The 144,179-nt window shown below is 42.4% G+C and overlaps 1 protein-coding gene across 1 annotated transcript; it reads left to right on the forward strand.

Moving 5' to 3' along the window:
• Positions 1 to 14,517: 14,517 nt before the first annotated feature.
• On the forward strand, positions 14,518 to 98,834 carry LOC126174875 (ATP-dependent translocase ABCB1-like). Its single transcript, XM_049921287.1, has 19 exons — positions 14,518 to 14,577; positions 20,378 to 20,478; positions 22,571 to 22,867; positions 32,497 to 32,686; positions 36,368 to 36,592; positions 39,733 to 39,858; positions 43,896 to 44,099; positions 47,550 to 47,720; positions 52,742 to 52,949; positions 57,614 to 57,873; positions 62,405 to 62,509; positions 63,422 to 63,583; positions 70,027 to 70,230; positions 79,118 to 79,359; positions 81,875 to 82,034; positions 86,107 to 86,298; positions 87,503 to 87,709; positions 92,737 to 92,883; positions 98,162 to 98,834. Exons 1-19 carry the CDS (start codon positions 14,521 to 14,523, stop codon positions 98,360 to 98,362), a joined length of 3,459 nt encoding a protein of 1,152 aa, XP_049777244.1. The 5' UTR covers positions 14,518 to 14,520; the 3' UTR covers positions 98,363 to 98,834.
• The last annotated feature ends 45,345 nt before the right edge of the window (positions 98,835 to 144,179 follow it).

Below are 144,179 nucleotides of genomic sequence, written 5' to 3' on the forward strand. Positions count from 1 at the left end.
AGATTCAGGAGTGGAATTAAAATACAACGTGAAAGGATATCAATGATACGATTCGCTGATGACATTGCTATCCTGAGTGAAAGTGAAGAAGAATTAAATGATCTGCTGAACGGAATGAATAGTCTAATGAACACACAGTATGGTTTGAGAGTAAATCGGGGAAAGACGAAGGTAATGAGAAGTAGCAGAAATGAGAACAGCGAGAAACTTAACATCAGGATTGATGGTCACGAAGTCAATGAAGTTAAGGAATTCTGCTACCTAGGTAGTAAAATAACCAATGACGGACGGAGCAAGGAGGACATCAAAAGCAGACTCGCTATGGCAAAAAAGGCATTTCTGGCCAAGAGAAGTCTACTAATATAAAATACCGGCCTTAATTTGAGGAAGAAATTTCTGAGGATGTACGTCTGGAGTACAGCATTGTATGGTAGTGAAACATGGACTGTGGTAAAACCAGAACAGAAGAGAATCGAAGCATTTGAAATGTGGTGCTATAGACGAATGTTGAAAATTAGGTGGACTGATAAGGTAAGGAATGAGGAGGTTCTACGCAGAATGGGAGAGGAAAGGAATATGTGGAAAACACTGATAAGGAGAAGGGACAGGATGATAGGACATCTGCTAAGACATGAGGGAATGACTTCCACGGTACTAGAGGAAGCTGTAGAGGGCAAAAACTGTAGAGGAAGACAGAGATTGGAATACGTCAAGCAAATAATTGAGGACGTAGGTTGCAAGTGCTACTCTGAGATGAAGAGGTTAGCACAGAAAAGGAATTCGTGGCGGGCCGCATCAAACCAGTCAGTAGACTCATGACCAAAAAAAAAAAAATATGCATCTCAGCCTTTCGCGGCGATGCCCTACAAGCCTCACGAGCTTACTGATGGTGGCTCTGGCACAATCTTCATTTAACCCTCCCGTGGCGCTTGCTGAGATTCCGGTGCCATTTACCTCGTTCTGGAGGTTTTATTTGGGGTACAGCTACTTTCGGGACGTTCTCCCTGTCAGTCGCTTACCAACGGCCTGTGACATTTATCGCACCCTACTTCGCCACCGGTCGCCTAATGTCGTCGAACTGACTTATCCTACCGTGCATTGGATGGTACGATGGCGCACTGTGAACGCTGTAACTCTCGATTCATATTTATATGCGACCTGGTACATCACGGTCAACAGAAAACAGTTTACTCGAGGGAGACTCCATAGGATCCATCTTGCCGTTTCGCCTTTATGTGTGAACTGCAATGTACAGGAACTGAAGAATACCAGCTACATCGTGGGCCGGCGGAAGAGATTTGATATTTTGTGCGTCTAAATTTCCCTCTCTTTTTACGGATGTCGCTCGCTTATATCGATTCCCACACTCTCCTCTACACGGACGCTATGTTGAGGACGAAACACTACGAGGTCACGTGGATCCGAGGTCACGCGATTCGTTATTTGTTTGAAGGTGGTGTCATAGGACTCATGGGTTTTTGGAATTATTTAAACACTTGTCATTGTACTACTGTGAAGAGCCCTAAGTGTGGAACATCTTCCACGATGCTCCCCTAGCTGGATCATTCATGGCAGGAGATAAATTTGATACATTCACACGTAGAAGATTGAACAGATAATTGCACCTACACGACATTACGAGAAAACATGCCATGAAGATGGGACGACGGTATCAGAGGTCTACCGACGCGGCATGTTCAAGAAGTGTTAATTGTGTATTTTAGTATTTTTGTTTTTTATTCACGCAAGTAGTACGTATCCCTCCTCCGTTTAAAATCTTGACGACAAGATCATGGAAAAGACGGATTTATTTTTTGTCAATAAATAAATAAATATTTTCCTGTGGCCGTTTATCCCTTCCATATGTTCGTGTTTGGCGACGGAGACATAGTAGCGAAGCATTATAAAATGACCCCTGCGCACTTTGCCTACGGGATCACCCATTAGAAAGAAAAAAAATCCCGTTCTGTCATACATTTTCAACATTCCTCACTGTTTTAAATCACTGCCCACTCGGAGACAGTGTCCTTTGTGTCTTAAATATCTTTTGTTACCAAGATCGCAGCACCGAAAAAGGATAAAAATGGAAAGTCATTATTAATCTATGAAAGAAACTGTTTAACATGTTTGAGTTATCGAATTTTGAGAGACTTTGACATCAGGTTTATTGCTGAGAGGCTGTCTCTGTAATTTGCTTCGTGCGTTACAACGTGTAGACTTTATGATTGTGTAGCACTGCCACTATTTAAGCATAAAGTGTGTAATATGGAACACTGTAATTTATGCTCGTATGGGAAAGGAAATCAACTATTTGTTGCGAACCAGCAATAACAGAATACTGTGGTACGTACAGTATGTTCGACTCATTCTTGAGTGCTGCTCGAGTATTTGAAATCCGCTCCATGTCAGGTTAAAGGAAGACATCTAAGCAATTCTAGGGCATGCTGCTAGATTATGCTCGTTGAGCACAAATGAGAATTGCTAATGTGAAGAAGACCTTTCCGCGAAGCACTAATGGGAAAAACTTTATAGAGACCCAACATTTGCGACATATTGCACAACAATACTATTACATACGAGTATATCTTGCATAAGGATCGCGAAGACAAGACAAGAGTAAATAGGGCTCGTACAGAAGCATATTTTCCCTCGCTGTCATTGCAAGTAGTACAGGAAAGAGAATGACCATCGTTGTTATTAGTGTACCCTCTACTATGCGCCTTATGGTGGCTTGCGAAGTATGTATGTAAATGTACATGTAGGGTTCAACTTCTGAAAGTAGTGTGTCTGTCTGGAGTTTGATGTATAATTTGACTTCATCTGTAACTTTTAACAAACCGAATCTACTAGTAGACCACATTGATTCTTGGATAAGCCAGTAATGAATTAAAGCTATGTGTGGAAAAAATGGGTAGAGAATGGGTACAACAGCAAATATTACCACACCGTAACTGTCTTTCACGAGTTTTCGGCGCGATTGCAAGCTGATACCACACCTGTTATGTAGACAGGCGAGTACAACTTCTCTGTCAACAGGAAGTGATAAGATTATCTTTCGATAAGACAGGAAATACGATCACTATTCTTGACACCAATGTTCTGTCCTTGCGTACGTCATATCCTTCGTTATTCCTATAATAAGCGAGATGTACGACAGATTCGCTACTTCAGCTCGTGCCATCCCGAATGAAACATCTGCATAGAGGGTAAGACTCATAACGTAAGATTTATTCTTTGTTTGTTCTAAGATGTAAACTACACGTAAAATGTTGAAGGTCACTCGATGATTATATGTTGTGTTGTTCTAAATTTGTTTTGGATTGGTTTTATGAGTACAAAGATCCGACGTTATCCAAAATAGTTCCGTTTCTTTCTCAGAATCTCAGCTATTTTGTGCATATGCTAAGAGCAATTACGAACAAATAATGTTTATCAGTATTCTGTTTTCATGATTGTTGTCAGTCCAAATGAGACTTCCATGGGGACAATATCGGGGAAACAAGTGAAACAGCGTTGTTATCACGAACATACCTTGTACTTCGGATTGAGAATCTACAGAATAAAATATGTAATCCTCCTTCTCCGAGAAGTTGTAGATATCACTGGTGAACCACTCAGAATCGCTTAATAAGTCATTTAGAAACAGACAAAATACACACATCAAAAAAAGTTTTGCATCACCTCGCTTCCGAGAGTTCCGGAACTTGTACAGAAAATTGGAATACAGATTAACATAAAAATCGTTTCCTCCCTTTTTATTGCTCATGAAAACCACACATTGCATGTTGTACCACCATACAGCGAGGCCTTCAACGGTGGTGGTCCAGATTGCTGTTCTCACCGGTACTTCTAATACCCAGTAGCACGTCCTCTTGCAGTGATGCATGCCTGTATTCGTCGTGGCATACTAACCACAAGTTCATCAAGGCACTGTTGAACCAGATTGTCCCACTCCTCAACGGAGATTCGGTGTAGATCCCTCAGAGCGGTTATGAATCACGTCGTCCATAAACAGCCCTTTTCAATCTATAGTGCTCATCTCTGGAGACCATGCTGGCCACTCTAGTCGAGTGAAGTCGTTATCCTGAAGAAAGTCATTCACAAGATGTGCACGATGGGGGCGCGAGTTGTCGTCCATGAAGAGGAATGCCTCGCCAATATGCTGCCAATATGGTTGTACTGTCGGTCTGAGGATGACATTCATGTATAGTACAGCCGTTACGGCGCCTTCCATGATCACCAACGGCGAACGTAGGTCCTACATAATGCCACCCCCAAAAAGCAAGGAACCTCCACCCTGCTGCCCTTGCTGGATACTGTATGTAAGGCGCTCAGCCTGACTAAGTTGCCTCCAAACACATCTCTGATGATTTTCTGGTTGAAGGAATACTCGACACTCATCGGTGAAGAGAACGTGATGCCAATCCTGAGCGGTCCATTCGGCATGTTGTTGAGCCCAATTGTACCGCGATACATGGTGTCGTGCCAAGATGGACCTCTCCATGGACGTTGGGAGTGAAGTTGCGCATCGTGCAGCCTATTGCCCACAGTTTGAGCCGTAACATGACGTCCTGTGGCTGCACGAAAAGCATTATTCAACATGGTGGCGTTGCTGTCAGTATTCCTCCGAGCCATAATCCATAGTTAGCGACTATCCGCTGCAGTAGTGACCCTTATGCGGCCTGAGCGAGGCATGTCATCGACAGTTCCTGTCTCTCTGTATCTCCTCCATGTCCGAACAACATCACTTTGGTTCACGACGCCAGGACACTTCCCATGTTGAGAGCCCTTCCTGGCACAAAGTAACAATGCGGACGCGATCGAGACCGTCTAGACATAGTTGAACTACACACAACAAAATCCGTGTACCTCCTACATGGTGGAATGACTGGAACTGATCGGCTGTCGGACCCCCTCCATATAATAGGCGCTGCTCATGCATGGTTGTCAGAGGGACTGTGCTGTGATACAATATCCACAGTCAACGTCTGTCTTCATGAGTTCTGGGAACCGAGGTGATGCTAAAGGTTTTTTGATGTGTGCAACACCTCCCCGCGGCACACGTGACGTGGAAGCTGCTACCAGTGCAATACACGGTATTGTTACTGTGACTCCTCAGTTTCTCCCATTGTTGACCAGGGTGATTATTTTTACAATGATTTGGATGGCAAAGGCCGGACACGGAACACTAGAAACCCGACATTTTCCGACATCTACCGATCCAGGACAAGGAGCCCAGCGATAAAGAAATTTCGGGAAAGTACCACAGGCTACAATGACGTACTTACGTTGTTCTTAAATAATTCGTGCAAATACGAATCATTCGGATTCCTGTGGGAAATTATATTTCATGATTTGCGACAGGAAAAGAAACTACCACTGAGTACTCGTAGTAGCTTCGACGATATGTAAGCTACGACGAACCGACTTCAAAGGGCTTATTTTTACAGTTTATTGTAATTTTTTATACAGTACATTTAGTATTTTCCAAACATGTCACGAAAACATTATCAGATACAACTAAGGCATTTCAATTTTTGCTAAATGTCCCCGTGTGGGGGTCGTTACCATTTACTGAGGTAATTTAAAACGGACCTCCACTGCTAGGGAATGTAAATGGTTTCATGTCTCCCAGAGAATCTGCATACATGAATCGTCAGCTTTGTGTTACCAGTGGATATGAACTGCCATTTGTTCTGTTTCATATGCGACTTTTCTTAAAATTCACGAGACATTCTTACATATTCCTCGCAGCAGACTACATTCTCCAGTGTCAAAAATTTACGATAAATGATGAGGGAGAGACGTCATGTTCTCTGCATTCCAAGCACAGGCTAAATTGCAGTAGTTATCAAGAAAACACCATTTGTATGCCGCACGGGAACTGTTATTTATACATCTAGGCGCTTTTCGTTAACAAGGCATCTTTATTTATTACAAAATGTTTACCTGTAGGTGAACCGTTTTAAGGTTACCTGAACGTCATGGTCGGTATGTTTTACTTGTAATTTGAAAACTTTAACAGGTGTTGAAATGAAACTTTAACATAATTAGTACATTGTGACCTCTTTGTGACAAAAATTTAAATGTTGTGAAGCTCATAATGGAGTGAAAATTGATTTTTATCTTACATACTACATTGTGTGTAATTTTTATTTTTCGAACATTCCGTTTGCACACTATTCAGAATAAAAGGTCAAAACAAACTTTATTCTTTTGACTCGTAAACAGAATAAAGTGGAAGTATTTACCAGTTCCTTGTTTTGCGTATTTTAGAAGTCTGTTTTTTCTCCTAATAATTTAAGAATATATGACATGCCCGAGCGTAAAATATTTACTACACTGCCGAATAATTTGATTTACTGTGTAGGTAAGCACTACATTATTATTTTTGCAAAATTTTGCTTTTTTGGCTTTAATTTTGGATGAGACAATGATACCTAAGCGTGCAAAAATGTTGGTTACCCGAAACTGAAAATAAAATTTTGCATGTCGTTTTCTGAAGGATGTTACACAAAAGAATTGCTATGGAAATATCGGAGCCACAATTAAACAGTGAGACATGTCAAAATATTCCAGCTTCGTAATCATATTCAATCTGAGTGTCCTTTTCACCTTCTTCAGTTTTCTTTTTTTCTTTGATTTTCTGGCTTCCTTCGTAGTAATTTAGCAGATTTTCCAGCTTCAGCGACATGTTACGTATCTAATCGTAGAAAACTATTTCTCATGTTGTCCCCAGATTTGATGTCTAATCTGCTTATGGTTTTTAATCTGCTTGTCACTCCACCATTAAAACGTATCATGACATACATCAAACCATTCTGGAAATCTGTTATGCCAACAGAAACAGTAAACTGCAGTAAACGACTTGTATCGGCAGCATGATCGATTGCAATACACCCCTGCTCACAGTACTGCCGATATGTTCCTGAAGGATGTTACACAAAAGAGTTGCTATGGAAATATCGGAGCAACAATTAAATAGCGAGATATTATAGGCAAGGTATTACGTCCTGAGAGCTAAAAAATCGAAATTTAATCTCTTATTTAATAAATTTCTATGTACATTCCCGATTATAAAAATATCTGCAAGTTCTGGTAACAAGTAATACTCAATCTTTGACAACCAGTTACGAATTGATCCCACTGATAAACTTAGACATGGACACACCCCAGACGATTGTTTTTCCAGATGCCATCAACGTTGATTTTGGTTGCTACGTAACGTAAGCAATTTTCACATACCTCACACGCCTTGATCATTCAGTACCTTGAACCAAATGATATATTCAGTGAAGACCATTAGTTCCTTAGCTCTCTTTAGGATTCCCTCATGTCTGTACTATTTTGTTGCAAACGTTTCAGGACACACTGTATATTAACTGTGTCGGCTGATTATTGTGATACAGTTGTTGCCTATCCCCCCATGTTATTCAATTTGTACATTTAACGCGTGATAAAGGGAAACCAGAGAAAAATTTGGATAGGGATTTAAGTTTCAGGAAGAAGGAATAAAGGCCTGACATTTTCCGAGGAAACTATAATCTGTGAGATGGCAAAGAGCATAAAAAATCAGTTCAACTGTAGATAGTATCTTGGAAATTGGGTAAGAGTAACATCAATAAAAATAAATCAAGGGTAATGAAGTAGAATAAAATTAAATCAGGTAATGCTGAGGTAATTATAACAGGAAATGTTTTTGTATTGTTGCAAACATCTCCATCACTCTCTGAGTGTGTCTCCTCATCGCTGGAGTGAAATGATATTAGATAAACTAATTTAGATGTGCGTTCATTCATCATTGTCGTGGGAAAATTATTGTCCTTACTCCTCAATTAAAATAAGAGTATATTACAGTAACCTAAGTTATTCAATCTGGTATCTCTGAAATTGATGTTTTTACAATTTTAGGATTGTAACGGCAAGATGAAGAGCAAACAAAAAGAACCAGAGTCATCTCAGAAAGCGGAACGTCTCGATAAGAATGGGAAAGGGACCGATCCGCTTGAACCGTAAGTACTGGGACTTTGTCTTGAAATACTGGTGTTGAATGGTTGTTTCTCCTTACACATAAAAATTTCACACTCGGAATCACACTATTAAATACAAATTCATCACTAGTATTGTATCTCACCCAGTCTGCATCCACTGTTTCAGAGAATTCACTGAACCGGACAAGAAAGAGAAACCGGAACCAGTGCCCAGTGTGTCATTTCTTCAACTGGTAGGTTGAAATGATAATGATATCTTAAAAATAATTTAGTTTTGAAACAGACACAGTCAAAACCTTCTGGTTTTTACCTCTCAGATAATTTTATTTTACCCCTTAGTCGGTAATTACCCCGAAGTTTGAAACCAGTTCTGTAGTACGATGGGAGTCATTCCCTGGTATCATACCAGGTGTACTGGTATGAAATGAGCGTTTTTTTTTGTGAAAATGAAACACTAATTTTGAATTGAAAAGTAAAAACATTTTATTCAAAGTACTGACCATTGCTTTCTATACATTTTGACCACCTTTTTGACAGTTTGTAGACACCACGCCAATAGAAATGTTCGTCTTTTGAAGCAAACCAATCAGTCACCGAATTTTCGACTTCTTCGTAGGAATCGAAGTGTTCCTCAGCCAATGCGTGTCCCATTGATGAAAAGAAACGGTAGTCGGAAGGGGCCAAGTCTGGTGAATACGGCGGGTGGGGTAGCAGCTCCCAGCCAAGTGTTTTGATTGTATCATGAACCAGTTTTGCTTTGTGTGCAGGTGCATTGTAGTGTAAAAAAATTACTTTGCCATGTCTTCTGGCCCATTCTGGTCTTTTTGCGATCAATGCATAGTTCAAATTGATCATTTGTTGTCTGTAGCGATTAGTATTCACAGTTTCACCGGGTTTTAGAAGCTCATGATACACCACACCTCTCTGATCCCACCAAACACACAGCATTGTCTTCTTGCCGAATCGATCTGGTTTTGCAGTCGATGTTGATGGTTGTCCCGGATTAACCCATGATTTTTCCCGTTTAGGATTCTTAAAATAAATCCATTTTTCATCACCACTACCAATTCGATGCAAAATTGATTTTATTTCATGTCTTTGAAGCAAAATTTGACAAATGGTTTTTCGGTTTTCCATCTGTCTTTCATTCAATTCATGTGGCACCCATTTTCCACACTTTTGGATCTTTCTCATAGCTTTCAAATGGTCAGAAAGTGTTTGTTGTGCAACATTTAGCATTGCTGCCATTTGCTTCTGACTCAAAGTATCATCTTCATCCAATATTGCTTGCAATTCGGCGTCTTCGAACTTTTTTGGTGGTCTTCCATGTTCTTCATTTCTTACATCAAAATCATTATTTCTGAACCGTTGAAACCATCTTTTGCATGTTGCTTCTGATAGAGCATGATCACCATATGCCTCAACAGGCATTCGATGCGACTCTGCAGCACTGTTTTTCAAGTGAAAACAAAAAAATAATGCTTTCCGCAAATCATCACTTTCTGGTACAAAATTCGACATTGTTAACACGATGAAAACATATGATGTTGTTTGTTCCATAACTTGATGTATACTAAATATCTTTTACAGATGTAATACCAACAAAACAAAAAAAAATGAAGGCTCGTTCACAACAAATGCTTCCTATCGACACATTTGTATCTTAACGCTCATTTCAGGCCGGTATACCTGATAGTACAAGTCCTATAATCTTGTTGCTTCTTATTGTCAGTGTTAGCATAGGCTCCTTTTTTGCTGATTCTGCTGAGAACCTCCTCGTTCCTTACCTTATCAGTCCACCTGGTTTTCAACATTCTTTTATAGCGCGGCGTCTCAAATGCCTTGATTCTTTTCCATTCTCAAATACTTGATGAATGTAGTTTGAGTGTTTGCGTGTGGTGAGTTAGGCTGCCTCAAGGCATACATACAGTTTCCAGCTATGACACTCCTCTTATGTGCTAAACCTTATGTGCTAAACCTTTCAAATAACGCATCTATTAATGAGCAGATAATGTCAGCATTTTAAATTTTTGAAATGTGGTCACTATTTATATGAAATATTAGATGTTCCTGGCCACATGTTGCTGTAGCTCAGTCTGGTTAAATGGACACAAAGATACGCGAATGTACACGTTTCCAATACGCATGGGAATAGGACATACGTCCTAACCTTTTTGTTTCCCTGTCTCTGTCCATCTCCTACTCCATCTCTTTTTGTCCATCTCTTCCTTCTTCCCCTCTCTCTGTCCATCATCTCCTCCTTATGTTCTATGTCCATCTTCTCCTCCCCTCTCTCTCCATCTGATCCCTCTCACTGGTCCTGAGCCTTGTTTATTGTTACTGCATATTCAGAGGCTGCAGTAGTATTCTTATCATAGGCCGATAACCAATAAATACAACATTCTTCTTTTCTGACAACACACGCACACACACGCCCACGCAAACACACACACATATAAGTTTAAAGTAAATCGGCCATGGTCTTTTTGAGATTTTTGGTACTAACGTTTCCCCTTTATATATTTATTTATATATTATACATATTAAAAAAGCTCTATAAAAACACGCACGTCTTTGAATGTAACGTTTGGGCATAATTTAGAAGCGATCAGTGAAGAACTTTCAGAGCATTAAATTTTCAACAAACGAACAGATACATTTTTATATAGAGTTCACCAATGATTATTATGTATATGGTTATACATTATATATGGAGCTCTAGTAAGAAGATAAAAAGATGCGCGTATTTGCGTGAAACGTTGTGTGCATATTTCAAATCATTGGTGAAGAAGTTTCGGACACTTAAGATTTTAAACACATGAACATTTATATTTACGTTATAACACAGACATAAAATGGTAAATCTCCGAAAGTTGTTCTCCGATTCCTGTGAAATTTTAACATGACGCTGCGTGCGAATATGCGCATTTTTTATATCTACTGGAGTGTCGTACATAGGCCTACATACCTTTTTATTATCACAACACCAAAAAGTAATTACAGTAGAATAATGAAAAATTCGGGAATATGTTTGTCTAGGTAACATATTTTTAAGGGATTAACATTGAAAGAACACAGTTAAATGTAAGCACAAGATAAGCCAATGCAAATGTGAAATGCTCATACATTAATAACGGGTGCAACTGCAAGATTGATGAATGCAAGCATGTAGACAAGCATACATTGTGTTGTACAGGTGCTGGATGTCAGTTTGTGTGACAGAGTTGCATGTCTGTTGCACTTGGTCGACCAATACAGTTGCTGGTTGTGGATGATGCTTGAGTTGTTGTCCAACGGTGCCCCATAAGTCCTCGACTGAGACAGATCTGGTGGTCGAGCAGGACAAAACAACATGACGACATTCAGTAGAGCATGTTGGGTTACAACCTCGGTATGTGGACGTGCGCTGGACTGTTGGACTACATCCCCTGGAATGCTGTTCATGAATGGCAGCAAAAAATGTGGGAATCACTAGACTGACGTAGAAATCTGCAGTCAGGGTGAGTGGGATAACCACGAGAGTGCTCATACTGTCATATGAAATCGCACTCCACACCAAAACTCCAGGTATGCGTCCAGTGTGTCTAGCACGCACACAAGTTGGTTGCGGGTACCGAAGCAGAACCAGCTTTCATCAGAAAACGCAACAGACCTCTACTCTGCCCTCCAGTATGCTCTCGCTTGAAACCACTGAAGTCGGAAATGTCGGTGGTTTGGGATCAATAGAATGCACGCTACAGGGCGTCTGGATCGAAGCCGTCCTTGAAGTAACCGATTGGTAACAGTTCCTTGCGCCATTGTGGTGACAATTGCTGCTCCAGATGGAGTATGATGCAAGAGCCATAGTCCGGACATTTCCCTAATGGCCATCCAGAGCCCAGACTTCTTGCGACCGTACACCCTCGTGACAACCGCTGCCAGCAATCAAATACAGTGGCTACACTCCAGGCAAGTGTTTCTGCAGTATCGCAGATGTAACATCCAGCTTCTTGTAGCCTTATTACGCGAATTCGTTCAAACTCAGTGAGGTGTTGACAACGGCGTCCGTGTCGCCCTAAAGGTATTCTTGACTAAAATCATTCACCACGTCTAGCGTGTATTTAAAGCAAATCTGATTTGCATCCTCATAGTGGCGCTACTAAAGCCACTCCTATGCTACTGACGCGAGATTTGGATACACATCATCTGTCAGATCTAGAAACACGACTTCCAACTTCCGTTTATTTCGCACAAGCCCTTCTTGGTGTTGCGATTTTTTGCAGTCAATCAGGGACCTCCAGTTGTTGTGGTCTTCAGTCCTGAGACTGGTTCGATGCAGCTCTCAATGCTACTCTATCCTGTGCAAGCTTCTTCATCTCCCAGTACCTACTGCAGCCTACATCCTTCTGAATCTGTTTAGTGTATTCATTTCGTGGCCTCCCTCTACAATTTTTACCCTCCACGCTGCCCTCCAATACTAAATTGGTGATCCCTTGATGCCTCAGAATATGCTCTACCAACCGGTCCCTTCTTCTAGTCAAGTTGTGCCACAAGCTCCTCTTCTCCCCAATTCTATTCAACAACTCCTCATTAGTTACGCGATCTACCCATCTAATCTTCACCATTCTTCTGTAGCACCACATTTCGAAAGCTTCTATTCTCTTCTTGTCTAAACTATTTATCGTCCATGTTTCACTTCCATACATGGCTACACTCCATACAAATACTTTCAGAAACGACTTCCTGACACTTAAATCTATATTCGATGTTAACAAATTTATCTTCTTGAGAAACGCTTTCCTTGCCATTGCCAGTCTACATTTTATATCCTATCTACTTCGACCATCATCAGTTATTTTGCTCCCCAAATAGCAAAAATCCTTTACTACTTTAAGTGTCTCATTTCATAATCTAATACCCTCAGCATCACCCGACTTAATTCGACTACATTCCATTATCCTTGTTTTGCTTTTGTTGATGTTCATATTATATCCTCCCTTCAAGACACTATCCTTTCCGTTCAACTGCTCTTCCAAGTCCTTTGCTGTCTCTGACAGAATTACAATGTCATCAGCGAACCTCAAAGTTTTTGTTTCTTCTCCATGGATTTTAATTCCTACTCCGAAGTTTTCTTTTGTTTCCTTTATTGCTTGCTAAATATACACATTAAATAGGATCGGGGATAGGCTACAACCCTGTCTCACTCCCTTGCCAACCACTGATTCCCTTTCATACCCCTCAACTCTTATTACTGCCATCTGCTTTCTGTACAAATTGTAAATAGCCTTTCGCTCTCTGTATTGTACCCCTGCCACCTTCAGAATTTGAAAGAGAGTATTCCAGTCAACATTGTCAAAAGCTTTCTCTAAGTTTACAAATGCTAGAAACGTAGGTTTGCCTTTCCTTAATCTTTCTTCTAAGATAAGCCGTAGGGTCAGTATTGCCTCACGTGTCCCAATATTTCTACGGAATCCAAAGTGATCTTCCCCAAGGTTGGCTTCTACTAGTTTTTCCATTCGTCTGTAAAGAATTCGCGTTAGTATTTTGCAGCCGTGACTTATTAAACTGATAGTTCGGTAATTTTCACATCTGTCAACACCTGCTTTCTTTGGGGTTGGAATTATTATATTCTTCTTGAGTCTGAGGGTATTTCGCCTGTCTCATACATCTTCCTCACCAGATGGTAGAGTTTTGTCAGGACTGGCTCTCCCAAGGCCGTCAGTAGTTCTAATGGAATGTTGTCTACTCCCGGGGCCTTGTTTCGACTCAGGTCTTTCAGTGCTCTGTCAAACTCTTCACGCAGTATCATATCTCCCATTTCATCATCATCTACATCCTCTTCCATTTCCATAATATTGTCCTCAAGTACATCGCCCTTGTATAGACCCTCTATATACTCCTTCCACCTTTCTGCTTTCCCTTCTTTGCTTAGGGTACCTCCAGAAGGTATATAAAATCACGTTCTTATTCGAATGGAACTTTGTGTCAGAACTTCAAAGGAATGGGAGAAGAACTTTCGTACATTTACGATTTTGTACAAACGAACATTTACATTTTTATTTATACAGACACTGAAAATAAAATTTTTGTTGCCACTGGATGTCGTTAGATAGGCAACCTGCATCTGCTTCGTTGCACTTTGCCCCGGGTTAATCGTTAGTAACTTTCACCGTCATGGCTAGACATGTGGTTATGTTGGCAGTACCGCTACACGACGGGCTGCGAGCGGCTGCTGCTGGCGGTGGGGCTGCTGATGTCGCTGTGCAGCGGCGTGACCGGCCCGCTGAACGTGCTCTTCTTCGGCACGCTGATCGGCGTCATGGTGGACTACGGCACGCAGATGGGGGAAGCCATCTCGGCGGCGGCGGTGTCCTACATGTCGGGCTACCGACAACTGCCTAACGACACGCTCACAGACGCCGTGCTGCGCGTCATGTACTCCACGGAGCCCGTCTCAGCTGCCGGAAACGTCACGGCCGCCGAAGTCACGGACACCTTTCTCCAAGGCATACAGACGTTCGCCATCCACAACTCCTTCAATGGCGTCCTCATGTTAGTCTCCAGCCACATCGCCATCGCCAGCTTCAACTACGTCGGTTTTACTCTGGTACTGTCACAATATAGCTTCTCTCTCTTTTTTTTTCTCCGCTGTCTACCTATCTTTCCCAGTATTTTTCCTTCTTTTGTCTCCGTGTTTGCTTCTAATTTTTTGTACTGGTGCTGCCCCACAGCTCGCAAAGGTTTGAAAAAATTCGTTCTTGAAAACGGCCAAGACTTGCTGAGGAATAATTATTTACACTGTTCAGTAACCTAATGTGACCACCTATCAAAACCCTGAATAACTACCTTTTGCAGCGCGATACGTGCTAGAAGAGTCAATGTAGTTCTGGAAGGTTCAAATGGTTCAAATGGCTCTGAGCACTATGGGACTCAACATCTTAGGTCATAAGTCCCCTATAACTTAGAACTACTTAAACCTAACTAAGCTAAGGTCATCACACACACCCATGCCCGAGGCAGGATTCGAACCTGCGACCGTAGCAGTCCCGCGGTTCCGGACTGCAGCGCCAGAACCGCTAGACCACCGCGGCCGGCAGTTCTGGAAGGTACCGACAGGAATGTGGAGCCATGCCGACTCCATTGCCGTGGCCAGACGCGTTAGTTTTCTCGGTTGAGTATCAGTGGTTCCAGCAGCTCGATCGAGGTGGCCCACAGATTCTCGTCTGGGTTTAATCGGGAGTGTTTGGTGGTCAGTGCAGTACAATAAACTCATTCTGGTGCTCTTTGACCCACGAACACACACTGCGAACTGCGTAACACGTTGCATTGTCCTGCTGGTAGATGTCATCGTGCCGGGGAAAAACGAACTGCATGTAGGGGTGGACATGGCCCCCAGGGATAGATGTATACTTGTGTTGATCTATTGTGCCTTCCAGAATGACGAGGTCGCAAAGGTTTGAATAAATTCGTTCTTGAAAACGGTCAAGACTTGCTGAGAAATAATTATTTACACTGTAGTGACAGACGTGAATCTGTTCGACACTGCATAATGTTCTGAATGCTGTCACAGCCATTGTAAGAAAACCCCTGTCACGTTTGCTGCCAAAATGATGACCTAGATCCAGGAGTTGACCCCTGTAACTTCAAAAATGGTTCAAATGGCTCTGAGCACTATGGGACTTAACTTCTGAGGTCATCAGTCCCCTAGAACTTAGAACTACTTAAACCTAGCTAACGTAAGGACATCACACACACCCATGCCCGAGGCAGGATTCGGATCTGCGACCGTAGCGGTCGCTCGGTTCCAGACTGTAGCGCCTAGAACCGCTCGGCCACCCCGGCCGGCTCCTGTAACTTCGACTATCTTTTGCGCCATCGGATGCCACTTCTGGATATAAGTTCCTATTCTCAGTTTGTGTGCCTATCCAACATCAACAACACTGCGACGTGATCTGTAATGCGAAGGGGTGATGTAACTCTTTCTTCTGTTCGTTTCCCTGCCACCGCATTCCAGTCGCTCATTGCCATTAGATAATCATCTTCGTTTATGTACTGAATTTTGCGTTCAGTACCGTGTTATCCTTTCTGTGCGTCTTCATCTTCTGCTTGCAGAGTCGGGATGTGTACTTCAACAATTGTTAGCGTTAGTTTCCTGTCCGTTCTGATGGGAACAACATTATCCCTGAACTGTTCAATCTTTGTCCTAACTTCCTATTCATAACGATTCCTACTTCGTTGTACTCTTCGCTGTTGTTGTTATTACCCCATATTCATCTGACAGGAACTATCTTCTTTCCGTTTCAGTTCAATAACTCACACTGCAACGTGACTGAGCCTTTCCTTGTCTCTTTTTAGATTTTCTAGATTACTTACCACGTCCAAACTTCTGAGATTTTACTCTCCTATTCGTAGAATGTTACTTTCCCAGGAATGACACGAAATCACTCCTCACACCACAGCACTCCCTCTCGGTTGCAGCGTGTTTGTTTTCAGACGTTTCACGCCGTACACGCCAACGGCCATCTGTCCTATGGAGCTCAAAACGTGATTCATCTGAAGAGACCATCTGTTGCCACTCAGTGGACGTCCAGTTGCGGCAATGGCACGAAAATTCGAGCCGCCGTTGGCCACGAATGACATCCAACATGGTTGCCTGAACCAGGCGCCTACTGCGGAGGCTCATATGTAGCGAAGTTCGCTGAACGGTCGCTGAGGACGCACTGTCGATAGCCCTTGCTTCATCTGTGCCACGAGCTGCTCAACAGTTGCACGTCTATTGACTCGTGGAAATCTCCGCAGCCGTCATTCACATCTGTCATCTACGGCTCGTGGTGCACCACAGTTGCCTTGGGGCGGATTTTGGACAGTGCCATTTTGCCATGGACGGTATACTTTAACCACGGTGGCAAAGGAACAGTTTATAAATGTAGCCGCTTCGGAAATGCTTTCATCCTTGTCCCGAAAGCCGATGATCATGCCCCTTTGAAAGCCAGATAAATTGTTCCGTTTCCGCATTGAGGCAGCGACTACACCGTTTCCCGCGTCCCCTGATACGCTTTATATATCCTGCTACCACATGCCACATGCCGTCTGTATTTATTTCAAATAGACGTCGAGCATAGGCGGTGGTCACATCAATGTCATTGAACCATGCATTTGACTCTAGAAGCCTGACGAAAAATTTCGGAATTGCGGCCGAAAACGTCAACAACTGCCCTTCCGCCAGGATAGAGTCTGCAGAATACCACGCCAGTGTGACAAAGCCTTCATTGGTTACACCGCACGCACAATTCATGGGAGAGCTCAGCCATGTCTGAACCACGTATCTCCAAGAATTACTCTTGCAGGAACATTTTGACAGCGCTATACCTGTCTGGGGTTCATTTATTATGGAATTTGTGGGAATGCGCTCGGCAAAAGGTCTTATTAATCGTCTTGGTGCCTCCGGCTTTCAACTTGACGAAGTCGTGGTTCCAGTGATTTCCTCAACATTCACACAAAGAAAAAACTAATACCACGTCTGGAGAGAGTTAATTTTGTCGTCCTGCCCGCTATCTTTCAACTCTGCGTGCCGGCATTTCCACGTACGTCGTGCATGCAGTATTACTGGTACTCATGCGCTTGCGAACCTCAGAAGGAGCAACATTTTACAGAGAGCGCTGAACTCGATAGAGGGCGGTCATTAGAACAATCTTTGTGGATGCTCCACCGTGCCAATTATTTCTGTAAACTTAGCGACACGCTTCAGATATTTCTTGATTGTCAGGCAAAATACTGTGGCAAGATGTCGACGTCATCCGGCTGCAATACCTAAATCTCATCAAATAATTCTGCATTTACCATCGTTTTCGATCTTCTGATGATCTTCAGGCATGAAGGCTGATACTTGAACATGATCAGAAGCTCGAAGCCGGTAGCGAATGCAGGACAGTTCTCGGCGGTTTTGAATAAGACCTTTTTCAGAAACGTTTGTAGGACGTTCTTAGCTCGGTCGGCAGTTAGGACTTGCAGCCCGAAATGAAAGCTACTCTCACTATTGGTAGAATCATCCATTTCTCCTAGCATATACATGCTGAGAACCAAGGAAAGAAAAATAACTACATCATCTGATCAAAAGTATACGCACATGTGTTATTGGATATTAATACTGGGTATGTCCGCCTTCGCTTTGATCTCTGGTGGGACACTTTCAAATAGAAGTCTGAATGACTGTCGAGAAATGGCAGCCTAATCTTCCTCACGAGCCGAAACCATAGAAGGTAGTAATTTTAATCGCTGGTCTTTGGGACGAAGTCGACGTTTTAACTAACCCCAAAGGTGTTTCATTGGATTCAGGTCGGGACTCAAGGCACGCTACTCCATTTCAGGAGTGACACTGTCCACAAATAATTATTGCTGCACATTTGCTGCTTTACAGGAGTTCCATTGTCATACTGATACAATCATTGTCTCCAAACTGTTCCTCTACCGTGCAAGGTACACAGTGCTTATATCATTTCACATTCACATTTCACATTCAACGTTTTCTTAAGCGCTCTAAGGAGACAACACCCTGACAACGAAAACATCCCCATATCGTACCACCATCTCCTCTGTTCTTCACTGTTGTCACTACATATGACGGCAGGTAACGTTCGCCATGCTTTCACTACACCCAGACGGTTCCATGGACATTCGTCACTCCAGATCATTCGTTTCCAATCACCCACTATCCAGTGCCGTCGCTCTTTACACCTCCTCAAGCGTCACTTAACAATGGCTACAAAAATGTGTGTTTTATGAGGAGCTGCTCTACCATTGCAGCCCATTATTTTCAAATCTCTAAGCACAGTCGTTAGGGTACCTCGACTGCTTGTAGCAGTTTGGATCTCACGAACGACCCCTTCTGCCTATTTTATGCAAGCTTTTACAACCACCCTCTGCAACGCTCGATGACCCTTCCCCGTCAGTACATGCCTGCCTGGTTTGGCTTAGCTGCGATTGTTCCTTCGCTTTCCCGCTTCTCAGTTACATCACTAACAGTCGGTTTGGGCCGCTTTAAGAGAGTTGGAATGTCTCTAACTGTGACATCCAGTGACTGGTCCACGTTAAAAGTCACTGAACTCTCCTGACCGAGCCATTTTGCTGTTACTGCTTCTCCACTTATTGCACCTCTCTTGCTATCTACTGATCAGTTTCGCATTTAATAGCGGTGTTCGGTTACTTTTGACCAGATAACGTAGGTAACAGTTATGATGTACGGTATTATGACTGTCTCGAGACAGTCTCGATTAACATATCTCTTATCAAATTGCTTGTTCACCAACACAGCTAGATTTATGCTCTTCAATGACTGGCTGTCATCTACAAACTGATTTGCAGGGTTGTAGTGTATGCTCATGCGGGATCAATGAATTTTCACTGAGCGCGTCGAATGACAGTGCGTGGAGAAAAACCATTAATACCTGTTACTCGGGAATATCAAGCCAAATGCTCTAATAATTTTCAGCTAATAAATAATACAGCAGAAACAAGGTTAGTGAAAGATTGCACCAACTGAAATGAGAAAATAACAATTCTGCTTACGATAGATGCTCTGTGAATGGTATGTACTGAACTAAATGGAGTAATTATATGGTTTAAGTGATTACTATACGAGGTGATCCAAAAGTTACGTCCCAGAAGACAAAGTCTGCAGAGGTGATTCAATAACCTTGGCTCATAGGACGAAGTCGTATACAAGCATATGACAAGAACGATCATCGAAGCAAGAAAGTCAAGTAAACATGGTCTCTAAACCGCGTACCTTAAGAGCTATGAGCACTTATTTAACTTCGATACTGACAAACGAATCTCTTCTACTGCATGCTCTTTGCTACTCATATTTTGGAAGGAAGTAGTATGGACCAAAACAAGAAACAATTATGTGTTATTATTTGTTTCAGAGACTAGACTCATTTTTGCTTCGAATGATCTTTCCTCTCATATACCTGAATACGACTTTGTCATATAGGCCAAGATATAGACCTTCCCCCATGGAACGTGGCTTTTGAATCACCCTGTATATCACGTACTTCTAGAGATTACTGCGCGCGCCGTGTGACGTCAGTGCAGCCGCACGAGCAGCCGCACGATGCCGAGTCGACGTTACGTTAGGAGGAGGAGATTTAGGCGATCTGTTTTTAAAGTTTGTAAGAGTGTTAGTCTTTCGCCAAAGTCCACCGACGAGGCTTCTTTATTTCAAGGAGCGCACAGATGGATGGGCTTTGTTGCCAGATTTTCTTTGGCAATGTCAGTACAAGGAACTGGTAATGGATGGATTACTATTTCCTGGAAGCACCGCTTACCGTTCAACCGAGTTTTTTTTTTTTTCGAGACGCCTGATGACTAGATTGCTGACACTGTAATCCTCTTACTACTGTCAACAGATCCACCGCATCCGAGGGCGCTTCATGGAGTCCGCACTGCGACAGGACATCAGTTGGTACGATGTCCACCAGTCCGGCGAGTTTGCCAGTCGCCTATCAGAGTGAGTATCACAGTCACACGTGATTTTTAATGTCCACAGTTCCCCACGTGACATAGTTAGATCACCCGGTGCAGAAACACGTGTACACGACTTCCAACTTCCACTGCCACCAGGACGGACAGCAGTTATCTTTCAATAGCGAACGTAGACCGAGACATTATTTGCAACTTATTATTTAAATTTTGAATTAGTACATTCCTCATTATCAGATACAGCAAACTTAGCCCATAATATTTGAGAGTGACCAACTTCGACGGGCCCTAGAGGGTCTCCTGAGGAACAACCTGAGAACAGGAACCCATATTTGGAAACGTCATCCAGAGACGATACAGAGCGTCCTACCTGTAGGGTTCAACGGTTAGCTCTGTGTCACCTCCTCAAGGGAAAATATACCACTGTAGGTTGACGCCAGTGCGTGAGCTGTCTCAAGAGTGTTGTTGTGACAGACGTGAATCTGTTCGACACTCATAATGTTCTGAATGCTGTTACAGCCATTGTAAGAAAACCCCTGTCACGTTTGCTGCCAAAATGATGACCTAGATCCAGAAGTTGACCCTGTAACTTCGACTATCTTTTGCGTCATCGGATGCCATTTCCGGATATAAGTTCCTATTCTCAGTTTGTGTGCCTATTCAACATCAACACCGCGAAGTGATCTGTAATGCGAAGGGGTGACGTAACACTTTCTTCTGTTCCTTTCCCTGCCACCACATTGCAATGGCTCATTACTATTACATAATCATCTCCCTTTATGAACCGAATTTTGCGTTCAGTACCCTGTTATCCTTTCTGTGCGTTTTCATCTTCTGCTTGCAGAGTCGGCATGTGTACTTCAACAGTTGTTAGCGTTAGTTTCCTGTCCATTCTGATGGGAACAACAGTATCTCAGAACTGTTCAATATTGTCCTAACTTCGTTGTACTCTTCGCTGTTGTTGTTATTACCCTATATTCGTCTGACAGGAATGATCTTTTTTCCATTTCAGTTCAATGGCCCACACTGTATCATGACTGAGCCTTTGCATGTCTCTTTTTAGCTTTTCTAAATTATTTACCATGTCCAAACTTCTGACATTTTACTCTCCTGTTCGTAGAATGTTACTCTTTCGTTGTTTATTCAATTTTTTTCTCATTGGTACCACCCCCTTACCAAGTCTCTCCCATAGATCCGAATGGGGGGTTAATCTGGAATCATTTACCAACAGGGAGATAATCATTAAATTCTTATTTTTCAACAACAGAGCACATATCCTGTGGATGCACTTCGTATATCTTTAATTCGGCTGCTCGCATTGCCATTTGCATCATGCTGTTGAACATTGCTGAATGTTCCTGAATGGCCGCTGCAAAAGTGCTCTTTGACAAGGCTGTTAGCAGAACGAAGGAGACATACGGGAATCTTCGGCCGCTATTGCTGATGATTTTTCATTCAAATTTTAAGCAGTAACTGGGTTAGAACCCGGAACCCAAGACGTTTTGGGTTATTAATCAAAATCGCTGCACGAAGACCACAGCTGCATATATGTCAGATATTAGTCGATACTACAGTGGAGATGTATCTTTCGCTTCGCAGCGGAGTGTGGGCTGTTTAGAAACCTACTGACAGATTTAATAAATGCCGCACCTTAACACGAACCCAGAACCTTGGCTTTCATGGGCATTGTTCTTATCGACTAAGACCCAATCACGACTCACGATCCAACCTCACGGTTTACATCCGCCAGTACCTCATCTCCTACCTTCCAAACTTCACAGCTCCCCTGCATATCTTTAGAAGACAGAATATTACGTAGAAACGGCTTAGCTGCAGCCTAGGGTATGGTTTCTAGAATGATAATTTAGTCTATAGAGGAATGTGCGATATTTTCAAACTTGCTGGCGGAGTGTTAAACCCGAAACTTTGTCTTTCGCGAGCAATGCTCTTCTCAACTGAGCTATCCAAACATGACTCACAGTGTACTCCGCACTTAATTACGCGAGAATTGCGGCAGGAAGATGGATATTTGTGGGTGTAATATAAACAAGTTGCAGTCTTTTGAGGAATGAACCTAAGCTAATGCAGGAAGTGTGCAAGCATTGTTATCCGTGTGTCAGGGACATGCAGAAGATGGAGGACGGCGTGGGGGAGAAGGTGCCGATGTTCGTGCAGATGGTGGTGTCCTTCCTGGGGAACGTGGGGCTGGCGCTGTTCCGCGGCTGGGAGCTGGCGCTCATCTGCCTCATCTCGCTGCCCGCCGGCACCATCGCCATCGGCGTCGTCGCCTTCATCTCGGCGCGCATCGCCAGGAAGGAGATGCAGGAGTACGGCAAGGCGGGCGCCATTGCCGAAGAAGTCCTCGGCTCCATCAGGACTGTCATCGCCTTCGGAGGTCGTGACAAGGAGGTAGAGAGGTAAGCTTTAAGCCGTTCTTGCACGGCACGTGAAACCGAAAGTGGACGTGAGGTTGGTCGAGTTTTGTAACGTCACAAGGTGGAATTTCACGTTGCGCCGCTCTGCTCAGGGTGAACTGCAGAATAAGACAAGTCAGATTTTTGTTTTGTACTGGGTAAAGTGGCCATTGAGATGTGGGTTCGAGTGCTACGTCACAAGCAGAACTTAGGAGACACCATGTTTGATAGTGTCATTTGTAAATCAAGTCCGTATTTGGTGGTGTTATAACTTACCGGTGTTATGACTTAAGTGGTATGGATGCATGCTGTTTAAACCACTGATACGTTGAACACCTCTCAAGAAGGCGTAATTTGTGGTACGATTTGCTATAATAACATGACATTAAACGCTTTTCGCATTTCGTGGGTTTCGTATTATAGCTTGCCTGCCATGGAAGTATGCCGTTTGAAGGCAAGATTTAACAAGAACGCGTCGTTTTCTTTTTATTTTTTTTAAGACACTGGCATATTGTATATTTAACAAGAACGCATCGTTTTTGTTATTATTAAATGTCAGTTGATGACATATTGATGGTTAAAGCGTTGAGGACTGTGTAAGGTCAAAGACATAGACTCATACTGACGTCTGATGACTATAGAGTAGCGTGCAAAGGCATCTTTTGTCGGAAAAGTCGCTGGTTGGTGACATGGTTATTGCAAAAATTTTAATATCGGCCTAGATGATTGTGGGACTTCCTTATTAAGTTACGTACATGTAAGGCGTGAATTTGTTCGATTTTCTGAATGTGTCATGCAACATGGAGCAATGAATTAAATGATTTTTATACATTCCCCTGCCTGATTTATCTCGCAGTTCAGTATTTATTTGTTTATTCATCCAAAAATCTGTCGAGATTATGGAATACATCAGTCATTTATGCGAGTAAATATTGAATATGGACGTGTACACTTACTAACTCTGTCTGCCTATATTTTTCACACACACACACACACACACACACACACACACACACACACACACACAAACACTTTTTTACTCTTGCAAGACGTACAGAACATTTAAAAGCGATACTACAGTAAGTGAATTTTTTTTGTTTCGTTTTTACTTTATCTGTGAGATAACTTGCACTAGTAGCAGAAACTGATTTTACACTTTCTTGTTTCAAGTCTCTACAATTTTAATAGGTTCTAAAAATTCTGCTACTAAATAGATGCTATGCTCTAACAAGACTGCTCTTAGGATTGTACTAAAAGTAAGAATGACGAACTGTTTTTTTTTAATCTTTTGTAGAAGACTACTGTCACTTTGTATCGCAATGTTAGTAATGGAAGTTTTAAAAGCTTTACCGATTGGACGTGGAACTTATGTTTTTTCGTCGTACCTAGTTCGTGTAAATTGATGTTTCTTATGCCTACTGCAGATAAAACAAAATGGCTAGCACATTGACAAAGGAGGAAATGTGGGTTTTGATAGAGCTAACGTAGCAGTTTTACGCATGCACAGTTTCGTAAACATACAGTGGGATTTGAGCGCGAGATAAGGCAGATAAGTGCCGGTAACAGCGCTGTTGCCGCGAATTACTGTGAGTACCACGATCCATGTGACGTACTAGCTCTTTTCTGACAAGGGAAACTCCCGATCGCAACCCCTTCATATTTAGTGGTAAGTTGGCCCAGTGGATAGCCCCTCAAAAACCGAACACAGGTCAAACACGGAAATAGGAAGAAGGTGTACTGAATCGTGAAAACGAAGCAAAACAGACACAATGAACGGTTCAAGTTCAAGATGTACAACATCGAGCGACATGCAACAGCACTGAGGTCATGGTTGAGTGGTTGCCGGCCCGGTAGCTCAGCGTGTTCGGTCAAAGGGGTTTAGCTACCCTCTGAACTGGTGTCATCGGACGTCCGCCACGAACAAATTCAACGAACAGTATAGAACAAAACGAGATTTAAAAAAAAAAATTGCTCACGGTGTTGGATCACAATGCGGGAGATCCATGTTCAACCCTGCTTTTTTTTCACAAAATCAACTGTCTGTCCGATCATTAACGTGTTTGTTCTCTTTCTGAAGTCTTGGAAATTGTCATACTACACATTGATTGCAGAATATGAGTCGTTACCGTCGCAAGTAAATGTGATGAATTGTGAGAGCAGCCGAGATGTCGCATAGACCTCTCACAGAAATGGAAAAAAAGAAAACAAATAAATGAATGTGAACTATGTTACAACAAAGAAATTTGAGAATCAAAACTTCAAAAACATTGAAAGCATATGTTTTGACAGAGCACAAGGAAAACTGTGTGATTGTCAACGCGTTCATTTGTTACAGCTGATCGTGACAAACTATTATTTGAGAGTTATCACTTTCACGTTCATAGGAACACCTAAATCGGGCAAGCAGGCATATCTCACTCATTCACCAGCCGCACAAGGTAGTTGCGTCGATAAGAGATTCCTATCATACGACACACATACTGTCACGATGACGTGTTTTTCGGATTCGGCTGACTTGTTGCCTTGTCATCAAAAGTTTGCGGTTCCCATTGGAGAGCCACTTCCTTTCGGCTGCTAATAGGGTAGTTGCGCGAAATCAACTTTCATTATAGGTTCCTTCCCAACATCTCGCTGGTGCAAAGGGATATTATACCATGCCGCAGACACAAATTGAATACTGGGAACAGACACGTCAATGGTGGGACTGACAGTTCGTAATTTTGCGGAGAAAAAAAAGTGGCACGAGGAAGACTTGAACACGAATCGTCTGCTTGGCAGTCCAAGACCATCAACACACAGTAACGATGCCGGGGCTCTTCTAATTCTCTCGATGTGATACACGTTGAGCTTTGACCGTTTACTTTCTATTTTGCTTCTTTTTTCACAGTGCAGTATACTTTTTTCCTGTTTTCATGCTTGATCTGCGTTCAGTTTTTGATGGGCTATCCACTGTGTCATCTTACCACTAAATCTGAAGTGGTTGCGATCGGGAGTTTCCAATGGGAGCGTGTTCCAACTATGATGGAAACTTGGCGTGCTTCGCGATGAGAAACACCTCCCTTGTGAGGAAAACTTTACCGTCTGTTCCAAAGGTTCGTAAAATCTATTTGGCGAGGAATATTAGTAGTATCTATACTTGCAGAATATCCATGCACTGTGCGCTCAAGCGCGGTTGCTCTATGTTATTCCACTGCTGAATATGCATGTTCGGTATGGTACAAGTCCAGTCATGCCAGGAACGCAGATGTGGCTCTAAATGAGTCTTGCCGGATTATCACGGGTTTGCTTAAGACCTACTCCTGTGGACAAACTCCATTGCCTCGCTGGCATAGCTCCTCGTGAAATCAGACGTGAGGTAGCTGCGAGATATGAGAAAAGTAAGGCCACAACGAAGGAAGCCCGTCCACGATATGGTCGTCAGACCGCACATCCTAGGCTGAAAACAAGAAAAAGCTTCTTGACAACTACCGAGGCTCTCATCGAGAATCCACATACAGCAAGGATCTCTTGATGGCGGGAGAAATGTCGGTATTTGGGAGAATGGATGGCGCCAAAGGAAGAACTTCCCCCTGGACATTCGGAGAAGTGGTCAATATGGAGGTCTCTCAATAGATTACGATCAAACACAACGAGATGCAAGACCAATCTGCGGACTTGGGGTTTCTCTGTGGATCAGTTCTTTGCCAGTGTGGCGTTGAGCAGACTAACAGCCATTTCCTTCAGTATTTCGCATTACCAGCCACCTTCACCATGCAAGACCTTATGAGAGCTAAACCAAATGCACTTAAAGTGTCCAATTTTTGGTCTTCTTTTGTGTAAAATTATGTCAACACACACACACACACACACACACACACACACACACACACACACACTTGACACGATAAATAAATAAATTTGCAATATCCTCTTATCATGGTTATTTCAAAAATAACTAAGTGCTCTGTAATGTTGCTTTCGTTGTTATTGTTGCGAAATCGCAAGAACATCTTCTGCCATCATTAGCGTAGTCAGTGAACCGGAAGGAAGCCGTGTAATCAGAAGCGGGGAAGAAGGAATGAAGACGAGAGTTTGAAGTTCCATCGACACAAATCAATTTCTAAATTTCTCAACAAACTTTCGGAGAATAAGGCGCTTCGAAAATGGCAAAGAGTTCTAGAAAGTAAAAGCTGTGTTCAGAATGCTTTTCAGTTACTGGCGTGAATGTTATCATACTTGTATGGGCTTGGGGCCTGACCGCAGCCAGGAAAAAACAGACTGACCGTACCTTCTCCCAACAAAAATTAGACGCGGTTCGTGAGTCCGTAGGCTGAGGCGGTATCCGCACGACATTGAGTAAGGCAAGATAGACAGAGAGGGACTAAGGGAAAGAAAAGAACAGGTTGTGAATGTGGGTGGAAACGACTGAACGAAACATCGAGTCCTGCTCTTACAGTTCCATGTAACTACGGTCCGCAAACCTGTGTTCATAAGGGCAGTACTAATTGAAATGCTGGTAATATGACTGCACACTTGGTGTAAATTATGAAATCGTCAGACTGGGAGGCGGAGGGGGTGGGGGCGTTACTGCTGCTATAAATATTAAATCAACTGCATAGCACTTGTATTTCTCAAATTTTCGGACAAATATTTCTGAAATGCGGTATTCTGAATTTCAGCCTCTTGGAAATTATGCTGACGCGATGTTCTAAGCCCGACTATAAGGAAATTATTAATATCATATTAAATATTTCATAGTAATCAAACAGTTTATGAAAACAGTTTATGACTATTATCTTAAAATATTTTGTTGTTATTATTAAAACCCTAGGCATGTGTGGCACATTAAAAGCATTGGGCTGGGGGGAGGGGAGACAGAGGCAGAAAAAAATGGTGTACCACCAGCCGAAACAGAACCTTGCATCCATGACAAGTTATAGCCAGAAAACAAGCTCAGAGTGGGCAAGGATTGGGAGGAAACCGATATTAAAAAAAACTGCCCTAGCTTTCTGTATGAGACACACTTTTTTTTACCACCACAAGCTGCAGTTGAATATAATCCTCCTCATGCGAGTAGTTTTGACATAGCGTCATCATCTGGCAGACTCTACAACTCATTTCTGGTTGTGTGCTGGATGATGTCGTGCCGTACACCAGCATCACTTACTTCCACAGAGTAACATGTATTTGAGGTACATTAATATCTCGGACACGTCGTTTTTACCACTCTGAGTTTTAAAGTCTGACATGTGATGACACTATGTCGAATCTAGTGGCTGGCTCTGAGCACTAGGGGGCTTTTAACTTCTGAGGTCATCAGTCCCCTAGAACTTAGAACTACTTAAACCTAACTAACCTAAGGACATCACACACATCCATGCCCGAGGCAGGATTCGAACCTGCGACTGGAGCGGTCGCGCGGTTCCAGACTGTAGCGCCTAGAACCGCTTGGCCACTCGAATCTAGTCGCAACAGAATAAAGTATTTGGTCTTTTTTGCAACATATCGAGGTTGAGTAGAACAATTGAAAGATTTACACACACTTACGTACGACTTAATTGGTCTAGAGAAATGGCGAAAAACTTAAATTGGAGTTCAGACGAGGATTTGAACCTCACTTCTCCCGAATGAGAATTTAGTGTGCAAACCAGTGCGCCGCTTCGCATGATGAAATCGTTGGCAGAGAAGGCGAGTGGAACACTTCGATTTATATCGAAGATGCTAGACAAGTGCCGTGCAGCTTGCTAAGGTGACCACATACCATTCACTAGCGACACCTGTTCTGTGGTTGCCACACCCTTAGTGGTTCTTCACAGTCAGGCAAGCCAGTGACGCCAGATGAGCTCGGAGGTATGCTGTTACGTTGTAGGTAATGCGGAAATATAGAGCTTGCGCAAAATAACTTGGTCCCGATCAAAAACGCATTCTCGCACTCAGTGCTGGGTGAGTTCACACGTCTGTTCCGAAGGGGCTGCTGCCTCAGTTTGCTATCGCCTATTGAGTTGTGAGCTTTATCGGTTATGAATAAAACATTCTCTGCCTATTTTGGTGTGGATGGGTGCACACATTGGCTGCTCCGTAATCTTTCTCAAACGATTTTAAACAAACTACTTGGCAAAAAATTAGATACACGCGCAACTCGTATCCTGCTTCGTCAGCTTCTCGATGAACGGTCTACCACCTCGTTAATGCACATAGTTATTGTGATATTTCAACATTAAATAAGCTATGCACAAAATTCGAATACTTTGCAATGAAAATAGAGCTTCCTAAGACACTGTGACAGTGCATTTAGTGCATGCTAGGTGGTAGATATCTGTGTATGATAGGTACCTATGACAGTGAATTTTTATTTAAACGTGAGATGAGATCTATATCACCAATCTCGAAAAAATGGATTGTATGTAGTGCGCTCACTGTCACTTGTGCATGAAAATGATATTGTGAAAGTTAAATATTTATAACATCCCTCACGTCTTCTAATTGGTCCGAGGTTTTGAAACGAGTTTTTGGCAAATGATGGGGAGTCTTTTGCTATATAGTTAACATGCAAAACTTGCATCTCTACTGCGCTACTTACTTCTACAGAGTAACATGTATTTGAGGTACATTAAACGAAACATTTTTCAACGGAAAATACGTAATAATTTGTCTGATACTTGATGTCTCTCACGAGTAAGTTAGTCCGAATTTGTGAAGTTCTGTAACCTGATTTTCTTACTGACTGGACGTGGGACTTTTCTTTTTGTCTTACAACATGTTCGGGGATATTGAAGTTCTTATTTAGGTAAACAACAGACATAAGAAAGTGAACAGCATATGGACAAGGGAGGAAGTGTGCGTTTTAGTAAAGCTAATGCAGGGATTTAACGCGCGTCTATTTTCGTAAAAGAAAAATTGTGTGGTTTGCGAGCCAAATAAAACCGACAACTGCTGCTGGAGATCGCTGAGAGATCTAATCACGTTAACCATCTCGTCCTGTGTGCCAATGGCGTTGTTTTGTGTGGTTGGATGTCGCGTCCACGTCAACGTTGGCCCTCGTCCCGTGTGAGGACGCTTTAGAGATCTTGAGATAGCTTAAGAGAGAGATTAAGTGGCCTGCAGAGTTGTAGAGATGACCATTTCCCACCCCTCCACAACTGACACACTGACTTAGAAAAATAAAATAAAATAAAAGGACCCCATGATGCGACCGACCCCTGTGTCATCCGCATAAACATAGTGTTATTCGGATGCGCTATGGAGAGGCAGACGTTCGGCACACCGATCTCCCGGCCGTTTTCGGTTTTCCAATCCTTGGAGCCGCTACTTTTTATTCGAGTGACTCCTCAAGTGGCCTCACGAAGCTGACTGGAATTTCACCCGTGGCCTCTGCATTGCAGTCAGACGCGTTGACTACTCAGCTACTGAGGCAGACTGCGCAGTTGCTTCGACTGGTATTTTGAAACTGTAGAAACACGTACAATTAAATCAAAATTTAACCGAATAGATATTTGGAGTGCTGCCTTTGATCAGACGGAACAAATGTTTGCCACCCAAGTCATATGCAAGAAATCATGCAGCTAACGATAACCCACTTGATTCGTTAGGCTGTTATATACAGAGAGGTCCATTGATAGTGACCGGGCCAAATATCTCACGAAATAAGCATCAAAAGAAAATAATACAAAGACCGAAACTCGTCTAGCTTGAAGGGGGAAACCAGATGGCGCTATGGTTGGCCCGCTAGATGGCGCTGCCATAGGTCAAACGGATATCAACTGCGGTTTTTAAAATAGGAACCTCCATCTTTTATTACATATTCATGTAGTACATAAAGAAATATGAATGTTTTAGTTGGACAACTTTTTTCGCTTTGTGATAGATGGCGCTGTAATAGTCACAAACGTATAAGTACGTGGTATTACGTAACATTCCGCCAGTGCGAACGGTATTTGCTTCGTGATACATTACCCGTGTTAAAATGGACCGTATACCAATTGCGGAAAAGGTCGATATCGTGTTGATGTATGGCTATTGTGATCAAAATGCCCAAAGGGCGTTTGCTATGTATGCTTCTCACTATTCTGGACGACATCATCCAAGTGTCCTGACCGTTCGCCGGATAGTTATGTTATTTAAGGAAACAGGAAGTGTTGAGTCACACGTGAAACGTCAACCACGACCTGCAACAAATGATGATACCCAAGCTGGTGTTTTAGCTGCTGTCGTGACTAATCCGCACATCAGCAGCAGAAAAACTACGCGAGAATCGGGAATCTCAAAAACGTCGTGTTGAGAATGCTATATCAACATCGATTGCACCCGTACCATATTTCTGTGCACCAGGAATTGCATGGCGACGACTTTCAATGTCATGTACAGTTCTGCCACTGGGCACAAGAGAAATTACGGGACGATGACAGATTTTTTGCACGCGTTCTGTTTAGCGACGAAGCGTCATTCACCAACAGCGGTAACGTAAACCGGCATAATGTGCACTATTGGGCAACGTAAAATCCACGATGGCTGCGACAATTGGAACATCAGCGACCTTGGCGGGTTAATGTATAGCACGGCAGTATGGGAGGAAGGATAATTGACCCCCATTTTATCGATGGCAGTCTAAATGATGCAATGTATGCTAATTTCCTACGTAATGTTCTACCGATGTTACTACAAGATGTTTCACTGCATGACAGAATGGCGATGTACTTCCAACATGATGGATGTCCGGCACATAGCTCGCGTGCGGTTGAAGCGTTATTGAATAGCATATTTCATGACAGGTGGATTGGTCGTCGAAGCACCATACCATGGCCCGCACGTTCACCGGATCTGACGTCCCCGATTTCTTTCTGTGGGGAAAGTTGAAGGATATTTGCTATCGTGATCCACCGACAACGCCTGACAACCTTCGTCATTGCATTGTCAATGCATGTGCGAACATTACGGAAGGCGAACTACTCGCTGTTGAGAGGAATGTCGTTACACGTATTGCCAAATGCATTGAGGTTGACGGACATCATTCTGAGCATTTATTGCATTAATGTTGTATTTACAGATAATCACGCTGTAACAGCATGAGTTCTCAGAAATGATAAGTTCACAAAAGGTACATGTATCACATTAGAAGAACCGAAATAAAATTTTCAAACGTACCTACGTTCTGTATTTTAATTTAAAAAATCTACCTGTTACCAACGGTTCGTCTAAAATTGTGAGCCTTGTGTTTGCGACTATTACAGCGCCATCTATCACAAAGCGAAAAAAGTGGTCCAACTACAACATTCATATTTTTTTACGTACTACACGAATATGCAATAAAAATGGGGGTTCCTATTTTAAAAAAAACCGCAGTTGATATCCGTTTGACCTGGCAGCGCTATCTAGCGGGCCAACCATAGCGCCATCTGGTTTCCCCCTTCAAGCTAGACAAGTTTCGTTCTTTGTAGTTTTTTCATTTGACACTTATTTCGTGAGATATTTGGCCCGGCCACGATCAATGGACCACCCTGTATATATGGCACCCGTCGATATTCTGTGTGCAGCTAGTAAAGTACATTTTACTTAAATCATCAGGATACCTCGACTTTTCATGTACAAAACCGACCAGCTTTGAAACTGTTGAAAAAAATGACATCACATAAGAGCTTTTTAAATTCTTACAACAGGTACAAGAAGAACTTGGGTACTGCGAAAGACCTTAACATCAAGCGAAGCTTCTTCAGTTCCATGATCTTCGCCTTCCTGTGGCTGTTCATATACTCCGGTTACGCCCTCGCTTTCTATTACGGTGTGGGTCTCATCATCAGAGACATGGATAAGGTGGACAAAGTGTACGACGCCTCGACTATGGTCACTGTGAGTATCCAGTTCTGCGTAGACATCTAATACTCAGTTGAATCTCCATCTAACAAAATGAAATTTTTCAACTGTGACAATGCTGTACAAATACGAGTGAGAGCTAAAAAGATTTTATGTGAAAACTCTTACAAGCTTTTAAAATAAAATGAACGTCATTAATATTCCACATCTTTATTCAGCATGTCTACATATTTATTTCTGAACGTAGTCTCCCTAGCGACGAACGCTTGACCTGTTGAATTGTACCATCACTGTAGAATGTCTGACTTTGTCGACGGAGCCACCTCACCTCTGCTTGCACCGCTTGCTCACTATCGAAGTGAAGTTATACTAGGCGTTCTTTAAGTTTTGGAAACATATGTAAATTGGATGGGGCCAAGCCGGGACTGTATGGGGAAAGACCGATGACAGTGAACCCAACGCGTCGGATAGTTGCAGAGGTCGTGATACGGTGCCCTATGTGTGGACGAACTCTAAGAATTCGAAACTCAATTACAATATACTACTTCTCACGCACCGACATAGCTATTTTACACATCGCCGTGTTACACGCTACAATTCGGAGCCCCTTTGCAGCAGAGGGCTGCACATATGTAGACGTGAAGAACGAAGATGTAGGATCTTAATGCGTTTGTTTTATTTGAAAAGCCCTCGTGTTACTCAGATATGACGAAGACGCTAATGATAGACGATAAGGTGGTGCATAAAATACAATCTTACTTTAAAACGTGCTGACGCTGTTAAATGTTAACACAACTGTTACCATTTAGTACCTCCTTGGAAGACATACTCGTTTTCTTAATAACCGATAGACATAGTTACAAATACGTATGCAACCGGAAATGCTCCTAAAGAAAAGGTGGACTAATTTTCTCAAGACGTTACGAGAAATATCAGAGATATAGTGCCGGAGACATAAGAGAGCGTTCAGAGAAATCTCAGTTAGTTCGCGAAACTTACACAAAATAATTTCTTTTTACATGATTCAAACCGATAAATTTGACTGAACAGCATGGTCCTCTGGTAGGAATTTGCGATCAGTATGTTTCTTTATATGAAATGTGATATTACTTTTCGTACAAGCATTTCGTTTGTATACTGTATAAGGCCCTCTTGAATCATCATTCCTGGACAGTCAGTGAAAGTAATGATTAAATTTGCGATCCATACCATTCATAACTCGGCACAGGCGGAGTTGGGCCGATCCTAAATTGAATGACGTATGAAGATAGGCTCCTCGGTCTGTTTCTCTTTCTTCTTTTTCTTTTCTTTTTTTTTTGTCGAAAATGTAAGTATAATTTTCATTTGTCTAGATCGTAAGTTTATAAATTATTACCGGTTTCGAATGTGCTAGCATTCATCTGCTGATTATAAAATGTCATTACAGAATGTAACACGTCACATATTGTACTTTCAACTGTAACACTACCGCCCTGTCGGACGTGCGTTAGCTCTATAAAGCCTGTACTGTAATAAGTTCACGGGCTTCACCTTGTAAACAAGGATTTTAGTACATAAATTGACCGCGTGTACCTAATGGAAGCAAGATCGAACCTACACTCAGTTAGTAACTACAGTGATGCGTCAAGCAACTGTAAAGTATAATTATGCGTTCGCATGGACAAGAAGTACACACAGTAGATATTACCAATGATTAATAATTCGGTCGCCAGCCTAATTAGGCATTGAATGAGTTTTTCCTTGTACAAGTGTGTGCATGTACAGGCATAACAACACGTAATACTGTTACGTTATAAGACAAAGTTTGGCATAGGAAAAATCCACTGAACTAAAGTTCTCTCCTTTTGTATTAGTTTGAACGAGCTAAATTTACACAATACCACACAGCAATGATTACTACGAACTGCATTTTGTATATTGGTCAGACTGAAATCGGGCATAGATTACCCTAGAATTAGCAATTTTGAAAGCATACATACAATGTCACTATTAAAATTGGAAAAAACACTAATACACTTAGGTTTAATACAGAACTTAACTTTGCTGTTCAAATCTGATCAGTACACTTCAAAATGTGCAAGAATGGGCAAGAGAAGGGGGGGGCCCTGAAACTATTATGGTCGTTATACTGAAACTAGTAAGTCCTGGAGGTAAATTAACACTCAAAATTATCAATCTGTGGATAACTACTCTTTTGTCTTATTTTTGAATTAATTAGTTACCATTATTTCAGTCACACATTAATTAAATAACATCGCTAGCTCAATTCAAAATTTATCTTTCAATTTAATCACACTGTTGTTCTTTACTAACATTTGCTTTAACACTCCTAACTTAAAGCTTCTTTATAACATAGATTGGTCTGCAGCTAATTTAATACTAACTGTAAACTTTCAGTTCGGGATACTCGGGTTGCACTATATGTGGTAAGGACCCTATCTAGGTCAGTGATAAGGATAAGTAACGGTTAAGGCAATTCTGATAAAAGTCACGTTATTATTGAACAGTTAGAAACAGTTTCGACACTGGTCCACACAGATACACTTCTAAAGATGAAATAAATGTTTGACCTGTGCACGTCGGTGCGGCAGGTGGCGGGCAGCGAGATAGCGGGTAGCACAGCACACATACAAGCACGGCTAAGGCTCTCACTGCATCGGCGCTTTCCTTCTTCTTAGCGTTGTAATCCTTCCAATTTTGTGCCTGAGAATATAGCCATGCCCAGTAGTCGTCGGAATCGGCCCATCCGAGGCTCAATGGAATCCACTTTTCCTAGATAGCCTCCTCGGTACAGTACATGTTCCTCTGACCGATGCCCAACTCCGACTGTTATACTGAGCCCGTTGTGCCGAACCGCGCCAGTGTGCGTTTTCCCGCACTCGCCTGCATCCACCTTTTCCCGCTCCCCTACAGGTAGGGTATTCACCACAGGTTTTCTACTACACATATCCTAATGCATTACCTACGTATGGACCAAGTGTATAAATTACAATTTTCACATCTTATAATAGTTTTAACATTAAATACATTTCCTTTTGGTTCTCAGATTGCTTGAAATCTAACATAAATAATAACATTCATTTCAAAAGTTGTTTACAGTTTCTTTAACATGACACGAAAAGAAAAAGAAATTCAAAACATTACTTATATTACTTTACATAAATTCAGAAAGACAAATTTATCTAAATTCATAAAGAAAAAAATTATTATAGGTACATTATTGTTACACAACCACTGAGTCGTTAGTCATAAATATAATTTTTCACTGTGACAACATCGCATATTCTTCTACATTAAAGTACTGAGTCATAAATCATGAGTTTTATGACTCACTACCAACCTGTCATGAAACAGTGTCTGTGAGGAATGGTTTCATAACAATGACGTCCTTGAAATGGACTGGCCTGCGCAAAGTCCCGACCTCAAACCTTGCGATAAGTTAGAACATCGGCTTTTCTCCAGACCTTGGCGTTCAACAACACTACTTAGTCTGGTTTCAGTTCTTGGAGATGAATCGGCTGCCATTCCTCTAAAGACATTCAGCTACCTCATTAAGTCTTCCAGCAGAGTTAAAGCCGACATAAAAGCGAAAGGCGGACGCGCCTGATGTTAATGTCCACTAATAGGAGTCCGCAAACTTTTGATCAGATACTGTATAAGTAAGCAAAGTTTACCAAGTGCCAAAGTCATTACCCGTTCTTTTGCCTCCTGTTGCAGGTTTTCATGGGCATCATGTCGGCGTCCATGATGTTCGGACTGGCGTCGCCGTACATCGAAGTGTTTTCGATATCGAGAGGAGCCGCAGCCAAGGTGTACGCTGTCATCAGTCGCGAATCTCAGATCGATAGCATGTCCGAGGAAGGCGACCGGATGGACCAGGTAGTCGGCTCTATCACCTTCAAGGACGTGCAGTTCGAGTATCCTAGCCGCAAAGGAGTAAAGGTCAGTCTAGCAACAATTATCAACTGCTTCAGCTCTGTGGCTTCTATCGTTACAAACCGTATTCTTTTGTGACATGAGTGGAATCAGAATGACTGATAATTACTTTCTGCCCACTTCGAACTCTCCCTGTCCGCTTTAGTTCGTGGTTTACAGCATTTAGTTCCAGCATCATAAATAGAATCCTAGGTGCAATGTTTCTGAACTGCTCCTGTAGGATGACTTTCAGTTTATTCTAGATGCAACGGCGTCCACAGAGGAGACAGATCTTTTTGAAGGACAAGGATCTGTCACAGTGAGTGTCGTAACTGACATTTAAAGCCATTATTGCCTGAAATATGTACCAGATGTAACATAGTTAAGACGCAAATATAAAACAACCGTTAGTTGTTTTTGTCGACAGTATAAAGGATAAAATAAAACAAAACAAAAGAGAACTTACTTGGTATGACCCGTCAAATGGGCATATTTGAGTTACCGTCAAAACTTATTTTGGTCATACATCATACACTGTTAAAATGCATTTGGGTGGGCTGTTGTGCAATAAAATAAAAGCAGAATTAAAAACGTTCGATATATAGTACGGGACAAAATCACGTAATGAAATATTTTACTGCTATAGGGGGCTACAAAATAAACAACATGCACCAAGCTTTTCATGAAAAGCTATGACATAAGGTATCACTTGGAAATACTGGACGTTTACAGCGACACCTCCAGGGCAGCTGAGAGAGATAAAGCTGAGCGACAAGATATGTTGTATGTACCATACAAACTTAAGTAATCATCGTTCATCTATGAAAGTAGCATAGTGCGTGAATAAGTGGCACGAAGGGAAAGGATTCCTGTTTCATATTTTTGTTCTAATAAAGCTGTATCTGGTATGTTTGGTTGAGAAACGAGGAGACTGAGAAGGGAGATAGACAGGAATGTAGCCTTTCCCCAATGTTATTAAGTCTCTACAGTGAAGAAACAGCAAAAGAAAACAAACAAAGATTTGAAGAAGAAATTTAAGTTTACAGAGAAGAAATAAAAGCTTTGAGGTTTGCCGATGATGAAAATTCTGACAGAGGTAACAAAGGGCTTGGAAATGCTGATGAACAGAATAGACAGTGTTTTGAATGAAGGCTATAAGATAATCATTAACAAAAGGAAAACAATGGTAATGGAATGTTGTCGAATTAAATCAGACGACGCTGAGGGAATGTAATTTAGGAAATGAGACACTACAAGTAATAGATGAGTTCTGCTGTTTCGGGAATCAAAATGAGCAATGGTAATAAAAGCGTTTCTGAAGAAGAGAAATTTATTGATATGGAATATAAATTAAGTGTATTTGGAATGTAGGCTTGTACGGAAGTGTAATGGGAACGATAAGCAGTTCAGAAAACAAGAATAGAATCTTTGGAAATGTGGCGCTACAAAGAAGCTGAAGATTAGGTGAGTAAATCGCATAACTAATGAGGTACTGCGCGGAATTGCAGAGAGAAGAAATAACTTGACTCAAAATAGGGATCGGTTGACAGGGTGTGTGTTGGGGGGGGGGGGGGGGTAAAAAACAACAGAGGGGGATCAAGAGACGGGTAGAGCTAGCAGGTTCAGATACATAAGGGTTGCAGTAGTTATTCGGAGATGAGGAGGCTTGCACAAGATAGAGTAGCATGGAGAGCTGCGACGAAATCTATCTTCCGACTGAAGACCACAACAACAATAGATATCTGGTATGGATCTCAGACACTTGTAAACAGTTACACAGCTGAAAGTGTGCAAAATTGAAAAAGTCAAAAGGCTATTCCAATCTAGTTTACAACAGGCATTGCAGCAGAGTACTGTCATTCTGTTTAATTTTCAACGATGAGTCTAACCTATAATTCTTCCTCTCTCTCAGGTATTTTACACACTTGAGTGGACGTAGTACCAAAGCATGCGCGAAAAACACACATGACTGAATAAATTACAAGCGTAGACTCAGAAAAAGTTTTTGACAGTATTAACCAGAAGACAGTCTGAATGTAGCAAACATAATATACAGACAGCAAGAAGTTATCTACAAATCGTGCTTATACCAAAAACAGGCTGCATTTGTAACAGTTGAAAGACATGTTGCGGAGACAGTAATTAAGGAGTGAAAGAGCTAAGATTATAGCCTATATTCAAGTTGTACATTCAGCAGTCAGTAAAAATAATTGAGGAAGTATTTGATAAGGAAATTGTAGTTCAGGAAGAAGAATTGACATTCTAATGCTGTTGGAAACGACAAAATTGGGTTTGAGATAAGAAAGCGTCAGAAGAGATTTGCTATTTGAGATGCATAATAATTTACGACAGCGGAACTAAAGAAGGTACAAATGTGGACTGGCAATGGCAAGAAAATGTTTTATGAAAAAAATTAATATCAAATTAAAAAAAAATTAAAGCAATCTTGTATTTTCTGAAAGTAATTGTTCGGACTGTAATTTTATGTAGAAGTGAAACATAAACGATAAACAATACCGGCAAGAAAAGAATAGAAACTTTTGAAGAGTGGTGCTATAGAAAACTGTTGAAGGTTAGATAGATAGATCGAAGATATACTTCAACGAATTGGAGAGAAAAGAGCTTTATGGCACAATTTGAGGAAAAGTAAGGGTAAGTTTACAGGATACATCCAGAGGCATCAACGAATAGTTGATATGGTGATAGAGTGAAGTGTGGGGGTAAAAGCGTTGAGGGATACCAAGACTTGAAAATGGTAAGCAGGTTAAAATAAATTAAGGCTGCAATAGCTGTACACAGATGAAGAGAGTCACAAAATAGACCAGCGTGGAGAGCTGCATCCAACCAGACTGCTGATCGGTAACACCAACACCACCACCACCAACAACAACAGTAACGGCAAGTTCACACTGCATGTGGTGTGTCTGTTGTTTACGCTCCAATATTATTTCCTTGTTTATTCCAATATGACACTCACGTATCATCATGCGTACACGTACACACGAAAGTATACATCCTAGTAGGTCAGTTTGTATATGCTCTTTTTCCTAAGCTTCAGCACCTGAGTAAAGGACCACTATTTTTTTTAAAACTTAACCGCTACGTAAAATAGTCTGTATTTGTTCTACTGCTGCTTGATACTGACATCATGTTTAACAATGTTTCAGGTGTTGAAAGGTCTGAATTTATCGATCAAAGGTGGTGAAACTGTAGCCATAGTGGGAAGTTCCGGCTGTGGAAAATCGACATGTATCCAGCTCATACAAAGATTTTACGACCCTTTGGAGGGCGAGGTGAGTTACGCGTCTCGTGCTTGAAGCCGTCTACACTGAGTGTTAGAAATGTTAGCAAGGTTGTGATTGGATATTTTCATAGCAAGCGGGGGAGTATGTGATCCATGTTTAATTATTTGGTGCAAGGTAACGTAAACAGATATTCTATCATAATCGATTGCATTTAATTTATCAGATGTCGAATATTACAGTTCTGGTCATTCTGTGGGGCAGAAACCACAATGTACCTTATATCAGCAGTAGTTGTATTTTGGACTCTATATTGCTTTATGACGGTTATTCTTAAGAAAACTTAGGAATGCGCAAGCAATCCGGAGAGATTGTGTATTGTAGCGGTGTTACAGCGAGGAACTTGATTGTCTCATGTAGTTTATCTCATCTGATGCAAGCCAGGTATAGAGCTTAGACTGGTGGATGTGTAACTACACAGTCCGTCCACAAAATTCCAAGACTGGTCTTATTCCTGGCGTATAAGCGACGTCAGTCCATTATCTATGGTGGCGGCTTGAACTAACAGCTGTGAGAAACAGATGTGCAATCGACTCGTCTGTTGTGGGCAACAGGTGTTCCGTAGCGGACGTGTGACTGTAGTGTCAATGTTATTGTGTCACAAATCGCACAGGAACAACATCTCCAAATCAAGTGTTCACGACATTCTGCAGAATATGCCGAAGAAGTGAAAAGTGTGTGTAATGTTTGCTTTGCACACCTTAACTCCCTAATAAATACAACGGTGCGCTGACGTCTGCCGAGACTTAATTGAAAAAATCGTCGTCGGTAACGAGGCTTGCTGTAATTAATACAAACCTAATACAAAACGACAATGCGCAGAAATTGACAGGTGAGATCAATACTTCTACGACAATGCCGATATTCAAGCCAATATGACGCGAAGTTGCGAAACATACCAAAAAAGGATTTCTCTGACACTTTCACGTCGATATACGAACTTTCTGTGCGTTGTACTCAAGTGTGTATAGATTACCTGAAGTATTAAAGCCACCATCTCAACGTTTCTCTATTTTATTCTAATCCAGTCTCCAAATTTTTTGGACTAGCGGGTATGTTGTCGATTAGAATATTGTTCCCTTATCTTATGTGGACGTACACGGGAATTTGGTCTCCTGTATAAGGTTGGTAGCAGACTAATTGAAGACGATTATTATGCCTATGGGAACTTCGCTGCTTCATCATAACAAGTGTTACCCACAGAATTCTGAAAGTAGTCGAAGCCCTCACATGGAAGTTATTGCATCAAAAACCGAAAAAAGTACGACTCCTTTCCCTCTATGAATTCGCTGTTCTTGCTCACAAGTTGCACACATATTGTCAGAGACTGACCCTGTTAGTTTTATGTTACATACGGAAATGCCCCTTGTAATATAAAATCCTCTGAACTGTCGGTATGAGTCATTCTTCAAATATCGAAAGCTGGAAATATATACTTCTCTCAAAAACTTAAGGATGAGATACATAAACATAACGTGTTAACAACTCGGTGGAAATGAATGAAAGTGCGGGAACATGTTGCCAGAGGTCTCCCAGTTTGGCACAGAAAGCTAGCCGTCACAACGCATGAGATTAGCGTTACTATAGCGCCAAATAGAGATGGAAACACTACACGAGGCAGTTGAAGGAACGGAAAACTGCACTGTGTCGAACAGCGAGCATTTACGGTGCAAGCTCCCCGAAGGAGATGTGATGGTCGACCATGCTCAACTATAGTAGCAGATGACCGCAACGTTTTGCAATAGGCGTGAAGGGACCTACGTCAAACAGCGGATGCTGTTGCAGCTAGACTTGACAGGACTGCAAGGCACTCAGTCTGACGTTCCACAGAGTCACAGCGACTGCGCAGGGTGGTCTTTCTTCCCGACACCCGCTCATTTGCGACGCCGTTTGCGATGGTGCTAAGAGCATCGTGACTGGACCAACGAGAAGTGCGATCATGTGCTCTTCTCGGATGAGAACCGGTTCATTCTGAGTAGTGATTCTGGACGAGAGGCGGGAACACGTAATGTATCCAGGAACGTTGTCGTACGTGCTCTTTCTGATGGTCCAGGCGTTATGATGCAGAAAGGCATAATGTTGCATGGGCCCACTGTCCTCAAAACCTATGATCAGGATTTACTCTCAGGTCAACGTCACTGTAACACTGTACCCTGCCCTACGAGCGTCTTTTCAAGGGTGCATTCGGGACTGAGTTATTTGTTATGGATGACAATGCGCAATCGCATCGAACAGCGCAGATGGAGGAGCTCCTCGAACGAGAGGGTCTTCGGCCAGTGAACTAGCCTGTCCATTCCGTCGACTTAAAACCAATAAAGCATGTTTGGGATGCGTTGGGGACGTATTAGAGCACGTCAGTTTTTATACTGGGTGATCAAAAAGTCAGTATAAATTTGAAATCTTAATAAACCACGGAATAATGAAGATAGGTAAAAATTGATACACATGCTTGGAATGACATGGGGTTTTATTAGAACAAAAAAAAAAAAAAAACAACGTTCACAAAATATCCGACAGATGGCGCTAGACAGCAAAACGTCAGTGACTGCGCATGAAAATCATGTATAAAAGGAGCTGTGATGAGATAGAGAATCAGATGCACCAGCAGTCGCAGCATGTTGACGTTACCTGAAAAGGCGCTTTTAGTGAAGCTGTATTATCAGAATGGGGAAAGTGCTAGTTCAGCGTTACGATCCTATCGCCATAGGAAGGGGGTCCGTTGACAAATGCAGCTGTGGCGAGAGTGATTTGGAAGTTCGAAGCCACGGGTTGTTTAGACGATAGGCCCCGTAGTGGCCGACCGAGCACAAGGCGTAATGCTGCTGAGACAGTTCAGGAAGAAATGGAGACTGTAGCGGGTTCGTCTATGCACGGTGAAGTCAGCGCTCGTGCAGTCGCACGTCGCACCGGCATTCCATACACTACTGTTTGCTTGGCACTTAGGCGTACCCTCCGATGCTATCCGTACAAAATCCATTAGTATCATGAACTGTTACCTGGCGGTTTAGTGAAGCGGAGGGCATTTGCGGTGTGGGCGTTTCAAAAGATGGCGGAAGATGACGATTGGTTGAGTAACGTGTTGTGGGCCGACGAAGCTCATTTCACGCTCCGAGGGTCTGTCAATGCCCACAACTGCAGAATTTGGGTTACCAACAATCCTAGAACTGTCGTTGAAACTCCATTGCATGACGAGGAAGTCACGGTATGGGTTAGATTTACCACATCTACCGTTATCGGGCCTTTTTTTCTTCGAGGAAATGTGTGATTCTGGTTTTGTAACTGCTACCGTGACGAGTGAGAGGTACGCCTATATGTTACAGAACCGCATCATCCCCAGCCTGGCTGATAAACACCTTGTGCGGTGTTTATGCAGGATGGCGCTACACCCCATATTGCTAGACGCGTGAAAGATCTCTTGCGTGCGTCGTTTGGTGATGATCGTGTGCTCAGCCGCCACTTCCGTCATGCTTGGCCTCCCAGGTCCCCAGACCTCAGTCCGTGCGATTATTAGCTTTGGGGTTACCTGACGTCACAAGTGTATCGTGATCGACCGACATCTCTAGGGATGCTGAAAGACAACATCCGACGCCAATGCTTCACCATAACTCTGGACATGCTTAACAGTGCAGTTCACAACATTTTTCCTCGACTACAGCTATTGTTGAGGAATGATGGTGGACATATTGAGCATTTCCTGTAAAGAACATCCTCTTTGCTTTGTCTAACTTTGTTATGCTAATTATTGCTATTCTGATCAGATGAAGCGCCATCTGTCGGACATTTTTTGAACTTTTGTATTTTTTTGGTTCTAATAAAACCCCATGTCATTCCATGCATGTGTGTCAATTTGTACCTCTCTATCTACATTATTCCGTGATTTATTCAGGTTTCAAATTTATACTGACTTTTTATCACCCGGTATTTTACCTCCAGTGACACTAAACACCGCTGACGCAGGTGATTTTACTCAGCTTCTAGTAAGTTTTGGTTAACAAATAAGAGACACATTTCAGCGGTTTGCCTTCCAGGTACAACTTGATGGCCACGACATCAGGAAACTGAACGTGGGCTGGCTGCGCTCGCAGATCGGCGTGGTCGGGCAGGAGCCGGTGCTCTTCCAGACCACCATAGCGGAGAACATCCGCTACGGACGGGACGGCTGTTCCATGGAAGACATCGAGGAGGCCGCTAAGATGGCCAACGCACACGGCTTTATCTCCAAGCTACCACTGGTATGGACCGCTACATCTTCATAGGGGTGAAGAATTTAGGCTTAAGCAATGGTGTTGTGTGAGTAATTGTATAGGGTGTCCAGCGAAGGAGTCCCTGGTCTCAAAAATCAAATATAACTAAGATCGATAGAAATGTGCAATAAACGGTATGTTTGTTGTGAAAACAGAAAGAATTTTATGCAGAAGTTAAAAAATAGTTTCGAAATAGTTCAAAAAGCTGCTAACAGATAGCGCTCTAATCGCAGTATGTTGTGCCTATAAATAGTGCGCCGCAGCTTAGAGCAATCAGTTCCACTGTTAACATGTGGAAAGATGTTAGCTTACCAAAGGAAGACGATAAAGTTAAGTATATCATCGAACAAAGTGTTTTTTTCCGGTACTGGAATACCAGAGGTTAGAACACAGTACTACGGTAATAAGGCGCAGTTTTCTAACACGATTTAATGTTCCAAAAAGATCAGATGCACAAACTATTCGCAAGCTCTTCGCCAAATTCCAACGAACAGGCAGCTTGGCTGATGATCTAGCGGGGAATGTTAGCCCCAGGGAAACTGTAGTTACCGCTAAAAATGTCGGCACGGCTTCTGGAATTATTCAGCAAGAAGAATTGCAGCTGAAACAGGTTTGAAGCGTTCCAGCACACAGAAAAGACCGGAACAGACCCTACACATGTTTCCTTTAAAAATCTAAAGACACCAGGTCATACCTGTAGTAGCTGTGCGACTGAGTTTTGCGAACCAGATTCTCACAATAGTTGATAATGAAGGATTTGGTGCTGGTTGCATCTGGTGCACGTATGAAGCACACTTCCACATGAATGAAGTCGTGAATAAACAAAATTGGCTATTTTGGGGTTCCGAAAACACCTTGTGAAGCGAAACCATGTATTCTCCCAAAGTTGCTGTTTGGGCTGCGGCGTGCAGAAGAGGCATTATTGGACACTTTTTCATGCGAGAAACGATCACTGGTGAACGTTACGTTGCAGTTTTGGAACAATTTGTCACCATATAGCTAGTGTTGGAGGATCGACCAGGCACCGAGAGGTTCATGCAAGATGGGGCCAGACCAAATCTCACCGAATAGGTGTTTCGCTTTCTTGATGAATGCTTCGGGAATAGATTCACTGCGTTGCATTTACTGGAGATTACAAGGAGATTTTGGCCTCCATCTTCGCCCGATCTGACTCCTTTTGACTGTTTCTTGTGGAGCACATAAAAAGACACTCTCTATCGGGACCATCCCACCTGAATCAATTTCCGTTGAAACACTACAAGATGTGATGACAAGTTTCGTAGTTCGTTTGCGCCACTTCTGTTCTCCGAGTAATGGACATTCTAAACAGATAGTGATGTGATGCACTCTGGTACGTTAAAAAGTTGCATAGCGTGCAGCACCATCTATTTCTAAACTTCTGTGTATCACAATAAACATATCATTTTTTGCAGTCGTCTATCGATCTTAGTTTTAGAGATATTTAATTTTGAAATTAGGGACTCTTTAGCTAGACATCCTGTAAGTGTCTTGACAAGAGTGTAACTCGCTTTTAAATGTCTCTACACTCTTACACTTCTGGTTATCCTGTGGGTGGGGAGGGAGTTTGTATTGTAGTTCAAATGTGAAATAGTTGTCTTTAGGATGCTGTATTGCTGTATGTCGGTCATTCTTAAGAAAACTGACGAATACAGAAGCAGTCGGAAGATGTTGTGCGTCGTATGGATGTTAACGAAGGACTTGTTGCATTTAATTTATCGTAACTGAAGCAAACCGTGTAACTTTGCACATTGCAGTATAGTAATTTTATTATGATTTATTTGCTTTTTAACCCATTTACCTTTGTTTATGTGAAAATGGTTTTACAGCAGTACTACAAGCAGTCACCAAAACGTACGTTGTAAGACACAGAGTAACGAACAAATGTAAAAATACTGTGATGTGGCTGCCATAGCTCGGAGAACAGCTCAGTATAGAGTCGTTGTGCCACTGTGCCATTACACTGAGTGGGAGTGGAAGGATACATGAGGTGCACACAGCTAACTCTTTACCAGTAAACATATATGCCTTTCTGTGTAACGCTATTAATGTACAACTAGCGCTGCCAGAAGAAGAAAGCTGAGACAGAACCAGTAAGTTTCTGAAAACAAAGTTGAGGGCGAGGAGTGAAGTGGGCCGTACCATTGTCAACAGCAAGTAGCTTGAGTGAATGGAACAAGTTTGCTTGCAAACAAGACACACAGTACATTGTGACAACATTTGCACTATTGTTTGGGACAAGACAGATACAGAGATAAACGCCCGCATCTCGTGGTCGTGCGGTAGCGTTCTCGCTTCCCACGCCCTGGTTCCCGGGTTCGATTCCCGTCGGGGTCAGGGATTTTCTCTGCCTCGTGATGGCTGGGTGTTGTGTGATGTCCTTAGGTTAGTTAGGTTTAAGTAGTTCTATGTTCTAGGGGACTGATGACCATAGATGTTAAGTCCCATAGTGCTCAGAGCCATTTGAGATAAACGGATGTAAGAAATCAACCAAACTGTAGTTCCTCTGTAATTAGCTGGCGGAGACCAGGCTTATGTCAAAATACTCATCAAATATCTCTGAACAACCTACTAAATTTTGTTGTAATTTGGTTTAGGTCTAAATTAATGTGGGCACTTCATAACGACGATCTCATCAACTCCCACTCTTCTCTTCTTTATTTGCATATGGAGCGCTAGAAGAGAGACTATCAGTGGGACACTATGTAATCCCGAAGGGTACCTGCTGTCTCAAGTATCAGCCAGTCTTGTCTGGTAACTACGAGTAAATACCATGCCTGCCACACACACGCACACACACACACACACACACAAAGGTGTGCTGCTGCTTCATTGATAAGTGCTGCTGCTTCATGATAAGCACGTGTCCTCATCGCAAATGTACCGTAGAAGTTACGCCAACGCGAGTGGGATATACTGGAGCCCCCGCCCCGTAGCCCTGATGTCTCCCATGCGATTCTCACGTTTTCGTTACCTTGAACAAGGCCTTGAAGGATCGACGATTCCTGTTGGACCAGGATGTGCAGCAGGCAGTTACGGACTTGCTCACGAAGCAGGACACAGTGTTACACCAAACGGGTATCTTCCACCTGGTGCGTCGGTGGGATGATTGCCTCAGTGCTCACGGCGGGTTTGCTTGACTGGTATACCGATTCTGGACCGTAACGCCATCGAACGGAAACTTTTTGATCACCCCTACCACGACTAGTGACTATGAAAAATTAGCCTGCTTGGGGGGACAATACTAAGAGTGATGCCTTTACTCATGAGCCAGCACTAATGAAATAACTGACGGGTGTCGATGGGGAAATACATGGAGGCCGTGCCCTAAAGTTCCAGACTTCCACAGGTGCGCATACCATGCGGAGATGAACACTGGAAACATGTTAGTGTCTGACTATGGAACAAATGTATTTGCAGGGCTACGACACAATGGTAGGCGAGCGTGGGGCCCAGCTGTCGGGCGGCCAGAAGCAGCGCATTGCCATCGCCAGGGCGCTGGTGCGCCGCCCCAAGATCCTGCTGCTGGACGAGGCCACCTCTGCTCTGGACACCGGCAGCGAGGCCAAGGTGCAGGCCGCGCTGGACAGGGTGAGTGGCGTCCACTTCTTGCTCAAAACTCAATCCACAAAACCAGTATCCCAGTAATGCTCTGAATCCTACTTGTCGGTGTGAGCTGCAGTGTGTATAGGACAGTGTCCGTGTTTGATGATTTTCTGTGTATGTGTCTAAAACTTCATTCATGGCCAAAAGTGGAGAAACGGGATTCTAAACGAAATGACAAATTTCAGGGACTCAGAGTTCAGCACCAAGTTCAATTCAGTACAGGTACAATATATAATACAGTACGCTGGCGTGAAAAGTAAGGACGACAGTAACGTCAGTATTATGTTTCTGTTGTGGTTGACAGGAGAGCCATCACCGGGTTACTAGAGGAAGCCGAAAGGCACGCGTTTTAGCTCACGCAGGCTGGCGTGAGGTCTGGAACAGGACAAGGAAATTAGAATTTAGAAAAAACGGACGTAGCTGGTGGAATACTTAACTTTAATCCATTAATGGTGAACGTCGCTCTTGGCGGTACATGATTCACAGTATCAATAGTAACTGGTAATGGCGCCTTGCTAGGTCGTAGCAAATGACGTAGCTGAAGGCTATGCTAACTATCGTCTCGGCAAATGAGAGCGTATTTTGTCAGTGAACCATCGCTAGCAAAGTCGGTTGTACAACTGGGACGGGTGCTAGGAAGTCTCTCTAGACCTGCCGTGTGGCGGCGCTCGGTCTGCAATCCCTAATAGTGGCGACACGCGGGTCCGACGTATACTAACGGACCGCGGCCGATTTAAAGGCTACCACCTAGCAAGTGTGGTGTCTGGCGGTGGCACCACAGTTTCATCGACATGTAACACAGCTCGATGAAACTGGGGCCATACGTAGCAAAAACTGCTACATTATTGATCAGGAGGTAAAAGAAAGAAATACGCAATGAGGCGAACAGAAATGAAATTTTAATTCATAGACAATTGTTACACTTAAGTCCCTCCGATTCATGAAGGTTTTCTGAACATTACGAAGGATGGCACATGGTGTGATCACCATAGACGGCCTGCATGCTCTGCAGCGTCGTCCCATGCTGGCTACAAGCTTGGTAAGGAGTTCTCGTGGTAGGGTGTTCCTCTCCTTCATCAGCGCAGGTGACAACTGTTGGATAGTCATTGGTGCATGTGGACATACTGAAGTGCCCCTCCGCAATGCATCCAACACATGCTCGATGGGATTTAAGGCGGGAGAACCATCAGACCATTTGCCGAATATCCCTCTCGTTCCAGAAGCTCCTCCAGCTGCCCTTTTGGAGCGGCTGCAAATTGTCATTCATAAAATAAAGTCAGGGTCGAATACACCCCTAAAAAGACGCACGTAGGGAAGGACTACAGTGTCGCAATAGCGTTGACAGTTGAGTGTGTCGTGTTCGATGGTCTGGAGTTCAGTTCTTGGGGCTTCATACGTTCCCACATATCGGTATACGAGGGTACGTCTAGCACTGTCGAACATGATCGTTTTGGTGGTGTAGCTGTTATGGTGTAGGGAGGCATATAGATCGCATGCGCGTGCAGACCTCCAAACTCTTGAAGACGTTGTACTCATAAGTCAAAATTATTGACACTGTACTCCTTCCTCATGCGCATCTCTTCAGGGATGCACTCTGCCCTGACTTCATTTTTATGGATGACAGTGCGCGACCGCAGGATATTTGGCGAATGCGCTGCCCTCCCCGTTCTCCGGACTTGAGTCCCATCGAACTCATGTGGGATGTGTTGGGCAAATTACTGCATCACGTCGACATGCCAGCAGTTGTCAACCGTTCTTGTGGAGGAACGGAGCGCCTATCACAAGAACTTACCAACGTTTTGGCCAGCACGGGAGCACTTTGCAGAGTATGCACTGCCGTTCGTGATGATCGCGCGTCATGTTAAGAACCATGTCCTGCCTTTTTTAATGGCCGGGGAACCAACACAAATAGGCGTGCCTTCACTGTGACAATTTTCTTTGAATAGTTAGTCATTTCTGTTCATCTCATTGACTATCTCTTTCAGTTACCTTCTGTACTGTCCGCCCCTCGTTGCTGAGTGGTCAGCGCGACAGAATGTCAATCCTAAGGGCCCGGGTTCGATTCCCGGTTAGGTCGGAGATATTCTCTGCTCAGGGACTGGGTGTTGTGTTGTCCTAATCATCATCGCCGAAGTGGCGTCAAATTGAAAGACTTGCACCCGGCGAACGGTCTACCCGACGGGAGGCCCTAGTCACACGACATTTACATTTACCTTCTGTACGACACTGTAGTAGTTTTTTCTATATATGGTCCAAATTCTACCGAGCTATGTTGATGCACCATCCAAAAGATACTTTCATCCAAAAGTTTTGCACAGCAGTGTACTCGAATGTGGATTCCAGTAATAATATCTTTTCCAGTTCTTTAAAATAGTTTTTCTACTGTCATTTTTAAAGTCGTATTGTCACAGTCCCTCCTATTGTAATATATTTCATCAACTAATGTCATAGATGCGATAGCAAGATGCGCAGAAGACAATGCAAGTGACTGATCGGCACATCATTTGTTAAATCGAAGCAAGCGTTGTTTTGACTGCCGTCTTGTCTCTGCTACACAATGGATTTGACTGTGATGTGTACTAAGTGTCCACTGCACGTTTATGGACAGTGACCAACAAGATCCATGAAACTGTGGCATTCAAGGCAACTGAACACACGACAAGAAGACAGCAGTTCAGTTATTAATTAATGTTATTTTTGTGTACACCTGACTAGCGAACGAAGTGAATATTGCCTCATTATGTTTTCCTTTTTTCTCTGCAGAATGGTCACATCATATGGTAAGACTGTACAGAACAACTTTAATATCTATTTGTATTTTTGTAAAATGTTTTTGTGTTGCCATTGTAACCAGAAGTTGAGGTTTGTACCTCAAAACATGCAGCTTCATTAAATAATACAACAAATTTCCTCACTGGTAGCCGTCTTTAAAAAGCTTATCATATTTTTGAAACAGTCATGGTCGATTAACAGTAAACACAGATTTAAATATGTGTAACATCTCATCATATGATAAGGCAACTCTCAAGATATGTGTTTCGGATGGCGTCAGTAAGTCACAATAGGCCAATACTGAACAAGTTGTCCATCTCGAGACCGCGGTACCGATGTCGAGTTAAAACTAGCCTTGCCTCCTTTTTAGGGTTCATACCTCACTCGATAAAAACCGAACCCTTGTAGGATCACTGTCCGGCCATCTCTTAAGATGCCTTTTTCTCAGGAACGGGTAAATATATCAAGTTGAAATTTATGATGCCGGTACATACTAAGGTCTGTGGTGCCTTGTCCGTCTAACAAATTTAATCTTCTAAGTCAATGCAATCAAAGGAAACAGCGATTTATGTCAAATATTTTGTTATTCGCAAACTCACTCATCAAGACCGATATGGTTACTTTCCGTTGATCTAGAATCATGAAATTTGCAAACAAGCAAGTTTTCGGAATACAAGTAAAGATAAAAATTCGAAAATTGTTGAACTGTAATTATATCATATAAAAATATTTTTGGATGTAGAACTTATTCGTCATCCATCATAAGCACGACAGAAAAATTTTACTGCATGCAAACATACACTGAAGCGCCAAAGAAATTTGGGTAGGCATGCGTATTCAAGTACAGATATATGGAAACAGGCAGAATACAGCACGGCGGTCGGCAACGCCTATTAAGACAAACAACTGTCTGGTGCAGTTGCTAGATCGGTTACTGATGCTGCAATGGCAGGTTACCAAGATTTAAGTGAATTTGAACGTGGTGTTAAAGTCGGCGCACGAGCGATGGGACACAGAATCTCCGCGGTACCGATGAAGTGGGGATTTTCCCGTACGACCATTTCGAGAGTGTACCTTGAATATCAGGAATCCGGTAAAACATAGAATTTTCAACATCGCTGAGGCCGGAAAAGGATCTTGCAAGAACGGGACCAACGACGACTGAAGAGAATCGTTCAACGTGACAGAAGTGCAACCCGTCTACAAATTGCTGCAGATTTCAATGCTGGGCCATCAAGAAATATCAGAGTGGGAGCCATTGAACGGAACATCATCGATATGGGCTTTCGGAGCCGAAGGCCCACTCCTGAACCCTTGATGACTGCACGACACAAGATTTTACGCCTCGCCTGGGCCCGTCGACACCGACACTGGACTGTTGATGACTGGAAACATTTTGCCTGGTCGGACGAGTTTCCGAGCAGATGGATGTGTACGGGTGTGGAACAACATCATGAATCCATGGAGCCTGCATGTCAGCAAGGGACTGTTCAAAATGGTGGAGACACTGTAATGATGTAGGGCGTGTGCAGTTGTAGTCAAATGGGACCTCTTATACGTCTAGATACGACTCTGACAGGTGGCACGTACGTAAGCATCCTGTCTGATCACCTGCATCCATTCGTGTCCATTGTGCATTCAGACGGACATGTGCAATTTCACCAGGACCATGGGACACCTCACACGTCCGGAATTGCTACAGAATGGTTCTAGGGATACCCTTCTGAGTTTAAACACTTCGGCTGACCACCAAACTCCCCAGACATGAACATTATTGAGCATATCTGGGATGCCTTGCAAAGTGCTGTTCAGAAGATATCTCCACTCCCTCGGACTGTTACGGATTTATGGACAGCCCAGGATTTATAGTGTCCATTACTATAGCACTACTTCAGACATTAATAGAATCCATGCCACGTCGTGTTACGGCACTTCAGCGTGCTCGCGGGGGCACTACACGATGATAGGCAGGTATACCAGTTTCTTTGGCTCTTCAGTGTAAAATGTTGTACTCACGTTTCAGAATATAAATAAAAACGGTTTATTAATTCTCCTCCCTCTGCATATAACAAGTTTAATCCCTGATCGTTTCGTTTTGAATGTTTAGGCTAGTCTCAGATTCCTTAGATGGATGAACATAATGAATTTTGTTACTGAAGTCTCAGAGCGCTCAGTCCTACTCCCACTTGGCCAGTTTCCTTTGTCACCTGAAACAGTTCTTGTGTCGCCGGCAGGCCAGTGTTGGTCAGACGACGGTTATCGTGGCGCACCGGCTGTCGACCATCCGCAACGCGGACAAGATCGTGGTGATTCACGAGGGCCGCGTCGTGGAAGAAGGTCCGCACGACCAGCTGATGCAGCGTCACGGCCACTACTTTGAACTGGTCACCAGGCAGACGAGAGAGGCCGCCATAGAGGCAGCACCCCACGCCGAGGACAAAGGTGGGTGCCTCTCACGCGTCCACAAACAGCATATGAGGGCAAGTCAATATATAAAGGCAGTTTTTTTCTACTCCAGAGGTTGGTATTGCTTTTACATTTTTCTGGTACCGCTATGTTTGGCCCCCTTCCCTGTTCCATTCGCGAAGGGCGCGTGGGAACAACGATTGGCGGTTAGCTTCAGTAGGGCTCCAGTTTCTCTGAATTCTTCGTCGTGGTCATGCAGCGAGACGTATATGACAAGACGTACATTGTTACCTGCCTCTTCTCGGAGCATACGACTTTGAAATTTTAACAAAATACCTCTCCGCTATCCACTACGCCTCTGGTGTAGCGTTTGGCTGTGTAATTTGCCGGTCATCTTCATAACGCTCTCGTGCCGTTACGATCCCGTGACGAAACTCGTCACTCTTCGTTGGATCTTATCTCCTCCGTTAACCCAACCTGGTGAGGGATCCAAGAATTTTGAGCAGTACTCAACAATTGGTCGAACAAGTGTTTTGAAAATCACGTATTTCGTGAATGAGCAACTGCCTTTAACGTTTTAATAATGACTCTCGGTTAGCTTATGCTTTACCTATAATTTTCTTTATATACTCATTCCACATTATGTCGTCCAGGATGTTTAAATTATGTACCGTTTCCAACGCTTAGTCACCTATTTATGCGTGATATGCTACATTTATTTCCGTTCAGGGTAAACTGCCAGTCCGTGCACTAGTTACAGACCCTCTTCAGGTCTTACTGCAATTCACTAAGTCTCCCGGTGCTGTTACCTTCTAATGGACAAATGCGTCATTCGCGAAAAATCTCATGGACTTTCCGAAGTTATCCATTAGATGATTTATATATATCGCAAACAATAGCACCATCATCACATTTCCTTGGAGATCTCTTAACATTACCTATTCCTTTCTTGATAGTTTTCCTTTAAGGGGACACAGAGAGCTGTATGTTTTCCTTGCTAAAACTACAAGTTTTAGGTACATGTTTCTTGGAAACCGTTTAAGATATTATGATGAAATTTTTGCAGGTTGTTAAACAACCTTTATTCAGTATTTAAAAATGTTTTGGGACCAATGGACTGTAATATGAAAAATTAATATTTATTTATCTGAATACTAATATTTCAACAAAAAATATAACATAGAATATCCCATAAAATTTTTTCTGTAACATGAAATTCAGGAGAAAAATTTTAAGGTAGTAAACTTACATATTACAACAGCATGTGAAACGAGCCCTGTATGTATTATGGTTTTAAAGAAAATGGTACTTATAAAATAAAAAATGTAAATTTGAGAAACGAAGCTTTAAAATCTGTTACCTCTTTAGAACATCCCAGCTGCATAGGATGGATTGTCAGTGTCATCAATCTTACTTAACAGTTTTTTATGTTTTTTTCTGTCGAAGTTTGTTCCCATAAGCAATTTGTACCCTTTAAGCATTTCTTATTCTTTCAGAGTGTATCGCAGCTACGAATTGAATTGTAAAGCATCCTGGTTTTAGTCCTAGTCTCTTCAGAACTTCACTCTTAATCACATTTATTTTATTTTAAGCAGGTACTGCATCATAGACTCCAAAATGTAGAGTACTAATTTCAACAAAAACTCCAGATTACATTATACACATTCTCATTGCAATTTTGTGTTTTTCCAGGTAGACATTTCTCCAATAATGTTCCATTTGACGTTTCTCTAAATGTTGGCTTAATTTCTCCCATAATGGGTGCAGGTAAATTTTGTTTGTGGTTGTAGATTTCTCCTGCATTTTTCACGCCATGACAATGGACCAGATAGAATTAAAAATAAACATTCTGGAAGCTGTCAAGCTAATTATAATGGAAGCAGTGGTGGTATAGGAGTTAAAGGGGCATAGAAAATTTTTGAAAGGTCTATCTCATGGTATCTAGGTGATATTGACTGCAGAAGTTTCAAAACAACTGAAGAATTGAAACCCTATGGTAATGATATTCAAGTAAAAAAGCTGGACTGTATTGGCCACATTCAGAAGAGACTGGGGTCAAGACTGAAGTAGCCCAGAGCAAACTTAGGAAGAAAGCAACTTGCTGATGGAAAGCCTATTGGAGGTAGGAACAGGTTGACAGATGATGTCATAGTAATATTGCAGAGATCTTATTAGGTTTGTATAAGGCAAAATACTAAATGTATAAGTGATATTAGAAAGGCAATATGGGCATTATTTTTTCATACTATGTCGACAGACGCAGAACCTGTTCACAATGTCCAGAACATTGCATGCTAATTAGCCAAGGATGCGGCATTGGGATGTTGAAGAAGCTATCGAAATAACTGAACGCACTAACTGCATAAACAGGATCGATGGCTGTATGGATTTTAAATTGTTGGGTGCTTAACAGTGTAGCCATCAGCGCCATTTCTCAAGACTTTGGGACTGATGTATGAGTAGTTACTCTGATTAAAATCAAAAGCAAAGGCCACATAAGTGCAGCCACAGTCATAAAAACGTTCACGTACCATCTCCAGTAGGCCTATATCTATTCATACCTTTGTTACACGTAAATAGTATTAATAAAAGAGTGGACTAATCGACTGCATTAAGATGGCTGCTCGACTACGGAACTAATAGCATGAGACAACTACCCAAAACCCATTAACACCTTCGTCCCATTAAACTGGACAGTAGTCTTCATGCCAAAGAAAATGTTAGCAATGAACAGGGAGGATGACTGCAAACTACCGACAGCCTAGCTGCCAGCCTGTGTTCGCGAGCCAGTAGCTCCACATGACCCAAGTTCAACAATATGAACAAGCTGCCACCTGAGAATTGCTGTACGGCATTGTTGGCGGGAAAACACTACCCTTGCGTTCAAGTCGCCGATTCGCTGTTGCTTACCAATCAGCGGCCAGAGCAGCACAGGCTGCTGTGCGGCGACTCTTCCATAGCATTCCTAACTTCGAATTGGCGAATGACATCCCAAAGTGTGATGTCGATAGTCAACCGAGAACCGACAGACGATAGTATTTAGGGGAAAATCTCTACATATACATCTACATTTACATCCATACTCCGCAAGCCACCCGACGGTGTGTGGCGGGGGGTACCTTGAGTACCTCTATCGGTTCTCCCTCCTATTCCAGTCTCGTATTGTTCGTGGAAAGAAGGATTGTCGGTATGCCTCTGTGTGGGATCAAATCTCTCTGATTTTATCCTCATGGTCTCTTCGCGAGATATACGTAGAAGGGAGCAATATACTGCTTGACTCCTCGGTGAAGGTATGTTCTCGAAACTTCAACAAAAGCCCGTACCGAGCTACTGAACGTCTCTCCTGCAGAGTCCTCCACTGGAGTTTATCTGTCATCTCCGTAACGCTTTCGCTTTTACTAAATGATCCTGTAACGAAGCGCGGCGCCCTCCGTTGGATCCTCTCTATCTCTTCTATCAACCCTATCTGTTACGGATCCCACACTGCTGACACTGCTGAGCAGTATTCAAGCAGTGGACGAACAAGCGTACTGTAACCTACTTCCTTTGTTTTCGGATTGCATTTCCTTAGGATTCTTCCAATGAATCTCAGTCTGGCATCCGCTTTACCGACGATCAACTTTATATGATCATTCCATTTTAAATCACTCCTAATGCGTACTCCCAGATAATTTATGGAATTAACTGCTTCCAGTTTCTGACCTGCTATATTGTAGCTAAATGATAAGGGATCTTTCTTTCTACGTATTAGCAGCACATTACACTTGTCCACATTGAGATTCAATTGCCATACCCTGCACCATGCTTCAATTCGCTGCTGATCCTCCTGCATTTCAGTACAATTTTCCATTGTTACAACCTCTCGATATACCACACCATCATCCGCAAAAAGCCTCAGTGAACTTCCGATGTCATCCACAAGTTCATTTATGTATATTGTGAATAACAACGGTCCTACGACACTCCCCTGCGGCACACCTAAATCACTCTTACTTCGGAAGACACCTCTCCATTGAGAATGACATGCTGCGTTCTGTTATCTGGGAACTCTTCAATCCAATCACACAATTGGTCTGATAGTCCATATGCTCTTACTTTGTTCATTAAACGACTGTGGCGAACTGTGTCAAACACCTTGCGGAAGTCAAGGAACACGGCATCTACCGGGGTACCCGTGTGTATGGCCCTCTGAGCCTCGTGGACGAATAGCGCGAGCTCGGTTTCACACGATCATATTTTTCGAAACCCATGCTGATTCCTACAGAGGAGATTTCTAGTCTCCAGAAAAGTCAATATACCCAACGTTATCCAGCAGTTAACTCACTCTGAGGAGGACCACTGTAAGGACGGTCGAAACGTCGATGTTTTGTTTTACTGTTTCAAATAGCCAAAGTGTTTTATTCAAATTGGAAAAGTTTTGAAATTTGCGGTAGGTTCTTATGGGACCAAACTGCTAAGGTCATCGGTCCCTAAGCTTACACACTACTTAATCTAACTTAAACTAACTTACGGTAAGGACAACACACACACCCTTGCCCGAGGGAGGACTAGAACCTCCGACGGTAGCGAACCGCGACAAGACGCCATAGACCGCGCGGCTACCCCGCGCGGCTATTCAAATTGACACTGGCTTTTTTTTCTTCCTAAGTGTACAGAATGTCGTCTGAGGTAAGTTTCTGCTACGTTGCCGTTGCTTTCAGGCGCGGGACTGCAGAAACTGGATAGGCTGGTGAGCGTGCGCAGTGACCAGTCGGCTGTGGAAGAGGATGAGGAGCTGACGGAGGGCCAGCGGCGCCTGGCGGAGCGCTACGAGGAGCCGCCCGTGCAGACGGCGACGATGCTGCAGATCCTGCGCGTCAACAGGCCGGAGTGGCCGCTGCTGGCCGGGGCCACGCTGGCCGCCGTCCTCAACGGCTGCGCCATGCCCGTCTACTCCGTGCTCTTCGGCAGCGTGCTCGGGGTGAGTGCACGGCAGAGCTAGAGTCTGACCCGCGGCGATAGTAGCGCCCCAAGCGGCCAGCTAGCGACACTTCTAAATACGATACCGGATGAACGAAAATACACTCCTGGAAATGGAAAAAAGAACACATTGACACCTATGCGTCAGACCCACCATACTTGCTCCGGACACTGCGAGAGGGCTGTACAAGCAATGATCCCACGCACGGCACAGCGGACACACCAGGAACCGCGGTGTTGGCCGTCGAATGGCGCTAGCTGCGCAGCATTTGTGCACCGCCGCCGTCAGTGTCAGCCAGTTTGCCGTGGCATACGGAGCTCCATCGCAGTCTTTAACACTGGTAGCATGCCGCGACAGCGTGGACGTGAACCGTATGTGCAGTTGACGGACTTTGAGCGAGGGCGTATAGTGGGCATGCGGGAGGCCGGGTGGACGTACCGCCGAATTGCTCAACACGTGGGGCGTGAGGTCTCCACAGTACATCGATGTTGTCGCCAGTGGTCGGCGGAAGGTGCACGTGCCCGTCGACCTGGGACCGGACCGCAGCGACGTACGGATGCACGCCAAGACCGTAGGATCCTACGCAGTGCCGTAGGGGACCGCACCGCCACTTCCCAGCAAATTAGGGACACTGTTGCTCCTGGGGTATCGGCGAGGACCTTTCGCAACCGTCTCCATGAAGCTGGGCTACGGTCCCGCACACCGTTAGGCCGTCTTCCGCTCACGCCCCAACATCGTGCAGCCCGCCTCCAGTGGTGTCGCGACAGGCGTGAATGGAGGGACGAATGGAGACGTGTCGTCTTCAGCGATGAGAGTCGCTTCTGCCTTGGTGCCAATAATGGTCGTATGCGTGTTTGGCGCCGTGCAGGTGAGCGCCACAATCAGGACTGCATACGACCGAGGCACACAGGGCCAACACCCGGCATCATGGTGTGGGGAGCGATCTCCTACACTGGCCGTACACCACTGGTGATCGTCGAGGGGACACTGAATAGTGCACGGTACATCCAAACCGTCATCGAACCCATCGTTCTACCATTCCTAGACCGGCAAGGGAACTTGCTGTTCCAACAGGACAATGCACGTCCGCATGTATCGCGTGCCACCCAACGTGCTCTAGAAGGTGTAAGTCAACTACCCTGGCCAGCAAGATCTCCGGATCTGTCCCCCATTGAGCATGTTTGGGACTGGATGAAGCGTCGTCTCACGCGGTCTGCACGTCCAGCACGAACGCTGGTCCAACTGAGGCGCCAGGTGGAAATGGCATGGCAAGCCGTTCCACAGGACTACATCCAGCATCTCTACGATCGTCTCCATGGGAGAATAGCAGCCTGCATTGCTGCGAAAGGTGGATATACACTGTACTAGTGCCGACATTGTGCATGCTCTGTTGCCTGTGTCTATGTGCCTGTGGTTCTGTCAGTGTGATCATGTGATGTATCTGACCCCAGGAATGTGTCAATAAAGTTTCCCCTTCCTGGGACAATGAATTCGCGGTGTTCTTATTTCAATTTCCGGGAGTGTACTTACGTTTATACGGATTTGGAACACAGTTTTCACAATACGGAGTGTACCTAGTGCCATAAAAGTCGACGATGACTAAACAATGAAACCAAATTTGCCATTCCATAGTTCCCTAAAAACCCTGAGAGGTTCGCAACGTATCTTACAGAACAACTCCAACGTGCAGATATTTATATGCACGTCAACAAAGTGAATGTTGAAAGTATGAAACCTGAAAGTATGAAACTTATATTCAATACAGGGTGAGTCACTTAACATTACCACTGGAAACACCCCCCAAACCGCAACAAACACTGATAACCAATTCCACAGACCGCAAGTGAGGAGAGGGGCTGGTGGAATTGGTTATTACAAACCACGGACAAATCCACGGAAGTATGATTTTCAACACATATTAATGTTTCTTTAAAATGGAAACCTGTCATTATTTTTAGCACAACTGAAAATAGAAACAAATACTTAATCAAAGCCGTTTGTTACATCGTAAAATGTTAATTACATCTGGAGTAATTTGTAACGTAAAGTTTACGCTTGAAACATCAGACGTTCAGTGGCATGTTGTAACAAATAAGATCTGTAGGGGTTTGTTTACGAAGACTACGATGTTTACAAGATTGGCTGTCTCAGTGTCTGCATGTAGCGCTTGCTGAATTAGTCCTTGTACTCAGAATAACTGTAGAACATTGTTTCACCGTAGTTCTTTGTAGTTTTTTCGTTTGACGCTTATTTCGTGAGATATTTGGCCCGGTCACGATCAATGGACCACCCTGTATATATAAGGTGGTGATCTCTTCAGTATAGATGCGCACCAGGCACAAACTCGTATCGGCGAAATGCCGCAAGTAATGAGGAAAATGGGCAAGGGGCACTACATCAGTAGTATGTGGATAAGTTGAGAATCTGGGTCTGACGGGAGGTGTGCTAGGGTAGTCCATGCAGTTGCAATGACCGCCGTGTCTGGACGATTATTTGTCAGAGCATCTGCCAAGAGAACAGGAGACCAGAATTCGAATCCCGGTCAGGCACAAAAATTTCGACTTTTCTCATTGATTTCAATCAATGCCCACTCGGAGCCAGTGTCTGTAATTTCTTTGTGCCCTGAAGGCATTACTTTCAGGAAAAACCACATATGCTGAAGACAGCTTGCTTTATCCATACACACTATTTTTCAGGCAGTAGATGCTGGTATATGGGTAGATTCAGTCTTCAACATTTTCATAAGACATTAGACGCTGCACCACATCATCGCCTTCTAAACCAGAGACGATCACACGGAACATTACGTTATATTGGACGACGAATAATTTACAGGTGCGAAAGTAACATTGGATAAACCCCAAGGCAGCGTGAGAAGACCTCTAATGTTCTCATTGTTAATGCACACAAAGAGTTAACTAGCACTTCACCAGCGACTGGGCAGCGCAGCTGCATGGCGGCCTGCAGTCAGCAGGGAACAGCGCGTTGCTGTCGCGGCTGGAGTCCTAGATTACTCTTTATGCTTTACTGTCTCTTTTAATACATACCGATAAAACGAACGTCGCAGTAGACTAAATTGTGCCGTTGTACTGAATGTGCATTAAAATTTCGCTTTGAAATCCATTTTGTTTGTAGCGGGAAATAAACCGACACCTTCCGTCAAGAACGGTCGTCACTTGAAAGACGTGATGAGCAGTATTTCTTTGGGATGACTGCAGCTATTCGCTGCAAAAACTAAGTTGCAAATAACTACCGAAACACCAGAGAAAACGAGGCTGGAGATTCTTTGGAGGGACACCCTGTATTTATAACATACTATCATGAGCTGAAAGACCGATAATTATTTGATTACTGTCATTTTTCAGTTTTAAACATGGTTGTTTCTCACCAAACGTATATTAGTTACAACATAGGAATTACACAGCCAACCGGTTGCAAATAACTGTTTGGTACATTGACCTAGCTTTTGACACCTCTTAGGATATGTACATAGGAATGAAATTTTTAGAAACCCTATAAAATAATAAACAAAAAATTCGGTGTGACGGAAAATATACCAAGATGACAATTATCATAACGTACAAAGGTTACCTGCGTACTATTACATTGTGAGAAAGCAATGGTCAGAATTAAGAGCGCATATGCTCAAGTTAAAACATAAAAAGGAACACGTTCCAGCCTCTGGCACGTGTGCCTAGTTAGGAACATCAGACTGGCAGGCCCACTGGCTTACACTGCTGCCACGAAAACAATACAAGTTGCGCCGCCTGTCGGGCGCGGACAGTGAAATGTGCCCATTTGAAACATTATAACAAAAATAATTGAAAAAAAGACAGTTAATTTAAAAAAATACAAAGGAAAAGAGCTTAATGTATTTTTGAAAATACGCTAGATTCAAGAAGATTAAATATAACTAAGAGCCATCTATTATGCTTTACTGAACTTACTATTACGTAAGGAACAGAATAATATAGAAAAATTATACAATCAGCTGTACAATGCAGAAAATATCTGCATGAGGGTAACTTTAGTAGCACACATCAATGAGATTCGAAAAAAAATGATATTTCGGAATCAGAAGCAGGAAACTATAGAAAAAAGAATAGAGGAATCAAAGTTCCGCGAGCAGTGTATTAAAACCATCGAAAATATTTTTGTTACTTAGTTGTAATTGTTCATTTTCTGCGATGTCTGCTTCAGTTTTATCTTTTTGCACTAAACAGTATTATTCAGCTTTTTTAACGCTGTCTTCTTGTTCTTTGAAGCATTTGTGACATATTTCTTTCCATACAACCGTATAATACCCTCTAGTATAAAAAGTGTTACGAAATGTGTATGATGGGTATTTAGAAAAAAGCTGTTTCCAGTGACTGTTGAGTAATAAGAGATTTTTCCCCTTTACCTGTCTCTACTGTATTTCAACTTCGATAGCACTTATATCCTGCAGTTTTGTATCAGTTATTTCGATCACACTCATTAATACTTTACAGTTTGCACTAAAGTGTGAGGTCATAACCTTTTTGTTTGCCAGGCCCTCGGGACTACCGATCCTGTGGAAATCCGTAACAACACCAACATATACTGTCTAATGTTTGTCATCCTCGGAGTCGTCACTGGGCTGTCCTCTTTTATACAGGTTGGTGTTCATGCTTTTAACAGAAGTAATCATAGTAAAATAAAAACTCTAATTATACAGATTCTGGAGGTTTATGATGCTTCCCTCGGTAGAAGATCTTACTACACCTTGGAAACAATCTGAATTTTACGAACACACTAAGAACTGCTGTAAGCGTTTCTATACTATATCAGATTCCGTTCTTAGGGCACAATTTCCATTTGGTATCTTTTAAAAACGAACGAATGCTTGGATTGATAGTTTCTGTGAAGTAACAATGGTAACTGAAGATACAAATTTTCAGTGTTCTGGAATTACATATCAGAAATATACTTCAGATTTGTATTCTTTTGTGTAACCCTCTGGAATAATTAGATTGTTGCTGATGACACCTGCCCTGGTACTGTGCAATGTAACAAATAGCAGTTAAGGTGAAGAACGACGTTCTGGTAGTAACAGCTAAAGTGTGTGCCTGGTTTTTAGGTCACGTTAAAACTAATATTGTTCAAATTCTGAGATGTCACTCTTGTAGGGATAACGTTATACAGAGGAATTTTATTTTCACAATTGAGGCTGACACAGCACCTCCGTCACTTTTATAAAGGAGGTCACTACAGGGAAGCAAAAACCAGAGTATCACATTGGAGTGTGTATCTTCTCACGCGTTTTCCACTATGTGTCAAAAAATGTAACTAATTCGTTCTCAGAAGACCTTAGTATTAGCCCACTAGAGATAGCTTTTCATGAGCAGATGAGACTTATAGCAAATGGGCTGCACATGACGTAGGAGAGTACTTCTAGCCGTATAAATTACTCTTAGCGAGTCATTTTCACTTCTGTGGTGGGAATAGATAGAAAGTAAATGATATACCCTGTTATGTAGGCTACTATGCAGTACACCATAAGGCAAACACTGTATGTTTCGAACTTCAGAGCTACCTGTACGGCATCGCTGGCGAGAAACTGACGTTGCGCTTTCGAGAATTGATGTTTGATGCGATGCTGCGCCAGGAGGTGGCGTGGTTCGACGACAAGAACAACAGCACTGGGGCGCTGTGCGCCAGGCTGTCCGGAGATGCAGCAAAGATACAGGGGGTAAGTACGTAGGTGTTGCTGAAATACGTGCTATTATTATAAATTAGCGATGAGACGTAACGTCCCATCATCAACCTTGAATATAATTTTCCTTAGTAGTATTGCTCGACAACAAGCTAATCTGTTGCATCATAATGGAATAAAACTGCTGACTCTTTCTTTACGCTGTACCGGGTGGGCAAAAGTTCGGCCCACTACTGGTTTCCAGCCGGCCCACGGGAGAAGTACGTGCGAGAGAGAGCAAGGCGCATACATTATATTCCGCACGGGACGCATTTTCAGATATTTCTGCCGACGCTTGACTCATCTCGTGTTTGCGGCTCATGTCGCACACCAGTTTTGCGTACTCCACGCATGCGCAACCGAGTCTGAGTGTGAAGTTACGGCCCACATGCTCGTGTGCGTGAGGAGCGTGGAGGAAACAGCTTGCTCTGTACAAGGGTGCGGGTAGAAGTATTTTCACTTCTGGATCAGTGCTGACAACACACACACGTCAATTACTGTATGCTGCCTGTCTCTGTGCTACACAATGATAGATCGCAAAAGTTGGTAGCAGGCGAGAATGGCACGAAAATTACCGACTACTAGCGAAATATGCCGATTTGAACAACGACAACAAGGGCTATTACTTGATGAACGATTCTAGTTATCCATTGTCGATTCACGCGTAAAGTTTTGTTCTAGTTGTTTCTTAATTTCGTGCAAGTGTTTCCTATTCTCGTTACTCAGTTTATTCCCAAAATATCTGGCATTAAGAAAAGAAATGCAGATGCTGAATGTCGCCAACTCCAGGACGAATGCAGAACACTGCTACTGTTGAAACTGGAGGTAATTTATAATGAGTCAGCTGCTACCAGTTACTTTTATAGGCCTTTAATTTTCCATGCTCACATTTCAGGTTGCTTGTCACCACATCTTCATATGTTTACATTTATGAATCAGTCGTGAATATTGTTTTTCTTTCCTGACAGTGTTGCAGAATTTTACAACGGAAATTTTTTAAGACAGCCATTGTGAAACGCCGTGAGTAAGAAAACAACGTTCACTATGCGTAAATAAATGTAAACATATGTAGGTGGGTTGAACGTAAAGTGAATGGTATCTCAAAAACGCGTGTCTTGAGGCTTAATTTGTTTATGTGGCGTGTCGAGAAACAGGTGCCATTGATATCTGTGCATTACCCTATAAATATTGTCACGAATGCTTTAGTTTTCACTTTATGCACCAAGACCACTGCTGTCGCGTCATGTGACGACGCAGTCCACGATCTTAATTAGGTATGTGAATCAGGCCCGCGGGTCACCAAAGGTTGCTCAAGCCTGGTATACACCGTTACAAAATTAATAAGTTCTTACAACAATGGGTAAATTCGTATATAAGCGCTAGTCATAAAGTTTTAATCATCACCTTGAAATCATCAGGCTACTGCTATGAAACGTGATGGTGTTAATTTTCTCTACAAACTGCCTTTTCAATGCGACAAATTTTTCTCCAGCAATGGATGACTGAGACTCCGGCTGTCGAAACCTGCATTTTGGCTCTTCAGGAAAGTACAACATCCAAAATCAATTTGTCGTCATTATGGAGAGGCCTGTCACGTAACGATTTCTTCATCTGGGGAAACAAGAAGTCTGTGACTGCCATGCCAGGAGAATACGTCGGAGCGAGACAAAATTTTGTAGCACGGAGAAGGAGCACGTGTTGCTGTCGGGTGTAGCAGGGGTGATGCGTTGTCTTGGCACATAAGGGTCCCTTCGAAAGCGTGCTTTATAGGCTTCAGTAATCTTTTCCCGGAGATTCTGGTAGCATGCTCCTCTGACGGTTGGTTCCTTACGAGCACAATCTACTAGCACTACACCTTGGCAATCCACCTTTTGCATGGTGGCCCTTTTCGGTGGTGGTGGAGTCGCATGTTTCGACTGATTATTTTGTTCCTTTGTTTCGACATCATAGTGTCACATCCGGCACTCGTCCATGGGGAATAGGCGCCTAAGGAAGTCACCTGCAGTAACCTGCGGTAGTTGCATCATATCCACCGCTGCCTCGATTCAGCGGACGATTTTAGTCAGTGTGAGCAGTTGTGACTTTTGTTAACTTCAAAATGTCGTGCAAGATGTTGAAAACTGGTCCAAGACCGATTTTCACCTTTTCCGCTATCACCTCGATTGAGACAAGAGGTTCTTCGGGCGCCAGGACCTCCGCTTCCCTTGCTATTCCCTATTCTTCACTTCATTCTTCGTCATTCGGGCTTGTTGGAACACAATGGAAGTGCCTGCCGCACCTAGAAACCGTCATACAACGGAGCATTGTTATTGTATATTTCCATCAACTTGGCGTAGGTTGTTGGAACGTTGTTCCCGTTTAAAATCAGAAAACGAATTACCGTGCCATATTCCACTCTATGAATAGGCTGCGCCATTTTTTTGTCTCCCTTAGTGGCGTGCTACGGTACTGTGGTACCGTGATATGACTGTGAACCAGGTCTGTAACTGCAAACAAACTAATAGTGAAGTACGTAACTTTATTTTTTCCACGTACTAACTAAAACTTTACCCCTTATAAAATGGTTTTGGCAATTCGTAGAGAAATTACAAAATTAATGATTTGGCGAAACAGTATTCGATATCTGAGGTACAGATGCCGAGCGCAGGTTTACGATCGAATGTGAAGTGAGCTGGCCCAATGTTCAAAAGGGAATGCAGGGAACTGTTACACTGCATGGCAAAAAGTCAGGGATATGGTTGTCGCCTTTGAAAACGTGCCGTGTATCACGTCTGAATGTTGCAGTTACTGTAGAGGCGGCGTGCGGTAGACATGGTATCTGAGTAGTCTGTTACAGAGATGTTTGTCGTGATCACAGCAGCACGTCACGAGTTAAACGACGGCGCTGATGACCTCGACGATGAGCGCCCATAAGCCCCAACACACACACACGAGTTAAACGACTTTGAACTCGTGGTGACAATCGGAGTAGGACCTATAGGTCATGGCATATAGTAGATTACATAAGAGTTAGGATTTCCGAGGTACACTGTGTCTAGGGTGGATTTTCAGTATCACGGATACCCTGTTTCCACATGTGTATACCGCTGCCCAGGCTGGTCGCTGTTGTTACACGAACGGACGTGACGTGGTCCCTGTAGTGCGGTATGTGGCGAATGAGGGTCTATTGTGATGCAGGTGGTCGCAGTGTTCAATTTGGGGCGTCTGGAACCAAGACTGTATGGTGCCAAAAGCACCGCATAGGCCCCAGCAGCCGATGATCGACATCACATCCGGCGCCTCCCCATGGCTTATGGCCACTCCATTTCTATCTGCTAGAACACGCAGACATGACGTCACTGCGAGAGTCGTCGTGAGAGTATCTGAGGAATGTGTACCTGTAATTTGGAGGCATTGCTGGTATATGTGTGAAGGATTATGGAAGGTGGAGAGAAACGATGGACTGACCCACAAAGAGCTTATGGGGCATGCAGGACAGTGGGTTATAACACTACTGTCCGCTACTGCTATACTATAACCTCAAAGCAGGAGGCAGTTTGTATAATGAGATTATTTTTATTCAAGCAGTTATAGTATAAAGAAGCAGAGCAGTGTTACCCTCTGAGAGGAATTTTGTTATGTTGACCGTGTTGTACCTAACGGAGGTGGCTTATCGGAAGTGAAAGTCAAAATTACGTAAATATTTAAACAGTAAGAAACAACGTTTTACCTATCTACACTGTTCAAAGAATAAAGAAAACGGTCGCCAGCCTAATTAGGCAAAGAGAATGAGTAACATTCTTGTTCCTGAAAATGAAAATAAGTAACTTCAATGGGCAAACACAGCCTATACTTTTGTCACTCGAGAGTGCAATGAACTCTGACACCTGCATATGTTCACGGTAAGGCTAGATCTGACAGAGCAGAACAAACTATTTACATAAATATATCAGATAACCATGCACACTATTACTTTCAGGGCTTATTCAAACTGAATAGTCTTTATAGCATTACTATTAATATTCTCTGTAGAATCATAAATTGGACATAGGTTCAGTATTACTTTTCAAACATTTTCCCATCTGACAAAAAATTGTAAATGTAGTTCACCGCAAAATTATGAACTGGTCATAGGTTAGGTCTCTCTCAGCTAAATACTTTTCTATGTAGAACGAAAGTTACATGTATTTCACTAACAAACAATTTCTCACTGAATTTTGAATAAAAAAAAGTTACTGTTTTCATGGATAGTAGTCTTTCTATTAACTGTTATTTATCATGAGCGTAAAGGATAAACTGTGGATCCTATTACACTATTAACATGCATTTTCAATACACAAGAGGAAACCAATATTGTACAGAATTTGGCTTGAATAGCAAGAGCAATTAAAACTTTATATAATTAAGTAACTTTGTGCATTTGAACCACTTTCAATGGAGGGGGACCCTTAATATTGACCACTGTAGCAGAGCAAACTAAACACACTTCCAGTACACTAGAGAAACAAGTGCTTATCAAGCATGAACATATAACTCTCAACAGTTGCAGTTCTGAACTTTTACTGCAGTGAAACACAAATTTGAGATATTTGTAAGATCCTTTCAACAAACAATATTAATTTTAGCACACTCTAATACCATATTAATTTTAATATGCCTTCAATGAAGGACACTCGGGAAACACTTTAGCGTGGGAGGGACCCTAAGTGGATATGTGATTGAGGATAAATCACGGTAGGTACAAAATTTCATTCAAATTTTACTATATATTTGGGTACACTATAACATTCTATGAGCTGACCCTTCACTGTACATAACTATGGTGTTCCATTACAGTGATAGCGCAATGTGGTGGCGATTGCATGTTGGTTGGTGGTTTTGCAGGTAGAATTGCTGGACTCCGTCATTTCTTGGTGGCGATGATAGATACCAATTCCAGAATAGTTCCAGCTCTTTATCCATCCATCCGAGGCATTGGAAAGCGTCAGGAAAAGCCTCTCCCGGGATCAGCACAATACACAACTTTTACATGAGCAGCTGATAGGTTGGTAGCTCGTCCCCGACTGACTCTTTGTTCCACCTTCTCTACCTAGGCCAACTACAATTTGCGAGCGCTACACAGTTCCGTTCCTGAGGGGAACCGCAACACCTTTTACATACAAAATAACTAAGAACCCTAAGTGTAGGTCAGCAGTTTACATAACAGCAACCACACATATTAAATAAAACAGAACAGTTGCACATATTGGTAGTTCTATACAAAATTATTTAAATAACATTATTTAATTTTAAAGATAACCAAAGAGATTATATGGCAAAGACAAAAGATATAATTTGCTCATATTGTACATAGTACAGAGATTACACTTCCTATACTTTAAAAGACATCAAAGATTTTACAAAGAAAGGAGTATACAATTTTGTGTTATCGATTCAGTCAAACACATTTACAGAAGCTCAACGATGTAACATTAAATAAAACAAAAGGCAAAATACCGGATGATCAAAAATTCAGTATAAATTTGAAAACTGAATAAATCACGGAATAAAGTAGATAGAGAGGTACAAATTGACACACATGCTTGAAATGACATGGGGTTTTATTAGAACCAAAAAAATACAAAAGTTCAAAAAATGTCCGACAGATGGCGCTTCATCTGATGAGAATAGCAATAATTAGCATAACAAAGTAAGACAAAGCAAAGATGATGTTCTTTACAGGAAATACTCAATATTTCCACTATCATTCCTCAACAATAGCTGTAGTCGAGGAATAATGTTGTGAACAGCACTGTAAAGCATGTCCGGGGTTATGGTGAGGCAATGGCGTCGGACGTTGTCTTTCAGCATCCCTAGAGATGTCGGTCGATCACGATACGCTTGCGACTTCAGGTAACCACAAAGCCGATAATCGCACGGACCGAGGTCTGGGGACCTGGGAGGCCAAGCATGACGAAAGTGGCGGCTGAGCACACGATTATCACCAAACGACGCGCGCAAGAGATCTTTCACGCGTCTAGCAATACTTTGCCTTTTTTTTGTTCTAATAAAACCCCATGTCATTCCAAGCATGTGTGTCAATTTTTACCTCTCTATCTACATTATTCCGTGGTTTATTAAGTTTTCAAAATTATACTGACTTTTTGATCACCCGGTAAATCAGTAGAGCATTAGAGCTATGGTGTTACAGGGTGAGTAGCGAGGATACTTTGGTGAGGTGGTAAACGACTCGTGCTTCACAGGTTAGCAGATATTGAATGGAAGGTGGAGCTCATTAGTTGCAGGAGGAATTTGTAGAATTTTGATGTTACAGAAGTTCAGGGGATGTTTGGTACTGCAATTATGGATACGTTTAGGATTCCACAGCTACGGATGGCGATGGAGGGATGCATTTTATTATTACCAGTTACGCGTGTGATACGCGGAGGCCGACACTAGAGCCGCAATGCCTTGATCCGCAGGCGACGGGCCAGCGCATCGGCACGGTGACGCAGTCGCTGGGCACGCTGGTGCTGGCGCTGGTGTTCGCCATGTACTACGAGTGGCGCGTCGGCCTGCTCGTGCTGGCCTTCGTGCCGCCGCTGTTCGCCGCCTTCTACGTGCAGGGCCTGCTGACGCGCGGCGAGATCCTCAGCACGTCCAGCTCTCTGGAGAAGGCCACCAAGGTAAGGAACAGGAGCTGAAACTTAAGTACGAGACGCGGTTAGCACACTGGTGTCGCACTTGGGAGGACGATGGTTCAGATCCCTGTCGGCCATCAAGTTTTATGTTTTGCGTGGTTTTTGTAAATCGCTTAAGGAAAATGTCGGGATGGCTTCCCATTCTTCCCTACCCCAGCGTCGTGCTCCATATCTGAAAGTTCTCGTTATCGATGGAACGTTAAATTACACTACTGGCCATTAAATTTGCTACACCAAGAAGAAATGCAGATGATAAACGGGTATTCATTGGACTAATATATTATACTAGAACTGACATGTGATTACATTTTCACGCAGTTTGGGTGCATAGATCCTAAGAAAGCAGTACCCAGAACAACCACCTTGATACGCCTGGGCATTCAGTCAAGCAGATCTTGGATTGCGTGTAGAGGTGCAGCTGCCCATGCAGCCTGAACACGATACCACACTTCATCAACAGTAGTGACTGGTGTATTGTGACGAGCCAGTTGCTCGGCCAGCATCGACCAGACGTTTTCGATTGGTGAGAGATCTGGAGAATGTGCTGGCCAGGGCAGCAGTCGAACATTTTCTGTATCCAGAACGGCCCGTACAGGACCTCCAACATGCGGTCGTGCATTATCCTGCTGAAATATAGGGTTTCGCAGGAATCGAATGAATGGTAGAGCCACGTGTCGTAACACATCTGAAATGTAACGGCCACTGTTCAAAGTGCCGTCAATGCGAACAAGTGGTGACCGAGACGTGTAACCAATGGCACCCCATACCATCACGCCAGGTGATACGCCAGTATGGCGATGACGAATACACGCTTCCAATGTGCGTTCACCGCGATGTCGCCAAACACGGATGCGACCATCATGATGCTATGAACAGAACCTGGATTCATCCCAAAAAATGACGTTTTGCCATTCGTGCACCCAGGTTCGTCGTTGAGTACACCATCGCAGGCACTCCTGTCTGCGATGCAGCGTGAAGGGTAACCGCAGCTACGTCTCCGAGCTGACAGTCCATGCTGCTGCAAACGTCGTCGAACTGTTCAAATGGTTCAAATGGCTCTGAGCACTATGAGACTTAACAGCTATGGTCATCAGTCCCCTAGAACTTAGAACTACTTAAACCTAACTAACCTAAGGACAGCACACAACACCCAGTCATCACGAGGCAGGGAAAAGCCCTGACCCCGCCGGGAATCGAATCCGGGAAGTCGAACTGTTCGTGCAGATGGTTGTTGTCTTGCAAACGTCCCCATCTCTTGACTTAGTGATCGAGACGTGGCTGCACGATCCGTTACAGTCATGCGGATAAGATGCCTGTCATCTCGACTGCTAGTGATACGAGGCCGTTGGGATCCAGCACGGCTTTCCGTATTACCGACACCCCCGGGAGAACAAGGCCGCCCAGCAGTGTTAGTGACGTCACACTAAGCGGCCCATAGCCGACGCAGCAGTCCACGGACACCTCCGTACAGACGCGCCGGATGCTAACGATCTTCTGTCCGTCATACAGAAAGGAGCGAACTATAATTCGAACCAAAGACCAAATTATATATATTCTTGTGAACAGCATAAAGGTTCATAACGAAATACCGATTACATATACGGCCAGGAATATGTTCAATCGATTGAGGAACTTTGGCACTATTTTATAATTGTCAGAACACTATTTAGCTTTAAAACTCGCATACAGGTGGTGACAAATGACAACTGACAGCAGGACTTAACATTTTCAAGCTATTACACTGAAAGTAAATTATCTTAAACACTGTCATACATAGCAAAACCCTCACAACTTTCGTTTACAATAAGGTAACAAGAGTTCGCTTTATCTCATAAAATACATGACTATTGGGAATTTAATCATATGTTCATGGTGACAGCTCTTTTCAAGAATTTTTACAAGTGTATCCCCAGTAATAAAGAATGGAAACAAAAGATAGATATCAAATATTCTCCTTTTAACATAGACATCACTGAACACATGATTCTGTCTTGCACTGTGGTACTAAGGGACTGCTCTTTCCTTTAAGAAAAGCCCGATAATTTGAAGTTCACTCTGCTATAGAATATACACTTCTTGAAACAATATTTAAATGTTATGAAAGGTAAGGAAATGAAAAACAACCAAGTGCATTACATGTAAGAATGTGAGCAAAAGGCTAAGGCTCTCTTTACTTATCATTTTCAATCTCTCTACAGCTTATTTCCTTTTCCACGTAGAAATCACCAACTGCAAGTCTCATTATTGCTGTCTGTTACTAACAAAGTGCTTTTCTATTTAGAAAACGTGACAATTTGATGTTCATTCTGGTACTGAAGATAAACACTTTTCAGAGGAGTTCTAGAACCTATTCCTGCCTGTATATGTAATCGGTATTTCGTTATGAACCTTTATGCTGTTTACAAGAATATATATAATTTGGTCTTTGGTTCGAATTATAGTTCGCTCCTTTCTGTATGACGGACAGAAGATCGTTAGCATCAGGCGCGTCTGTACGGAGGTGTCCGTGGACTGCTGCGTCGGCTATGGGCCGCTTAGTGTGACGTCACTAACACTGCTGGGCGGCCTTGTTATCCCGGGGGTGTCGGTATTACCCTCGTGAACCCACCGATTCCATATTCTGCTAACAGTCGTTGGATCTCGACCAACGCGAGCAGCAATGTCGCGATACTGTAAACCGCAATCGCGATAGGCTACAATCCGACCTTTATCAAAGACGGAAACGTGATGGTACGCATTTCTTCTCCTTACACGAGGCATCACAACAACGTTTCATCAGGCAACGCCGGTCAACTGCTGTTTGTGTACGAGAAATCGGTTGGAAATTTTCCTCATGTCAGCACGTTGTAGGTGTCGCGACCGGTGCCAACCTTGTGTGAATGCTCTGAGAAGCTAATCATTTGCATATCACAACATCTTCTTCCTGTCGATTAAATGTCGCGTCTGTAACACGTCATCTTCGCGGTGTAGCAATTTTAATGGCCAGTACTGTATAAATCTTTCTTCCTTCCCCTTTTGCAGAGCTAAAATAGACGAGAATCAGATTTTTCTGTGGACCTACACAAAGTACATTAAGACTTAACGTACGAAAAGAAACGTTTCTTTCACTTAACAAAGTAAGCTGAGGCGACTGAAGTCATGGGATGCCTCCTGATATCGTGTCGGGCCTCCTTTTGCCCAGTGTAGTGCAGCAACTGGACGTGGAATGGACCCAACAAGCACTGTAAGTCTCCTGCAGAAATACTGAGCCATGTTGCCTCTACAGCTATCAATAACTGGGAAAGTGTTGCCTATGCAAGCTTTTGTGCACGAACTGATTTCTCGATTATGCCCCATAAATGTTCTATGGGGTTCATGTTGGGCAAACTGGGTGGCCAGATGATTTGCTCGAATGGTCCAGAATGCTCTTCTAACCAATCAACAACAACTCTGGCCCGGTGACATGGCGCATTATCGCCCGTAAAAATTCCATTATTGCTTGGGAACATGAATGGTTGCAAATGGTCTCCAAGTAGGCGAACGTAGCCATTTCAAGTAAATGATAGCTTCGGTTGGACCAGGGGACCCAGTCTATTTCATATAAACACAGCTCGCACCATTACGGAGCCACCACCAGCTTCCACATTGCCTTGTTGATAACGTGGGGCCGGCCGGTGTGGCCGAGCGGTTCTAGGCGCTACAGCCTGGAACCGCGCGACCGCTACGGTCGCAGGTTCGAATCCTGCCTCGGGCATGGATGTGTGTGATGTCCTTAGGTTAGTTAGGTTTAAGTAGTTCTAAGTTCTAGGGGACTGATGACCTCCGATATTAAGTCCCATAGCGCTCAGAGCCATTTTTGATAACGTGGGTCAATGGCTTCGTGGGTCTGCACCACACTCGAACCTGGCCATCAGTTATTTCCAACTGAAATCGGGACTCATCTACCCACGCCGCGGTTTTCCAGTAGTCTAGGGCCCAACCGATATCGTCACGAGAGGGACTGCAGGCGATGTCGTGCTATTACCAATGGCACTCCCGTCGGCCGTCTACTGCCGTAATCCACTAATGCCGAATTTCGCCACGCTGTGCAAACGGATACGTTAATCGTACGTCCAACATTAATCTCTGTTGTTATTTCACTCAGTGTAGCTTGTCTGTTAGCACTGACAACTCTACGCAAACGCCGCTGCCCTCGGTTGTTAAGTGAAGGTCGTCAGCCACTACTTTGTCCTTGGCCTGAAATCTGGTAATCTCGGCACACTCTGGACACTGCGGATCTCGGAATATTGAATTCTCTAACGATTTTAGAAACACAATGTTCAATTCGTCTAGCCCCAACTATCATTCCGTGTAAAAATTTTCGTTTGCGACCATAATCGCGTCGGAATGCTTTTTGCATTAATCACCCGAGTACAAGTGACACCTCCGCCAATGCACTGCCCTTTTATACCTTGTGTACGCGATACCAACGCCATATGTTTATGTGCGTATCGATAACCCATTATTTTTGTCACCTCAGTGTAATAGCCTTCCTTTTTTTATGTATGGTTGTGAAGATCAGGCACTACAAATCGAATCACCAGAGCTGAAGATCTTCTTCTTTGTAGTGGGATATTAATTACTGGATCGTAAACGAAAACCGATGTAAGACAAGAACTAAATGTAGATCCCATTACAACTATGCTTGAAAAATACAGTCGTTAGTGGGCATGTCATAGCCAACATTTTCTACAAATAGGATAACTAAAGCTGCAATACTGTATAATCAAACGGGAATCAGAAACGTTGGACGCCCCTTAAGCTGTTGACGTGAACCGACCAAAAGACCTAATCCTTCAAGACGAAGATGGTGATGACGCTATGAAAGATAAACAGTGTTGTCACTTTTTTAGGACTGGAAAAATTTTCTACCAAGTTCACTCAGTTCTCAGATGGACGTCATATTACCTGAGAAGAAATTACAAAAGCCAAGGTTCGTTCATCAATCCTCTGCTGTTACCTCCCCATTCGTAAGTGCCACGATTTACACAGACCATGCATACTGCCTTACGGAAATTCAGTGACCGTATTGCAAATTCTTTACTGTATATATTAGCCTCCTGCCCACATAAGTGGCAACATTAACTTTTCGACATGTTACTAAGTCATCATTAGATGAGGTGAATAAGTACATAGTAATTCGTCAACCTAAAGAGTTTCACAGAGGTGCTCACCATTCAGTTTGAATCAAGATCCAGAGTGAAACTTTGTTGCAATTTAAAACTGCGTACCGGACCGGGACTCGAACCTGGGGCTTTCGCTTTCCGTGGGCGATTGCCTACCGGCGGAGCTACCCAAGCACGAATCAGACTCCGCCCTCACAGCTTTATTTCCACCAGTACCCCTTCTTCTACTCTCCAGAAGTTCTCTTGCGTACCTTGAGGATCAGTCACTCCTGGAAGAGAGGATGCCATAGCCTAGGACATTCTTTCCAGTGAGTAGAGCACTTGACGACTAAAGCCACAAAGGACCCAGGTTCGAGTACCGGTCCTGTCCATAGTTTTACTCTGTCAGCAAGTTTTTCTCTCGCCACAGAGTGAAAATTCATTATGGAAGAGCCAGAATAATACAAATATTTGAATAAAATCATTGTGTGTGTTAGGTCGTGTCTTCAGAAAGTACTAATGTTATACACACCTGGAAATTGAAATAAGAACACCGTGAATTCATTGTCCCAGGAAGGGGAAACTTTATTGACACATTCCTGGGGTCAGATACATCACATGATCACACTGACAGAACCACAGGCACATAGACACAGGCAACAGAGCATGCACAATGTCGGCACTAGTACAGTGTATATCCACCTTTCGCAGCAATGCAGGCTGCTATTCTCCCATGGAGACGATCGTAGAGATGCTGGATGTAGTCCTGTGGAACGGCTTGCCATGCCATTTCCACCTGGCGCCTCAGTTGGACCAGCGTTCGTGCTGGACGTGCAGACCGCGTGAGACGACGCTTCATCCAGTCCCAAACATGCTCAATGGGGGACAGATCCGGAGATCTTGCTGGCCAGGGTAGTTGACTTACACCTTCTAGAGCACGTTGGGTGGCACGGGATACATGCGGACGTGCATTGTCCTGTTGGAACAGCAAGTTCCCTTGCCGGTCTAGGAATGGTAGAACGATGGGTTCGATGACGGTTTGGATGTACCGTGCACTTTTCAGTGTCCCCTCGACGATCACCAGTGGTGTACGGCCAGTGTAGGAGATCGCTCCCCACACCATGATGCCGGGTGTTGGCCCTGTGTGCCTCGGTCGTATGCAGTCCTGATTGTGGCGCTCACCTGCACGGCGCCAAACACGCATACGACCATCATTGGCACCAAGGCAGAAGCGACTCTCATCGCTGAAGACGACACGTCTCCATTCGTCCCTCCATTCACGCCTGTCGCGATACCACTGGAGGCGGGCTGCACGATGTTGGGGCGTGAGCGGAAGACGGCCTAACGGTGTGCGGGACCGTAGCCCAGCTTCATGGAGACGGTTGCGAATGGTCCTCGCCTATATCCCAGGAGCAAAAGTGTCCCTAATTTGCTGGGAAGTGGCGGTGGGGTCCCCTACGGCACTGCGTAGGATCCTACGGTCTTGGCGTGCATCCGTGCGTCGCTGCGGTCCGGTCCCAGGTCGACGGGCACGTGCACCTTCCGCCGACCACTGGCGACAACATCGATGTACTGTGGAGACCTCACGCCCCACGTGTTGAGCAATTCGGCGGTACGTCCACCCGGCCTCCCGCATGCCCACTATACGCCCTCGCTCAAAGTCCGTCAACTGCACATACGGTTCACGTCCACGCTGTCGCGGCATGCTACCAGTGTTAAAGACTGCGATGGAGCTCCGTATGCCACGGCAAACTGGCTGACACTGACGGCGGCGGTGCACAAATGCTGCGCAGCTAGCGCCATTCGACGGCCAACACCGTGGTTCCTGGTGTGTCCGCTGTGCCGTGCGTGTGATCATTGCTTGTACAGCCCTCTCGCAGTGTCCGGAGCAAGTATGGTGGGTCTGACACACCGGTGTCAATGTGTTCTTTTTTCCATTTCCAGTGCTCTTCGGTCGTGCGGACCAGGATTACTGCAAATGCGGTCGAAACGTCGGCTGTATAGTTGTTTAGTGGTTCATAATGATGCATCCCAACACAAAAAAAGGAATTTACTGAAACTGATAGTGGCAATCGATCTAATAACAGTACTATTGTTAAGCTTGTCAGGGAGATCACCCTCTGTCGGCCATGGTGGCTGAGCGGTTCTAGGCGCTTCAGTGCAGAACCGCGAGACTGCTCCGGTCGCAGGTTCGAGTCCTGCCTCGGGCATGGATGTGTGTGATGTCCTTAGGTTAGTTAGGTTTAAGTAGTTCTAAGTTCAAGGGGAATGATGACCTCAGATGTTAAGTCCCATAGTGCTCAGAGCCACAACAACAAAAGCAAAACAAAGACAATGCAATGTACTCGAATTAAATCAGGTCATGCTGAGGGAATTAGATTAGAAAACGAGACGCTTAACCCTTCCACATCCTCTAGCTAGCATTGTATATATTAACTTTTACCGTGTCTTAGCTGCAACAGAAGTATTTTTTGCCAATGGAAACTTGATTTACACATTTCTGAATGTTCAACCTTTTCTTCGTGCGCAAGGGCCACCATCTGTTGGGCATGACTATGAAAATATCAGCAAGTCACTGCAGCAGAACGCAGCAGCTCGTGACCGCCAGAATACACGGATGTAGATGGTTCGCTTCATTCCACTGTATAAGTGAATATTGTTATTGTTATTTTGCAAGATAATTATTTATTATTATTTATTACAATAGAGAATATTTCGTAATTAATTATTTTATTTCATGAAATGAATCCAAGAGTGTAAAGCATGTTGCGAAATATGGTACATATTTTTTTATGAACCTTGCACCTAAAGTCATTAAAAATCACCCAAGAGCATTGGCACATAAATTAAAATTTGCCTTCCTCCAGAAATAATTCAAGTCCGAAAGGATTAAAGTAGTAGACGGGTTTTGCTATTTGGATAGCAAAATAATTACTGATGGCCGAAATGGAGAGGATATAAAATGTGGATTGGCAATCACAAGAAAAGCGTTTGTGAAGAACAGAAATTTGTTAACATCGAATATAGACTTAAGTTTTAGGAAGCCCTTTCTGAAGGTATCTGTCTGGACTGTAGCCATGAATGGAAGTGAATCATAGACGCTAAACCGTTTAGACATTAATAATAAAAGTTTTTGACATGTGATGTTACATAAAAATGATGAAGATTAGATAGGTAGATCACGTACCTAATGAGGAGATATTGAATGGAATCTGGGAGAAATGAAATTAGTGGAGCCAGGCAGAGTGGCCGAGCGGTTTAATTTCTAGGGGACTGATGACCTCAGCCCATAGTGCTCAGAGTCATTTGGAAATCAGTGGCACAACTTGACTAAGAAGGGGTCGCTTGATAAGACATATTCTGAGACATCAAAGGATCGCGGATTAAGTACTGGAGGAAAGTGTGGGGGATAAAAATTGTAGAGAGAGGCCAAGAGACGAATACAGTAAGCAGATTCAGAAGGATATAGTTGCAACAGTTATTCGGTGCTGAAGATGCTTGCATAGGATAGAGTAGTTTGGGCAACTGCGTCAAACCAGTCTTCGGCCTCGAGGCCACAACAACAACATGGAGGTGTCCAGGTGCTTCTGATCACATAATGTACTGAGTGTTGAAAACTTACAGGTCGTGTTGGAAAGTAGCCGTAGGGGATCTGGCACCCCTCAGGTACTCGACCCATCAGTGCCACACAGATACTTCCCTGTGTACTGTGCAGAGTGTAGGCAGAGGCATGATGACGCTTGTGGCAGGTGGCGGTGGAGTCGGTGGGCAACATCCGCACGGTGCTGGGTCTGGGCCGCGAGCGACAGTTCCTCGCGCAGTACCTGGCGGAGCTGCAGCCCGCGCTCGACGTCTCCAAGCGCCGCGTCCACGTGCGCGCCCTGACGTACGCGCTGTCGCGGAGCGTCGGCTTCTTCGCGTACGCCGCGGCCATGCGGCTGGGCGGATCATTCATCGCGTCGGAAGGTCTGCCCTACGAGAACGTTTACAAGTGAGTACCACCCTGCGAAACTGAGACTGCTAGGAACATAAACTGCTAGGGACTGTAAATGCCTTGTCGCTAATCACTGTGCAGGTCCTGTACAGGAAGCAGACTGTTTCTGCACTGATATTGCGCTTCCTACGCGAAACGTATGTGGATCTATGTTAACTATAGCTCAGACAACTATCAACAGAGAAAATAGTAAATGGAGTTTGCGTGAAAGCTACTTAAGAGATTTACATACTTTGTAGGGTGTAGTTGACAGACTCTTACACATGCGAGTGTAGCCGAGTCGGCTCAGTGCTTCCCCCACTACTGTGGAGTTTGCGTGAAGGCTACTTAAAAGTCTTACATACTTCGTAAGGTGTAGTCGACAGACTCTTACTGAGGCGAGCGTAGCCGAGTCTGCTCAGTGCTCCGGCTTAACCCACTACTGCTCTATTCCGAGCAGATGTATGAGTGAGAGAGCGCTATACTGAATACTTCACACATGGGAAACTTAGGAAGACGTGTTTGCAACTCAGTACGATTGTTTCTAAAAGCGAGAATTGTAGCATTCTTTTATAAGCTGAGTTTTATCTGGTATGTTTATTTTCAATGTTTTATTTTTCTGGTAAAGCAATAACTTTTATCACTCGATTAAACAAGCACGCAGACGTGCTGAAACACAACGTGGCATGGACTCGACTTATGTCTGAGGTGGTGCTGGATGGAACTGACACCATGAATCCTACAGAGCTGTCTATAAATCGGTAACAGTACGAGGTGGTGGAGATCTCTTCTGAACAGCACGTTACAAGGCATCCCAGATGTGCTCAATAATCTTCATGTCTGGGGAGTTCTGTGGCCAGCCGAAGTGTTTACACTCAGAAGAGTGTTCCTGGAGCCACTCTGTAGCAATTCTGGACGTGTGGGGTGTCACATTATCCTGCTGGAATTGCACAAGTGCGTCGGAATGCACAGTGGACATGAGTGGATGCAGGTGATCAGATAGGATGCTTACGTATGTGTCACCTGTCAGAGTCGTGTCTAGACGTATCTGGAGTCCCATATCGCTCCAACTGCACATAATTACAGAGCCTTCACCAGCTGGACCATTACCCTACTGACATGCAGTGTCCATGGATTCATGAGATTGTCTCCATACGCGTATACGTCCATCCGCTCGATACATTTTGAAACGATACTCATCCGACCAGACAACATGTTTCCAGTCATCAACAGTCCAATGTCGTGCTGTCATCAAGGGTATACGAGTGAGCCTTCGGCTACGAAAGCCCATATTGATGATGTTTCCTTGAATGGTTCGCACGCTGACACTTGTTGATGGCCCAACATTGAAATATGCAGCAATTTTCGGAAGGGTTGCACTTCTGTCACGTTGAACGATTCTCTTCAGTCGTCGTTCATCCCGTTCTTTCAAGATCTTTTTCCGGCCTCAGCGATGTCGGAGATTTGATGTTTTACCGGATTCCTGATATTCACGGTACACTCGTGAAATGGTCGTACCGGAAAATCCCCACTTCATCGCTACCTCGGAGATGCTCTGTCCCACCACTTGTGCACCGACTATAACACCATGTTCAAACTCACTTAAACCTTTATAACTTGCCATTGTAGCAGCAGTAACCGATCTAAGACCTGCGCCAGACACTTGTTGTCTTATATAGGTGTTGCCGACCGCAGCGCCGTATTTTGCCTGTTTTTGCATGTCTGTATTTGAATATGAATGCCTACACCACTTTCTTTGGCGCTTCAGTGTATAAACATTTAGAGAATCATGCTGTTTGTCTGTTTAATTGTCTGTTCCAAGTATCGCAAGCATTGACTTGAATTACACTCGTTTTCAATCAAAATAATGTTTCAGACCTCATATTTTGGAGAAGGTAGTGATGTTATAATCTTTTGGAATATGTATTCGCCACGCTGGATTAGCCGAGCGGTCAAGGGTGCTGCAGTCATGGACTGTGCGGCTGATCCCGGCGGAGGTTCGAGTCCTCCCTCGGGCATGGGTGTGTGTGTTTGTCCTTAGGATAATTTAGGTTAAGTAGTGTGTAAGCTTAGGGACTGATGACCTTAGCAGTTAAGTCCCATAAGATTCCACACACATTTTTTTGAATATGTATTCGTGAATTTTTGGAATCTAATCGCAATCTACTTGCCTTGGTGAAAAGATACAATGTCGGTCTAATGTTGATTACTACTTACGCACTTGTTATCTACATGTATTTTATCTCTCAGCTGACCCGCTGATATGATAATCTGTAGTTCAGTCGTGAAGATAAGATACATGTTGCTACTGAGCAAAATGAAACTATCGCTTGCGAAATCTCGGTTGTCATAATTATCAGTTAGCTTGACGTTTGATAAAGAAGGCTACGGCCATGTTTGATATGGTGTGTGCAAAACTGCAATTATTTCAGTTCTTAGATAATTGAAAAATTCGTCAGATGTGTGCACGTTAACTGTTTAAATCTAGGGAGCCCCTCTGATCTGTGACCTGATTCGATTTTTATTTCCACAGAGTGTCAAACGCTCTCATCATGGGTACAAACATTGTATCGAACATCCTTTCCTTCGCGCCTAACTTCCAGAAGGGCATAGACGCCGCTTCTAACGCATTCCACCTCTTCAAGAGACAGCCTAGAGTTCTCGATGCACCTGACGCTTTGGAAGACAAGTGGGTGAGTATGGGAAACACCTGTAGTTGGCGTTCCGCCCACTCCTCACCAGTAAATTTGTTCTCAGACAACCATAAAATAATTTGTTACTGCTGAACGTTGATTAGCTTTGAAATTATTAATGGAATTTTTTTAAAATTATTGAACTGGTTTGTGTGTGTGTGTATGTGTGTGTGTGTGTGTGTGTGTGTGTGTGTGTGTGTGTGTGAGTGAGTGTAATTTACGTCGATAATATATATATTAAATAAATACAACTAGTCCCTCACTCATTTATAAGCTCTCTAGTTTTCTGTCATTCTCTCCCATAACCTCTCATATAGTTCCACGAGGCTGACTGGACACCGTGTTCGACCTTCTTTGGCCATAAACCATAAAAATTAGGGATGAACACCACGAATCGATCCCAGGACTTCTACGTCAATAGAAAGCGAAAATAACAACTAAGTACAATGGTGGTTAACACACATATGTACTGAGTGTTTAATATTGCGCTTCTCTTATAGTGACCCTCATCGGACTGATACACGAACGAAACTGTGGAAAATATTTTAGCTGTCGTGTTTTAATCGGAATTTGCTTCAAGGTTATGACAAATTTCCGAACGCAGGTCCGATATTGCTTTAAATACACTTTCTAAAAAATATGAAGCATCCAGAAGGGGAGTGTGAAACGAAATATATCTTCATGGCCTGAGAGGGTATGTCTGTTATTGCACTGATTACAAAATCGAGTCAAATTTGCAAAGAACTTGGCAGTATGAGCCCACTTATCAATAGGACATTGCACGCCCTATGGCCTAAACGCATAGACTCATTCGTTTAGGAAGTGTGTCAAAGAACAGTTGTATCCTCGCTTGAGGCAAGATGGAACTTTATTGTTTTAACTAATCCTTGATACCTTGGCACTGGGACGGAGTTGATCTTCCAGCTGGTCCCACCCATGTTCTATCGAGAACAGATATGGGGATCTTGCTGGCCACGAGAATACCTCAAAATCACGCAGGTCATAGAGACACATGCCATGTGTGGACGAGCATTGTCCTGTTGGAAAGTGATACACCGGTACTGGCACTTGAGAGGGAATACACGAGGACGCAGAATGTCCGTGACGCACCGTTGTGTCGTCAGAGTCCCTTAAGTCACTACTAGCTGTAACCTGAAGTCATACCCGATGGCTTCCCACACTATGACGCCACGAGTAGCACCTCTGTGCCTCCCCAAAACACTGGAAGAATGGAACCTCTACCAGGGCGCCGCCATACTCCCCGACGATGGTCATCCGGGGTTGGACAGAACCGTGATTGATTGCTGAACCCAATGTGACGCGATTAATCAGCAGTCCGTGCTTCCCGGTAACCGTACCACTGCAAAGGCAGCAGTTTGTGTTGTGGTGTCAACAACAGCCTAATCATGGGACAGTAGTTCCCTAGTCCGGTTGCTGCTCGTCTCTGACCAGAATGTGGAGGACACAGAATGTTGCAGGAAGTCCACTGCTCGTTCTATGGCGGCAGGCGCAGATGTAAAGGGTTACGATGTGCCTGGTGTACGATACGGCAGATCAACCATCTTTATGAGTACATGTGGTTGACTGTAACGTTGACGAAAAGTATCCCTGCTCTCACGTTCCTGTGCAGTTCAACTTTGAGCCACTGTCGAATGCTGTACAAATCTAGATCTTGTACATTTGACAGCTGGCCAAATGGAGACCCACAATGAAACCCTTTCGAACTGTCACGTGCTAATATCGGTCTCACACAAGTACGCGGCATCTCAGTGTTCTTCACAGTGATTACTCGACATTTAAGTCTCGTTACATCTCATGTTTACCACACAAGTCCGGTTAACACCACTGAACTCAAGCAACACTAATGAATTTTGGTAACGGTACTAGCTCTCACAGAGAAATGCAGCTACAATCCCCTCCCGCCGGAGGTTCGAGTCCTCCGTCGGGCGTGCGTGTGTGTGTTGTTCGTAGCATAAGTTAGTTTAAGTAGTGTGTAAGTCTAGGGACCGATGACCTCAACAGTTTGGTCCCTTAGGAATTCACACACATTGGAACATTTTTAGCAACTACAATCATTTACGTATCCACTGGTGTGTATACATACGAAATTGCATTGGCAAGCCAGCATGTCTTCTAACGCTTCACTTTTTCCGTAAACTGTGCATTCTACTTAGAAGGCATGTGAGGCTGTACGAGTACGAATCTCATGGTTGGGATACCGTAAAGTTCTTGATCTTTACAGTCACACTCCCGGACTGGATATAGGGGCTACATTTTATTATTGATGCCTGCCGAACTACTAAACAGTATGTGAGTTTATACAGTATATGGGGACATTCCAATGAAAACGAGACAGATGGAAAAACATAAGTAAACTGCCCGTTATTTCAGAAGTAATCGCCATAATTGTTTAATACATTTATGCTACCGTGAGACGAGGCGGGCAAAGCATTTATGGAAAAATGTTTGCGGTTGACTATGGAACCATGATTGCATCCATGTGTGTCCCTCTTCTCCCGAAGCAAATGAACGGGTATGAATGTCTTTCTTTGGGGCTCCAAAAATGTGGAATCCACATCGTTAGAGTGCAGAACTGTATGGAAGCTTTTTCAGTACTGTATGGAAGCTGTGTAAGCAGCAAAACTTCTACAGCGTAGTCGAAACAACCTACCAACAGAATGCCCGACCACATGTTGCCAAGGCTGGTTCGCCTATGCTTGGGACTCCTTATACACCATCCACACAGTCCCGATCTCTCGCCATGCGATTTCCGCATTTTTGGAGCCCTGAAGAAAGACGTTCTTTGCTGTAGATTTGCTTCGGACGAGGGAGTGCCTGCCTGGGTGCAATGAACTGGGATTTAGCCTTGTAGGTACAGTTCATAGCTGGCCAAGCATGCCACAGTACTCTCTCTCTCTCTCTCTCTCTCTCCCCCCCCCCCTTTCTAACACCTCCCTGACTCACGCTGGCTGCTAATGCCATGCTGCAGTGCTGCTCAGTCGCTGCTGGAGTACTGATTACAGTTCCTGTTTAACTGTCCCTGTTAAGTAGTATCGCACTAGAATAATATTTTGGACCGCTCTATCAGATGGGGACGTAAAATTACGCTTTAAAAATCCTACTTCCGTAGACAACAGCAAACATTTTTGCATGTAGGCGTTAACCGTCTTGTCTCACAATGGATTAAATGTATTAACAGTTATGGCGATAACTTTTGAAATAATGAATAGTTTACTTACCTTTCGTCCGTGCCGGCCGCGGTGGTCTAGCGGTTCTGGCGCTGCAGTCCGGAACCGCGGGACTGCTACGGTCGCAGGTTCGAATCCTGCCTCGGGCATGGGTGTGTGTGATGTCCTTAGGTTAGTTAGGTTTAAGTAGTTCTAAGTTCTAGGGGACTTATGACCTAAGATGTTGAGTCCCATAGTGCTCAGAGCCACCTTTCGTCCGTCCGTCTCGTTTTCATTTGACTGCCACTTATATATACCGGGTGTCCGTACTAAGAGCCACCAGGTGCATTTTCTCTGGTATGTCGGTAGATATTTGCAATTCTGTTTTTGCAATGTGTCACTGGAGTCGTCACAAGAAAATACTGCTCATCGCGGCTTACAAGCGACGACCAGCATTGACGGAAAGCATAGGTTTGTTTCCCATTATAAACAAAATGATTTTTAAAGCGCGATTTCACGTCCCAATCAGACAGAGCTGTCAGAAGTATTATTCTAGTACGATACTTGTTAACAGGAACAGTAAAACAGTAACTATTATAATCAAGTAAAACAGTAACTATTATAATCAGTACTCCAGCAGCGACTGAGCTGCACTGCTGCATGGCATTAGCAGTCGGCGTGAGTCAGGGCGGTGGTATATATATATATATATATATATATATATATATATATATATATATATATATATATATATAGGGGCAAGGGGCGTCAGAGAGAATACCTTGGTTTGCTTGGCCAGCTACGAGTTGTATCTGCAAGGCTGAATCTCAGTTCACTCGCTTGCTTAGCACGCTGAGGCTATGAGTTTCACTGCTACATCAGTGACTTTACTGTCTCCACAGGAGAGCCACGGCGATGTGCGCTACTCTGGCGTCGAGTTCGCGTACCCCACGCGAGTTGCCAGCCTGGTGCTCAAGGGCCTAGACTTGGACGTGCAGCCAGGCCAGACAGTGGCACTGGTGGGGCCCTCTGGTTGCGGCAAGTCCACCTGCATACAGCTGCTCGAGAGGTTCTACGACCCTATATCTGGTATTGTGGTGAGTATTCTGTCATCTGACACCTCAGTTAGGAAACCGAGAAATTTTGTTTGTCTTAGGAGCATTTTATTACACATATACCAAATGAGACTTTTCCAGTCTTTCTTGTTCGTTCCACATTCTTACAACGTTCTTCGATCTTTCATTAACATTCGAGCCACTTACTTCCCTCTTTTAACGTACCCTTATGTTTTACGTCTCTCAATGCCTCTGGAGTTATCTAATATAAGCTGCTACTTACGTTTTCTTACAAAGATATCTAAATATGTCTTTATTTAACATGATGTGTCTTCCCGGTAAGTCTCCTGAGAGAATGGGTTGCGTCATGCGTATTTTCTTTTTTTCTCGCTTGAAATCTTCCATTTCAACATCCTAACGTCCTGAAGCATGTAAAGATGCGATATTTATGGGGTTTACTTCATAAATACTGTACAGGGCAGGATGGTGTAACATGAAAAAATTTACGTAAGTTACAGATCACTGCTCGAAGAAGAAGCGAGTGATTTATTTGGTCCTCTGTTTTAGGCGCTTCAGTCTGGAATCGCGCGACCGCTACGGGCGCAGATTAGAATCCTGCCTCGGGCATGGATGTGTGTGATGTCCTTAGGTTAGTTAGGTTTAAGTACTTCTAAGTTCTAGGGGACTGATGACCTCAGATGTTGAGTCCCATAGTGCTCAGAGCCATTTGAACCATTTTGCCCTCTGTTTCACGTAACGCGAAATAAAAAATGAGCTTGCCCAAGGTCTCTATTATTGGGACAATTGGAGAACAAAACTCGCACGTTAAAATTGAACCTATATCGTCTCAAAAGCCCAACGAAAGTCCAAAGTGCTTTAAATCAAGTTTGGGGCGAGTTGACGACCTCTCTCGCAAAGTGTCGACTACTCCAACGGGGAGGAGAAACAAAGTATTTTACTGTCAGGTATCAAGATCTGTAAACGGAAATTGTCAGTAAAATAAAGCATTGTTAATTGACCATCATATACCGTCCCAGTTCCATGATAGTCTCCAATAGGTGTATCTCGGGAACTAACGAGCAGAGAACACACTTCGTATAATGTCTTTTCTTTTTCAGAATGGTCCGATACAAACCGCTACATCCTTTTTTTTATTGTGTCGCTATAATCTTTGGATGTTTTAGACTTCAATATAAATGCTGCAAAAGTAAAGTTCTTCTCTAAATAGAATGAACTTTTTCAATAGTCACTGGACGGCCGAGACGTGTCAAAGGTCAAGATGGCGAACTTGCGGGAGCAAATGGGTCTTGTGTCTCAAGAACCAGTGCTGTTCGACAGGACCATTGCAGAGAACATCGCATATGGCGACAACTCCAGGGAGGTGACCATGGTCGAAATCATTGAAGCTGCCAAAAAATCCAACATCCACAACTTCATCGCTTCTCTGCCCCAGGTATGTAACACGGGCTGCCATGTTAATATTTATTCCTGACCAGTGTAATGCTATCATGTCTTGGGTGTAGTTTATAGTCTTTACATTGCAGGCGATTTTGCGTTTAGTGGCTTCAGATTTGCTCGTCTCTTATCATTGTTTAATGTTGATAATTAGGAGCCTCAAAAGTTACATAGACCTGTGTAGGAGAAGTCGCAGTGTTTTCTAAGCCCAATCGATTTCGGAATTGAGTTTCCGTTGTACGAATACTATGTAATTTGATCATATAGTTTAAAATGAATAAGTCGTAGCGCTGAGTGAGAATTAGTACTGAGGTCAGTAAATTAAAAATGTCGTCTGAGAACAATGGTGAGCAAGGAGCGTAGTGAACACATGCAACTCATGAAATTAGTCAGAGAGTTCAGGTTAACCGGAATAATGAACTTAAGTAACTCAAGAACAGTGCTAACGTCAACACTGACTTACTTAATATACTGACTGATCCAGTAAGGATACTTAGAATCTGAAATTGAGTGAATGAGTTCAACAATATGGAAACTGTTGTGTGACCTGCGGACTAAAATAAAGGGTTAAAAGACAGAATTAAGTTTCTTTTCAGAATTTCTAGATCATGACAACGGGAGAATAATGATGCAGGTGGAAAATTCTGTTATAAGATGTGGTGCAATTGCACACTCAGGTGTTAGAATAACCTAAATTTTTGTTAGAATAACCGTTTCAGTTAATTTGTATAACATGCTTGAAATACTCGGTCGGTACTTGGAAGAGTATCCACAAGGTAAAAATTGATACCCACAGTGTTATTGTTTCATAATAATGCGTAACGTTAAAACTATGTGTTTCATTTATTAATGACACGTGTAAGGTTGCCTCACTTTCGTATGCTGATGCCTGGGAGGCGACGGGAATGGGTACACAGGGAAGGGGAGGGAATGAAGGGAAATGTTATTAATTAGCGCCAGATTTTGATACGTCTTGAGCCAGACGTAATAATGATGCAGGTATCATCCATATCTAGATTTATCCAGTTACTTTTGAGTGTGGAGTACGTATGAACCGCAGTCCACATGACTGTATCTCCTGTATTTTCTAGTACACATTCACTCATGGAAACGTATTGAACGTCTCCACAAATGAGTTTACCGCCCATTAAATGTTGTTTATGACCACGACGTTACCGAATATTCCATCAACTAGCAGTATTCTCTTTGGTAAAAACTTAGCAGAGATACAATTTCGATATTGTGAAACCGAAGATACAAGTGGAGTGTTAGAGTTTTCTTTGATTTTTTAGTGTTTGCTTTGTAATTGGAAAACGTTAACGACTTGAATAAAATCCTTTTAGAGATTTAGGCCGCCGAAACAAAGCGACTATAAATCCGACGTTTCGAACGTCTTCGTAGTCTTCGTCCTCAGAGAAACTCAAAAAACCACTGCTGCCCATATTTTTTGTTGTTTAAAAATGACGCGGCATAATGTCTAAAAGGATTTTATTCGAACGGGCACTGGCCGTGCAAGCCTTATTTCTGCACTTGCAGACCTTACGTGTTTACCGCTTGTTGTGCCATCCGCGACATGCTTTCTACGCAGTCATCATTCTTTTTACTGCTCTAACACGCTGCCAGTTGTTTGTCCTACTCATAACACTTTATCTTCTTATACAAGCCAGACTCGATGTCATCAGTAATCCGTACAACATACTCCACTTTTCATCATTCTCTGTATATTTTTCTTGTGTAGCATTCTGAGTTTTCGTAAATTTACAAGTTTGGTTGTCTCACTCAACGTTTCAATTGTTCACGGACGTTAATTTTTGTCCTTCTATTACCAAAAAAAAAAGGACTGAATCTTGTAATATTTCTGTAGCGAATTTTTTGATTGGGAGCTCGGTGTCTCAACTGATTTACTCGAATTGATATTTCATAAGAACTACTGATAAATTTTCTTTATGAGAAGCAGTAGGTAGCAGTCACTACGGCGTAATGTTTCGCTGTTCACATCTGAACAAAAACACTTTGCCGACTGTTACTAGAAGTGGAATGTTTTAAAAAATAAATCCTTAAATAGGCTACTAAAGAAATATTTACTTTTCCGTAAACACAAACTCTTTAACTGCCAAGACAGTCAAGCCTTAAGCTCCGAAAATGCACTTCAGCCGCTACAGATAACGTGTGATGTGTACAGTTTAATCAAAGAACGGCTTTGCTTTTGAAACAAATATGGCAGTTTATTCCAACAATTGGATGGTAGCTATACGGATTATGTCACAATGATAATGGAAACTTGGATATACGTTAAATCGCTTTACATTCCTACGGGAGCGGTGGCGCACCAGACGTCGGCATTATCTATGGCTATATAATACACTCCTGGAAATTGAAATAAGAACACCGTGAATTCATTGTCCCAGGAAGGGAAAACTTTATTGACACATTCCTGGGGTCAGATACATCACATGATCACACTGACAGAACCACAGGCACATAGACACAGGCAACAGAGCATGCACAATGTCGGCACTAGTACAGTGTATATCCACCTTTCGCAGCAATGCAGGCTGCTATTCTCCCATGGAGACGATCGTAGAGATGCTGGATGTAGTCCTGTGGAACGGCTTGCCACGCCATTTCCACCTGGCGCCTCAGTTGGACCAGCGTTCGTGCTGGACGTGCAGACCGCGTGAGACGACGCTTCATCCAGTCCCAAACATGCTCAATGGGGGACAGATCCGGAGATCTTGCTGGCCAGGGTAGTTGACTTACACCTTCTAGAGCACGTTGGGTGGCACGGGATACATGCGGACGTGCATTGTCCTGTTGGAACAGCAAGTTCCCTTGCCGGTCTAGGAATGGTAGAACGATGGGTTCGATGACGGTTTGGATGTACCGTGCACTATTCAGTGTCCCCTCGACAATCACCAGTGGTGTACGGCCAGTGTAGGAGATCGCTCCCCACACCATGATGCCGGGTGTTGGCCCTGTGTGCCTCGGTCGTATGCAGTCCTGATTGTGGCGCTCACCTGCACGGCGCCAAACACGCATACGACCATCATTGGCGCCAAGGCAGAAGCGACTCTCATCGCTGAAGACGACACGTCTCCATTCGCCCCTCCATTCACGCCTGTCGCGACACCACTGGAGGCGGGCTGCACGATGTTGGGGCGTGAGCGGAAGACGGCCTAACGGTGTGCGGGACCGTAGTCCAGCTTCATGGAGACGGTTGCCAATGGTCCTCGCCGATACCCAGGAGCAACAGTGTCCCTAATTTGCTGGGAAGTGGCGGTGCGGTCCCCTACGGCACTGCGTAGGATCCTACGGTCTTGGCGTGCATCCGTGCGTCGCTGCGGTCCGGTCCCAGGTCGACGGGCACGTGCACCTTCCGCCGACCACTGGCGACAACATCGATGTACTGTGGAGACCTCACGCCCCACGTGTTGAGCAATTCGGCGGTACGTCCACCCGGCCTCCCGCATGCCCACTATACGCCCTCGCTCAAAGTCCGTCAACTGCACATACGGTTCACGTCCACGCTGTCGCGGCATGCTACCAGTGTTAAAGACTGCGATGGAGCTCCGTATGCCACGGCAAACTGGCTGACACTGACGGCGGCGGTGCACAAATGCTGCGCAGCTAGCGCCATTCGACGGCCAACACCGTGGTTCCTGGTGTGTCCGCTGTGCCGTGCGTGTGATCATTGCTTGTACAGCCCTCTCGCAGTGTCCGGAGCAAGTATGGTGGGTCTGACACACCGGTGTCAATGTGTTCTTTTTTCCATTTCCAGGGGTGTATAATGATCACGTACGCTGACCAATCACAGACCGTCTTTGTGCTATAAAAGACTACCCTAACAGCAGCCCCAACAGCTGCTCCTAAAAAAGACGATGTTGGTGATCGTCGAAAGTGTGAGGGTTCGTCCAGAGTAACGCGTCAAGAAAACCGGTAATTTTTTTTCACAAGAATGTCATCGCAAGAAACTTTGTTCTCCCATTATAGACGTGCATGCAAGAAACCTCATCGAAAATATGGAGCCCAAAGTCTACCGCCACATCTGTCGTCTGAGCTAAACTAGGTCGACTTAAAACCTTGGGAACTACGAAACGAGTTTTGGCAGCAAACACACAGCATGAGAAGAGGTTTGGACTACGCCAGAAATCTTCGACAAGTGCTTAGCTGTTACGCTTTCTGCGTCATTGGAAGCAGGCCTTTTGGAAAAATTCCTGCAATTCTGTTGTTTCTTGTTAATAAGATACCGCAGTAGTGCCTTATGCTTGTGTCTGTGTTCCCCTTACGTTACATTAAAAGTTGTTAAATTTTCGACTCTCCACTGTTATGGAATCTGACAGCTTTCACTGCGTGATGAAGATGGTAATCAAATGTCCTTCGGACATTGCATACTACATGTATGAAGGACATTGCATAGTACACCGTAAAACACAGACACTGCAAAATAGTATACATACCTAGACAGGCAGCTACAATAATAAAGAAGTCTTTCACTCTGTGAGACTCAGAGTTGGGGTTGTTTTGGGGGAAGAGACCAAACTGCGAGGTCATCGGTCTCATCGGGTTAGGGAAGGACGGGGAAGGAAGTCGGCCGTGCCCTTTCAATGGAACCATCCCGGCATTTGCCTGGAACGATTTAGGGAAATCACGGAAAACCTAAATCAGGATGGCCGGACGCGGGATTGAACCGTCGTCCTCCCGAATGCAAGTCCAGTGTGATAACCACTGCGCCACCTCGCTCGGTGCGAGACTCAGAGCAACTGTGCAAAAGTAGGACGTGGACACACGGTGACATATGGGGGGCATACTCGGATAGACGAAGTGGTTACGGAGATCGATCGCGTAAAGCAGGAAATCCGGATTCGAGTCTGGGTCCGGCACAAATTTTCATACGTCATGTATTCACAATTGCGAATTTTGTTCTTCTGTCTCTAAGGAACATTGGTGTAGTTTTGGAACATCAGGTTTGATGCCATATTAATGCGTAACAATTTCATGAAAAATTGTTTAAATTTCCGCTTGCAGGGCTACGACACACGTATGGGAGAGAAGGGCACGCAGCTGTCTGGAGGGCAGAAGCAGCGCGTGGCCATTGCGAGGGCGCTCGTCCGGGACCCCAAGATACTGCTGCTCGACGAGGCTACATCTGCACTCGATGCCGAGAGTGAGAAGGTAAACTAATCTTATTAGAATTATTGTATAGTGTTTATTGCAGTCACTGTGGGAACGACGTACAGCCAGAATGCTCCTCTATTAATGATACAAATTTCTACGCATTTCTCTTTACTCTTTCGCACTTACTTGCTACATTACGAAATTGGGAAATCAGTGGCTTTGTTTCTTTAAGTCCTCAATGTGCCTTATCTCTAGTAAACTCAACATATTCAATATTTGTTTTACGTACTGTTACCTGTAATATTTTAATGCCCATTCAAGTCGTGCTTTCTGTTGGTACTTCCAGTGCCCAATTAAATATTCTCCATAGCTTACCAAACATACTTTGCCTATTTTTTTCTAGCATCCTTTCATTTCGTCTTTTGTCTGACAACGTTATTTGTAACCCCTGCATCACCACATTTCAAATTCTACTTAGTTGATTCCTCTTAACTTTACATTCTGTTTCTGATGAACCGTTTCTTCACTGGTGTCAGCCTCCTTCCCATCGTTTAGGCCATGTAAAGTAGTAATGCTCATACATTGTAAAACTCTTGTACTTCCTCTGTCAGTTCTTATACCACTATTATGTTTTGCGCTAGCATTCATCAAATTCATTTTTACCACGATAGTTCATGACAATACGGGCGCTTCAACTAGTCAAAAACCAGAGATATTTTGTTAGGTAAACCCTGCATTTCGTCCTATGAAAATGAAAGGGGGCTGGAGATTGTAGTGGTTGGAGGAAGGGGAGTTGCCTATAGAAATAGCGTTGGGTTTTGGTGAGTTTTTGAATTATTCAAACATTGCACATGCCCACAAAAGTTCCCATTGTCTTCGTGTCATTATCTCCAACCAAATGAAGTTCTTAATAAGTAGTCAATTCGGTACCTTCCTCACTTCCAGTTTCGTGCTTCTCTGACACAGTGGAGCCACATATCAACTGGTCTTCCAGTGCAACATAATGGGACTTGGCTGGTGTAACTGATAGCTATAATGTAAATTACTTTCACTTAAAGGAACCGAGCTACTTGGTTCCAGGAATGGGAGAACTAGGAAACCGTCACTCGCAATTGTAGCTTTAAATCTGAAAGAATACTACGTGATCTTGACCTACATGTTGCAAACAAGTAACCCGGTAGAAGTGAAAAAAAAAAGAAATGGATGCATTGGAGCACTGCAGGATTTAAGCCCCCACTGTTTAGAGGAGCTGGCGATGGTTATGCATCGGAACCTCTAAACCTTCGTCTGACAGACAAGTTAATCATAAATCAACAGGAGCTTAATAACAACCACCAATAGATGGCAGTATAATAGAAAAGTACAGACAGTTCAGCAGCGGTATGATAAAGTGGGATTCGAACGGCCATATGCTTATCTAGAGGAAGCCAAACGTCCTCTATGTCTTTGACAGATGAGGAGATGAAACTGGCCACTCACTCCATGTGGGGAGCTGGATAACATTAACGCATGTCGACACTGAAGATCTGAACAGTCACTCTTCCGTGTTGTGCATCAGCTCTAAGCTGAGGAAGCGAGAAATACATGTTTGTTGACAGTTTACGTGTTCTGGTATGCATCGATAGAGGATTCGAACTGTTCTCAGGAACGAGTCGAAATTCATTTAAAAAGTAAAAGTAATATTCCAACGTACTAATGGCATATTATATACACACATGAGTGTTAGGTCTTCAAGGGCCAATAAAAGGAAAAAACAAAGGCATTCTTGGCTCCTTCAATTTATACATTATCTTATCAAAAGTATCTGGACAGTTATTAGCTGACATAGGGTGTACCCTTGACTCGCCTTTTTGACTGCTTCAACTTTGTATGGACACTTTCACTGAGGTTCCTATATGAAAAATCCTGGCAGATTAAAACTGTGTGCTTTACTTCCGCCGGGACTTCATCTTCCACCTTCCAAACTTTTCATAATTCTCCTGTAAAACCTGCAGGACTATCACTCCTGGAAGAAAGGATATTGCAGAAAGATGGCTTAGCCACACCTTGGGCGAATGAAATTTTCGCTCTGCATGGGCGTGTGCGTTTATCTACCAGGAAGTTTCATATCAGCACACACTCCACAGTAGAGCAAAATTTCCTCAAGAGCCGAAATGAGAGACGATAGTGATGCTGAACACTGATGTCTGATGCCAAGTCATCGCACCATCTCATCCTACTGTTTCCCATTCCAGGATTGCTATTGTCCACAAGCCAAGGCCTCTTAGATGCTTCTTTATGATAGGGCACATTGTAGTGCTGATACAGTCACCGAGTGTGAACAGTTCTTCTGCTGTATGCAGTATGCAATCCTGTTAAATGTGTTGGAAATCCTTTCACATTTAGCGTTTTTGTAGTCTCACAAAATGGCTCTGAGCACTATGGGACTTAACATCTGAGGTCATCAGTCCCCTAGAACTTAGAACTACTTAAACCTAACTAACCTAAGGACATCACACACATCCATGCCGAAGGCAGGATTAGAACCTGCGACCGTAACAGTCGCGCGGTTACGGACTGAAGCGCCTAGAACCGCTCGGTCACCGAGGCCGGCTGTGGTCTCAAGAAGGCGACCACACCATCACCTCTAAAACTTCTACACAACGTGACATCATCCCCTCTGTATTTCTGTTGGCCCTACACATAATGGCAGGTAAAGTTCTCCAGGAATTTGCGACACCCAAACCCCTCCACAGGATTGCCACAGGGTACAGCGTGATTCATCACAGCAAATCACTCCTTTCCAGTCATCCGCTGTCCAGTGCTTTCGCTCTTTACAACACCTCAAGCTTCACTTAGCGCTGGCTACGGAAATGTGTGGCTTTTGAGGAGCTGCATCATTGTGTCCCGTTCTTTTTAATTCCCTACACATACTCATTGTGCTAGCTGGACTATTGATAGCACTTAGGAATCAATGAGTTATTCCTTCCACTAATTCCATTGACTGCATTGGCCACAGTCAGTGCCTGTCAGTACATGGGGTCTGGCTAGACTTGGTTTAGCTGTTGTTAGTTAGTTAGTTATATGTTCCATAGTACATCTGAACGATTCATTTATCGAAATGACGTGGAATGAGTAAGTTTACAGGATATGTATACATGATTAGTGTCAACATTATTGAACTCATTATTATTTGAGTCCTACTCATGCAGCTACACTTAAAAACTCATTTTTCTGCTGGCTATCAGGTCTTAAGCACAAATTTGTCAATGGAACACAAGGAGGCGTTCAGGAGGAATGATTTTAATTTAGACTTGAAACTTGCATCACTTGATGTCAGGTGTCCTATATTATTGGGAAAAAGATAAAAAGCTGTATATTGAATTTCTCTCCCAGCCACTGTCAGCTTTAATAACAGGTAACAATGGTCATTCTTCTCTCTAGTGTTATAGGTATGGATATCATTGTTCAACTCAAATCATCATTGTTCGTCTCAAATTGTGATAGACTATTCATGACGAATTTCATTAGTGAATATACATATTGTGACCGTGCAGTTAAAGTGCCTAGCTTCTTGAAGAGTTGCCTACATGATGTCTGTGGGTGAACACCATACATTATTCTGACTGTGCACTTTTGCGTCATCACGACTTTCCTTCTAAGTGATGAGGTACCCCAGAAAAATTTTCCATAAGGTATTATTTTGTGAGAATGTGCAAAATATGTAAAGAGGTTGATTTGTTTGTTAGCAATATTTTCAACTGTATGAAGATTAAAAGTAGCTGGACCTAACTGTTTGAGAAACTCAGTAATATGCTTTTTCCAGTTAAAGTTTCCGTCAATATGTACACCCAGAAATTTGGAACATGTATCATACTTACTGACTCCTAGTCATGTACTACATCAATTGTAGTTTCCACTCAGTTTGTTACACAGAACTGAATATTATGTGTTTTTTCAAAATTTAGGGAGAGACAATTTTATGAAAACTACTTTATAATTCTTTGTAAAATATCATTAACCATCTCTTCTGTCACTTTGTGTCTAATGATATTTATTATAACACTAGTTCTGTCTGCAAAACAGTACCAATTCTACTTATTTATTATTAAGTGGAAGGTCATTCACATATATAAGGAATAGAAGTGGGCCCAAAATTGAACACTGTGGGACTCCCTTCGTGAACTGTCACCAGTCCCTATAATTTTCTATGTTTCAGACATTGCTTGAATTATTCAGCACCCACTTTTGTAATCTGTTTGCTAAGTATGATACAAACAATCTCTACAAAAAACCATCCTGCCAGTGAAACTAAATTTCTTCTAGAGTGTGACATAATCTGTGCAATAAAATGTCGTAGAAAGATTAGAAAAATACCAACTGGTGATATATTATTATTTAAGGTTTGTACTATTTAATAAGTGAATGTATAAGCAGCATTCTCTGTCGAGCAACGTTTCTGGAATGCAAACTGTGATATGCTAAGTAAATTGCTTCGTGATAAAAACAATGGCTGTCTTTCTTTTAACTTTTCTGGCATCCTCCGTCGAACCTGTCTGATGCTCATCCCACACTGCAGAAGACGACATACAAGCGTATAGTACACCTGTTGTGTTTTCTCAGTGTTCTGTCAACAAATCTAGTCTTTGGTTTCTTTTACCCACAAAATTACCTATGTGGTCGTTACAACTTAAGTTATTCGTAACTGTAATCCCTAAGTATTTAGTTAAATATGAAGTCTTTAGATTTGTGTGATTTGTCGAGCAATCGAAATTTAGCGGATACCTCTTGGTATTTTTGTGGAGGTCTCCACACTTTTTATTATCTAGAGTCAATTGTCACGTAGCGCACCGTACAGATATCTTGTCTAAATCGTTTTGTAATTTGTTTCGATCATCTGATGACTTTATAATACGGTAAATGACTGCATAATCTACAAACAACCTAAGATTGTCTCCTAAATTGTTTATGAAGATCAGGAACAGCAGAGGGCCTATAACATGTCTGTGAGGAACGCCAGATGTTACTTCTGTTTTACTTGATGACGTCTCGTCAATTACTAGTGCACGTTCGATGTCACTGAGCTCTCTGACCAACCCACATTGCTGTTATTGCTTCTCTACTTACAATATCAACACTCACCGACTCATTTTATTCTGGAGGGTCCGTCTATCATGACAACTTGTGGTCAACTCTGCATTACATAAGGGTGTCCAGATACTTTTGCACAGATAGTGTATGTAACATTTTAGAGGAGCGACAGTATACAAAGTTCACGTTACTTGTGTTACACCTTCCACAGCTATTTTTGTTTCTGTGTATGTGACTGACAAATGGCGATGACCTTTTGGGACAGGTAGTTCAGGAGGCGCTGGACAAGGCGAAGGAGGGGCGCACGTGCATCACGATCGCCCACCGGCTGACGACCATCCAGGACGCAGACGTCATCTGCGTCATCAACGACGGCCGCGTCGCAGAGCGAGGCCGACACGCCGAGCTGCTGGAGCGACGCGGCCTCTACTACAAGCTGCAAAGCCTGCAGGCGGGCCACCGGTAGTCGTCCAGGAGGGCGCTGGCCTCAGAGTTGTCCCCGATACTGGAGGCTGACTCGGTCGGTGGGTGCGAGGAGACCACCTCTGCAAACGCCGCGAGCTGGAGAACACAGACTTTTACTCAGCATTTCAACAGATGCAGATACTCGATGCAGACACACTTTTCGATGTACCTGATTTAGTCTTAGTGCCCTCGTGTCGTTGTCTCAGTTCTAAAGTTCAGACCGTATTTACATCTGTTACGCTCCTGTGGGACAATGGTTGGTCTACAGGAGACTATACTGACACAGTGATAAATAGTTTATCTTCGATCATTATTTCGTATTGTGCACTCTTAAATTATAATTTCTCCCTCCATTTGTAGTTGTTCTCAAGTGTCTCGAAAATGATAACAGTTTTGATTCGTCAGACATATATACAGTCTATGCTAGGCGTAAAGTAGAGTAACTTGACGGAAAAATAATTTTTTTGTAAGAATAACATTGTTAGTAGACTCATTCGTCACACTGATTTTTTTAAAATTATTTTTATGTGCTTTTCGTTTCTCCGCAGTTCTTGTCTAATATTTATTTATTTAAAAATATTTATCTATTTATTTGTAAAAAAATAAGAAAATTATATCAAGTTTTATAATAACGTTTTTCGTTACTATTTTATATCCTTCAATGTCCTTTTTATTCGTCATTACACTTTCAGTCAATACAAATTATAAGAATGGACTTACGTATGAGTGTATATGTGTGTGATGTATGTTCCCCATCTCCTAAGTCGCTGGACCGATTTCAACAAAACTTGGTGTACATATACCTTAATGTCAGTCAATAGTCTCTTGGGGGGGGGGGGTTGGGGGGGGGGGTAAGAACCACCTACTTATCAAAGTGGTGGGGATGGGAGTAAAAAACAAGCGTGAATTCCCAGACTTCATTCACCCAGTAGTTCAGAATTAGACACTTAGACACTTGCAACAGACTTTACACATAATTTCAAACCTTCAAGAAATTTTTTCTCTCTGGCAACCGCTACAAGATGATAAAATAAAAAAAAAAATTATTGCTCAGTAATCTTCCGCTGTTCGAGTAGTCAAAATACCTCAGGGAGGTAAGCACAAACAGAATGTAAGTGCAAAATTATGTCACTGTTCGACAAATATATCAGGAGATATGACGTCATAAACGATTGGCTGCGTGAAAACCAGTCACATCATGTGTGACGTCTAAGTTTATTACTTTTTTGCTACTAATTCTGTTTGCAATAAATATGTCAGACAATATTCACATATGCCACTGAATGTACGTATAACATTATATTACCGTACGATATATACGTCAGTAGATATGGCTGCGTGAAAACCAGTCACATCATGTGTGACGTTTAAGTTTATTACTTTTTTGCTACTAATTCTGTTTGCAATAAATATATCAGACAATATTCACATATGCCACTGAATGTACGTATAACATATTACCGTACGATATATACGTCAGTAGATATGACGTCATAAACATAGAGATACGTAGAAATCTGCCACATTGTGCATGATGTTTAAATTTATTATTTCCTTGCTTCTACTTCTATTCGCAAAACATTTCTCTGACTGTTTCACATATGCCACTGAATGTACTTGCAAAATCATATTAATGTACGACATACAATACAGGAGACATGAAGTCATAAACACTAAGCACAAGGACAGAAGCTGCGTGGTACAGACGTAGACGAACAGTTATTAATAATTACTCGGGCAATGACGGGTGTCTCCGTGAGTATCACGTCATTATTTAGTGGTATCTAAACACAAAGGTACTCCAGGACTTGCTGCTTTTTAGACCGCAGTCTACAAGTCTTCATAAAACAGGAATCTCAGTAGATAGAGCTTAGTAGATCCTTTTAGCAGACAATTAAGATATTCAGATAACAACAAAATGTATTTAAAGACTGAAACATCCCCTTAGAAAAATTATACATGACTGTGCTTAAACTGACACACAATATTTTTAGCGCAACGCAATCTGACTTTCAATAATCTCTTCAAAAGAATGGCCCTGACTAACAATAACCTATACCTTTCATGAATCACTTATCTCACAAAAATCTTCGTTACTGGAACTACTGCAATATGGGGAGCGCCACTTCTGCCAGCTAAGTAAAAGATTCTAACTATTGAAGGCACTAACTACTGATAAGCATAGTCAGCAAATGAAAGATTTTGATAGAGAACAAACAATGTATTTACCTTAATAGTGTTCAAAAGTCATAATATATATATCAGTTGATGACATCAAGTCTTACAAATTTACTGTCTCTAATGGACACACGTCCAGATTATCCGCTCTCAAAACTCCACCATCTTTCTCCCCACCATCCACCACTGCTGGCGGCTCACCTTGAACTGCACAACGCTACGCGCTGTTAACAACGAACTGCCCAACACTACAATTTCAAATTGCAACAATGCAAACCAGCCACAGACTGCATACAGCACAGTCAGTGATTTTCATTTAGAGCGCTACATGGCGTTACCAACATAAAAACCTGAACAGCCTACTTACAAGACACATTATGGCTTTCTGAAACTGATAAATGATGTGAAATGCCCAAGAAATATAAAGAAAATTTCTATATTCTTATAGGTGTATTTTATAGTTGGTGATAATAACGGATCTTGTAATTCAGTACCTATGTCTCAGTGTCCATATGGAATAATGTTATTTTTGCATTAAATACGGGTGTAGCAATGAAAAAGTCAGGAAATTCTTCAGTAACGTAAAGGGGTGACTGCATGAGAAGCACAGTACAAATTGTACATAAGGCATACCAACTCCGAACGCTTTATCTGAGACGTTAGAAAATTCCATAATATCTACCCCTCTGAGTTTTACCGTTGCTGAAACCTGTATACATTTATCACTGTTTACTACCTTTTTTCCTTACTTACCTGCTTTTTGCGCGCCAGACATATGTTATCCATGTTTATTCTACTGTCTACATGGAAAATATTTGAATCGTTACTTAAATGGGGCTGCCGATTAAACAATGTAGATTATTCAATCCATTTTGAAAATCTACTTTGATGCTTTTCTGAATGCTGTTTCTATTTTGATATGCAGCCAGTTGTCACTTTATGATGGTATCGTCTATGGAGAGTATCCTCGCAACATAAATGTCAGCCGGACGGAGTGGCCGAGCGGTTCTAGGCGCTACAGTCTGGAACCGCGCGACCGATACGGTCGCAAGCTCGAATCCTGACTCGGGCATGGATGTGTGTGATGTCCTTAGGTTAGTTAGGGTTAAGTAGTTCTAAGTTCTAGGGGACTGATGACCTCAGAAGGTAAGTCCCATAGTGCTCAGAGCCATTTTGAACCATAAATGTCAGTACAGCCTGAATGAGAAAGGCTATACTTGCAAATGTGAGACTGTTAACTGAAGTAACAGGGATAGGAAATTCGATGTCAAGTATAAGTTCCAGGCTAAACGTGAAATGATCGTTTGCAAATAAGACTCCATACTCACAAAACACCGGGCTATGAAGGCCACTCGAAAGACTCCAGACGATCTGAATTTGATTTTATAACCAATGACGACCATTCTAGCGTCACCAATAGCCTCTATTTGTGATTGTAGAAAAAACATTGTGTTTTTGAGACGGTATGATCAGTCATTCGCAAACATAGGAGCACCAAATCACAAAACAGAAATTTTACAAATAGATAGCATATGTTGATTATTTATTTCTCAAATATTACATAGATTATAAAGATCCACCTTATGGTGGGGAGGAGGTTGAACAATATTACCGAAACTTTGTACAATTTTGTTGTGAAAATAGCAATAGAAGCTAACAGCATGTTACAAATATGCGAATATGTGACCATCTTGTTCACGTTTTGGTGATAGAAAATGTATCTCAGAACAATGAAACACTTGGACAGGCTTCTTAGCATAAACTGTGATTAATATAAACAGAATAAAACCAAAGAGACGAAGATTAACTCATTTGAGACAATAATTATCTGTCAAAAGCAAAAATTGAGTACACTTAAATGTAACAGGAATAAAGAGTGTAAGACGATTGTTTACCGTTATTGCACTTAAAGTGGGTGCTGCACTTCATACCATGAGCATAAGCTAAGTGGGCGCGATCTGAACTCAGATATGATTGTGGGACTTTTATGTTTCTCCCTGTCGAAGAACCGTCTCCCATTATCTACATCACTATTAATTATGTCTCTGTATGTTACAGTTATTGTAACAGTGAAGAAATAAATAGTATTTTGACACAGACACAAATTACTGACAGAGCATGGAGGAAGAACTTTCTATAACTACAAGTCTGGAGAACAGAATCATATGGATGTGAAATGTGAAGAGTGAGAAACACCAGGACATTTGGAAGCATTGCAATGTTTTCTGTTAAAAGCACCATATTATCGTTTGAGCGCAGAAATTATTTATTTTAAGTTTTACAACTTTGGCCTTAAGGATATTATCAAGTAGTACACTGCAAAAGACTGTGCTTCCACACGTGTCGCACTTATAAATCCTTCGACATTTTACACGTCATCATCGTATCTGAGTCTTTTAACAATATTAACATCCTTAACGCAAATCAAATAAACCAATGTTTTTTCTAAACTTTAATGTCTTAAAACAGGCAGACGTTAAAAATTAAATTACAAGCAAAGTACAGTATGTTGCAGGATTAAAATATAATAAGTTGATAAGATATCTTTGGATATTCTGATCCAAGGAAATATTATTATTATTATTATTATTATTATTATTATTATTAAGCGTCAGATTGAGGAAGGAAAGCAACATATACTTGCGTGGCTCCCTTTCCCGTTTAGAAAGTGCCGCGTACCATTGTGGAACAGTGAGGCTTTGTGCGAGCGATGTGCGGTTGGAGGAATAAAGTTTGCTAAGAAATTTCCGGGCGTTATTCACACTGAAAATGTAGCTAAGGGCCAGTTTAAAACTGAGTTTGAAGAATATTACAAGGATTGAAATATAAGTAGTATGTTAACGTCGGCCTCGACTATTCTGTCCACACAATGACACGTCGGACACGGATGGCTCTGTAAAATACTTGGCACACATAAATTAAATGATTAAGCAAACACAAATTTAGAATAATTGACACTATAATTACGAACTTGGACTTAATGTACATATAACGTGTTTACACTTACGTCAGTAACAATGACAGAGCTTGAATGATTTAAAAAGTCTAGAAATCACGTAGAAATGTCCATTCATTAACCACTTTGCGTTTCTGACACGTGCTAGTCCCACATTCAACAAAATGACAGTATTTATCTGTAGGATTTAACAAATTACAAGTCTAATAATGATGCCTATGTAATGGTGCGTCCGTAATATACAGGAGATAAAAAGAGAGTGATATCGTCCGGCAGTGGTCAATGGGTTGCGTGCTTTTTTTTTTTTTTTTTTTTGTAATATTCAAATGTCTTCAGAGTCTGTCATATCGATGTTTTTACATGCGCATTGAATTGGTCTATAGTTTCGTAAGGGCGTCAGTGGCGCTGGATTCACTTCTCCTTGTAAATCGTCAAAATACATCATTACAATGCGTAGTTAAATATTATACACTCGAAAATAAATGGTCCTTGGCATCTTTCATTACTCAAACCAGTGTTTTATGTGACGAGATGTGGCGGTGTGAAAATACAACATCTCATCGCCTCCCGCGTGGAGAACGAGAACTCCTACTGGATTCTCGTGATCCACACACAATTCCAGAGATGATGTAGTTGCACGCAGTATATGCATTCATGTAAATTGTCAAACTCACACTCTTAAATTAATTAACATAACATATACATCATAATATCCGTACTATTTATCAAATAAGTGCATAGAAGTGTTTATGCCCTAAAATTAAAGTCCATTGTTTTCGCACTATTATGGTTCTGTCCCCTGTGGTCGGTGCCACGGTCATTTGTGTTCGTCTTTCAATGGACAGGTGGGAACCTTCATTCCTTGAAAAATAACTGTACAACACATTGATTCTTAAATTTTTAAATTCAATCCTGCTGAAAAGAGAGAAACTTATAATCTAACATGAAAATCAAAGATAGATGGCTTATACACTAATCATTGTCTGTACATTTCTACGATGTTTTAGTTAGTTTCAGGGGTTTTGTCTCTTTTGAAGAGTTTTTTTTTATGTGTGAAGTGCACGGCATTTGCTTATCGCTTAAATTTACACTAATAAACTTACATGTTCCACACGAACACAAAACATGTACGTTAAGTCCAAGTTCGTAATTATAGTGTCAATTATTCTAAATTTGTGTTTGCTTAATCATTTACTTTCTGTGTGCCAAGTACACTCCTGGAAATTGAAATAAGAACACCGTGAATTCATTGTCCCAGGAAGGGGAAACTTTATTGACACATTCCTGGGGTCAGATACATCACATGATCACACTGACAGAACCACAGGCACATAGACACAGGCAACAGAGCATGCACAATGTCGGCACTAGTACAGTGTATATCCACCTTTCGCAGCAATGCAGGCTGCTATTCTCCCATGGAGACGATCGTAGAGATGCTGGATGTAGTCCTGTGGAACGGCTTGCCGTGCCATTTCCACCTGGCGCCTCAGTTGGACCAGCGTTCGTGCTGGACGTGCAGACCGCGTGAGACGACGCTTCATCCAGTACCAAACATGCTCAATGGGGGACAGATCCGGAGATCTTGCTGGCCAGGGTAGTTGACTTACACCTTCTAGAGCACGTTGGGTGGCACGGGATACATGCGGACGTGCATTGTCCTGTTGGAACAGCAAGTTCCTTTGCCGGTCTAGGAATGGTAGAACGATGGGTTCGATGACGGTTTGGATGTACCGTGCACTATTCAGTGTCCCCTCGACGATCACCAGTGGTGTACGGCCAGTGTAGGAGATCGCTCCCCACACCATGATGCCGGGTGTTGGCCCTGTGTGCCTCGGTCGTATGCAGTCCTGATTGTGGCGCTCACCTGCACGGCGCCAAACACGCATACGACCATCATTGGCACCAAGGCAGAAGCGACTCTCATCGCTGAAGACTACACGTCTCCATTCGTCCCTCCATTCACGCCTGTCGCGACACCACTGGAGGCGGGCTGCACGATGTTGGGGCGTGAGCGGAAGACGGCCTAACGGTGTGCGGGACCGTAGCCCAGCTTCATGGAGACGGTTGCGAATGGTCCTCGCCGATACCCCAGGAGCAACAGTGTCCCTAATTTGCTGGGAAGTGGCGGTGCGGTCCCCTACGGCACTGCGTAGGATCCTACGGTCTTGGCGTGCATCCGTGCGCCGCTGCGGTCCGGTCCCAGGTCGACGGGCACGTGCACCTTCCGCCGACAACTGGCGACAACATCGATGTACTGTGGAGACCTCACGCCCCACGTGTTGAGCAATTCGGCGGTACGTCCACCCGGCCTCCCGCATGCCCACTATACGCCCTCGCTCAAAGTCCGTCAACTGCACATACGGTTCACGTCCACGCTGTCGCGGCATGCTACCAGTGTTAAAGACTGCGATGGAGCTCCGTATGCCACGGCAAACTGGCTGACACTGACGGCGGCGGTGCACAAATGCTGCGCAGCTAGCGCCATTCGACGGCCAACAGCGCGGTTCCTGGTGTGTCCGCTGTGCCGTGCGTGTGATCATTGCTTGTACAGCCCTCTCGCAGTGTCCGGAGCAAGTATGGTGGGTCTGACACACCGGTGTCAATGTGTTCTTTTTTCCATTTCCAGGAGTGTATTTTACAGAGCCATCTGTGTTCGACTCGTCATTGTGCGGACAGAACAGTCGAGGCCGACGTTAACATACTACTTATATTTCAATCCTTGTAATATTCTTCAAACACAGTTTTAAACTGGCCCTTATGTACATTTTCAGTGCGAATGGCGTCCGGGAATTTCTTAGCAAACTTTATTTCTCCAACCGCACATCGCTCGCACAAAGCCTCACTGTTCCACAATGGTACGCGGCACTTTCTAAACGGGAAAGGGAGCCACGCAAGTATATGTTGCTTCCCCTCCTCAATCTGATGCTTAATAATAATAACAATAATAATAGTAATATTTCCTTACATCAGAATATCTTTGAAGAACCACATTTCAGAAGGAATGCTCCTTCAAGTTTAAAAATCCCGTTGGCATTTACATCACTACACAATAATTCCTCCTCTAGTTGGTGAACACTTATTAGAAAATCCAGCGTGGACGCATTGAAGCAACGATCCCACTATGTGCTTGCATTGGTTTATAGAAACCGTCAAGAAGCTATGTATCATTCTCACTACTGAATTGAGTGCACTGCTTTAATCATTACACGATTTCACCAGACAAGTGCTTACAAAGACATCGACAATGGTACGTGTTCCTGTAAATTGCGATAGTCTACTCTCTTTTAATAACAGTATTTCAGATAGGTAGAAAATTCTGAGATCTACTTGTATAACACAGTGTGGCTAGAGGTACATATTTGCAGCAAACTTAAATCCTACAGTTTCAAAGAGTCTTGGAGCAGACAAAAAGAGAAAACCTAACAAATACATTCAATGATTTACACGTTCTTATGTGCTCTGCTTTTACCAAATAGTGTATGAGTTATTACGATGCTCCTACTCTCAGAGCGGCGAAGTATGTTCTTGTTGTGCGTTCACTGGTCAGTCACAAACATGTATTCACGTAATATAATCTTACTATAATTTTCCTCTAACATTTCACATACATGTTACAGCTGGAATCAGTATCATTAAAGAAAAAAATAATACCCGCATGCACGCAATGGAAGCAGACAAATTATGTTAATTTCAACGGAAGTATACTTTCTAGTGCGTTTCAGTGGCAATCAAATTAAACAAACATTTATCTCATCCATAATTCTGTTATTTGCAAGTAAGTACCCCAAACTCCTACTCTTTTTTCAGATACCAGTGTATAAAACAGCTTCAAACGTCTGATTTCTTTACTATTGAGTTAATGTGTTAAACATCTGGCATTAAGCGTGTAAGCATGAAAAAAATTAGGAAAGGTTGGAAATTACATTTATAATTTATAGGAAGTCGCTAAGTGATCTCATTATCAAACATCTGATGAGTATACTGTGGGTAACTTACGCTCTGTCTTAAGCAAAATTTAGTGTTTCACACATCTCAATGTTTATGACGTTGTATCTCCTTAACTATATATATGAGATAATATTGAAGATACGTTCACAGGAATATGTGGACACCGCCTGCCAAATGTTTTGCGAATAGAATTAATAAATAGTAACAAATTAAAAGTCATTCTTGATGCCTAAGGTTTTTTATATGAACAGCGACTATATAGTAAGTGTCTTTAGATTGAAATTTTCACTCTGCAGCGGAGTTTGCGCTGATATGAAACTTCCTGGCAGATTAAAACTCTGTGCCGGGCCGAGACTCGAACTCGGGACCTTTGCATTCCGCGGACAAAGGTCCCGAGCTCGAGTCTCGATCCGGCACACAGTTTTTAACTGCCACAAGATTAATGTAGTAAGTGATAAACAGTTTTTCTTTCGTCATTTTGTTGGGTGTATCAGTGACAGAAAGTTTTCTAAACGTTTGAAATGATGTGCGAATTTGGTTGCAAGTCGTAAGTGCTGTAAGTCTTAAATACTGGGTGAATATAAAGCGCGTAATTTAAACACGATACTTACACTGTGAGAGAGGGCTAGTAGAAATCCTTGGGTAACAGAAAAGATATTGAATTCAATTGATGAAATGAGAAAATATAGAAAAGCAGTAAATGAAACAGGCAAAAAGAAATACAAATGTCTCAAAAATGAGATCGACAGGAAGTGCAAATTGGCTAAGCAGGGATGGCTGGAGGACAAATGTAAGGATATAGAGGCATATCTCACTAGTGGTAAGATAGATACTGCCTACAGAAAAGAGAACCACTTGTACGAATATGAAGAGCCCAGATGGAAACCCAGTTCAGGCAGGAAAGGGAAAGCATAAAGATGGAAGGAGTATACAGAGGGTCTATACAAGGGCGATGCACTTGAGGACCATATTATGGGAGTGGAAGAGAATTTAAATGAAATGGGAGATATGATACTGCGTAAAGAATTTGACAGAGCACTGAAAGACCTAAGTCGAAAAAGGTTCCGGGAGTAGACAACATTCCATTAGAACTACTGGTAGCCTTGGTAGAGCCAGCCCTGACAAAACTGTACCATCTGGTGAGCAAGACGAATGAGACAGGCGAAATTCCCTCAGACTTCAAGAAGAATATAATAATTCCAATCCCAAGGAAAGCAGGTGTTGACAGATGTGAAAATTAGCGAGCTATCAGTTTAATAAGTCACGGCTGCAAAATACTAGCACAAATTCTTTACAGACGAATGGAAAAACTGGTAGAAGCTGACCTCGGAGAAGATCAGTTTGGATTCCGTAGAAATGTTGGAACACGTGAGGCAATGCTGACCCTACGACTTATCTTAGAAGATAGATTAAGGAAAGGCAAACCTACGTTTCTAGCATTTGTAGACTAAGAGAAAGCTTTTGACAATGTTGACTGGAATACTCTCTTTCAAATTCTGAAGGTGTCAAGGGTAAAATACAGGTAGCGAAAGGCTATTTACAACTTGTAAAGAAACCAGATGGCAGTTATAAGAGTCGAGGGGCAAGAAAGGGAAGCAGTGGTTGGGAAGGGAGTGAGACAGGGTTGTAGCCTATCCTTGATGATATTCAATGTGTATTTTGAGCAAGCAGTAAAAGAAACAAAAGAAAAATTCGGAGTAGGAATTAAAATCCATGGAGAAGAAATTAAAACTTTGAGGTTCGCCGATGACACTGTAATTCTGTCAGAGACAGCAAAGGACCTCGAAAAGCAGTTGAACGGAATGGACAGTGTCTTGAAAGGAGGATATAAGATGAACATCAACAAAAGCAAAACAAGGATAATGGAATGTAGTCGAGTTAATTCGGGTGATTCTGAGGGAATTAGATTAGGAAATGAGACACTCAAAGCAGTAAATGAGTTTTTCTATTTGGGGAGCAAAATAACTGATAATGGTCGAAGTAGAGAGGATATAAAATGTAGACTGGCAATGGCAAGTAAAGCGTTTCTGAGGAAGAGAAATTTGTTAACATCGAGTATACATTTAAGTGTCAGGAAGTAGTTTCTGAAAGTATTTGTATGAAGATTAGCCTTGTATGGAAGTGAAACATGGACGATAACTAGTTTGGACAAGAAGAGAATAGAAGCTGTCGAAATGTGGTGCTACAGAAGAATGCTGAAGATTAGTGAGTAGATCACATAACTAATGAAGAGGTATTGAATAGAATTGGGGAGAAGAGGCGCTTGTGGCACAACTTGACCAGAAGAAGGGATCGGTTGGTAGGACATGTTCTGAGGCATCAAGGGATCACCAATTTAGTATTGGAGGGTAGCGTGGAGGGGAAAAATTTTAGAGAGAGACCAAGAGATGAATACACTAAGAAGATTCAGAAGGATGTAGGTTGCAGTAGGTACTGGGGGATGAAGAAGCTTGCACAGGATAGAGTATCATGGAGAGCTGCATCAAACCAGTCTCTGGACTGAAGACCACAACAACAGCAAACAACTTACACTGTCCCAAGATATGTACACAGTTTGTAACTTTAATACGTGTCCCGCTTCATTAAGTGTTTAGCCGGCCGAAGTGGCCGTGCGGTTCTGGGCGCTGCAGTCTGGAACCGAGCGACCGCTACGGTCGCAGGTTCGAATCCTACCTCGGGCATGGATGTGTGTGATGTCCTTAGGTTAGTTAGGTTTAATTAGTTCTAAGTTCTAGGCGACTGATGACCTCAGAAGTTAAATCGCATAGTGCTCAGAGCCATTTGAACCATTAAGTGTTTAAACGTAAGTTTACACCTCTTGATGAGAAGATTATGACAGAATTTAAAAATTTTACGTGTTGTTGTTGCGGTCTTCAGTCCAAAGACTAGTCTGAGGCAGCTCTCCATGCTACTCAGTAGAGCTGCATGTCCTTGGGAAAAATTACGGCTGCAGTTTCCCCTGCTTTCAGCCGTTCGCAGTACCAGCACAGCAAGGCCATTGTGGTTTATGTTACAAGTCGAGATGATCGGACAGTCATACAGGCTGTTGCCATTGCAACTACTGAAAATGCTGCTGCCCTTCTTCAGGAACCACAAGTTTGTCTCGCCTTACAATAGATACCCCTCCGCTGTGGTTGCACCTACGGTATGACTATCTATATCGCTGAGGCACGCGAGCCTCCCCACCAAGGGCAAGGTCCATAGTTCATAGGGGGAGGGGATTTTTACGTACAGTAAATAATTAATTGTATGAAAAATTGAAATTTTGTTGCCCCTGGATTCCGTTAGATAGCCAACCTGTATCTGTGATTTTATACTGCGCCCTAGGTAAACCGTTTTAAAAAATACTGATGATATGAGCTTGACTCTCGAGGAACATTTTAATTGTGTATGTGAGAAACTCATTTTGTCAAAAAAGTACAGTTCATTTTTTTCTCATACGATTATTTCGTATAATTTAAGTCTTATGGGTAATGATCCCTGTACATGAAAACCCCACAAGGCAATTATGTCTGTATTCAAAACTTAGTTACAGTGATGATGATGTTTGGTTTGTGGGGCGCTCAACTGCGTGGTTATCAGCGCCCGTACAATTACCCAATCTTTGCTCAGTCCAATTTCGCCACTTTCCTGGATGATGATGAAATGATGAGGACAACACAAACACCCAGTCATCTCGAGGCAGGTGAAAATCCCTGACCCCGCCGGGAATCGAACCCGGGACGCCGTGCTCGGGAAGCGAGAACGCTACCGCGAGACCACGAGCGGCGGACTTCTTAGTTACAGTTCCATGTTTGTTCGACTGCTACACCCAGCATTTTCTGTACTCTGTTTTGCGTCTCCTAGTCTTTGCCTGCCACCCCTGCTTTCCCATCTACTGCTCCTAACAACGTCAGACTGTTCCTTGATGCTGTAGCAAGTTGAGACGCCCTGCTAAACCTGCAGGTCAGGACAGGTAGTTTAAAATGTGGAAAGGGGTCAAAATAAGGGGCTGTCAGTTACACTCGAACATACAACTTTATTTATTTGACCAAACATTACAAAAGCCAACAAAATTTTTAAGAAAACACAGCATTAATTTACCGGCTGACTGCGCCATACAATATCATGCCTTAAGGGCAAGACCGTTTTAATTTAAAAATCGGCTGAAGGCCCATCACTCCGGACTAAAACCAAAATAAATTTTTAAAAGGCCAAGGCCTTACCTTAAAACAGTTCTTTAAATTAGGCTGAGGGCCCAGACAGTCTTACGTTTTAAGGGCAAAACAACCTTAATTGAAAAATCGGCTAGAAACCATACAAATACAAAAAACAAGAAGAAATAAGAAAAGCCAGTACACCCAACGGCGCTCAGAAGTTTCCGAGAATCAGCCTGGAATTCAAACACTAACGCTCGCGTATGTGAGACAGGCAGCCGGCCCAACCATTCTTGATCTGACGACAACCCAACCGACAGACAGTCAACGGACCCACCGACAAGACAACCTCCGATTCACCCGACCGGCACATAACAGGGAGTTCAATGGAACAACGTAGAAGATATTGGCGCCCACAACCAATTATACATTGAGCTGTAAAATTACACTGTGCTGGACAGCGACAACACGATGAGCAAAACACACTTCCTGAATTTATGTCATCGGCCAGGGCAGGTAACCGGAATCTTAACGGCCACAAGGCAGAAGATTCCGCTGGTGCACTTCAATTCAAAATAACCAAGCACAGTTAAACTCCACCGGAGGGTGGCTAAAATTTGCCTACTTGAAAACACACGTTGTTGCTGGCGGGAATGCCCCAACAGCCGACAACGAAATCCAAACGACACAATTTGAACAGTCGAGACTTGCTGGTAGAGCAAGTCAGAACTCAACTTTCGTGTCCAGCATCGATGAGCCACGGACCTCGTAGCAATGGGAACAGCACCACACACTCCGACCGCCCGTGGGCGCCGCCAGTGGCCTCGGCCAAACCACGCGCTGCAGAGATTTCCTCGCCGCTCCACGCCAACCGACAAACTGACCGCACACAGCACCGCCGGAAACTACAAGCGCGAGGTCAAAGGTTGTACAAGGTGCGAATATCGATACACAGGACTGCTGCCACTAACGGAGAGAGAGGATAACAGCATAATCGGGATAACCACGGCAGACTAAACACAGAATATCAGTCAAGGTTTAATCCAACGCTTAACATGAGCCAGCCACGGCTCACAAGTGTCATACTAACCTTTCCGGGTAAGGGTCTTCTATGGACTTCGATATTCACATCTTCTTTTTAGTACCTCTTTTTTGAAACAATGATATGCTACAGAACACACATTCACGAAATTGGTCATTTATGACTCCTACATATCACACTCTTTTTCGAGAAGCGAAATAATGTGGGCAAACTTACTCTTGACTAAATATTTAATCAAGTCTCATGTTGTAACTGGAAAGGCACAGAGCGTCAGTACAGGATATGGCTCTAGGCATTTATAAAAATATTCCTCTTCTTGAAACATTTTGGTTGGAACGTCGTTCTTTGACATGTAGATAGTTCAAACTATCAGCTTATAACTGTCTTGCCTAAAACGAAACATTGCGACAGTTCGGCCAATGCGTGCATTACAAATAAACTACACATCTGCTCTTTAGTAGTCATCGAACCTCGAGAATAGATGAAATCTTGTAAGATCTTGATTCAACGTTTACGAAATTAGCATTCCGACAACTTGGAGTTACAATTAGAGTATATATACTGACTGTAGATCAGGGAACACATTAGTCGTTACCATGTGTCTTTATGTGGGACTGACATTCAGTTTAAAAATGGTTCAAATGGCTCTGAGCACTATGGGACTTAACATCTGTGGTCATCAGCCCCCTAGAACTTAGAACTACTTAAACCTAACTAACCTAACTAACCTAAGGACATCACACACATCCATGCCCGAGGCAGGATTCGAAACTGCGACCGTAGCAGTCGCGCAGTTCCGGACTGCGCGCCTAGAACCGCTAGACCACCGCGGCCGGCCATTCAGTTCAGACCCTAATATTCAGTTAACTCATCAAAACTCTATTTAAAAAAGATTCACTATGTATTTGTGGGAACACTACTGCGTGGAGGAACATCACTGGCAGTCGACTTGAATCAGGTGCAAGAGACTCTTTGAGATCAGACTGAGGACTTCAGTGCTTTCGGGTACTGTAATGCGAATGTTAGTTTCGTCAATACCGCTGGATACATTTCGTAAACCACATCAAATACTGACGAACCGATTCCACAGACCGAACGTGAGGAGAGGGGCTAGCGTAATTGTTTAATACAAACCATACAAAAATGCACGGAAGTATGTTTTTTAACACAAACCTACGTTTTTTTGAAAAATGGAACCACGTTAGTTTTGTTAGCACATCTGAACATATAAACAAATACGTAATCAGTGCCGTTTGTTGCATTGTAAAATGTTAATTACATCCGGAGATATTGTAACCTAAAGTTGACGCTTGAAACCTCCGACGTTCAGTTGCGTGTTGTAACAAACGCGGGCCACGGTCGGCGAGCAGCACCTGCAGGGACATGTTTACGATGACGACCGTGCTTACGAGTGTGGCTGTAGTGCACTGTTGTGGTTTGGTCTAGTTGTCGCAGTGGCCGCATGTAGCGCTTGCTGCTATTGTTATTCTGCATTCGTCTCCGCACGCAGACCAACTGTAGTACACCGTGTTACCAGACGTCTGTGATAGTGTAGTGTTGTAGGAACTGTGACCATGGTGTATTCGAACTCTGAAAAGGCGGAGATGATACTCATCTATGGCGAGTGTCGACGAAATGCAGCTGAAGCCTGCAGGGTGTATGCAGAACGGTACCCGGACAGAGAGCATCCAACGTGCCGCACATTGCAAAACATCTACCGCCAACTGTATGCAACAGGTATGGTCGTAGCACGCAAACGGGTCCGTAACAGGCCCGTCACAGGAGAAGCGGGTGCAGTTGGTGTGTTAGCTGCTGTTGCTATGAACCCACACATGAGTACACGGGACATTGCGAGAGCCGGTGGACTGAGTCAAAGTAGTGTCATGCGCATACTGCATCGTCACCGCTTTCACCCGTTTCATGTGTCGCTACATCAGCAATTACATGGTGATGACTTTAATCATCGAGTGCAATTCTGTCAATGCGCATTAACAGAGAATGCGTTGCAGTTCTACCTGTTTACCGATGAAACGGGTTTCACAAACCACGGGGCAGTGAATCTACGGAACATACATTACTGGTCCGTGGACAATCCTCGCTGGCTCAGACAGGTAGAGCGACAGCGACCGTGGACTGTAAATGTGTGGTGCGGAATCATTGGCGACCACCTCATTGGTCCTCACTTCATTGCAGGGGCCCAAACAGCTGCAACATACATCGCGTTTCTACAGAATGATCTGCCAACGTTGCTCGAAAATGTCCCACTAAAAACGCGTCGACGTATGTGGTATCAGCATGATGGTGCACCTGCACATTCCGCAATTAACACTAGGCTGACCCTTGACAGGATGTTCGACGGGCGTTTCATAGGACGTGGAGGACGCATAAATTGGCCAGCCCGTTCTCCTGATGTTACACCTCTGGACTTCTTTCTGTGGGGTACGTTAAAGGAGAATGTGTACCGTGGTGTGCCTACAACCCCAGAGGATATGAAGCAACGTATTGTGGCAGCCTGCGGCGACATTACACCAGATGTACTGCGGCGTGTACGGCATTAATTACGCCAGAGATTGCAATTGTGTGCAGCAAATGATGGCCACCACATTGAACATCTATTGGCCTGACATGTCGGGACATACTCTATTCCACTCCGTAATTGAAAGCGGAAACCACGTGCGTACGTGTACCTCACCCCTCATGGTAATGTACAGTCGTGGACAAAACGAGCGAGACCCCTCGCCTTTTCGTTATGCTGATCCGCGCAGCTTTAAAGTCTGCTACACAGCATAACAGGCAAGGCGACGAAGTGCTACCAACATACTATGCACAGGCGTGAAATTGAAAAACTATCCGAAATTTGTCAGACTGTTTTCAGTCATGTGTAAGACTATACTAATGCTGATTAGTGTGTTAAACACAACAGGTAAATATAACATATAAATAAAAGAAGAAACGCCACCTACACAAAATACCACTAAGTTATGAAACAACTGTAGCAAAACAGAGCATCCTCGTTGTCCATGTGATGGATAAGACGACTAATTCGCAACATAAATGTCAAATTAAGCAAAAATTTCTGCTGGAACGTGCTTCCTGGTCCAAATAACATACATTTCCTACGTCTTCAGTGCGAATCATTTCGCAAATGTAGTTTAAAGGACATAAAAATATCGACTGGATTAACTAACATAATTATGAACCACTCAAGAAATTAAATCGATGGTCACATAGTTGTCAAACGTATTCTACGGTGTTGCCATTGTCCATTAGACTGGCAGCAGGAAGAAAACGTTCGCTCGGCAGATGTGCTGAGATAGCTAGCGAAGCTCGCGCTCCGAAGACGCCACATTTTATTATTTTATTATTCTATCTTAAATGAACTGCGCCGAAAATCATTCACCAGAAGTGAATAACTTTTTAGCAACACCAGATGATATTAACAGGCCGGCCGGGGTGGCCGAGCGGTTCTAGGCGCTACAGTCTAGGAACCGCGCAACCGTTACGGTCGCAGGTTTGGATGTGTATGATGTCCTTAGGTTCGTTAGGTTTAAGTAGTTCTAAGTTCTAGGGGACTGATGACCTTAGAAGTTAAGTGCTATAGTGCTCAGAGCCATTCGAACCATTTGATATTAACAGCTTTCCGGCGCTGCTTAGCCGTGCGTTCAACGGCGTCATATCACGGACCACGCTGCTGCTTGCGCCGTCAGTTCGAATCCTTCTCCTGCCATGGAGGTGTGTGATGTCCTTAGGTTAGGTAGGTCTAAGTAGTTCTAGGTCTAGGGGACTGATGACCTAAGCAGTTTCGTCGCATAGTTCTTAGAGCCATTTTTGACCTTTCGCGTAAATTTTCTTTGCGTTGACAAAGAAGCTCACTTTTTTACACCACCAAGAGACCGTATACCGCTTATTATGTCTACCCGTAGTCCGCAGCTCGTGGTCGTGCGGTAGCGTTCTCGCTTCCCACGCCCGGGTTCCCGGGTTCGATTCCCGGCGGGGTCGGGATTTTCTCTGCCTCGTGATGACTGGGTGTTGTGTGATGTCCTTAAGTTAGTTAGGTTTAAGTAGTTCTGAGTTCTAGGGGACTGATGACCGTAGATGTTAAGTCCCATAGTGCTCAGAGCCATTTGAACCATTTGTCTACCCGTACTCGAGGTAAACGGGTTTTAAGTGTTGGGTACACAGAGAGACGGCCAAGAAAGTGAGACTAGTTGGGTTCCATTTTTACTGATTTAGGCGACGAAATCCTAACAACGAAATTAGCTATGACAGTTACTGAAGAGGAGGCCCACATAAATAATTCCGCCTACTCTGTATTCGAAATGGTCTAGTTGCAGTCGATACATTAGCATATTAATCGTAGCTACCCTCTCGATTCAAATCACGTTTACAGGAATGCAAATAAAATCCATTTGCCTATACACGTGGTTATTCAGAACCCAGTGTTGATGCCACCGCGTTTTAGAAGAGCGAACATTCCCGTTGCTAGCTACCTTTTGAAACACTTCGTCTAATGAACGTTTTCTGGCTGTGGCGAGTCTAATGGAGAATTCGAAACATTTTAGAATACGTTTGGCAGGTATGTCGCCGTTTATTTCCTGGGGTGGTGCAGAATTGTTGTTGTTGTTGTTGTGGTCTTCAGTCCTGAGACTGGTTTGATGCAGCTCTCCATGCTACTCTATCCTGTGCAAGCTTCTTCATCTCCCAGTATCTACTGCAACCTACATCCTTCTGAATCTTCTTAGTGTATTCATCTCTTGGTCTCTCTCTAAAATTTTTCCCCTCCACGCTACCCTCCAATACTAAATTGGTGATCCCTTGATGCCTCAGAACATGTCCTACCAACCGATCCCTTCTTCTGGTCAAGTTGTGCCACAAGCGCCTCTTCTCCCCAATTCTATTCAATACCTCTTCATTAGTTATGTGATCTACTCACTAATCTTCAGCATTCTTCTGTAGCACCACATTTCGACAGCTTCTATTCTCTTCTTGTCCAAACTAGTTATCGTCCATGTTTCACTTCCATACAAGGCTAATCTTCATACAAATACTTTCAGAAACTACTTCCTGACACTTAAATGTATACTCGATGTTAACAAATTTCTCTTCCTCAGAAACGCTTTACTTGCCATTGCCAGTCTACATTTTATATCCTCTCTACTTCGACCATTATCAGTTATTTTGCTCCCCAAATAGAAAAACTCATTTACTGCTTTGAGTGTCTCATTTCCTAATCTAATTCCCTCAGCATCACCAGAGTTAACTCGACTACATTCCATTATCCTCGTTTTGCTTTTGTTGATGTTCATCGTATATCCTCCTTTCAAGACACTGTCCATTCCGTTCAACTGCTCTTCCAAGTCCTTTGCTGTCTCTGACAGAATTACAATGTCATCGGCGAACCTCAAAGTTTTTACTTCTTCTCCATGAATTTTAATACCTACTCCGAATTTTTCTTTTGTTTCCTTTACTGCTTGCTCAATATACAGATTGAATAACATCGGGGAGAGGCTACAACCCTGTCTTACTCCTTTCCCAACCACTGCTTCCCTTTCATGTCCCTCGACTCTTATAACTTCCATCTGGTTTCTGTACAAACTGTAAATAGCCTTTCGCTCCCTGTATTTTACCCCTGCCACCTTCAGAATTTGAAAGAGAGTATTCCAGTTAACATTGTCAAAAGCTTTCTCTAAGTCTACAAATGCTAGAAACGTAGGTTTGCCTTTTCTTAATCTTTCTTCTAAGATAAGTCGTAAGGTCAGTATTGCCTCACGTGTTCCAACATTTCTACGGAATCCAAACTGATCTTCCCCGAGGTCGGCTTCTACCAGTTTTTCCATTCGTCTGTAAAGAATTCGCGTTAGTATTTTGCAGCTGTGACTTATTAAACTGATAGTTCGGTAATTTTCACACCTGTCAACACCTGCTTTCTTTGGGATTGGAATTATTATATTCTTCTTGAAGTCTGAGGGTATTTCGCCTGTCTCATACATCGTGCTCACCAGATGGTAGAGTTTTTTCATGACTGGCTCTCCCGAGGCCATCAGTAGTTCAAATGGAATGTTGTCTACTCCCGGGGCCTTGTTTCGACTCAGGTCTTTCAGTGCTCTATCAAACTCTTCACGCAGTATCTTATCTCCCATTTCGTCTTCATCTACATCCTCTTCCATTTCCATAATATTGTCCTCAAGTACATCACCCTTGTATAAACCCTCTATATACTCCTTCCACCTTTCTGCCTTCCCTTCTTTGCTTAGAACTGGGTTGCCACCTGAGCTCTTGATATTCATACAAGTGGTTCTCTTCTCTCCAAAGGTCTCTTTAATTTTCCTGTAGGCAGTATCTATCTTACCCCTAGTGAGACAAGCCTCTACATCCTTACATTTGTCCTCTAGCCATCCCTGCTTAGCCATTTTGCACTTCCTGTCGATCTCATTTTTGAGACGTTTGTATTCCTTTTTGCCTGCTTCATTTACTGCATTTTTATATTTTCTCCTTTCATCAATTAAATTCAATATTTCTTCTGTTACCCAAGGATTTCTATTAGCCCTCGTCTTTTTACCTACTTGATCCTCTGCTGCCTTCACTACTTCATCCCTCAGAGCTACCCATTCTTCTTCTACTGTATTTCTTTCCCCCATTCCTGTCAATTGTTCCCTTATGCTCTCCCTGAAACACTGTACAACCTCTGCTTCTTTCAGTTTATCCAGGTCCCATCTCCTTAAATTCCCACCTTTTTGCAGTTTCTTCAGTTTCAATCTGCAGTTCATAACCAATAGATTGTGGTCAGAATCCACATCTGCCCCAGGAAATGTTTTACAATTTAAAACTTGGTTCCTAAATCTCTGTCTTACCATTATATAATCTATCTGATACCTTTTAGTATCTCCAGGATTCTTCCAGGTGTACAACCTTCTTTTATGATTCTTGAATCAATTGCAGAATTATCCTACTGAATTTACCCGCTAATAACAGTATTTTGTTATTTCGATAAACATCCCGTATGATTGTCATATCAGCGGTGACATAAAGATGGTAAATTCATGTTTTTGATTCCAGAAACACTATGCAACAGAAACTGCAGATCATTTTGCAATTTTCATTGCGAAATTGCCGGCTTACTCATGTCTGGGGTAATAGAGGGCTGTTTGCCTGGGTTGTCTGCTAGCGTAGTGAAAGGTGTTTGCTACTGCAGGGGAGGTCTGGTTTGTTTTCGGTTCCAATCTCGATGGAGGCAGACAGGCTATCAGTAAAGCAATTTTAAGAAATTCTCGCGTCCCCAATACGTTTTATTGCTACCTTAATTCTGCACCGGCACCTTGTGGAGGTCAATATGAAACTCTTGTAGAATTTCATACTTGTTACTGCCTACTTTTTCCGCTTCTGTCAATAATTGAATTGACTTAAGTGTGGCACTGAATGATTTTTAACTGAATTTCGTTATGAATCCTCACGCATCGTTAAATTTGCACACTTTCATGGTAGGTCAGCAAAGGTAATCCAGTGTGACTGTTCTGACTGTTGACACAGATCATTTCGTAGCCGAATACGCTTTATGTTTTGCTAATTCGTAACGATCAGGGGTACTTTGTCTTACTGAAACAGTTTTGACAGCTCGATAAGCTGAAATTCATTTTTATTAGTACAGTTCACACTAATTAGCATTTCTTCTTTCATTTATATGTCATATTTACGTGTTGTGTTTAACACCCTAATCAGCATTAATATAGTCTTACACATGATTAAAAAAACAGTCTGATAAGTTCGGATAGTTTATCAGTTTCCAGCCTGTGCATAGTATGTTGGTAGCACTTTGTCGGCTTGCCTGTTATGCTGTGTAGCAGACTTTAAAGCTGTGCGGATTAGCATAACGAAAAGGCGAGGGTCTCGCTCGTTTTGTCCACGACTGTACATGTGCTTCAGTGAAAAAGACCAATAAAAAGGTGTTAGCATGTGGACGTAATGTGCTGTTCCAGTCTCTTCTGTACCTAAGGTCCATCACAGTTCCCTTTGGATCCCTACGTAATTCGGTGCTCTCCGATACACACGATCGAACAGCGGAGGAGTGGTACTCAAGCGTCAACTTTAGGTTACAATATCTCCATATGTAATTAACATTTTACAATGCAACAAACGGCAATGATTACGTATTTGTTTATATGTTCAGATGTGCTAACAAAACTAACGGAGTTCCATTTAAAAAAAACGTAGGTTTGTGTTAAAAACATACTTCCGTGCATTTTTTTATGGTTTGTATTAACCAATTACACTAGCCCCTCTCCTCACGTTCGGCTGTGGAATCGATTCGTCAGTATTTGATGTGGTTTACGAAATATATACAGCGGTAATGTTAGGTGACTCAATCTATATATATATATATATATATATATATATATATATATATATATATATATATATATATATATATATATATAAGGCTCATCGGCCATTTGACAATCTTCTTCTGTCCGGATGCAGAAACAGTGCAAGAACTCTCACGGGAATGGGCAAAACGCCGCAAGTAGTGACTATAATGGGCAGGGCCACTATGAATATAGTGCCGGGCAATAAGTTGGGATGTAGGTCTCACGCGAGGCGTACCGGAGATAAGTCCCTGCAGTCCCACTATCCTTTGTGTCCTCGGTGGCTCAAATGGACAGAGCGTCTGCCATGTAATCGCATCGAGGGGGCCGCCAAGCTAAATCCTCTAACGGTAAGGTGAAGTTTCCTGACATAAACGGTAAGGTAGGGTTGGATCAGACCCCACCCTCCAAATATCGATTTTTCGGGGTAAAATAAAGAATGAATAATGGGAAAAAGTTTTATTATCAATTAAACATATAATATTTGTTATAACAACAAGTCTTTTTTATTTTTAGAGTCCGTAACTAAGAATATAAAGTACTTTGGAAAAAAATAGGAACTTGATTTTAAAAAAATACCTTAATAGAAATATTCTCTATAAAATTATTAAAAACATAGTAAAAATCAATAGATTCAGTCATCAACTAGGAACTTGAGTGCTTTAGAAATTCTAAAGATAGGAACTAAATGAGAAACATCTCTTACGAATTGTAGAAAATAATTATAGTGTCAGCAGTTTCGAAATATAAAGTTCTCAGTAATAAATGTCTTTGTACACGTAATGTAATAGGAACAAATAATAAATGTATAATGTTATCCTAGAAACGATCACATACAGCCCTGAAAACTTGCATTTACCTGCCCAGTATGTTTTGCACCTGGCGGAATCTATCAGGGTTCTAATAGAAACATTACAGTGGACACTTGGTTCTCCTCACTGGAGGTGACTGACGCCCTCTTCCAAAAGAAACATTTGTAGGTACATTGAGGAGGAACAAACCGCAAATACCACCATCAGTGCTGCTTTCCGCTCCAGTAGGCTCTTCAACATTTATGTATCAGGACGACAAAACTTTGGTGTCATTTACCCTAAAGAAAAATAAAAAAGTTTTACTGATATCGTCTATGCACTTCTCTGGAGAGATAAATGAAAAATCAAATAAGCCTGAAATTGTGGAATTCTACAGTCTAACTAAAGGAGGGTCGATGTATTAGATGTGCTTTGCCACAGCAGGACCACAAAAAGAAAATCGAGAAGATGGCCCATGCGGTACTTTTATACTATTTTAGACATCGCTGCTATAAGTAGTTTTATCATTTACAAAAGCAATAGCAAAATGGACAGCTTTTCAAATGACGCGAGAATATCATTTCTCAAAAATCTTGCACTCTCTTTGACAAAATCTCTTATGGAAAAGAGGTTGAATAACACACATCTTCCCCGTGGGCTCCGCTCGTCTATTGGAAAACTTTTAGAAAAAGAACCAATCGAATTAGATAAGCCTGCCCAAGCACAGCCACTGAAGAAAAGATGGGGGAATGCTTTTTGTAGTAAGTGTAATCGTTCTGTATGTGGGGAACATAAAGTTATTATATGCCCTGGCTGTAAAGAAACTGAGATGTGATAAATTGTGCCAACTTGTCGCTGATTTTTCTGGCCTCTCTGGTGGCTTTATCATCGAAGCGCAGGTTTTCTAGAAGAAATGCAAACCTTTTCTTGCACATAGTACAACGGAATACCGGAGGTCCATAGGTTGCTGAGAACATCTCATCTACGCTGAGCATAGAATATTTTAGGACACCTCTCATGAAGAGAAGGCCCATCAACCCTTTTATTTCAACACTCTCTGTTGGTGAATGAAACCACTGGACCGTATTGTAGTTTTGCCTAGATTTCTCGATTTCAAGATTTGTGTACAAAACAATTTTTGCTATCTTTTCGAATTTATAAATAATAAAAATATTTCCAATTCACTAGTGACCCCCCTTGCTTCCCCACGTGGACCAGCGAGATGAATAATAATATTTGACGCTGGTGTCATAGAAAATTTTGAATGGATGGGTTTGTTGGTCCATATTGTCTCTAAGTCTTTATCTAGCTCAAAATTTCTCTCATCGTCTACATCTGACTGAGAATCATCAAACACGACTGCTGCTGCCGCACAATGAAATACATCATACTCATCATCAGTATTAGATAATACATAATCCTCGGTTTCTGAACAGTTTTCTGCATCGATATTGTCGCCATCCTCTGACTCAGCCTCCTGTCGGAGAAACTCGTTCTATATCTCCTCAGGAGTTCTAAGGAGTTGATGCGCCATTTTAGTAAGATACTAGAAGAGAAAACAAAACTTAGATGTAATATAAACATCAATATGGGGTTGAATCCTCCCCACAAAAGAAACTAATAAGTGTGACGTCAACAGTAAGGTGGGGTCGGATCCAACCCGAGTGCGGGTAATTTAGCTACATACAGCTATGTCGAGCATTCCCTGTCAACGTGTACAACAGGTTCAAGAAAATACATCTGCGACTCCATAAGAAGATACAGCATATAAAATTCAACAAAACATGCAAAAAGAACGATTTAATTCCAAGTTACATTAATGTAAAGGTTAAAAACAGTTCTACAGTGGCACAAAAGTCGAAATCATTTGCAGAACGATATTGGTTACTACATGAAATTAAGAGGCTCTATTCGAAAAAACAGCACCTAAACATGATGCTCTATGAGACTCATGTAGAATTGGCAAAAAACGTAGAAAACGCCGCAGTTTTCATGGCACTAGTAGAAAAAACTGAACACAACACATACACAGCAATGAAATATTTACAAACCAAACATAAACAGAAGATAATGAAACTAACAGTAAAAAAGACGCAAAAACACATTTACATTTTAAATGTGAAACCACATGAACACCAACACACATTCCATCCACGCTTAGTTAACCTAACAGAGACAGAACTACACGAAAATGAAAAAAATGCTCTTGGAAAAAGGTTTGAAACACTGCACCAATAGCAAAGTGAAAAATCAATACATAGAAAATCTCATAGTAGAAACCGAACACATCCTTACGCGTGAAGAACAACAAAATAATTGTGAAATAAACATAGGACTGACAAGAGAACTAGTAAAAGAAGAAATAAAAGGCATAATAAAACAAACACAGCAGACACACAATAAGAACAACCAAACAGAAGCAGCTACTATGAAAAGGTTAAAACAAAAGTTAACAGACAATAACGTATTAATAACAAGAGCAGACCAGGGAAATGTAACAGTACTCATAGATAAAGAGCAATACATCACAAAAACCAAGGAATACATAAACACCAACGCCATACAAAAACTGAAGTCAGATCCAACTACACGATTCCAGGCAAATGTGAAACGAACACTGAAAAACATTGAACACACACTCACAGACAAACAGAAATACTACTTAACACAGAAAAACCCACAAGCACCAACACTCCGCAGTCAACCAAAAGTACATAAAGACGGAATGCCAATGAGAGCTGTTATCAACTTCAAGAAAGCCCCAACATACCGCATAGCCAAACACCTCCAAAAGTTAGTTACAAAACACTATAAACTAGAAAACAACAGAACAGTGATAAACACAGGAAACCTAATAGAAAACATACAGGTACCACACACAGCATCACTGATTTCATTCGATATAGAAAATATGTATACCTCCATCCCTATCACAGAAACAATAGAAATCATAGAACAAAATCTCTCATCCCACAGCTACCTCACCACAGACGCAATAAAAGAAATAACAGATATGCTCAGACTGACAACTGAACAAAACTACTTTCAGTTTGAGAAAGAATATTATCTACAAACTGATAGTCTGCCCATGGGATCCCCAATATCAGAAACACTAGCAAACATTTTCATCGGTCACCTAGAAAATCAGATATTTGATAAGATAACCACAAATGAAAGTTTCAAAATCATATATTGGTACAGATACGTGGATGACATTATTTGTCTGGTAGATGAGCCAAGTGAAAAAATAGATGAACTCCATTCAGAAATAAACAAAGCTCATCAGAACATAAAATTCACACTTGAAAAAGAAAATCAAACAAATTTTCTTGACATTACAATTAAAAAAGAAAATGGTAAACATACGTTTAACATCTTTAGAAAACCAACAGCCACAGACACAATAATACATTCCATATCCAACCACCCCCACAGCCAGAAACTTGCAGCACTAAGACACATGTTACATAGATTAAACAGAATCCCACTCAGCAAGAGAAACTATGAACAAGAGATGAGTACAATCATACAAATAGCTAGGAACAACGGGTATGACACACATGTGGTACACAAGCTCAATCAAAAAATAAAAACACAAATAAAAAACAAACACAACAGTTCCACAATACAGAAGAACTCACAAGCTGAAAACTTACAAACACACTCAACAAACACACACAATGACAAAACCACACAGAAAAGAACCAGATGGTACACCATGACCTACACACATAAACTAACACACAGAGTTGCAAACATCCTAAAGAGACAGGGCTTCAAAATAGCATATAAGCCTGGGCAAACCCTTCAATCACACCTAAGCCAGCCAGCTACCAAGAGAGACAAATTCCAACAATCAGGAATATATAAACTTGAATGTCAAAGTTGTGATGCAGTGTACATAGGCATGACATGCAGGAATTTTCAAACAAGATACAAAGAACATAATGTTGGAAGTATGAAACAAACCATTCCACATTTGCAGAGCATTTAAAACACTACAACCATCATCCTACAAACATGGAACAAGAAATGAAAATAATTAGAATAAGCAACCATGACAAACATCTTATACAAATGCAAGAAAACTTCCACATCCAGAAAGCCATAGCAGAAAACAAACATGTGATATATATATATATATATATATATATATATATATATATATATATATATATATATAACACCAAAATACACATACACACACACACAGCACAAAAAATATATATCACACCAAAAAACACTCACACACACACACACACACACACACACATACACAAACGCACACACAAATGCATACACGAACAGACCACAGATACTTCAATAGTTACACTCATAAGTTTGACAATAACATTCGATCTTTGGCAAAAACATTTGACAGTCGGTAACAGAAACCGAAAGACTGCTTTATAACAAGCGTTCAGTGCGTAGTGTTGTGGAATGGGGAAAAAAATCGCAAATTGGCGTTCATAAGAAGAAGAACAACACCAAAAATGCAACAGGAGCGTAATATGTAGGAAATTGTCCACGCAACCTGTAAGTACAGTTCAAAACATTACTACTTAATAGGAAATACCAACCACTAGAACTGTTTATAACCTATAGGCACAATGAAAAATGTAAATAAAATAGCTAACATATGTACATATTCCAGGCCACTGATGATGCCTTGCAGAAAATAAAGGCGAAACGCGTATGGCACTAAAATTGTGTTTTATTCAGCTGATGTCAGACGGTCCATAAGTAAAAATTATTAATATACCGTAATACATACTCATTAGTATGTTACAACTTATGTCTATAGAGATACAAAATTCAGGTAAAATTGCAACGTAGTGCATATATGTATACAATGGCACTCGCGTGTGTGCTTCCTGTTGAGAAAGAAACACATGCTTCTGGAACTTCCTGACAGATTAAAACTGTGTGCCGCACCGAGACTCGACTTTGCCTGTCGCGGGCAAGTGCTCCACCAACTGAGCTGCCCAAGCACGACTCACGACTCCTCCTCACAGCTTCAATTCTGCCAGTACCTCGTCTCCTACCTTCCAAGCACTCCCCTGCAGAGTGAAAATCTCATTCTGGAAACATCCCCCAGACTGTGGCTAAGCCATGTCTTCGCAATATCCTTTCTTCCAGGAGTGCTAGTTCTGCAAGATTATCAGAAAAGCGTCTGTGAAGTTTGGAAGGTAGGAAACAAGGTACTGGCAGAATTGAAGCTGTGAGGACGGGTCGTGAGTCATGCGTGGGCAGCTCAGTTGGAAGAGCACTTGCCCGGGAAAGGCAAAGGTCCCGAGTTCGAGTCTCGGTACGGCACACAGTTTTAATTTGTCAAGAAGTTTCATATCGGCGCTCACTCCGCTGCAGAATGAAAATCTCAGCCGGCCGGGGTGGCCGTGCGGTTCTAGGCGCTACAGTCTGGAACCGCGTGACTGCTACGGTCGCAGGTTCGAATCCTGCCTCGGGCATGGATGTGTGTGATGTCCTTAGGTTAGTTAGGTTTAAGTAGTTCTAAGTTCTAGGGGACTGATGACCTCAGAAGTTAAGTCCCATAGTGCTCAGAGCCGTTTGAAAATCTCACTCCGGAAACATCCATATGGGTCCTCTTTCTGTCATGTTAAAGGCAGAGGCCGAAGGTACGAATCTGTACGAATGAAAACAACGTTGTACAACATCCTCGATGCTTGTAGACCAGTGCGAACAAGTGGTCGTACTTTCTGCAGAGGACATTTTTCTTTGATGCAAATTAGATTTGTAATTGACAGTAATGTAAGATTGCATCAACTGTAAATTTTGAAAAGATGAATTCCGATCGCAAACTAAATGTGACTAATGAAATTGGGAAAAGACTGTGCTAACCTGTGATAGTGCCCTCGTTAAAATACCTAAAAAAGGAGATTGCCTACTTCATTTACGCTAAATATGAAGTGTACATGAACGACGTTTACAGCGCAAAACGCTAAACATGAAGTGTACATGAACGATGTTTACAGCGCAAATCTGTAAGTGGACTAAAAAACATTTCGTATAAATGTGATCAGTGATGAAAAGAGCCGCTCTGTGACTGCTTTTCAAATTCTTTACGTGAAGTAAAAGACATTTAATTATTAAATAACTTTAGAACAAGCAAAACTGAAGTAGGAATGAAGTTGCGTAGGAAAGCATGTGAAGTAACAAACCTTATGGCAAGGATTATTGTATCAACATTTTGATTCGTTGCGCCGTAGCGGCGCCCAGTAAAATATAACGGAATGTTGACGTAATGAAATGCAGTCACTTGCATCTCTTACAGACACGATAAACAGTGAACTGTGATGCAGTGTGCAATATCAATTATAGTACTTCCTCCGGAATTAAGCTGGACTACGTAGTGATAACACAGTCTCACACAAACATTAAAATACTAAAAACTACGAGCGAGTCAAGTGTGAATCGGAACAAACAATAATTCTTTTCCTTACAGGCTAGTAAAGGGTTAGCTATGTGAACTGATTAAGGTTGTTCGTTTTTTCATGCAATTTCATCGTACGATCTCCAGAGGGAGGTGCGGTTGGGCTTCACAGCGGGGTGGTCGGCGTGGGTTCCTGCCTCCCTTTCTCGCAAGTCGGAAGTTCCATGCGGCTTTTCGCGGATGATGCTGTAGTATACAGAGAAGTTGCAGCATTAGAAAATTGTAGCGAAATGCAGGAAGATCTGCAGCGGATAGGCACTTGGTGCAGGGAGTGGCAACTGACCCTTAACATAGACAAATGTAATGTATTGCGAATACATAGAAAGAAGGATCCTTTATTGTATGATTATATGATAGCGGAACAAACACTGGTAGCAGTTACTTCTGTAAAATATCTGGGAGTATGCGTGCGGAACGATTTGAAGTGGAATGATCATATAAAATTAATTGTTGGTAAGGCGGGTACCAGGTTGAGATTCATTGGGAGAGTCCTTAGAAAATGTAGTCCATCAACAAAGGAGGTGGCTTACAAAACATGGGCCCTTGACCTAGACCTATCTTCAAAGATTAAATAATCCAGGGAAGTGGAGAGTATGTTGGCCGGAACAACACACTGAAGTGCTGATAGATTATGTTCACTTGGCATATGGCCATTGTGGTGCACGGAAGTGTACCGATAAGTTAGATGAATGCATTACCTTTAACAACATGGCACGAAGGGTAGCACAGAGGATAAGATCTTGTGATCTATGCCAAAAGGCGAAAGTAACAAATGCAACTAATCAAGGGCCCATGCAATCAATAAAACCTGATGAAGTATTAGAAATAGTAGCAGTAGACATCTTTGGACCATTACCGAAAACCATGGGGGGTTTTGTGTACATATTTGTAGCAGTTGAACTTTTCTCAAAGTATATAAAGCTATATCCCTTGAGAAAAGCTACTGCCAGAGCTGTGTATGATAAAATGGTGTGTGGTTATTTTGTGAAAGTAGGGAAGCCAAAGAGAATACTATCAGATAATGGTGTTCAGTTTTGCTCAAAATTGTGGAAGGATGGGATAACTGAGAAACAGGTAGAAGTGGTACATATCTCAGCTTATCACCCATCAAGCAATCCGGCAGAAAGATATATGCGTGAGATAGGTCGGTTATTTAGGACGTACTGCCATAGTAACTACAAGAAGTCGGGCATGTATGTGAGTGAATTCGAAAAAATCATGAATTCATTAACAAACAAGAGCACTGGATTTACTCCAGAAGAAATCCTGAAAAAGACAAGAAGTAAAAGTCTAGTAGAAGACCTACTAGAATTTCCAGATAGAGTTGAATTAGATTATGATAGTAAAAAGAACTTAGTAAAAGACAAGATGAGAAAACAAGCAGATGCGAGAGTTCGTCGTCACGACGAAAAAGTAAGGAATCCTAAATTCAAAATAGGTGATCTCGTTCTTGTAAAAACACATGAAAAGTCAAGTGAAATTAATAACGAGATCAGCAAATTTAAATATATATATATATATAATGGACCATTTAAAATAGTGTCCATACCCAATGTGAATGCTTATTATTTAGAGTACCCATTAACAGGCAAACGGCTGGGAGTAAGAAACATAGTGGATCTCAAAAGGTATGAACCACGAATTCTACCAGATTGAAAATAAATATATAAATAAATATTAAAGTAAACCAATATGTAAATAGTTTTGTTTCTTTTGTTCTATGTGAAAGGTAAATGCTCACTAAAATATATTGCAGTATTCTAATGAAACTTCTAGTTTAAGTAGAGACTAAACAGACTGGGAAAGACTGAGCTTCTAAGAAAGCCTTAATAGATGTGTAAATAAGTGTTGTGGAATAGGCAGAAAAGTGAGGAGGTAAAGTAAAAAGGATGGGCTACAAAGTAATAGGCGCATAACGTGTGTTTTACTTGCCTGAGATAAAAGAAGTGTATTTAAAACTTTGTAAAAAAGATGTTTAAAGTGTACTGTGTTTAGAAGTAAGAAAATTGGAAAGAATATATGTAAATCATTTATGTAATGTTTAGCAGGAAAGAGAGAAAGAATTGGTGTTTAATTTTAAATATGTAATATAAGTAACGAGGTGTATCAGTAAGAAAGGGAAAACCCTTGGTAAAAAGCTTAACGAACATTTCAGATTCATTATAGGAGAGACTTCTTATTGAATTATCACTGTAAGATACTTCAATAAGAAGTGGGGCATGTGTAACGGAACTGAAATGAGGGTGGGCTGACAGTAATTTGGAGCCCGCACGTCGGAAACGGGGGCGCTTGTGTGAGACTGCCAGGGAGTGCACCCTGATGCCATCTATTGGCGAAACTGGGAATTAGCGCTATCTGTCAGACAATGCACTAAGCTCTCGGAGTCAAATGTATTCTTTTTCTTGGTAAATATAAGTTATTACTGTGTAATTTAATGTTGTAAAGCGCTAGTAGTAAACCATTATGCCAGGGTAATAAATATAAATATTCTTAAATACTAAATGATTTCGGTAAAAAGGTGGTAGGGGAACGCCCCCATTCTTGGTGATATGAGTGTAGCTAGGGGTAGCTGGTGACACAGGGACTGAACAATGTAATGGCCTGGGGAGTGTTGACGTGATCAGACGTGCGTAACTGTGCTCACGCAAAAGTGATTGTGCAACAGAGAAGAGGCGAATATCGTCGCCGTTTTTGGAGTGAAACGCGACGAATGGTTGTTGAAGCCGCCTCTATGCCACTGGGGCTGATTGTAAGAGTTCCTGCGCCCAGATTTTATGGCGGACGTGCAGTAGCTTATACGAGTGCTACAGCTCGTAGTTCCAGCCGCCATTAAGGGCATGAGGCGTGAAGAGCTGCGTTAGCCACATGCATCTCACCACCAGCACCGACACGTCTACCCAAGGCAAGACTGCTTGCAATTGTTAAGTCGAACTTTGTATACATGTAAAAGGAGAATACCAGTTTTCTTTTATGCAAGTGCAGAGGACAGAATATAGTAATGAGTAAAATTACGACGCATGTTGTTCATTGTAAAGTGTAGTATCCTCAAACATAGTATAGTGAAATCAGACTGAGGCCACCATCGCCTCTTTCATTTACAGTTCTTTTGGTTGTAGAATACTTTAGCGTATAAGAATGTTGAAAAGAGCAATGGTCACACCAGAATGAGTCGCCTATTTATAGTTACTTAAATTTTTCTGAGTAACCTTTCAAGTAAAGTCACTTAACTAATTCTGTATCAATTGTCATAAGAGTAATATCCAAAATCATTAAATAAATTGAAGGACAAAATTTTGTTAACCCAAGTTGCACAAATTGTCTTGGTAGTAATTACCAAGCCAACTCACAGAAATTGAGAGAGTATTTGCTTTGTAGAATCATCTAGAATGATCAGAAATAGTAATATTCAGAATTAAGTTTAAATTCAACTCAAGCCATTTCACTTTGAAACGAGCCAAAAATTGATTTAGTCTTTTGCTCCTTCAGAGCTGGCGACCGTAGTTATAAGTATTTTCAGGAGGATTCGACGGTAAGTCTGCTGCTCTCGTCGTGCTGATAGGATTATCCACTGCTGCTAGCAGTGGTGATTGGATACATAAGCTCACTACCAAGTTAAGTGTGTCAGGTAGGCAGTGTTACCGTGTGAACTGTAGGGCACTGTAGGCCGTGGATCGAACCCGTTCAATCATCACAGCTCTTAGGGAAATAGTCCGGTTAGGAGTGTACTAATCATTAGGTAAATACTGGCGAGTAACGGTCAAAAATGTATACGCAAGTGAATTTAGCAAGGTCCACGTAGCACCTAGTTAATGTGGTGCAATGGCGAGAGTAGGAGTGGAGTAAAAGTGAGCTGAGCTTGTGGCAGCTGTGCTGTATTCAAATATTAACAACGTGAATTCACTACTACCTCTTACCATTAGGACTGAGCTATTTACAGTTAAAGTACGTAGCAGTAAGCGCAAAGGCGTGACAGCTACAAGTCCGTATTGGTTTTATACATACGGAATTAGGAAGCGGTCATTCCGTCAATGGAGGGGTTTAAAACAACCGAGTCAGTTGAGAACATACCCCATTTACTGATGGAAAGATTCGGCGGTTCGGTTGCACACCCCTTCCGACAATCATTTCTTTTTCAATTTATTCATATTTTTCATGCATCCATTTGACTTAGCTTCTCTGCACTTCCTATATATTTCATTCCTCAGTGACTTGTATTTCTGTATTCCTGAGTTCACATGAACAATCTTGTATTTTCTTCTTTCATCGATAAATTGAAGTATTTCTTCTGCTTCCTGTGGTTTCTTCGCAGTTACGTTCTTTGTACCTATGTTTTTCTTTCCAACGTCTGTGATTGCCCTTTTTAGAGATACCCATTCCTCTTCAAGTATACTTGCTACTTAGCTATTCCTTATTGCTGTATCTATAGCCTTAGAGAACTTCAAGGGTATCCCGTCATTCCTTAGTACTTCCATATCTCACTTCATTGCGTATTGGCTCTTCCTGACTAATCTCTTAAACTTCAGCCTGTTCTTTATGTCTACTACATTGTAATCTGGGTCTATATCTGCTCCTGTGTACGATTTACAATCCAGTATCTCATTTCGAAATCTCTGTCTGACTGTGATGTAATATAACTGAAATATTCCCGTATCACCCAGCCTTTTCAAAGTATACCTCCTCCTCTTGTGATTTTTGAACAGAGTAGTCGCTATTAGTAGCTGAAATTTATGACAGAAGCCAATTAATCTTTACCCTCTCTCGTTCCTCGTCCCAAGCCCATATTCTCCTGTAACAAGTTGTTCCGCTCTTTCCCTTGCAACTGCATTCCAGTCCCCCATGACTATTAGATTTTCATCTCCATTTATGCACTGTATTACCCTTTCAATATCGTTATATACTTTCTATATCTCTTCATTTTCAGCTTGCGACGTCGGCATACGTACTTGAACTATCGCTGTCGGTTTTAGTCTACTGTCGATTCTGACAAGAACAACCCTATCACTGAACTGTTCAATACAACGCACTCTTTGCTCTACCTTCCTATTCACAACGGTGCAGTTGATATTACCTTATACTTATCAGACCAGAAATTCTTGTTTTCTTCCCATTTCACTTCACTGACCCTTACTATATCTAGACTGAGCATTTCCTTTTTTCAGATTTTCTAGCATTCCCACCACATTCTAGATTCTGACATTCCACATGCCGACTCGTAGGATGTTATCCTTTCTTTTATTATTCAATCTTTTTCTCATGGTCACCTCCCCTTTGACAGGCCCCTCCCGGAGATCCGAATGGGGGACTATTCCGGAATCTTTTGCAAATGGCGAGATCATCATGACACTTTTTCCATTACAGGCCACGTGTCCTGTGGATAAACATTATGTGTCTTTAATGCAGTGGTCTTCCTTGCCTTCTGCATCCTCATGATGTTGATCGTTGCTGCTTCTTTCACCTTTAGGGGTAGTTCCCGACCACAAGGACAAGAAAGTGCCCTGAACCTCTGTCCGCTACTCCGCACTCTCTGACAAGGCCTTTGGCAGAATGAGGGTGAATTCTTATGCCGGAAGTCTTCTGTCACCAATACTGATTATTAATGAACATATAAGCGGTGACGGGTTTTTAACCCGAGACCGAGCACGTTTTGATTACTTATCAAAGACACTACCCCTAGATCACGGGTTTAATTTACAGTAAATCAGAAACAAAGCGTCCAGAAATTGGAAAATGTTGTTAACCAGTCTTGTATTTTTCCTCCCTTTATTTTGGCCATCAGCACACCGTAACTGCTTATTACACAAAATACAATGATCTAGTGTGATATATATTCCAGTTTTAAGAAATCGACTCTTCTCTCTCTTGCATCAAATAACTTCGTTTTTGAATGACAAATAAGAAGTAACTAAAGAAATAACAGCTGTTAGTACTTAAGAGTGAGGAGTCCGATAATTAAAAATATGATAATTAATGATAGTCATAGCTGTGGAAGGTTGATAAAAAGTTAATTGCGCTTATCCTTCGGTAGAACCGGATGATACATCCGTAACAACTGTGTTACAGATCATCATAACATCAATATTCATGTGTGAGGCTGGCACATTCTTTTTTGGCCAGATTCATATCATGTGTCTCAAATACCACTGGCAGAGGCACTCCATAAAGTTTTCTTCAGAAAAAATCAATCCAGTTGAGGCTTTCTGAATGAGAAATCACAACAAACAAGTTGCACTACAGGAACTATATGCATGTGTTCAATGGAGCATCCAAAGAGCCTGTACTTCTCATTTTCAGCTCTCTTAATGTGAGACCGAAACAGTTTTTTTATGTAAGAATGAAAAATCTAAAAATGTGTTTTTTGTAACATCAACCACAGTGACCTTCTTCGATGTCTTTCACATACCAGAAGCTGACTACTGTTTGATGCAATGGCACAGCAAGCTCTCGATATATCTGGTTCTTGCCCGAAACATCTGACATCGAAAAGGCCATTTCTTATGTCATTTTGAACTGGTCCTGAAGACAGGTCTCATTCTTGCACCACACACTTGAGCAATTTTCAAACTATGCAATGGTATTAAAATATTATTTTTGGCCAAAAGTAGACGTAACTGATTATTTCACCAGTACGCTGCCTCAGTATCTCACTTAGGAACCATGAGAATTAGATACCAGATGTACAAGTATGAAACCAGTGTTTAGTGTGGTTCAAAAAATTCAAAAATAGTGATTTTGTTGTGAGAAACGACGAGCGCGGGAAACCACCGGAAAAAGTTCGAAGACAACAAATTGTAGGCCTTATTGGATGAAGATGATATTCAAATCCAACAAGTCGTTTTCGATTGACAGCAGTGGGAAAGGTGTAGAAACTGGGAAAATAGGTTCCGCATGAACCGAATGAAAGACAGCAACCAACTCGAAAGACCACTTGTGAAATGCTGCTCTTCAGATACAAAAGAAAGTCGTTTCTCCATCGAATAATGACAGGTGATGAAAAGTTGATCACAAGCGCCGTAAATCATCCAGGCAAACCATCGACATCACTGCAATACCAAATCGCTTTGGAAAGAAGACAATGCTCTTCGTTTCATGGGATCAGAAGGTTGTCATCTATTATGAGTTGCTAAAACCTGGTGAAACCTTTAACACTGACTGCTACCAACAGCAAATGATCGGTTTAAATCGAGCATTACGTGAAAAACGACCGGAATATGCAAAAATGCATCACGAAGTCACATTGTTCCATGATAACGCCCCATCACACACAGAAAAACGGGTCAGGGAAATGAACGAGCATTCAATTGGAAAATACTAGGGCATGCAGCTTATTCATCAGACTTGGCTCCGTCCTATTATCGTCTATTTGCATCACTGGGACAGGCTCTCCCTGCACAACGCTTCAATTCGTATGAAAATGTACGAAAATGGCTCGCTGACCGGTTCGCTTCAAAAGAAGTTTCTTTTGGCGCGGCCTTCATAGCCTGCCGGAGAGTTAGGATAAATGTATAAACAGGAATGGAGATTATTTTGAATAAAATATTGTTTATGAGTTTCCAACAACAGACGTGTAATTATTGCAATTAAATTCCGGTTTCATACTTCTAGACCGGGTAGGTATACAGACAGTCTTTCTTCCCTCACTCAGTGCGCGAATGGAATCGGAAGGAAAGCCGACACTTTTTTTACGATGTACTCTCCATTATGCACTGTGTGAGTTAAAGAGCATTGCGCTCTCATTTAAATGTATGGCCGAATGAGTCAGCAAACAGGAATTGTGAAACGAACCCTGTCATGCAGGACAGTGTGCCACAGGGCGTAGATTCACCACGAGATGGGGAAACTCACAGGCGTCTATTGTCTATTGAGGCCTAGGCGCTGTAGTTTGTGAGTGAGACAGACGAGAACCTACGTCATAGGGAAACCCAGTAGAAGCCTTTTGTGGCCAAGGAGATGTAGCAGTGTTAAATATGGGGGAGCTAAGATCGGCCATAAAGGGAAACATTTAGGAAAAAAATGTAATTCTGTAGTAATGCAGGGAATCAAGTAGCAGTAATTTTAATCTTCCATCATCCATAAAATTTCATGGTGATCACAATAAAACTTGAATTTTGGTCACACCTATAACAGTTCACGCTTTACTGTTAAAGTGAAATCAACAAGTTTTGAAACAAAGACCTGAATGCTAAAATCTGAACGCTTTTGACGAGCTTAACGATCGATATTTCATAAAGAAGAGCATCACTAAAATGACGCCGGCCGGTGTGGCCAAGCGGTTCTAGGCGCTTCAGTCTGGAGCCGCGGAACCGCTACGGTCGCAGGTTCGAATCCTGCCTCGGGCATAGGTGTGTGTGTTGTCCTTAGGTTAGTTAGGTTTAAGTAGTTCTAAGTTCTAGGGGACTGATGACCTCAGATGTTAAGTCCCATAGTGCTCAGAGCCATTTGAACCATTTGAACTAAAATGACAAACGTTGTCAATATCAACTCTGTAACTTTATTTGTTTGAAAGATATAGTTAATTTAAATTATCAGTATTTACAGTTAAGCATCAGATCATCATTTCCTCCACACAAAACACATTGAACAATGACAGCATGACACCTTATTGAATCATTAGGTAATAGAATATTTGTTGTAAAGTTCAGTGCATATTAGTTACTTTTGTTCTTTATTTATTTACCAGAAAGCACATTGGTGCAAGGCTACTGGCCATGACATTCGAAGCTAAGAAGGATATTGTATTGGTTTTATGTAACAGAATTTATTTAGAACGTGAAAGTGGTCAAGCTTTGATATGTAAATATGTTAAAATGTGAAATAGTGTAGAAAAAGCTGTAGCCTATGAGATGGACGGCTTCAGGAAAGGGAACTGCCCTAGTCAGCTGAGCGAGGATATTCGGCGCGCGGGAAAACGCGGCCGGGTACGGAGATGCGAAAGCGGACGGTCGATCTTTAGGTAGCTAGGAAGTGAAACGATTTAGAAAATCTCGCGTTGTGTGATATCGCGAGACTTCGTCTCTGACCGGGGAGCATCCGCGCGCTTGGTGTAAACTCTAACTTTTCGCGAAGATAACGAGGTGGAATACTAGACGTGTATTTCGCGATGATATTGTGAATGATCGAAATGTGTCAAATGGATATGCCCTCGAGTGTAATAGTAATTCTAAATACGACCACTTTCGCTATTAGTTTGGTTACTGAATAAACATTATTCTAACCAAATCGCAACTGTGTGGCCTACATCATTTATGGGTCGTTAATTTTGTTCCGGTATTACTATTACTGTTATTATATGTTATATTAACTTTGTATTTCGCAAACTTGCCATCAGCCAGACAATTTAAGCAAAGGGTTACAAGGGTATAATTTAGGGCGTGTAATCCGACATGCGCGGTTCAACCCATAGACGAGTTTGAGCCAAGACATTTCGATGAAGAGGAACCGCATGTGAGCCAGAATATCTTTGGGATGTTAGCTCGCTACTGTACAGTGATTTGCGAAGTACATATGAAGTTTTTGAATTAGATGATCCACACAACTGTCGTCCAATATATTGACATCAATATGGTGTAGAATCTTAGAATAAAATGATAATTAAATGGACACCCTAGCTGCAAACAGGCGTTGATGTACTTCATTGGGGACATGTTGAAAATGTGCGCCCCCACCGGGACTCGAACCCTGGATCTCTTGCTTACATGGCAGACGCTCTATCCATCTGAGCCACCGCAGGCAGAGAGGATAATGCGTCTGCAGGGACTTATCCCTTGCACGCTCCCCGTGAGATCCACATTCCCAACATGTCCACACTACTACATTCGTAGTGCGCCTAATGGATGTTTGCCCATCATACTCATTACTCGTGGCAGATTAATCTACCAAGTCCCGTACGAGTTCGGGCATAGCGTGTGCGTTCGCACAAGAAGGTCAATGGCTGGGAAGCCATATTTTAACTATATATGACGGTAGTATCTGTTCCCGAAAGAACAGTTACCGTGGATGACCATGCAGCTTTGCTAGAAATGAAATCTTAGAATACTTTCTGAGATGAAACCTGATGATATATCTCGAACAGATCGACTTCTCGCCTGTCACCCAACAATGGGCCAACCACTCCCGTGACCTGTGGCCATTCAGTTAACAAGACGTCCCTCCAAGTGCATATCTCATCTCAGCACTCACTCTTTCTATGATATGATGTCCTAGTATTATTCCAAGTATTCGTGAAAATCGCCCTAGTTGCAGTGCTGATTTGTTGTGTTACGACCGGTTTCTTACTTGTAACTAGCTAAAGTGTAATTGCACTTAGGGGTAATGGTCTGAAAAAGGTTGGGATCAATTGCACTAATACAACACGTGAAAAAGAACACCTGGAAAGTATGACGGAGTATAACAGACACAGTAAAGAACGGTAGGGCTGTAGTTTATTTGACAAACTGAGAGGGCGATCGTTGGCAATTCGGACGGAGAAGGCAGAGGGTAATGGCATGTACAAGAAGATGAAATTCGACCATTGTATGAACTTTATTCAGGACTCCGTCAGAAAGTTATTCGGGACACTGTCAAAGTAGAAAGACTCGAAGCTGGAAAAAGACTAGAGGCGAAACAAAAAAGAAGGCGGGAAAGAAAGTGAAATTGTTGGGAAAGACGTAGTCGACAATGTGGAACTGCAATGTGCACGTCACATAGCTTAGAGAGAAGCACAGTAAAAATTTATTAAGGTTCTAACTAAACGGTCTGCTACCACATCGCTATAATGGGTGACTTGCAGTGAGACAAAATCCGCAAGGTGGTCCTCATTCCAAGTGTAACCAAGCTGTGCATCGCTTTTTAGGTCTGTCTGTGCCCATAAATCCCCAAGTGCACTCACACCTGAAAAATTAGTACTTTACATTCGTGAACGAGCAACCCGCTTTTTCTTTTCATAGTTCTGTTTCTAATTTTATGTACGAATAGATGATACCTTACACACATGTGCGTTTATTGCCACATTCATGAAGACGATTGCTACAAGATTAGATATTATCCTTTCCTTGCAGGAAATTAACAGACTCTACTGCTTCGCACCACCAAACCTGATCAGCACATCCGTCTGCTTTTTTAGCGCTAAGGTTGGCCACGCGCCCATCACAAAAAATTTTCCGTACCACAGCACTGTAACTTCCACCTTTATTCGGCCAGATGAGCCTTTACTTATTTCTATACTTAATAAAAATAAATCTCTCTCGTCTTTCCCGCTATAAAATATTGAACCTTATAGCGATGTCTCTAATGCATTTCCGTAATGTGATCAGGCACTTTATACTATTGAAACAAAATGCAAAGTTGACTGGATGGTTCGATCGCTGACAGAACAATGTTTTTATTGCCATACGAAATAAGTCATTGCTTACATTGCATTCCGTTTCTGTGTGTTGTGGCCCGAGCCAGCTTCTGCAACATCTGATAACGTCCATGAGACTCGACCGAGAGCGATTGTCACTTACTGTCAGATATCACTTGAAAATTTAACTAAAAGTGCGAAGACTAGTTTCCAGCTCAAAGTATCTAAGGAATTTTGATTATAATTCGTTTCTGAAAGAAACGTGAACGTAATTCAATTTTGAAATTGATTTTATTCGAGTGTCTTGTCTTCCGGCCAGCAACTTTACTTTTACTGTTGTGTTTACATATTCCACGTTAAACTCTCTGTTAACACACACACACACACACACACACACACACACACACACACACACTCACACACACAAGATGGATAAACTGACTTTAATTGTACCACACTCGCTACTAATGCAAAATTCTAATGTTGAAGGTCATCAAAATCGTTGTTATGTTAATAATAACTTTGTAAAAATCTGAAATGAAAATCTGCTTTAATTGAAGTGCATTTTAAGCAAATTTAAATAAGAAAATTGACCATTGAATTTGTTAATTGTTATTTATCTCTGACGGAGCGTTAAACATTGCAATCTTATAATGTTCGTGCCGACAAGAATTTGTTGTAATTGTAAAGTTGAAAAAAGCACATGCATATACTCAAATTGTTACTTGAAATCTCTTGAATAGTGCAGATGAATGATGGCTTCACATTTCAGTATGGGTCACCATTATTGCAACAAGCTACAGTACTCGTCATCTCATTATGTTCTCGATAGCAGCACCCATCGTTGCCATCAACATTGTTACGAAAACTCTTGCATTCCCAACTTGAAACAACAGAGACGACTTTTCCTCCATCATCTACTGCTGCCACTTCAGAATATTAGCACTGGTCGTAGTAGTACACAATTCCCAACATGAATGAAAATACGGAACTCGATTTGTATCGAAATCCTCTGCCTGTCCGTCAGCAACTTTCATTCCCCTCACTTTCCACATGGCTCGGCTGCGCAAGGTCACTTTGTCCGCCGAAAGGAAACCCCAAGGTAGATTCCCATCCTAACTTCATTTACTCATTCTATTTACTGAAAACTATTAAATCTAAGATAACGTTAGTCTATTTTACAGATTGACAATTAATAATCAATTTAAAACTACTAACAATTACTGGATAGCATATGTTCATTCAAATATGTTGCATGATATCACTTCCTAGGCGTCATGGCTTTCGCTGATACAAGTATATCGTTGGGTATAAGACATTTCTCTTGCAAAGAAAGAGAAAATTATGTAAAATCTGCACATAAATTTCGGGTTAGTTACAGAATGTTCTACTACAACGTGTATCGTTATACTTCATCTGGGAGACACTCACTACTGCATCATGCCATTTTACTACAAAAAAAGTAGCTCCACCTCCAAATCACAGCAGTGAAACAGGACAACGACACGTCAGGAAAAACAATAATTTCGGTGATATGTGTAACTAGAGATGGGATATGCAGTCATGGACATGGGCTCACTGATATTGAAAAATTCCATGAATATTGGTAGTTTGACAGAAAGGCAGGTATTTTCAAAAGGAAAATGGGTAATAATATGAAGTGAGGAATTATCTCCGTATAGAAGCAATAGGCAGCACAGCCTGTTACATTATATGTATGTGACAACAAGATGATAAGGTTATCATATCGTATCGACAAATGTCGAAAAGTGATGGGTGGGAATGCATGCCTCTGGAGTTTGAAGAGTCCTATACTTCAGAAGGTGGTGTACATCTCTTTCTGACTGGTTACTCGAGAAAAAAAGAATATTTACAGCTTTCTGATTTATATACCTTTGCTGCTCTGTGGCAGGACACACTCAGTGAAGTTTCGTCAAATGTTCATATCATTTTCCAGTTAAAATGCTTTGACTTGTGCTATTAGCATTACGTTAAAATTATTTTGTTCTGGAATCTATCTTATCTTCAGGTGCCTCTTGTAACGCTTCGATTCAATGACTTTCGGTACTTTCATTTCCATCTTTCCCAATCTCAATATTTCCCACTGTGACTGATTTCCAATTTTTGGTCGTAGCAAATACCCCCAGGCCTGTTGTGGCATGCTTTATTGATTCTGGAACACTCACAAAAAAGTGAATTCTTAACTTTGTTGGCTCCAGTTCAAATCGTCGAGGAAAACGCACTGAATTCAATGCAGACCTCCGATTACTTTGTGTGACATACCATATGTATGAGTACTATTTCTCTTGCAAACAATTACAAATACGCTTGAGAGCTTGTTTTCATTTGACAGTAGTTCATTTTACACTTCAGAATACGAACACCGTTTGCCTGATGTTCTTCCACAAATACATACTGATTAACCAAGCAAATTAAATATGGCTCTTAACCAACATACATAAGTTGTTAACCTCTGTTTGCAACATATGAGAAATGACAAAGCTCCTGCGATATTTTCAAACCACTCAGAAGTTAGAGATGTCGCAGTTGGCCTCTTGGCCAATAACAACCGATTTTCTACAGGCAAGACACTATAGCAAGTCATACAATTATACCAAAACACCCGTAAAAAACTGTGGCGCAAACATAGCTTCTCATGGATCTTTTTCTGGTCTCAAGATCATATTTTAGGATAATTAGAAGCTGTTTCGTTTTACAGAAAACCATTTTGGCCTTGAACAATCTTTCTCTTACAATGTCTTCCTACGATCTTCCGCGTTTATAGTTCCATTGCGATTGCCAAATTCATGCATCTCTTTAAGAGTCACTTGTTCAAGCTTAACATTTATTCATTCAATATACCCACCTGCTACGTGCATTGTTACAATTGTACTGCGAGCAGGTGTTTTCTAGTGGCGGATGGTGAAAAGGCTGCTCGATGACAGCAGAATCGCTTTACTTCTCTCCAACAGCTCACAATAGTAACTCATACTGTCGTCCAACGGACGCTGCGTGTGGGCGTCGCACACACATACCTCACCAGCAAAGTGTTATCGTGGAGACGTCAGTGGCTACACTTAGCTCGGAACGACAACGGGCAGATCCTGGCGACGGGACCATCCCTGGCCGGGCAGCTGAGCTGGGACAGGAGCTGATGCGGCAGACTGGTATGGCCGGTCAAGTAGAGTACATGCTGGTCTCCTGCAATGGCGAGCAGGAGCATCAACGTCCGGATGTGCGCCCCGGTCTGGGGTCTGACAATGGCAGACGGCCAGCTGTTCAGCGGCCAGGAGGGCCTCAGCCCATCAGTACTGTAGCTTGACCCTCTGGTGAATGGTCGTGCCAGGATGAGAGTGGAGCGGTAGCGGAAACATGGTGGAAGGCAGGATTAGATGACTCGCCGACTCCATCCTATGATCTGCCTGGATGAACGGTCAGTATTTGTATGAAACGTCACGCACGCCGCATGGTGTAGTTGACACAGGCAACAAGAGCTTGTATCTTAGGAGGACACCAACCAACCGGTATGACAAGGAGGGCTGGAGGAAACTGTTGAACATAATTTGTTACCAAGTACTACTTAAAACTATTTATGAACCAACAATACAAGGCTCAACTAATCATTAAATGTGAAACACGAGAAGCAAAACAATTTAGATATTCTTTAATGTTTTCTCACAAAACATTACACTTCATCAAAACGTTAAATATTAATAATTTGCATTGAAAGCTATGAAGAGGCACACTGTAACCTGAAAATTACAATAAAATAACAGAGCGTCACCACGGCAGGTCAGGGCACAAATCCGCAGACGGCACAACGGATCCCAGACGTAAGCATCGGGACCCAGCCCCAAGCGATAACATGCTGAGAGAGGATAGGTAGTGTATTGCAACATATACAGCAATGATCTCTTAAGCAGTGAACAGGATTAGGAAAAACAAAGCCTTTCCGCCGTTCTAAAAGAAATCCGATAATTAATATTCAAATTAAAGTGCCATTGGATGTTAACTCGCCTCGTGATGCTAATTAAAGTTAATAGGATCGAGCGAGATACACACTTTAAGCCGGAATTGACACTGGCTAAGAATCAAAATCACGACGTTCTTAATAAATGCAGAAGCAGCCTTCAAACTAGCGTCCACAACCCAAGAAACACCAATGACATATTATTAGCTTAGTTATCAATCATAAGTTTTAAGAAGTTCAACTGCTCTCATGGAATTTTTTTAGTCCAGGTCACATAGAATTTAACAAAAGCATTCACCATTTAAGCATCACATAAAAAATTCTAATTATTTTTCTGAAAGGTCGTTGTAATATCTAGGGGGAAACAAAGCACTTACTGGCTGCAACAAACAAGTTAATGCTACTAAATAAAGCGGATCTCTTTTCTAGAGGCCAACATAGTGGCAGGATGTGGCACTGACTGGACATCGTCAACATCAGCTGATCGGTAACGGCTCTTCGATTTTAATATTTACAAACTGCTTTATTTTAAGTCATTGAGTTCTTTATGTAACTAGCACGATTTCTATCCTTCACAGCTCTATTACGAAGATCATTTTAAGTAAAATAACCATTGCACTTTAAACTGTTTTTCACTAATTTGATACCAAGTCAACAATTTTCGCT

Source organism: Schistocerca cancellata, chromosome 3 (genome assembly GCF_023864275.1).
Source record: "Schistocerca cancellata isolate TAMUIC-IGC-003103 chromosome 3, iqSchCanc2.1, whole genome shotgun sequence".
Classification (NCBI taxonomy): domain Eukaryota; kingdom Metazoa; phylum Arthropoda; class Insecta; order Orthoptera; family Acrididae; genus Schistocerca; species Schistocerca cancellata.

Bases quoted from the DNA above. Each gene is read 5' to 3' on its own strand.
- LOC126174875 (XM_049921287.1), top strand. From the start codon at position 14,521: ATGTTAGTCTCCAGCCACATCGCCATCGCCAGCTTCAACTACGTCGGT. The intron at 39,859-43,895 runs GTGAGTTACGCG...TTTGCCTTCCAG, and splicing joins ACGACCCTTTGGAGGGCGAG to GTACAACTTGATGGCCACGA. The intron at 82,035-86,106 runs GTGAGTATGGGA...TCTCCACAGGAG, and splicing joins ACGCTTTGGAAGACAAGTGG to AGCCACGGCGATGTGCGCTA.